The sequence below is a fragment of the Malania oleifera genome, chromosome 8 (assembly GCF_029873635.1).
Source record: "Malania oleifera isolate guangnan ecotype guangnan chromosome 8, ASM2987363v1, whole genome shotgun sequence".
Classification (NCBI taxonomy): domain Eukaryota; kingdom Viridiplantae; phylum Streptophyta; class Magnoliopsida; order Santalales; family Ximeniaceae; genus Malania; species Malania oleifera.
Window position 1 is genome coordinate 68,063,656 of NC_080424.1, and position 144,179 is coordinate 68,207,834.

At 35.6% G+C, this 144,179-nt stretch overlaps 2 protein-coding genes and 1 pseudogene across 12 annotated transcripts; 2 read left to right on the top strand and 1 right to left on the bottom strand.

Annotated features, from left to right (window-relative positions):
- Positions 1-30,796: 30,796 nt before the first annotated feature.
- Positions 30,797-34,700, top strand: LOC131161578 (receptor-like protein kinase 7). The gene is made up of 2 exons (XM_058117421.1): positions 30,797-33,613; positions 34,143-34,700. Exons 1-2 carry the CDS (start codon positions 31,039-31,041, stop codon positions 34,541-34,543), a joined length of 2,976 nt encoding a protein of 991 aa, XP_057973404.1. The 5' UTR covers positions 30,797-31,038; the 3' UTR covers positions 34,544-34,700.
- Positions 34,701-65,670: 30,970 nt separating this feature from the next.
- LOC131162682 (uncharacterized) lies at positions 65,671-111,375 on the bottom strand. 11 transcript variants are annotated; one of them, XR_009138863.1, is made up of 3 exons: positions 111,289-111,348; positions 111,002-111,173; positions 65,671-65,947 (listed from the first exon to the last, which is right to left on the bottom strand). XR_009138863.1 is itself a non-coding variant. In XM_058119290.1 (3 exons), the coding sequence occupies exons 1-3, from the start codon at positions 111,352-111,354 to the stop codon at positions 65,940-65,942; spliced, it is 237 nt and encodes a 78-aa protein (XP_057975273.1). In that variant the 5' UTR covers positions 111,355-111,359; the 3' UTR covers positions 65,671-65,939. The 11 variants fall into 11 exon arrangements, 6 of the variants coding, with proteins under 6 accessions (XP_057975273.1, XP_057975270.1, XP_057975268.1 ...); XM_058119290.1 differs by having other exon boundaries at positions 111,002-111,164; positions 111,289-111,359; XM_058119287.1 differs by lacking the exon at positions 65,671-65,947 and adding an exon at positions 67,310-67,591 and having other exon boundaries at positions 111,002-111,164; positions 111,289-111,359.
- On the top strand, positions 84,866-84,983 carry LOC131163274 (5S ribosomal RNA; annotated as a pseudogene).
- Positions 111,376-144,179: the final 32,804 nt, after the last annotated feature.

Genomic DNA, 144,179 nt, shown 5'->3' on the forward strand with positions numbered 1-144,179 from the left:
ATGAGCATAGCAACCAAGCTTGACATGGATGAAAGTGGTAAGAAGGTGGATCCAAAGCTCTATCGAGGTATGATAGGTAATTTGCTATATTTAACTTCTAGTAGGCCAGATATTATGTTTAGTGTATGCTTGTGTGCTAGATTCCAATCATGTCCTAAATAATCTCATTTAATTTTTGTTAAGAGAATTTTTAAATATCTTGCCAAAATTTTTTATTTAGGTTTATTTTGTCCTAAGAATGCACTACTTAATCTTGTTTGTTATTCGGATGCCGATTATGCCAGTTGTGAAATAGATAGGAAATGTACTAGTGGTACTTGTCATTTTCTTGGTCATTCACTTGTTTCATGGTTTTGTAAAAAGTAAACATCGATTGCTCTTTCAACCACCAAAGCTGAGTATATGGTCATCGATAGTTGTGCACAAATTTTATACATGAAACACCAACTTGAGAATCATAAAATTTCACTCAATCATATTCCTATTCATTGTGATAACACAAGCACAATAAATATTTCAAAAAATCCATGTTTACATTCTCAAACAAAGCATATTGAAATTCGACATCATTTTATTCGTGATTATGTTCAAAAGGGTGATGTGGAACTTATTTTTGTTAATACAAAAAATCAAATAGCCGATATTTTAAAAAACCTCTAAATGAAGATCATTTTTTGTAAAATTAGACATGGATTCATTATGTAAACTCCTCGTGATATTATTTAAATTATTGCAAAATTATTATTTATTCATCATGAGTATGTGTGTTGGAATGTATTATGAAAATCAAATTTGTTAAATTGATGGTTTGGTTCAACACCAAACCATCAACGGTTTCTCCTAAAATAAACACGAGGTCAATTTTAACACACCTATTTCACTGCTCTTCATACCTAGCATACGTTCTTTGTCCTCCTTCACCTAAAACCCTCAAATCTCATCCATTCCTCCCTAAATTTTGCTTCGATGCACCCTAAATCTAAAAAGGTGAAGAGAGTTTCTCTATGAGACGTGACAAGGAATCAGTTCATGATTCAACGCCTCCTCCCCAAACTCAAGAATGGTTAAGGAAATCCGCGGAGGAGTGGTCAAATTTGTTGTCTCAAAGGATGCCTACTTACAGTTCAAGAAAGACATCTCAAGATGAAACATTGTGAGTAGCAAAATTGTTCCCATGAAATTTCTTGAGAATAATTTTCCATTTTCCATTAATAAGTTTAGAGCTATTGGTTGAGAATTTCTTATTACCTACAATGATGCGGTATATCCCAAGTTGATTAAGGAGTTTTATGCAAATTTTGTGCCATCCAAACCTCAAGAAATAACACACACAATGGCTAAAGGAAAGATGATTTGGTTGGACGTCGATACCATGAATGCATTTATGAATTGTGGAAGGTATAATGTTGTGAGTCTCCAGGGCAAGATTTTGCCCACTTATAGGGAGTGGTTTAACCCTCATGAGGCACTTAAATTGGAGACTAAAAATCCTAGTGTGTTGATAATGGCTAAACCCAAATCAAAGGATCTACAGTTGACTTCCAGGTTTTGCAATGATTACTTATAATGTTTCTCCTAGACATGGTGGACGTGATACGACGACACATGGGGATATCTTTGCAATGTATTGTGTTTGGCATGGATATGGGATCGATTTTCCCTGTATTATTGTGCGCCACATGGAAGATAACTTGCATAAGAAAAAATTTGTTTGCCTTTTGCTTGCTTACTTACATGTCTCTGTAATTACGTATCAATATGCTTCATTCGCGGGTAATATGGTTGAATCTCCTACTCCCGATGATGAGTATTTCAAGTCCACTTTGAGGAGGATGCATTTTGTGCAAGATGAACGATATTTGATGTGGTTCAAGCAAGGACAATGGATTTCGGGTCTAGTGGATGAAGTTGAGGAAGCTATGGAAGTGGAAAATGAGGAAGAAGAAGTACAAGTGGGTGATTAAGGCAAAGATGTGGGAGTGCATGGTGTTGGTGGTCCTAATGATGATTATTATCAGCAATGTATTGAGAGGATGGATGCTCAGATCACTATACTAGAAAATAATTATGCTCAGGACTCTCGTATGACAAATACTAGCCTCGCCATCATAGAGAATGGGGCTTAACAAGATCCTTGAATATTTTAAACTTGATTAATTCCTCTTTTTGATGATGATAAAAAAGGGAGAGGTTTGTGCTTTAGTTTAATGTTTAGTTGGTTTGGAACTTTCTTTCTAGTTTGATGCTTAGTTTGATGTTTTGGAATCTTAATTTATCTTAATTTCCAGTTGGATGTTGGTTGTGTATGAATTTTATCTTTGGAACTCCTATGTTACGAATTTCTTATGGTATGAAATAGTTAGTTGAATGGATTGCTTGTGCTTTATATGCATATAGTAAGGGGGGGGCAAATTTTTATTTTGTTAAACCATATGCATAAATTAAGGGGGAGCATGGAAATATATCTTGTGGAAACACCAATGATTTTTCATCATAAAAAATGGGGGAATTGTTAGTCTTAGTGCCTACATGATCCTATTTGACGTATTTTGATTATTACAACCCATTAGTGGTTCTAAGTTACTAACCTTTGAATATCAAGTTATGATAGGTGCAAGTGGAGAAAAGTGTGGAAATTCATGAAGATAAAGGATGAATTGTGAAATCAAGTGGACATTCAAGTGGAGGATCTCAAACACATCAAATGGGTCAATTGTGAATTCATATGTAATAGAGAGTGTTTGAGGTAGGATTTTTGTAACTCTTTTAGTATTGTTTCACACAAGTTTATTGAGTAAGAGTTGAGCTAATTGCACATGCATATTAGTCCATATAGTATATATCATTTATCATATAGGATATCATTTATCATTTGAATAAAAAATATGTTTTTCATAATTTTTATACTTAGAATTCGTCAAAGTCAAAACCATGTTTAATATGATAAAAGAGCCACATATCATATACTTCATTTTGTTTGTCATGGGACAAGGGTTCAATGGTCTAAGTATTGTACGCTTTAGTATATTTGGTCTTGATTGTGTTAGAATCATTTTCATGTACCTAAAATAGAAGAAAATCAAGGCATCGAGGGAACAGGGAAAACCATCCATGGTTTTCCATGTATATCTCAACGGTTTCTTTCTGAGGCAAAATCATTGACGGTTCTGGTAAAACATCGACAGTTTGGATTGTTTTCAAAATGTAACAGCTAGTTTTTGCATTTAAGTGTGTTTAACGGCTATAAACGACTAGTACATGTTTTTGACTATTGATATAAGGCTTCTAGTTTGTTTAAGACAACTCTATGACTAGTGAACATTTTTCCTGAAGCTTATTGCATTCTAGTTCATCAATTTAGTGCTCACTCTCTCTTTTCCTCTCTAATCCTGTTTGTGATTCTATACTTGAGAGATTAGTGTGTGGATTTCTTAGCGTTGTGATTAGCTCATTCAACAAGTATTATCTACGTTAACAACATCTTGTATTTCTTCTTCAAATTGTAAGGGTTCTGGATGAACCTAACTTGAAGGCTCTTTATGAGCAAGAAGGGATTTGTTCCCTTGGTGGTGTAAAGGCTTCTCTATACGTATAGTGGATTTGGAATCATTGAGCTTGGCTTAAGACATGGACATAGGCAAGGGACCGAACCATGGTAATATTGCATGTTAAGCTTCTCTTACTTACGCTTTGTGTGTGGTTTATTTTATATATTGTGATATAATCACCTATGTCTTGCCAAGGTTTTCATTTCATAGAGAAAAGTATAAATCTGCAAAAGAGCCTATTCACGCACCCTCTAGACTCCAAAATAGGGACAACACAAAAGATTATCAAATTTAGCCAAAAAAAGAAAAAAAAAAAAAAAAAAAGCGACTATAAATAGGGGGAAAAGCTACTATATAGAAAACGTTGGGAATGGAGAGAGAGAGAGAGAGAGAGAGAGAGAGAGAGAGAGAGAGAGAGAGAGAGAGAGAGAGTACGATAAAATCAAGTGAGGAATTTGATTCATTCCCATCTTGTAATTAATTAAATTATTATCTCACTTCAGTAAAATGCTAAAAAAAAAACAGCCATCATAACAGAGTTATGAGTAATTATAAACTAAATCATAGTTAGCCATAAATATGAAGAAATTAGATTGATAATTTAAAATATTTTGCCCCCTTGGGATTGCTCAAGTACTAAGGCTTGGGTCTGATCTGCTGCATGGTCGATTGAGGGTTTGAGTCCGCTGCTCTTGAGAACATACTCATAGTTTACATGGAAGTTGGTTGTGGAACCAGTAAGTCTTTCTCCAATTTGGGGCCGCTTAGGGGGTCCAAATAGCTCATCCAAGGCTAGTGTTACAGGTCATCAAAAAAATATAATATAAAATTTTTGACACTCATTATAGGTATCATTAGGGATCCATTTTTAGAGAATAAGTTTCAAGAATGATTGCATAGATAATAGAAATAAATTATAAAAAATATTTAAACATTTTATAATCTCACTAATTTTTCTACTTAATTAAAGAATTAAAAAACAAACACAAGTCCAGTAGAATCTCATTCGTATATACTTGGATGAAGGACAATCCTTCACCTAGACTTTGAGCTAAGAAATAATCCATTTCTAAAAGTAAAAAATAAAATAAAATTGATCAATTATTATATCCATGGCTCATGTATGATTGATTGATTGATGACACTGATCATCTGTCATTGGGCAGAATATTCGATAATCCAGCAAAGATTACTGTTCTATTCTTAATTTATTATTATGCATCAGTGCTTTTCTCTGCCCGTTACATATGCTCTTTTCCATTTAGTTATTTTAAATTTTTTACTTTAGCTTTTTGTGGCCACCCTGGTTTTGTTTGATTCTGTGGTTGGTACGTTGGTTATTTATTGAATGTCCTCCAGTGCTTTTAGAAAACCCATCTGCATGAAGGGCAGCCCTACGTGCATGCATGCTGCACTCATTAAAAACAAGAAGAAAAAAAAAAAAAAAAAAGAGGTGACAACAAAAAGAACCATATAATTCAATTGGGCATCATTGAAAAGTAAGCCTGTAATCAGATTTGATGAATCTGAGAGAATAAACTTAACGATGGTTAAAAATTGGGAAAGGATAAAAGTTGACAATAGATTTCGGGTATCTTACAGTCGACTGATTGAACCTACAAATAGAGGATGCCCTCTTTTCGTTTAACTGAATCAATTTATTCCTTCTGGGGAGCCCTTGCAGCTGTTGTGGATCCCACCGCATCCATTAATTCATGTATCTAAGGTTATATCCATGCATCAGTACTTATTATTATTATTATTATTATCTAGAAAAAGTAAAATTATTATTGTAAAGAAAATCAAGAAAATTATATATATATATATATATATATATATATATATGTGTACGTTCTTTGTTAAAATAAATAAATTGTATTATTCCGTTAATTAAAGTTATCTTTACAGTGGTATTTATACTCGTATATGAAATGAAAAATACAACTGAAATAATAACTAACAAATTAACAACTAAACTAATTAATAGATTAACAACAAAATTAACAATTCTAATAAGCCCCCTCAAGATGGAGATGGTGAATAAAGATTTCACATCACCATCTTGTGGTAAAAAGATGATGAAAAAAAAAACTCCATTAATGTGAAACATGACAGCATCAGAAAAGGCAACGACGACAGAGATGATCAGTAGGAGAAAATGCCGATGCATAAAGCAGGCAAGATGTGCCGGCAAAGACGAAAATTGCTGCGAAGTGAAGACCAAAAATATGGCCCAAAATGAAGGAAAAGTCTGTAAAAATTTCCTTCAAAATCAAGAAACTCCAAGAGATCAACTGTCTCTAGAAGGAGTGACGAAACATGGCATAGCTGGGAATGGCTGACGAGCAGATCAAACCCAATACAAGTGAGCCGGAGATGAGACGGAGACAATGACACGAACTAGCAGATCAAACCAGAAATGAGAGTGGAGAGCTGCGAAGTCACTATAAGGTGTGAAGCTCCTGACCGGCAATCATTGCAATTAAAAAAAAATCAAAGAAAACAGATATATCGAGCCGCATTCTAACGAGGGTGCCAAAACAAGGACACCGGAGCCGAAGAAGTGGCTGGAAAACCCAAGGTCACGAGAGGACCCAAGATGAGTGGTGAAGGCGAAGATACTTAAGGCTCTGCGAGTTGGCTTTCTCAACAAGTTAAAGAAAGCACTTCTTGGAACTGAGAGAGAGGGGAAAATTCACACTGGAGACTCTGAACTAGTGACATGGTGAGTAAACGGAGCTCCAGTTGCAGAAACCTCAGGGAGGTCAATCTTTATCCATCCTGTTTGAAATACATAAATATATATATATATATATATATATATATTTTTTTTTTGGTAGGAAATATGGCTGAGATATGCAAGCGAATCGCAAGACTGGAACTTGCTGCTGTTCTTGCTGAATTAGGATATGATGAGAAGGAAGCTAGCAAACAAGATCAATCTCGTTGTGCTGCACAAGATAAAAATGCAGAGAATCCTAATGGAGGGGAAGAGAAGAAGGAGAATGGCCCTGGGGAGAGCTAAAATTCCAAAAAGAAGAAAAAGAAGGATAAATCCTTGAAAGAGACTAGAACAATCAATAGAGCCCGGTGAGCAGTGCTCTAAGAGGCAAGGCCACAAAAGGATCGGACGAGGCAAAGGAAGATCTTGATCTGCATTGCGAGCCAAGACGAGCTCACAAGGGGTACAATTTCGATCCGATTCAACAGTAACTCTAAAATGGAGCGATGAGCCGGTCACCATAAAGTCCGCAATTCTCAGCGATTGCGACATATTTGAACGTGAGGGGCAAACCGGTGGCTGTGGCCATGAGAGCTCCGTCGAAACTCCAAACGGCGATGACCGAAGGAAATGAAGACAAGGATGAGCTAAAGAGTGTCATCGGAAATGAAAAATATCTGAGCAGAGCAGATGCGGAGATCGATCGCGGCGAGTCTCTTGAGGTGCTCCTTCAGAAGCCACTTGGAATCATACTCTCTGCTCTATAAATCCCTTCTTCGATCTCAGACAGGGGACAATTCGAGCGAAGAGTCCGCATGAGAAATGATTGCACCTTGCTGGAAGAATGAGACTGCTACCGATCGCTAACAAGAACAAGTCCATCAAAAGGGGCGATCTCAGCGAGGGAGAATTAGAGGAGAGTGTAAGCAGGGAGAAGAATGCTCTGATACCATGTTAAAATAAATAAATTGTATTATTCTGTTAATTAAAGTTATCTTTACAGTGGTATTTATACTAGTATTTATACTAGTATATGAAATGAAAAATACAACTGAAATAATAACTAACAAATTAACAACTAAACTAATTAACATTATATATATATATATATACATATATATGTACGTTCTTGAATTAGTTTAGCATGAATGACTTACATTTTTTTAACTCTTCAATTTGTGTTTTCTCTTAATAGCAGAACTCAAACTCCTATCTCTTGTTTCCAATTGTACTTAAGAAAAAAAAAATGAGGTTGGGGCTTTTCCTACCCAATTTTAGGTAGATTAACTATAAATAAATTATGGAATTTCAAAAGTTTTCTATTGACATCAATCATAAAAGTTAAACTAATACTAAATATTTATAAAAAGAATTTAATGGAGACAGATTGATCCCTTTTCGCTTAGGCCAATAAGAGATGATCAACTTTCAATAGACCCTCAATTAATGGGCACAATTAATTAAATGTGTCTATTATCAAGAGAGTTGGAATCATGATAGCACATCAAGGGAGCTCATTATGACCCATTATGTATCACTTTTATTCGAGTCATTGTTATCTGCACGGAGAAGCTTGTCGAAGGATTTGTTCTTCGGGACATAAGGTGCAACTATAATATTACAATAAGGTTCATAACAGAGAATGAATAGGATAAATTTGTAGAAATCACAATTGTTCCTCATGTGTGCATTTATAACATTGTTGGGCGAGTAGTGTGCATACCATTCTTCCAAAGAATGCATTAAACGTGGTTACTATATTATTGTAAGAACTGTATACTATTCTTTTGCTTTTGATTAATTGAATTAATTGGTTCCTATCTCAAGACACCTAGTAACATGCATGCATAAAGATGTTTTTTATGTTTAACATTTTAATGGTAAACATTTTGGTGGCGCTTGATTAATTTTGTATCAAAAAAATGAGCAACTATTGGATATTAATTTAAAAACTTCTAAAGCTCTTACCTTTAATTACTTTGCTTGTTCCCCATTGCCTTTTGAGAAGAAGAGTAGGAGTAGGAGCACTGCACTCAAATAAGCATATATAAGAGCCAGTACCATAGCACTACGCCCTTTATGCAGAACCTGCAACATAGCTCCTTTGCTCTTAGTATGATGCACTGACGCACACCCATTACCATGAATATTGTATGGTGATTTCTATCAGGATTATTATTTCCATTAATCTAAGGTTTTATATTTAATTTCATTTAGTTTAGTTTATGCAAATGTAATGTTTAAATTTTATTATTGTTTGCAGTCATCTTAATTTTCAATTTTATATCTATTTTCTTTTTTAATATTTTTTTATCAAGAATATTTCATAGCCTATAAATGAAGTTCCTTTACTCTTTATCATCCCAGCAACAACTTAACACATAATCCTTTGTTATTTTTTCTCATTCGTTACTTTTATTTTTTCTCTATATTTCTATTTGTTTAGGAAAAGATAAAAATTTGTTCCTAAAAAGTTTTGGCCTACAAAAATGTGCAAGTTCTTGATAGATAGTTGATTTTTCTTATATCAAGGAAGCAACGCATCATTAACCATTTGCATTAGGTATATCATTAGGGACATAAGTCGTCTCTCCTAACTCCAATATCAACTTAATCTATTCTAAAATTTTTTACTTTTTATATCAATAAATGTCCGATAAATTAATAAAAGAGGTTATGTGGAACTAACTCAACTCCCTCACCCCATTTTTAAGTTTTCATGTATTCCACTATTTCATCCATTTACACTTCTTCCTCTTCTCATATGCCAATGTTGCTGAAAACTTTTCCCCATCAAGTTTACCATCACCAAAGGATAAAAAACATCATAGGAGAAAAGTTATAAAGTAGAGATGCATTAGGTAACTAGAAAATTCATCAAGTTTGCAGAGATTCAAAGGGATTGCAGTCAATTAGGTGGTGGCATTGCATTGGACAAGCAAGACAACATACTCCAACAGAATGGGGTGAAGGATTAACAGATGATCAATGAAGATTTCAACATCATTAATGTAGTGATTCCAAATAATAATAATAATAATAATAATAATAATAATAATAATTGTTGACTATGGTGTATTCTTAAGAGGAGGGTGAATTGGGTATTTAAAATTTATTCTTAGGTATGTCAGAATCAGCAGCAATAATACTCAACCTAAGGACTGTCTATATACTCATAAACCTAAATACGCAAATAAATGTAAGATGCGGAAATTAAATCATGCACATCATTCATAATATAACATACATGTGCAGTAAATAAATTGCGGAAATGTAAAGTGCACACATGATATGTTATTGGGGTTCAGTCAATACCGCCTACGTCCCCGTCTCTAACTCGCAAGCCTAAGGATTGCACTAATGCTCACTTAACGAGTGGAGTGGCACCGATTATAATCAGGTCAATTAACGGGGCTGACCTCAACCTACAACCGTACCTTACCAGGATGATACACCTAACTTTCCTAATCGATTTTAAGCCAATCCGAGACTATTCACCAGGACTAGTCTCCTTCTTTAGGTCCACGCCTAGAATACAACAATCAATATAATTTTGCATACAAATAAAATGCTTCTATTCAAGCAGATATGTACTACAATACAACACAATATAATCAATACACCTCAAACAAATAGGAACTATAAGCTCAGTGCAATTTGTGTGCTAACACTCAAAGTAATGTTTATATTCAATCAAGCACAAAGAGTGCATCAACAAGATAATCATTTAACCAATATATAGATGCAAATCTCAATAACGATTTAGGGTTTCAAAGATTTTCACCAAGGTAATCAAAATATCTCTAAAAACATTTTCTCAATATTCAAGCACAAGAGATATTTGAAAAATAAGTTTGTGAAAAAGATTTTACACACTCAAAAATCACAAGCTCAATGAATCTTGCAATGTAGATGCAAAGACTCACTAGCCACAAGATTTTTCCCACACACTGATTTATCAAATAAAATCAAGGGAAAAAGCTTATGCTCAACTCTCAATCTGAAAATCAAATACAATGAATATAATGAGAGTATCCTAGCAATATAGAACAATGAATAACTACCCAAATAACTCTCACAAAAATTAGTTATGATTGTATGAGGGAGAGTATAAAAAATTTGGCTTCAAAAGGTGTAGTATAAGCAAATGGAAGTATAAAAGGTTTGAGAGGATTTTAGTTAATCCCATTTGCTAATCACCACTTAATCAGGGCAAATGAGGACATACATATAGAGATGCCCAAAATTTTGACCATTGGGGACATACGGGTAATTATTAGAAATGTTTTAAGTGAGGATTAAAAACTTAATACTAATTTACCCCTTTAACCCATAGTAAAAATAAGCCAATCCAAGACTTTCCACCGACCGAGCCCAAGGTTTAGTTACCCAAACAGACACAATGGAAAAAGCGAGTTTTCCATGTTCAGGTGCCTGAAAATACATTCGGTTGGCTGAACTAGGGAATTTTTCAAATGCTCGAGGTTCGGTCGCCTGTTCTTAAGTTTGGTAACCCAAACTTGCCAATTCGGTCGCCTGAGGGTATTTTGAACGTAAGAGTTCATGTAGCTTTGATGCAATCCCAAGAAGGGGGTGAATTGGGCATTTAAAAGATTTTATCCCTTAGGTCAATCCACTAATCAACAGTATTACACAAGCTTAAGGTCAATCTAGTGCATATAAAATAAATCAATGCAAATATACAATAGAATTTAAACTGCAATAGAAACTTAATCAAGCATGCACAATAAAGTTGTAAATAAGATGACACCCAGAAATGTTATCAAGGTTCGGCCAAATTTCCTACGTCTCTGCCTTAGCCAACAAGCACAAAGATTACCACTATAAGCTTACTTAACGGGTGGAGCGGCACCTAAACAACTAAGTCAATTAGCACAGAACTGACCTCGACCTTTACAACTAGGTCAATTAAGGGGCTGACCTCAACCAATACGCCTTACCAGGATGGCACACCTAACTTTCCAAACCGGGTCTAAGTTAGTCCAGGACTATTCCAAGGTTAGTCTCCCTCTTCAGGCTCGTGCCTGGAAATACAATAGATTTGAAATACAATCAAATGGTACAGTGATTGTGCTTTCGTGTAAAGCAAATATGTACCCAGTTACACACAATATAATCAATACACTACCAAAAGATAGGATTCGATAAGCTTGATGTAGTCTAAGTGTTTACTCTCAAATATTTATGCAAATATAGCAATCAGTACGTGAGAGTGTAAATGATAGGATCTTTGTGTCAAAATAATATTTCAATCACAATGCACCAACAAAGATCACAAGCACACTTCAAATATCTCAACAAATAATATTTCTCAATATAAACCACAAGAGATATTCAGATTTAGTTTATAAAATAATTTGATCTTTGTGTTCAAGAAGATAAAATCAATCAAAGGATATTTCAACAAAAATCTTTCTGCATATGCACAAATATCTCAACAAAATATTTCTCAAAGTAAATCACACGAGATATTTGAAATCGATTTGCAACAATTTATTTCACAAACAAAAAGCAATACGAACTCTTGAGTATTGCAATGATGATGCAAAACTCACAAGCTTTACGAAGTTTTTCTATGGAAGACTTATTAATGAAGTCTCCTAGAAAAACTTCAAGCTTACTCTCGGATAAAAATATATATCAATCAACTAAAACAAATGAGAGTGTAAGCTTAACTAGATACTCACAATAGCACTCTTACTTAACAAGATTTGCAATGAGGATAAGTAAGAATGAAGAAATATAGCTTAGATGTGAGAAATAGAGCTTTTGAGAATTAGAGGATATTTGCTAATTGTTTTGCTAAACTAATACTAATTATTCCAAATGAGGGGATATATATAGACAACCCCTAAAATATAACCATTAAGGACACATATGGAATTATTAGGAAAGTTTTAATACTTTTTAACCAAGTTAACCCCGTTTAAAAATATTAACCGCGATAAAAAATGAGGGGCAACCCGAGAGGTCTGGTTGACCAGAAAGATTTCGATCGACCATATCTCAAATTATTCGGTCGACTAGGGCATTTTTTATCTGAATGGTCAGTCGACCGAAAGTGCCTTTCCAAAGGCGATTTTCCATTTTACCGAGGTTCGGTCAACCAGGCCATTTTGAACTGGCTGGTTCGGTCGACTAGACCATTGGGATTTTTCCCAAGGACCCTCGGTCGACCAGGTAGTTGGAGTACAAAAATGGCTCGGTCGACCAGATGGTCAAAATGTTGACTAGAGAGGGTTTCGGTTGACCGGGGGAGTTTTGAACTACATGGTTCGGTCGACTAGAACCTTGGTCAACAGTTGACCCAGGTCTGGTTCGGTCGACCAAGCCAAAATGAACTGTATTGGCCGGTTGACCGAAAGTGCACAATGTGTGCATTTCGGTCTTGTCTTGAAATATACAAACCCTATTCAAGTGCCTAACAAACATATGTGCAAATGTGTGTCCTAGGGTCATTTCTAGGCCATTTTCAAGACACCGAAAAAATCCGGTGTCGATCGATTTCCTAAGGTCCATCTAGGGTCTCGAGCTTATCGATCCTACCATGTAGGTAAGGCATTAATTATTACAGACCATATTCTCCTAATTTCTATTACAGATCCAAATAATGATTAAATTACAATACAACATAAACAGGGTCTTCAGGTCTTCACTTCATGTGTCGTGTGTGTGCACCATATGATACGTTCAATCGATCCTGCACACAAACTCATCAACCATTAAATATCAGAGTATTTGTCATTATCAAAACAGGGTATGACCCATAGGGTCAACAGTTCGACCGCCCAAGTTATTGAACCAAGTTTTAGTATATGTTCGGTCGACCAAAGGCACTGCGGCATATTCAATTCAGTCGCCCGAAACTCAAGTCAACTTATTGACTTAATCCAACTGTCACGCCCCGAACCCGCAAATGGGCCCTATGTGTGAATTTAGTAACCTAACATGTCTCTGTATCAATTAAAAACATTCATGATACTACACCAAATAAGGGTCTGACCCCGTATGGTACACGTACACCCTATACACATTCACATACATATATATACATATCATATACACAGCAAAAATGTTCTTTCTAATACATACAACGTACCATACCAAAGTCTATACATAACTAGAGTCTGTGCTCCAAAATAAATTACGTGCCCCGGGTGTCTACAAAACCCAACAATGACAACCCAGTTACAAAATCCGTACTTACACACAAGTACTATACACAACTAACCGACAACCACACTCCCATTATGCTAGGGCGCTAGTGATGGCTGCTTGAAAGACCTGAAAAACATTTGTATAATCGGGGTGAGACACCTCTTAGTAAGGAAGAAACAAGTTATATCAGTGTGTGGCATACAAGTGTTATTTCAACATAAAACATAACACAATACAGTTCCAGTATTTTCACAATCCAGTTCCAGTACATACGATACAAAACATACGGTCAGTGTTGTCACACTCTTTACTTGAAACTCACCGCATTACATGGAGCACCCAATAACCTGGCATTAGCCGAAGCCCCACAGCGATATCGTTGCTAATACGGTGTCAACTCACACCCATCAGTGACCTACCGGAACAAACAGGCAATATTTCACACCCTCGGATATAGAGTCGGACACTCTCACCCACGATATTTAGCCGAGACATGGCATTTGCCCATGGCAATTAGCCGAGACATGGCAAATTTCACAAAACCTAGAACAATTTTGGAACTCATGTTCTTATACCTCTCAGCTTACGGTAATTAGTCATCACAACTGTTTTACAAACCTGGAACATTTTACATACAATAGTTCATTCCCCACTAATTTGGTATACAAAAAATCATATCGTTTTCATTATTTGAATACAATTTAATACAATTACAGGTGCGGTCATCTCAATATCACAGTTTTATACAACATATGATTTTCAAACAAAAATTGAGATGATACCCGAAATTCCCAAATTTTCCCAAAACAGTAACTCAAAAATTCCGTATTTTTATCAAATAGATTTTCCCAAATAAGTAGCGAAATCATACATACGATCGTAAACTACATATTTACCAATTCCGATTTCAAAAATAACTGATATAAATAGAATCCTCTTACCTTAACCCGAAAACCAGAACACGAACTCAACGACTCCAAAACTACGAACAGAGTTACCAAAACCTAAACAACGAAGAACAATACTTCCTTATAATACTATTCTCTAAAGATCTACCAAAACAAAAACTGATTCAGAGTTGTACCGCAGTTTTTGGTCAAAACCCAAAAATCCTCGAAACGAAATTCTAATATGCTATCCTCAAAGAGATTCTCCTCCTGATCCACAAAACAATGTTGGATCGTTGATTCTGGCAACAAACGGCCCGAAATACTAGAGAGAGAAAGAGAGAGAAAGAGAGAGAGAGAGAGAGAGAGAGAGAGAGAGAGAGAGAGAGAGAGAGAGAGAGAGAGAGAGAGAGAGGATTTTGATTTCTTAACCATGAAACAAATGGAAAATTCAACTTATAGACCTTTGACCTAGCCAGACTCATTGACGAGACGGCATCTTCGTTGATGGGCCACAGAAGGAAGTTCGTCGATGCCAAGGTGGACTCACCGACGAGAGCTTGAGATTTAAGGATTTTCCCAAAATCCCTCGTTATCTCCTTATCGACAAGCTACTAAATCTCATTGCCAAGCTGAACAAGAGGCCTTGTCGACAAGAAAGGAAGTCTCGTCGAGGAGCCCTGCTGATTTTTACCTTTTTAATTTTCCTTCTCTTTCTTATTTATTTAATACACCTATCTGGAGTCAAGTTCTTACAACCTCCCCTCCTTACAAAATTTCGTCCTCGAAATTTGTAATCTCTCATTTACCAATTCAACAACATACCCAGATACATACCCGACTCTAGAAAGAGCTGATAGCCACCCACATAGCAGCCCCGTCCCAAATACATACATATCCTTACTTATGGCATAGGAATACTGTGGTTACATATATACACTGTCTCAGAAGCTCACAATATCACACACTCCCCCAGAGACTAACCAAAAAACATTACTACAATAACAGAATATTACATACATGCATACCCATACCGATCCTGCTATCAAAACTACTGCTCAGAACAACTGTGGATATTTCCGGCCTATTTTCGTCTCTAACTCCCAAGAAGCTTCCTCAACTGCGTGATTCTACCACAGAACCTTCACTAACGGTATCTCCTTGGTACGCAGCTTCTGAACTTTACGGTCCAGAATCTGAATAGGTGTCTCCTCATACGTCAAAGCATCCCCAATCTTTAAAGATTCATAACTAATCACATGCGATAGATCAGACACGTACCTCCTCAACATGAATACGTAAAACACATCATGAATCCTTGAGAGTGCTGGGGGTAGTGCAATCTTGTAGGCCACCGGTTTCACTCGTTCCAGTACCTCGAATAGTCCGATACCTCGGGCTCAACTTGATCTTCTTCCCAAATCTCATAACCACTTTAATCAGAGTGGTTCTTAGAAATATCTTACCCCCTTCCATGAATTCCAACTCACAGCGGCGAACATCCGCGTAACTCTTCTACTAACTCTGAGCCGATTTCATTCTATCCTTGATCAAACCAACCTTCTCAGAAGCCTGCTGTACGAGTTCGGGCCCCAATATCTACTGTTCACCGACCTCATCCCAGTATAAAGGAGATCGACATCTCCGACTATGCAATGCCTTGAACAATATCATCCTAATACTAGCTTGGAAGCTATTGTTATAGGCAAATTCCACTAACGGTAGAAACTGAATCTAACCACTGTCGAAGTCTAATACATAAGCCCGTAACATATCCTCTAAGATCTGTATCATCCTCTCTGACTGTCATCAGTCTGGGGATGGAACGCTGTACTGAAAGTAAGCTTCGTTTCCAGTGCTTCCTACAAGATCTTCCAGAACCGATAAGTGAACCTTTGGTCTCAATCTGAAACAATGGACACGGGTACCCTGTGCTTTCTGACTATCTCCTGCACATATAGATCTTCTAGCCTACTCAAGGAATACTTAACCTTCATCAGTACAAAGTGAGTAGATTTATTCAACCTGTCCACAATTACCCAAATTGCATTTTTCCCATGAAGCACTGGTGGCAACCTGGTGACAAAGTCCATGGAAATATGCTCCCATTTCCACTCTGGAATACTCAATGGCTGCAACGGCCCTACTGGCCTCTGAAGTTTAGCTTTCACCTACTGACACATCAGACATTGCTCCACGAACCAGGCAATCTCCCATTTCATGCCACTCCACCAGAAAGACTTGCGCAAATCCTGATACATCTTCGTACTACCCAGATGTACCGTATACAAAGAACGACGCGCCTCCTCTAGGATTGTCCTCTTTATACCTTCATCATTTGGAATGCACAATCTGGTCCCAAACCTCAGCACACCTCCCTTGGAGAGGTTAAAATCTGTAGCCATCCCTTTAATCCTCTCAAATGATGGTGGCTGGATCACCAAGCTAGCAATGAAAGGCTGATGATTACCATCCACCAACTCCACGTCGAGACTTTCCAGATCCCATCTAATATGATATTGAGCTATAACTATAGATACTACTGCATGCTCTGACTTCCGACTCAACGCATTAGCTACCACGTTAGCCTTCCCCGGGTGATAGCTAATGGTGCAATTGTAGTCCTTGATCAGTTCAAGCCACCTTCTCTACCTCATGTTCAACTCCTTCTGTGTGAAAAAGTATTTGAGGCTCTTATAGTCTGTGAATATCTCACACTGTTCACTGTATAAGTAGTGTCTCCAAATCTTCAACTCATATACTACTGTCGCCAACTTCAAATCATGTATAGGATAATTCTTCTCATACTCCTTAAGTTTCCAAGAAGCATAAGCAGCATCATCACACATCCCAACCCCTTCAGTGATGCATCGCTATAAATCACAAAACAACCATCCCCAAATGCGATGGTTAAAACCGGAGCAGTGACCAGTCAGTGTTTCAACTCCAGAAAACTCTGCTCGCACTCGTCGCACACCCTTCCTCATCAACAATGATAGAGGGCCAGATAACTTAGAGAATCCCTCCACGAACTGCCTATAATACCTAGCCAGTCCTAGGAAACTCCGAACATCCTGCACACTCTTCGGTTTCACCTAGTCAACCACTGCTTCTATCTTACCAGGATCAACTAAGATATCACCCTTTGACACGACATGGTCTAGAAATGCGACCTGATTCAACCAGAACTCGCACTTCTTCAACTTGGCATACAACTTCTTTTCCCGTAGTACCTGAAGTACCAACCTCAAATGGTTTTCATGCTCTTCCAAACTCTTAGAATATACCAAATATCGTAGATGAATACCACTACAAACTGATCTAGGTATTCATGGAAAACCTTGTTCATTAGGTCCATAAATACCGTCGGAGCGTTAGTCAATCTGAAAGGCATGATCAGAAAGTCGTAGTGGTCGTACCTAGTTTGAAAAGCAGTCTTCGCAACATCCTCAGTCCTAACTCTCACCTTATTATACCCTGACCGTAGATTAATCTTCGAAAAGACCTACGTTCCCTACAGCTGGTCAAACAGATCATCTATACAAGGTAATAGGCATCAGTTCTTCACTGTTACCTTGTTGATCTCGTGGTAATTAATGCACATTTGCATCAATCCATCCTTCTTCTTCATGAACAATACTGGAGCTCCCTAGGGCTAAACACTAGGTCTGATAAAGCCCTTTTCCATTAATTCTTGCAATTGCTCCTTCAACTCCTTAAGTTCAGCTGGAACCATCCGGTATGGAGTTTTAGAATCAGAGCCTTACCTAGAAGCAATTCAATAGTGAACTCCACCTCACAATTAGGAGGTAAACCGAGTAAGTCTTCCGGGAATACATCCGAAAATTCATTAACCATTCGAATATCTTAGAGCTTCAAATCATCCCGAGGTGGTTCCTTCACGCAAGCTAGATATCCTTGACAATTGTCCAAAAGTAACCTTCTCACCTATATAGCTAATAGAATCTGTGGCGTCGAACGCACACACGATCCTACAAACTCATACTCTTGCTCCCCAGGAGGTCTGAACACTACTACCTTCCAACGACAATCAATCACCGCATAACTAGAGAATAACCAATCCATCCCCAGTATGACATCAAATCCACACATGTCGTACACTACTAGGTTCACCGGTAGCAGCCTTCTCTGAATAACCACTAGGTAGTTTTCTAATATCTTACTACAAATCGTTACACTCCCAGTCGGTGTAGCCACAAACAAACACTCATCCATCACTTGGGTTTCAACCCCACACAGTTTCACAAAACTTGCAAATATAAAAGAATGGGTTGCTCTCGAATCAAATAAGACAACAGCTTTATTCGAAAATAATAACATGGTACCTATCAACACATTTCTAGCATGTTATACATCTGCTGGAGTAAGAGAGTACACCCTCTCTGAAACTGTGTTTGCTTGATAGTTTCCTTGACGCATCTGATTACTTCCACGATTCTAGCTCGATGCAAGCGTATCGCTCCTCTGTGTCTGATAGTTTCGAGACATATGGCCTGATTTGCCACGGTTGTAGTAGTTACCCACGAATGGCTGGCATTCACCATCATGCCATTTACGACACCTAGTGCATTGTGTAGAAGATGGATCTCCCCCTGTCATTCGGTATTCTAGCGATGACCTGAACCATAGTTCTTCTTCTTCCACTATCCCTAACGAGGACCAGTCTGAGAACCAAAAGATACTGGCCTCTTCCTCTGTTCTTGTACCACCTCATCCCCCGGGAGGTCAGTCTCAACTATGGTGGCTTTATCCACTAGGACAAAAAACTCTCGAATCTACAGCATACCCACAAGCCTGCGGATGTCCTTCTTCAGACCCTTCTCAAACCTTCGAGTCTTCTCATACTCGTTTAAGATCAAACATGGTGCAAAACTAGATAGCTCAATATATCCGGTAGCATATCTATACACCGTCAGAGTTCCCTGAGTCAGGCTCGAAAACTCATCAGCCTTCGCATCACGAGTGGAAGCCAAAAAATATCTCTCGAAAAATACCTCCTTGAAGAGGCTCCAAGTCATACCAGACGGACCAACTCTCTGTTTCTCAAGAAAACTCACAATCGTCCACCATCTTTCAGTTTCTCTTGCCAACTGAAAAGTAGAATAGAGAACCTTCTGCAGGTTAGTGCAGTGCAGAACTTCCAATATCTTCTCGGTCTTCTATACCCAGTTCTCTCCTACTATCGAATCGGGTCCTCCCGTAAATGTAGGAGGGTATATGCGGGTGAACCTCTCTATGGTACAACTCGTAGTAGTTGGAGAGTGCTCACATCTCCTAATACTTCACCCGATTTCTCACATGATCTGCCTTGTCAAACCCTAAGGCACAGAAGGAGATCTGTCACTCGCAGTCCCCTCGAAACCACTATCTAGGTTGTTATCCTTGGGCTCCATTCTGAAAGTAAGATAGGAATCAGTTAGAATTCCTATATCATACATAGTTAACATAATCATTGAAAGATAATCATGTTAACTACAACTCTCACGGGTCCAGGTCTATCCTACCACACCGACACGAAACCATCATTGGTTTTTCGTGATTTTACCGAAATCATCATTCCAGAAAAAGCACAGAACACCGCCAATGAGTCCCCGTCTAACTATAAGACAATCCTCGACCTACTTTACCCATTCCCTACATCCTATACTCTAGTTTGTACACATATTCACGCCTAACCAAGTCTACAAGACCTAACAACCTGGTTTTGCTCTGATACCAAGCTACCAAGCCCCGAACTCGCAAATGGGCCCCAAGTGTGAATTTAGTAATCTAACATGTCTCTGTATCAATTAAAAACATACATGATACTACACCAAATAAGAGTCTGACCCCGTAGGGTACACGTACACCCTATACACATTCACATACATATATATACATATCACATACGCAGCAAAAATGTTCTTTCTAATACATACAATGTACCATACCAAAATCTATACATAACTAGAGTCTGCGCTCCAAAATAAATTACGTACCCTGGGTGTCTACAAAACCCAACAATGACAACCCAGTTACAAAATCCGTACTTACACATAAGTACTATACACAACTAACCAACAATTACGCTAGGGCGCTAGTGATGGCTACTCGAAGGACCTTAAAAATATTTGTATAATCAAGGTGAGACACCTCTCAGTAAGGAAGAAACAAGTTATATCAGTGTGTGGCATACAAGTGTTATTTCAACATAAAACATAACACAATACAGTTCCAGTATTTTCACAATCCAGTTCCAGTACATACGATACAGAACATACGGTCAGTGTCGTCACACTCTTCACTCGAAATCGGCCGCATTACATGGAGCACCCGATAACCTGGCATTAGCGCGAAGCCCCACAGCGATATAGTTTCTAATACGGTGTCAACTCACACCCATCGGTGACCAACCGGAACAAATAGATGATATTTCATACCCTCGAATATAGAGTTGGACACTCTCGCCCACGGTATTTAGCCGAGACATGGCGTTTTCCCATAATAATTAGCCGAGACATGGAAAATTTCACAAAACCTAGAATAATTTTGGAACTCATGTTCCTATGCCTATCAACTTATGGTAATTAGCCATCACAGTTGTTTTACAAACCTGGAACATTTTATATACAACAGTTCATTCCACACTTATTTCATATACAATAAATCATATCATTTTCATTTCAAGAATACAGTTTAATACAATTATAGGTACGGTCATCTCAATATCACAGTTTTATACAACATATGATTTTCCAACAAAAATAGAGATGATACCTGAAACCCCTAAATTTTCCTAAAATAGTAACTCGAAAATCTCGTATTTTCACCAGAAAGATTTTCCCAAATAAGTAGCCAAATCATACATACGATCATAAACTACATGTTTACCAATTCTGATTTCAAAAATAACTGATATAAACAGAATCCCCTTACCTTAACCCGAAAACTAGAACACGAACTCAACGGCTCCAAAACTACAAACGGAGTTACCAAAACCTAAACAACGAAGAACAATACTTCCTTATAATACTATTCTCTACAAATCTACTAAAAAAAAATATATTCAGAGCCTTACCTCGATTTTGGGTCGAAACCCGAAAATCCTCGAAACGAAATTTCGATCCGCGATCCTTGAAGAGATTCTCCTCCTTATCCACATAGTAACGTCAAATCATTGATTCTGGCAATAGACGGCCCAAAATCCTAGATAGAGAGAGAGAGAGAGAGAGAGAGAGAAAGAGAGTGTGTGTGTGTGTGTGTGTGTGTTTCGAGTTCTAGAGAGAAAGAGAGAGGGGGGGATTTTAATTTCCTAACCATGAAGCAAATGAAAAATTCAACTTATAGACCTTTGACCCAGCCAGACTCGTCGACAAGACGGCGTCCTCATCGACGGGCCACAGAAGGAAGTTCGTCAATGCCAAGGTGGACTCATCAACGAGCTTGAGCTTTCAGGATTTCCCCAAAATCCCTCAGTATCTCCTCGTCGACGAGCTACTAAATCTCGTCGCTAAGCTGAACAAGAGGCCTCATCGACAAGAAAGGAAGCCTCATCGACGAGCCCTACTGATTTTTACCTTTTTAATTTTCCTTCTCTTTCTTATTTATTTAATACACCTATCTCGGTTCGGGTTCTTACACCAATGTTCGGTCGACCGAGGCAAAATGTACTGCCAAGTTTGGTCGCCCAAATCCATAGGATTTTGCACATTTAAGTTCAATTTAAAACATAAGATTCCCTAGATAATATATGTGATAGTGGGGACTTTTCTAGGTGCAAGTGCTGGGACCTAGGGTCTTTCTATGGTTGTTTTGCTTGCCGAAAAAATTCGGCGTTGGTCAACCTTCGGTCAACCGAAGGGTGATCCCTAAGGTTTTTCTAAGGTCTTGAGCTTATAGTTCTACATGCTTGATATGAAGATTATTATAGATCATTTTGAATTTAAATATTACAAACCCGAATATGAAAATACAGCAAGTAAATACGTTGGGGTCTTCATTCTTCTTCAAGTTGCCGCATGACATCAATATGATCTTGCTAGTATTATCCTACACACAAACTTAATAGACATTAAATATCAAAGTATTTGTCATAATCAAAACAGGGTATGACCCATAGGGTCAACAATCTCCCCTTTTTTTATGATGACAAATACTTGCCTACTTCTCTCCCTTTTGGCAACAGCAAAAAGGGCCTAAATAAACATTTAGATATATAGGCAAATAAAAGATTATTATTCATATACAATATATGGTTTGGGAAGATTTTTAGAAAATTTGACAATATGTCGTTTAAAAATAGAGCATTTCTCAAAAATATCTTTATAGAAATGACCTATTTGACTTCTAGATAGCAATTATCCACAACAATCAACTCAAATAGTCTACTATGTTCAAAACAATAAACAGGTGTATAACTGTCAATATGCAAAAAATATGATAAGCATGCAATGCACAATGAATGGCAAAGATAGCCTCATAAAGCATGAAATATAGCAATTTAGCACACAAACTATCTAACTAGTTCACATGCATTTTCACGTATAGTAACCGAACCAATTATGCAATTTAAAACATATATATAGATGTATAAATAACAAGGCAAGACATAAAAATTTTAAGTTTTGAGAATATTTCTTGCCAAAAAGTATATGTAAATAAATAAATAAATATATATATATATATAAATATATATGAATATGTATATAAATATATAAATATATATGCCCCTTTGATGTTTGCAAAAAGTACTGGGGGTTGCTTGCTGAAAAGAAAACATTAATTTTAATGCAAGTAAGCTATATTTTTTTGGTTAAACATTTAAGCATACTTCATAAAAAAACCAAAATAGGAAAACCATATAGATCTTAAGAATTTAATAATCACATGCAAGATCATATGGCAAATCAAATGAATGGGGCAAATCAACATGTTTCAGATTATGATTTTCAATGAGACATTTTATTGAAGCACATGCCACACTTGATTCAATAACAGATCTAAGCTAAAAAGTATTTGTGAGCAAAACAAAATAGGGATTTTTGTTTAGATGCTTCCCCTTTCATTTTGAATTATAGTTTAGATGAAATAAACTGCTTATACTTAATAAGGATTAATTTCATTAAACTAAGTAGTATAAGTCATCAATTTAAATCTTTAAAATCAACTATACTGAATATTAATCAACTATATTTATCTCCATCAGTATAGTGTTCCCTATAGACCATAGATGCATCAGAGAATATATATTAAGGCATGCAATAAAGCACATAACCGAGAACAATCCATATCAAAACATAAAGCTTTAAAAGAGGGATATGATGTTCAGGGTTCTTAGAAGAGCCTCAATATTCAAAAAGTAAAGTATGATGCATATGAGTTCTTTATGCTCTTTCTCTAGGGAAGGAGCTGTGCTCCTCTAACTATTCAATGATTATGCTAGGATGAAATTTAATGTTTAATCAGTTTTCACTCATCCTTTCAAAAATGTTTTAATATTTATTTTATCATAATCATTTTTGTACACGATTTTATTTTGGGAAAGTTTTTCAAAATTTCTACAACATGTCATATGTAAATTAGACATTTTCCTATAAAACTTGTACGTGATAGGTTCAATTAAGCAAATTATAATTTAGTTCAAGGCACACAAGAACCTAAAACCACTACCAGCATGCAATACACATAAACTGCATCCGCCATGCAGAAGGCTTTCAACATAAGCATGCAATCCAATAGTATAATCAACTCAAGATACTTAGTATAGCTCAATAGTAGTTTGTGCTAGAAAAATACATAAACTATCCATCAAAGAGATTATAACCATTCATTAAGTCATGGATAGTGCTGCAATGTTATACATAGATAAGCATAAAGGCATAAACATTATAAGGATATGAGAGCATTTTAATTTATATAGATATGAAGAATATATGCTCCCCCTGAGTTATGCGCTTGATAATTCTATGCCTTTTTGAATTTTTCAAATTCTTAAGCCAAGTACCTTAAAATTTTTCAGTGATTTAAACTTGGCAATGAATGTTTTAGGCTTATCGGACCAAAAAGTCACAATGAATATTCGTTAAGGTGATAAGCCTATGTCTGCCTCTTTTCTTATGATACTCAATACGTGTGAGAGGCTCAGGATTAAATACTCTTAAGGATTAAAATTTCTATTAAGTTCAAAGAGTATTCATTATGAGTGGACATGATTTAAGATATTCGCGTGGAATTGAATATGTCCAAACACTTAGGCAAAGAGCATCTATGAGTATATGAATTTTCTTGAACAATGCTCTTTAGGGAATCGAAAGTATCCTATAAATATGATCATGATTTGTAGCAAGGATACAAACCGATGGATAGGTATAATCTTTACTAGTTATGATCGTGATTTGGTAAAGAGTCCTATGGATGAGATGGTGAACCAAGGTAGAGGATTTTTATATTTTGAGCTCAAAGGGAAACTTTTGATTTAACAGTAAAACTTGAATCCCCTAGTGGATGCCTCTAATTTTAATTGTGAGAGGTATGTCTTATTATTAGCACAAGATAGATATGGTATTTATTATCATTGGTGCTTATACTTAGTGTGATGACTAAGCTTTGGTCTAGGCTTTTAAGACTAACTAGTGAATTTAGGATTAGATGATATATAGTGTAAAATGGATCCCCTAAACTACAGACTAGTGAGATCGACAACAGTTGCTTAACTTAAGATGTTTTATCTTTAAGCATGAGTTAAGCATTTGAAATCAATTACCTAGCAAAGATGCCATGTCCAATTGGAAGTGAATTTTCTAGATCATGCTTTAGTCAATTTTCACATTTTATCCAGCCATTATGATATATATACGTATTAAATTCAGGTTGGATATATTACTTGAATACTCACATTGGCTTAATCATTTAAGATTCTTAGTATTCAATATAGTGTATAGTCAATGCATATACTAAGATTTTCATTTTAAGCACCAACCACTTCCCAAGCCTTCAGTCACCACTACCCCCTAAACCTAATCCTAGGATCTATGAAGGAATAAAACAATTTTGTACTTTCTACTAGATCCCAATATTCCTTTGGTCCTACAGGGTTTGCTTTCATGATCACTCACATCATCTCTATTTCTAAACCTCTGGCACTTTTGGATGAGCAAGTAAATCGACTATGCCCTTTTCTATTATAATGTAAACAAGTTTTGTAAATACATGAAAGATTATGCTTACAACTCTTATGATTACTTGTTGAGACATGAGAGTGGGAATCATATGATAATCCTAAATCCTTTTCGAAAAGATTTTTCGTTTCAATTTCTAAGCATTTATTATGATTATTCTTTACATTTAAAGATTTGAGTATAGCTCTAGAATAATCATCCATTTCTTCTTCTAAGCAGATCATTTTCAATATCTTCTTAATCTTTTTCTTCTTACGAATAGCATGATAATCTTTTAATTTTTCTAATTGTTTTTCTAACCTTTTATTCTCATTTTTGAAGACTATTTTCTACTTAGACATCCTAATTAGAAGTTTATGTATTTTAAATAAAGTACATTCTACTTCTTTCTTCAAGGGCATGCTTTCATCAAACACTTCAACATATGATTCATTACAAGATTTTTCACAATAAGCATCGCATGAATCATTTACAGTATTATCACAAAGTTTAACAGATGATTCAACATACAATATATTGTAGTATTTTCCACAAGAATCATCACATGCATCATAAACATAATTATCACAAAATTCAACAAAATTCAGCATTTGACGTATCATAGCATTTAGCAACAGAATCATCTATAGAGGCTGAGATAGGAACATATACATCTCTGTCTGTTAATGCAATTTCCCTATTATATACCACTTCCTAAGTGGTGGTCTCATTCTCCCTAAGTTCTTCATATTTCCTTTCAAGTTCATCCCAGATATCCCTAGCACTTGTACGTGCCATAATCTCAATAAGAATATTAGAATCTAAAGCACAATACAGTAAATCCATGGCATGTGAATTTGCATGCATCAACTTAATATCATTTTCTATTGGCATACAAATTCCTTTGACAATCACCTACCAGAGCCTCTAATCCATTGATTTTATAAATATACTCATTCTAATTTTCTAGGCGGTGTAATCAACACCACAAAACAATGGAAGACTGGAAGGTGACCGTCTCTTTCTAAATGAGGATACACCAATGTGAGCCATCTTGATCTTTAGCAAAAACATTTAAGTCAATGCCATGAGACTCTGATACCAATTGTTGACTTTGGTGTATTCTTAATACGGGGGTGAATTGGGTATTTAAAATTTATTCATAGGTATGTTAGAATCAACAGCAATAATACTCAACCTAGAGACTGTCTATATACTCATAAACCCAAATGCGCAGATAAATGTAAGATGCGGAAATTAAATCATGTGCAACATGGGAATTAGAGACAGAAATATGTCAGAAGTATCCACATCTATTCAAAGAGGCTCAGCGCTAAACAAGTAGTTATGATAGTAGGTAAGTGTTTGGTTTTGTATATATAGGGTGTTTAGAGTAGGTTTACTTGGTTATCTATCAATTCTGGTTTTAGTATATGGACGGTATATGGGAGAGTTTTGTATGGCTATTGTAATCTCCCGAGACATTATATGTAACCACAGTATTCCTCCGCCATAAGTGAAGGTAATTAATAAATTAGGAACGGGGCTACTCTGTGGGTGGCTATCGGCTCTTCCTAGAGTTGGATCAGCAAATCAATGATAATCTAGTGGATGTGATGAAAGTCAGTTAGCAAATTTCGAGAACGAAATTTTTTTGAGGGGAGAATGTGGTAATCCGAACCAAGAAAATAAAAAAAAAATAAAAAGAAAAAAAAAAGAAAAGAAAAATAAGGAAAAAGGGTTTGGCCAGGACCAAACCGTCGACGGTTTGGAGAGACTCAGAAAAACCATCGACGATTTTCCTGCAGGAAAACTACTGAGAGCATTACATGTGCAAACATGTTTGGTAAATGGCCAAACCGTCGGCGATTTCAGGAAAATTGTCGACAGTTTTCCTATGAGCTGAGTTACTTAACGGCTAAGTAACATATATTTTTTCATAACTCTCATTTGCTCTCTCTTTCTCTAACTTAGGGTTTTGGAAGACTCTCTCTCTCTCTCTCTCTCTCTCTCTCTCTCTCTCTCTCTCTCTCTCTCTCTCTCTCTCTCTCTCTCTCTCTCTCTCTCCTCTCAGCTCTCTCTCAAGCTCTCTCTCAGGTCTACTCATAGTGTTCCTCGCTGCCGAGGGGAAAGAGGTGGGCAAAATTCCGGAGTAAGGAGAGGAAGGGACTCACTGCCGAACTCTCGTCCAGGAGAGCCTCAAGCTGTCAAGCATCGCAACTCATGCCGCCTTCGTGCGTCGATCCTCGGGTCTCGCCTTTCTCTAACGACTCCGCAGGGGCTAAGTACCAACTCTCTTCGGGAGGGCATCTCCCTCAGTGGGGGGGACCTCAGGACGTGTTTGAACGGCACACTTTGGACGCGGAGCGGGGGCTTTCCCCCTCCTCATAAGGCGGATCACATGCCGATCAAGCTCTCCCTTCAATTCACGTTCGATCGGTCGCGCTAGGCCTCCTCGACTCGCGTCAAAAAAGGGGGCCCGTCCCTCCCCAGGGGAACCACCGCAATCAGGGCAGACCAGGAGAAACAAAGGGGCGTCAACTCCTGAGCACGATTCGTGTCGCTCCAGGGTTTCCAACAGCTGTTCCATGATCCTCTCTCCTTCCTCGCCTGCATCATCCGGAATCACGCCCCCATACATCTCTCTCTCCCCGATCGCACGGTCCTCTCTGAACACACACTCTAAGGGTACAGAAAATAATCGCTTCTCCCTATCGCGTTCGACCGTCTCGTCTTTCCACATCTCCTCCTCTACTCTTCCGTCCCCTCTGTCATCTCGGGTTAGCTCTCTTCACGGGATCGCCCGGGAGGATCAAGGTGCACCTAGCTCTCTCCCCATCGTCCTTTCCCCCATCCTCTCTGCCAGAGCAGCACTCCGCCAGCAAGCTACTCCTCCTCGTCTCTCCCGGTCTGTCCCTCTCATCCCGTCTGCTCTTCCATCTCCTCCGGGCTGGGGTGCCAGTCGGAGGGTAGTCAACGGTCTCCGCCCGTCTGCTAATCCCTCTCGTCTCGCGATCAAATCAATCTTCCTCTCCTCCTCTCTAACAACAAAAGATCAAGCATGTAGGTTGTTGATGTTCAGCAGATTCGAGCGGTTAGGTTTCGTGATTTTGAAGGTTTTAGGTAGTTTCTTCAGGAACAAGTAAGGGAATTAGATTATGTCAGTTATTTTTAAAATATGATCCAATTAAATTGTGGTATATGGTTACAAAAACGGTGGTATATATGATTTTATAAACGAATCAGGCATATGAAAATGGTTGTTTTGACTTTTATACATTTTCTGGGGAAAACTAAAGTGAATGGTTAGAACATCTCCTATTTTTTCAGTAAAATATATATAGTTTGAGTTAAATTAAACCCTGGAGATGCTCATACCCCTGTTTTCAGCAACTTGTATGTTTTCCAGACTGTTTATTATATTTATGAATTATCAGATAAAAACTATGTGGCATGAGAATGACTTAAAATGACATAAACAAACAGAACGTTTATACAGCTATGATACAATAGGATATAACGACTATAAGCCGAAATGTGATGTGACGGAAATAGCCGATATGTGTTATGTCGGTTAGACACTGAAACAGTTATGCTATGACAGATATGATATGACAGTTTAATTTCGTTTCCCAATATGATAGACTTTGCTTAAATGATTGGAAATTGTGAAAATACTGGTATTGTTAAAGTAAGTGTTGAATAAGGTCTCGGGGGACAGCGATACGTAACACCCTGATGATGATTATTGAAAAATGTCTCGGGGGACGGCAATACGTAACGCCCCGATGATGATTATTGAAAAAGGTCTTGGGGGACTGCGATACGTAACGCCCCGATAATGATTATTGAAAAAGGTCTTGGAGGACGGCGATATGTAACGCTCTGATGATGATTATTGAAAAAGGTCTCGAGGGACGGCAATACGTAACGCCCCGATGATGATTATTGAGAAAGGCAATGGGGGATAGCAATACATAATGCCCCGATTGTCAGAATTTAGCTTGAGGGCTTGCTGATGTGAGGGACGGCGATACGTAATGCCTCTTAGCGAGTGCCCGACGAATATGGTTGGATTGAGGGACGACGAGACGTAATGCCTCAATCTCAGCGAATGTGAACCGTGAATGGATCATGTAGAGTGTAGATTTTTTAAACTGTACCGTACTATCTATGATAGGTTGTTGAATATGTATACATGTTGGTAGGTTTATTATGAATTGCAATGATATGTGCGTTATGAACTTTATAGTTACGATTCAATTATATGGAAGTCATATTTAGTAAGGATAACATAAGAATGTTTATAGATAATTGTTGCAGTAAAACTCATCTGCCACACACTGACAATAGTTTATTCCGCCTTAATGAGAAGTGTCTCACCCCATTATCCATCTCACTTTTCAGGTCCTATAGGGAACCCTACCTAACTTACTGCGGGGCTGGGATTAGACTTTTGGGAGTGGAAGACAGAACTAGTGAGCCTCTAACTATTATGCTTGTTATTTTTGGGTTGTAAAATATTGACAGGTAGTTTTATACATGTATCTGAGGATAGTTAGAATTCTAGTAATATGATTGAGGTGTTTTTTCTTCCGCTGTATAGTTTTATTTTCAGTTATGACAGAACCACCTAGTTTTCCCTTGTTAGGGCGGATGGTGGTATTATGGCATCTGAGAATTTTATTTATTTTATTTCACAAATAACACCTTGAGCTCATGTGGCGAGTTGGGGCGTCACAAATATTCCATCAACTAAAATATATTGTAAACTTATTAAAAAATATTTTTGAAGTTTCTCCAAATTTCAAACTCCAATCCTATGTTTGGAGAGATTTTGAGTTTAGAAAGGATGTAATATAAAATTTTAAAACTTATCCAAATTCATTTGAATCTAACTTTCAAACGCCTCTCAAAGTGATATTCCGAAATTTTCATCTCCTTCCTTGGTCACGGCTGCTTGAGACTTTCTAAGAACTAAATAGACATTCTTACACTATGATTTGGTCAACTTTGGGACGATGGAAGAAAGATGGGGTGAGACCCCAACTCTGAAGTGGCTTAAAGAAATATCAAAGAAGATGCGGAAAGCGGAAAAAAAAAAAAAAAGGAAAGAGGAGCCCCGAAAAATAATAATAAAAGGAATAGAAAGCAATAAAATAGTAATATCAAGTCGACGTCAATGCATATTGTAACAAAGCAGTAAAATTACTCCAAACAAACCACCCAAATTTTACCCTTCCTCCATAAATGAGCTCCAGATAAAAAAAATCTATAAGAAAAAAGAATACAAAGTAAATTAATGTATAACAAAATATTTTTATTTCTGCTCTTCAAAAATAATTGTACGAAAAAAAATTCCGGCCAACAGTTTTCCCCACGAGTCATACTCATACGTAGGTTGTGAAATAAATCATGGGTCTACATCTGGGATCGAGTGTGAACGCCCGCCTTTCAGTTAAAATGACACTCTCTTTGGTCTCCCTTATACTAATATCTCATTAGAATACCTCGAAAGGGTGTCCTCTCTTCACCGCCTGCCCGACATGTCGACGGCTGTTTCTTCCCGGCTAAGCTATTCTGTGCTCGGTTTCTTCTTCTCCTCTCTTTCTCTGTTAATCCTCTGCATCAAAGCTGACGCCGGTGAGCTCCAAATATTATTGAACTTGAAAACCGCGCTACAGAAATCCAACCCAGGGGTGTTCGAATCATGGGTATCGACGAATTCCGTGTGCGATTTCACAGGAATAACCTGCAATTCAGACGGAGCCGTGAAAGAAATTGAACTCTCAAAACGGGGATTATCGGGAGCTCTCCCAATCGATTCAATATGCCAGCTCAAATCTCTGGAGAAGCTCTCACTCGGGTTCAACGATTTCAGCGGAAACATTTCGGATGGTTTGAACAATTGTGCAGGGTTACGGTACTTGGATCTCGGGAACAATTTTTTTACCGGACCGTTTCCGGATATATCTTCCCTGAAAGAATTGGAGTACTTGTATTTGAATATGAGTGCATTTTCCGGTACTTTCCCGTGGAAATCTCTCAATAACATCACGGGTCTTGTGCAATTGAGCGTCGGTGACAATCCGTTCCAGCGAACTCCATTTCCAGGGGAGGTTTTGAAGCTTTACAAATTGGATTGGCTTTATCTAACCAACTGCAGCCTCGAAGGGAAAGTTCCAATGGGACTCGGAAATCTTACAGGGCTGAAAAATTTGGAGTTCTCCGGCAATTATTTATCAGGGGAAATTCCGGCGGATATTGTGAAGCTACGAAACCTCTGGCAGTTCGAGCTCTACGATAATTATTTCACCGGGAAACTTCCGGTTGGGTTCGGAAACCTTATCAATCTCGAGAATTTTGATGCTTCGGACAACAGTCTCGAAGGTGATCTTTCCGAGCTGAGGCTGTTGACTAATCTGGTTTCTCTACAATTGTTTGAAAATGAGTTCACCGGAGAAGTACCGCAAGAGCTCGGGGACTTCCGGAGACTTGTGAACCTATCTCTGTACGCGAACAAGCTGACAGGTTCGCTTCCTCAGAAGCTTGGGTCGTGGACGGACTTTAATTTCATCGACGTGTCGGAGAACGCGCTGACGGGCTCGATTCCGCCGGATATGTGCAAGCGCGGTAAGATGAAGGAATTTCTGATGCTTCAGAACAAACTCACCGGCGAAATTCCGGAAAGCTATGCGAACTGCTCGACGTTGACTCGATTTCGGGTCAACAACAACTCGCTTTCCGGGGTTGTGCCGGCTGGGATTTGGGCCTTGCCCCGGGTGACCATAATTGACGTCAGATTGAACCAACTCGAAGGTTCAATTACGCCCGCCGTCGCGAATGCCAAATCTCTGGCGCAACTTTTCGTTGGAAACAATCGATTATCCGGTGAATTGCCACCAGAGATATCCAAAGCGTCCTCTCTGATTGCAATTGATCTGAGTGACAATCAATTTTCCGGCGAAATCCCGAGCACAATCGGCGACCTGAAACATCTGGGCAGTCTCCATTTGCAGAACAACATGTTCTCTGGTTCATTGCCGAACACATTAGGATCTTGCGATTCTCTTTCCGACATAAACATAGGCCACAATTCCCTTTCCGGCGTAATACCATCCTCACTTGGGTCTCTCCCTACTCTGAATTCCTTGAACTTATCGGGAAACAAACTCTCCGGTCAAATCCCGGCGAGTCTCTCATCTCTGGGTCTAAGCCTGCTCGATCTATCCAACAACAAATTGACCGGCCGCATACCTCCATCTCTGTCAATCGAAGCCTACAACGGCAGCTTTGCCGGGAACCCTGGTCTCTGCCTCCCGACCGTCAGTTCCTTCCGGCCGTGTTCATCCGATTCCGGTGTCTCCAAACGGTATCGCACACTCATTGCTTGCTTCGCCGCCGGTCTAGCAATCCTATTAGTTTTACTCGGATACTTCGTCCACTCCAAGAGAACCCAAAAGAACCACAACGCGGACCGTTCACTGAAGGAAGACTCCTGGGACGTGAAATCCTTCCAGGTTCTGAGCTTCACGGAGGACGAGATTCTCGATTCCATCAAGCAAGAGAACCTCATCGGCAAGGGGGGCTCCGGCAACGTGTACAGAGTCGTGCTCGGCGACGGGAAGGAACTCGCCGTGAAACACATATGGAACTCCGACCCCGGGTGCCGTAGCCGGAGCCGGAGTAGTTCTCCGATGCTGAAGAAGCGCGCCGGGAGATCGCGAGAATTCGACGCCGAGGTGGAGACGCTGAGCTCGGTGCGGCACGTGAACTTAGTGAAGCTGTACTGTAGCATTACCAGCGAAGATTCGAGTCTGCTGGTGTACGAGTACCTGCCGAACGGGAGCTTGTGGGACCTGCTGCACACGTGTGGGAAGACGGAGCTGGACTGGGAGAGCCGGTACGAAATCGCGCTGGGAGCCGCGAAAGGGTTAGAATATTTACATCACGGTTGCGAGAGGCCCGTGATCCACAGGGATGTCAAATCCAGCAACATTCTCTTGGACGAGTTCTTGAAGCCCAGAATTGCGGATTTTGGGCTCGCTAAGATTGTCCAGTCCAATGCCGCCAGGGACTCCACCCATGTCATCGCGGGAACCCCTGGCTATTTTGCTCCTGGTTAGTGTTTTTCTTCCACTTTTTCTAGGAAAATTTTAGTTTAGCTGATTAATTATGTTACACAGTAGATAAAAATGTGGAATTTCTGTTATTTTCATTCTAAGGATCAGTCATTTCAAGTAAATTATCTGCAGCTCTACAAAAGCTACTGATATAATTAATTTTCTTTTTCTTTACTTCTGTTTGGCTTATGAAAAAATTGTGGGAGCTAGCTAGCATTAAGGTACTTTTTTTCTTCCAACAATGAAGCACGTCCCACCACATAGCGCTCCCCAAATCAAAACTGACCCGTGAAACTATCTATGGTCATGCTCTAATGGCATGTGAATTCTGTCCGTTTGCTCAGTCCGTTAAATCAGAAAATCTTTACTTGATTGTTTCACTAAATTTAGTTTATAAAAGTATCATGAAGCTTACGCAGTTACATCGTTGAATTAGGAAATTAAATTAAATGTCAAGAGCCATAATGCCACCTAAATTTGTTATAAACCCATACAATTAGACCTCACATCTACATTTGATTCTGCAGAATATGGATATACGCTCAAGGTGAATGAGAAGAGCGATGTATACAGCTTCGGGGTGGTTCTAATGGAGCTAGTGACCGGGAAGAGGCCGATAGAGGCGGAGTTCGGCGAGAGCAAGGACATAGTGAACTGGGTTTGCAGCAAGCTGAAAAGTAGAGACAGCGTGTTAACTCTCGTGGACCAAAGAATTCTACAAGGTTTCAAGCAGGAAGCCACCAAAGTATTGAGAATTTCAATTCTGTGCACGGCGAGGCTGCCGGAGCAGAGGCCTACGATGAGGGCTGTGGTTCAACTCTTGGAGGAGGCAGAGCCATGCAGATTGGTCAGCATTGTAGTCGGGAAAGATGGTGAATTGAAGGAAAATGAAGTGAAGAGATATGAGGAGTTTGATCCCAGGATTTGAGCTTCCAAGATTGATGCAAATAAGGCATTGTCATTTGTCACCCGCAGGGGCTGAGAGTCTGAGAGTGAGAACTTGTAAAATATTAGCTTCCACATTGAGTGTGTTTGTAAGTTGTGTGTTAGTGGAGAATAGATTGGTAACTAGATCTCCTTCTCTATACTCAATTCTGTTCTAAGGCTTTGCCTTCTCAGAAACAAACCCACACCGACACCCCCCCCCCCCCCCCCCCCCCACCCCCAAAAAGAAAACAAAAAAAAAAAAACAAAACAAAAACAAAGGAAAAGAGAAAAAAAAAATCTTGATCTAAGTTATTTTAAAGACTAGGAAATTCCAGGCACAAAAGCTAACTGGTTAGTCTCAAATAAACTATGATTCATCATAAGTGCAAATTCAAAAACATTGAAAACAATGTAAATGGAAGAAATAAGCAAATGTGAGTGTAAACATGAGTCGCGTGGTAAACTAGTAGAGTGAGCAATGTAATTCTTATTATTACGCCTTGTTGAATAGTCATTTTTTAACCCAATTTGATAAGATCTAGATGAGTATATGTAAAAAAAAAAAAAATTAAACTCAATTTCAAAGAGGAAAAGTTTCACCATACAGCAGTCAATTTTGGCGCCACTTGATAGCGGTTCATCAGCCTTTGCATGACATGCCAAGTGGCTTAGAAGTTACCACATGTCAGACAATAACTAGGATAATATGTAGTTGTTCATTAGCGGTTGCTATTTTGAATTAAAATTTTTGAAATTCAAATTGAAATGGTTGTTTTCATTCATCTTTTAAGTAGTCTATAAATAGATCCCTTAGGAGCTTTTGGGACATGGCTCAATTTGGGATAAGGAAGCAATTTGCAAAGAGATATCAAGGAAATTCAAAGGGCACTGTGGATTTTGAAGAGTTATTACTTTGGGATTTGAAGAGAGTTATGTTTTGTCTTTTCTTGTTTGAGCAATCCTTGGGGATGTGTGGGTATTACTAGTGCATCCCCACTTCTTCTACACTTGCTCTAACAACATTATGTCAATCTACTCAATCTTCTCTTGTAATTCAATTGTGTTTTGATTTTTGTTTGAAATCATTCATGTGGCAATATTAGTTACATAAATGGTAGTTCTTGCATGTATGAAATCATGAGTTTTATGAAGAGAGATGTCATCTCGGATGTGTTTCGTATGAAGTCATAGTTTAATTCATGAAAAATCTGCATTACATTTCGATAATTTTGCATTTTTCATAAAAGGAACATGGAGATGATCGATCTGTAGGCATGGTTAGGTCGACCCCCTAACTTTGAGAAGTAGCCATTGTTTACAAGCTAACGGTTGACGGGCTTGTCCAAAGGCTAAACATTTGACCATTTTCTCTAGATTTTCTTAGATTTTTCATGATTTTCTTGGGGTTTAAACACTCTCTAGAGTGTATGGTCGAATCTGAATGCTGACATCTTAACAGGGTTTCCCGATTATTCTATAAGAGACCAAGATTTAATCATAAAAGAGAGTTTCAAAAGGTTTCATGTTTTTTTTTCAAGTTTCAAATTAAAAATCCTTGAGTAAATACCCATGACGTGGCTTTTGGGCATTTTTCAGGGTCTTCAAGTTTTTAAAAATCAAGTTTTCAAGGCGGGTTTGTGATTCTCCCACGAAAAAAAAAACATCCACACTTTTTTCTAGTTTAAGTAAAATACCATTTTTCAAAATAGTTACCCATGAAGTGTCTTGGTGGAGAAATGTTGTGCTTTCAAACCTAATTTGATTTCAAAATCTACTTTTTAGAGAATCCATTGGAAAATAAGAGCTTAATAATAAGAACAATAATTTTTCAATCAAAACTTCAAGGGTTTTCAAGTGGTTTCAAGTGATTTTTATAAATTTCAAGAGATTCATTAAAAAATTTTCTAAATTAATTTAGAAAATGTTTTGATGAGCTACAGATGGCTTGATTCCACTCAGGAGGATTTTTTTTTTCTTTTTTTTTTAAGAAGGGCGGCACCTCCATTTATTTATTGATAACCCCTCACTTTTGGCGGAGGAATACCGTGGTTACAAGACAATCAATGGGAGATAACAAAAAACAAACGTTAAAAACCTCCCAAAGAACAACACCAACATCCAGCCAAAACCAGGTTACAAGTCCAAACAAAACGAAACAAATCAGGACCTACAAAACAAACCTCACACAACAAAACAAAACAAAAGACAAACAGCAAAAAGCATAAGCAAAAACCAAAAAAAAATCAGCTAAACATACCTCATATAAGTCGTACTCATCTTCTCTAATTTATACAAACCATTGCTAACTCTAGGAAGTTGACTACTATTTTTAAACAAACTATTCCTCCCCATAGCACCTTGTCGAGCCAAGGCATCTGCCACTTTGTTCCCTTCTCTATACGAATGATTTATCGAAAAATTCACTCCCTTCAATAAACCAATAAGCTGCTCCCAAAAATCCCACAAATACCACAATGAGCACTTCCTGGCTCTAATCCAATTAATTACAATATTCGAATCACATTCAATATCGATATAGGTATGACCCAAATGTTTACAAATCCTTATTCCCTCCAACACAGCTCTCAATTCAGCTTCATTATTTGAACAAGAACCAAAATATTTTGAAAAACCAAATACAAAAGAACCTATATGGTCTCTAAGGATGTCACCACCACCCGCTGGCCCTGGGTTCCCCAGGCTGCTCCCATCCAAATTTAGTTTCAACCTCCCTTGCCTCGGTTTTAGGCATCTCACACTTTGTATAGTTTTAATTCTTTTATTCACAATTTGCACTTCTAGATTCTGCAATACCCGAAAATCAGCATCCTTTAACTGAACCATTTCTGTCATGTTCCTACTCAAAACCCCCACCCCATACTTAATGGAAAGCCACACATCAGTACTACTCTCTAATTTTCCTCCCATTTTAGCCACACATCTCCTTCTCCACAGGCTCCAAACTACTAAACAAAGAATCAAACCCATCAATGAACCCAGTTAAGAGAACCTAGAAGCCCTATTAAACCACATTTAGACTCTTTCTTTCCAACTTTGTTGCCTAAGGAAAGGAACACCTACCTCCACCGAAACCATCCTCCAAACCTCAGAAGCAAGGTCTCCCTTATTTAACACATGTTCCAAATCTTCTGATTGCTTCATCTCACAATAACTACACGCCGAAACCAGAGAAAGCCCCACCCTTCTCACCTTTTCATCAACACTCAAGCACTCAAAAGCAGCCTTCCACAAACAAATAGAAATTTTCTTCGGTAACCATTTGTTCCAAACCCACTTAGCCCAATCAAATTTTGGAGCTCTAACTCTGATAACATCCCATGCGGATTTTGTATTAAAGCAACCATCCTTTTCCAGGAGCCATAACAGAATGTCCGAAAAATTTCTAAGATTTCCCATATTTTCCATCACTTCATCCTCTTTACTAAACCCCAGAATCCTCTGCAAATTTTCCACATCCCACGCATTGTTGATAACCAAATCTTTTAATTTGATATGAGATTGTGCACCATTTGGAAAATTTACAAACAAAGGTCCCAAATTTAGAAACTTATCATACCACAATTTTACATCTCCTTCTCTAACCTTCCACTTAGATTTACTTAACAGTTCAGGCATACCCTGCAGAACTTTCCTCCAAAAGGAAGAATCCGATCCATGCAATCCGTAAAGAGCAATATGTCCTCCTTTCACATATTTAGTTTTAAAAAATCTAGCCCATAAAGAATTTTGTGTTAATAAATGCCAATCAAACTTCATGAACAAAGACCGTTGCACTTCTGAAATGTCCCTTACTCCAATGCCCCCCTCCTCCACAGGAACACACAATTTCTTCCAAGCCCTCCATTTCATTTTTTCTTTTCCATCCTTAAATCCCCAGAAAAAAGAAGCAAACATACTTTGAATCTTTTTAATCACCATTTTCGGTACTTTTAGAACAGCTAACAAATGCAATGACATACTTGAAAGCACATGTCTCAACAAAATAAGACGACCTCCTTGAGACAACAGTCTATTTTTCTAGCCCTCAACTCTCTTACTAATTTTTTGGATTAAAGGATCAAAATGACAGCCTTTCAATTTATCATCCACTATTGGCACACCCAAATACGTAAAAGGAAATTTACCCTCAATAAAACCAGTCTCTTGAAGAATTTCTCCTTTCCTCTGAACACCCAACTTGTTTGAGAAAAAAATAGCTGATTTATCTTTATTCACCCTTTAACCAGTCCAGTTTTCATACTCCTTAATCACCTCCAGTAACTGACTAACATATTTTTTTCCAGCATTAGCAAAAATAACAACATCATCCGTGTACATTAAATGCGATATATCCACTAAGGAGGATATGCAAGCAATCTACACACATGTTGACTCAACCATAACTACCAAAAACATAAAATCCTCTCTCTTTCCTTCCTTTCCTTTTTTCATTTTTTTTTCTCTTTTTTGTGTATGAATGTGTGTTGTTTTGAAAGGACATAAAGTAGTAGAGTTTTCATGAAGTTAAGTTTTGTATAGACTATATGAAATCTTTTTCAAAAGAGATTTAAAGTCTGAATTTTTCCTACAAAACAAACAAATAATAAGAAGAAAAGTTGTAGTAGGCAGTCGATTGGCCTCTACACACGATCGACTAGCCATTGCTACAACTTATTATTTTCCTTTTTAAATGACTTTTTTTTTTCCCTAAATATGATTTTTAAATGGGAGGCACATACACACATAGATAGGGTAAGTATGGTAATCATTCTTGGGATGAGTGTTTTAGGGTGTTAGGTCTTCAAACTTTATTTAAAACAAGTTTAAAGGGCTTCCTTCCCTATTCACAATAGTGCTTTTGTACCTAAACTCTTTTCAAAAAGTTTTTTTTTTTAATTTTACTCTCTAAAAACTAAAATGAAGTAGCAAGTATTTCTAAAATAAATTGGTAAGTTGAAAAACTAATGGCTGGGTTGTTTTACTTAATTGGTTTTCACACTCACCGAATACTTTAGCAACCAAAATAGGTCACTTGAGCCAGTGTGGATAGCTTTAGCGACTCCGCTGAGGACATATGAAAGTTGAACCGCCTCTTGTGTGATTGTGTGTGTTCATTTGTGTGTTTATGTATGGTTATGTGTGTTCTCCTTGTGTTTATGTTGTGCATATTTTTGAAAAGTATTAATATGCCATGTCTTGCATGCTTTGCCATGTTTATGCATTTGTATTTCATAAGTGCTCCAATTCAAAGTCTCACACTACACTGCATAAGTTCTATACCTAGACTCTTATCCCTTTAGGATATAGGAGAAGGAAGAAGTAATGAGGCCTTCGTGGGGTTTAGTTCTTCATTCATTTTTCATGAAAATTCCTTCACTCACTTTGTTCCTTTTGAAGACAATCCAGGAGCCTTTAGAAGTTGTGTGATATATAAAGCCTAACTATGCACTAGAAAACTTTATTTTATACCTTAAAATAAAGTTTTACCTGGCGTTGGGAGAAAAACAACATATTAAGACACATTGAGCCATAGGTATGATCGTTAGGGGCATGGTAGCATTTCATGATACACATTTGTCTTTACTTGCATTAAAATTGAATTGCGTAGGTATACAACATTCTAGTGAGACCAGTTAGAGTCATAGAGGAGGCATACCATTCAAAGAGGCAATATACAGTTGAGATGGATGTTATTCCATCATGTTTTCATAACACTTTACCAGATAGAATGAAACTTTGGTAGAAGAAATAAGACATAACCAGGATTGTGAGTTGTTGGAATCATTAGTCCAAGGATGATCAGAGGAAGTTCACAACTACTTATGGTTGTATCATAGATGTGCTTCGAGTTTATGTTGATTGGAAGGTCCTTGATTTCATGATCCAACATTAGAAGCTTATAGCATTGGCTGACTAACCTGGTTCCTCCCATTGTTGAACAAATATTTATCTTAGGTTTTACTTGTGACCAAAGATAGATAATTCATTAACAGACTTATCTTTTTTGTTCTTTTATTTATTTATTTATTTATTTCATTCCTTGTTTCCTTACTTTATCTTTTTAGAATTAATTCATTTTATCCCTACAGAAAACCTATCCTAAGCCTTGAGAACACTATTGACTGCAATAAAAATGCTTTGATAAACCTTAATGAAGGAGATGGGGAATCAGAACCATTAAAGAAGCTTTTGAGGATGTTAAACCATGAACAAAAGTATATTAATCCACATGCAAAAGGTGTTGAAGTTGTAAATTAGTGAACAAGGATGCTCTATAGGAGGTGAATATTGGTACTTTAATGAACTTATAAGGCATGAAGTAATGAATTTGCTTCATGAATACAAGGACAAATTTGCCTAGTCTTACCAAGATGCCTGATTTGGACACGAATATGGTATCTTATTAAATATTAGTTTGGCCTAATTGCAAGTACATGAAACAAAATGTTAGAAGAATGCATCTAGAATGGTAAGTAAAAATAATAATAAAAAAAGGTCAAGAAGCAATTTGATGTAGATTTTTAGAAGTGTGCAACTATTCGTAATGGGTAGCTAAAATTGTTATAGTTCCTAAGAGGATAGTAAAGTGAGAATATGAGTTTATTATCAAGATCTAAATTAATAAAACTAGCCCAAAAGATGATTTTCTACTATCCTACATTGACATGTTAGTGGACAATACAAGTGGACACAAGTTATTTTCATTTATGAATGACTTCTCAAAATATAATCAAATCAAAATGGCAGAAAAGGATTGTTAATGCCCATGTTGACCTAGACGTTTCTTAGTTGGGGTCAGTGGGCTTAGGAGATGTCTAAGAGGCTTTGATTTCTTTTCAAGGGCTCCTTAGGGTCCCTTCAACCCCTCAGGGTTTTTGGGGTCTTGCGGGGTCCTTTAGGCCTTTTATAAGGAACTTTGCAGCTTTATTGAGCTTATAGGTCCTCTTTAGGCTTATTAGAGCCTTTCAATGCCTCTTTGAAGCTTTCAAAGAGGCTATTTGTAGCTTTAGGGTGAGATAGGACGGGATGGGTCAACCTATGTCTTACGATTCAACCCTCACAAGCACATACACTCAATACACTTTAAGTTAAAAATTTAATTATCTAAATATAAACACTATAAATCATACTATATTTCACATGTTGTGAGATTTTTGAAAGGGTGTATGATGCTGTCCAGGAATAAGTACCAAGAGTTCTTTTACAAAGGAATCAAGTTATATGTAGCAAAGATGTCATTCAAAAATTCAAGAATGTAAGTTCTATCGTTAACAAACTAATAATCATATAATGGATTTAAGGTAGCAAGTATCAATGTTGCGATCTATGGATTCAAAGGCTATTCAAATATGGAATTTCAGGTTTTCAAGCAAAAGCTTTAACAATATTAAATACAAATTCAAATAAATATTGAGTTTACTAATAAATACGTTGGATGACTTGATGCTTTTCAACACAAGTTAGTCCTCACCTTTGGTTCTTCGTACAAGCTTCGAATCACCAAGACAAATGCAACAATGGAGTGGGGAAATAGTGGTCATATGGGGGTATTTTGGTGATGGTCATGTGGGTGAGTGGGGAAGATGAAGATGGAATCGCTGGATAGAATAGTGGTCTCTTACCACCTGACCTCTGGAGAGAACGTGTAACCTCACACTACACAATCGAAAAAATTAGACAAAGCTAACAAGCTTTAGCAAAGGAAACTCCTTCATTATTCAATATTCAAAACTTAGCTTCTTTCTTACAATGATACAAGACATATATACACTTAGCAAGATGAAGGGGGAGACAAGACATTAGCTTACTAAACTAGCATGGGGGGACAAGACAATAAACAACTAACAATTCCCACATAAGCATGAGAGACACAAAAAGTAAATGCTCACAACTTACTAACACATTAACTACACTCACACATCTTACTAGAAACACACATTAAACACTCACATGCAAGCAAGTTGTCTTGCAATATTACTCATGAAATATAAACACATAAGTCAAAGGGAGGCCTAATCCGTGTGGGGTCCAATGGAGCTGTGTGGGGCCCACATGGATCTTCTTGCTTCAACACTTTACTTTGAGTCTTCAAATACCTAATAACCTTGAAGTAACATATCCAAACAAATACAAATCCAAGAAAAATAATAATAAATTCCTTAAAAAAGTTTTCAAATAATCTATGCTAAACCTACAAAATAATTATAAATTGAAGTGGACATTGGGAGGTTGTCCACATGTCATCATCTCGACAAAGGAGTAGACATTGGGAGCTCGTCCACGTGTCACTATATCTGCAAAGGAAAGGGGTAGGGCATGTTGATCTCCATCATAAAGAGCTCATTTGGACCCCCAAGGGCCCAAGAGCATGCTTCATAAGTCGTAGGGGCAAGGTTATAATTAACCTTGCTCCCAAGGACACTTTTGTCCTTCTATTTTTAGGAGAAACCCTAGCTCCTCTTTTTTTTCCTATAAGTAGGAGGGAGGTAGAGGGATGGAAAAAGGAGGGAGCTCACATAATGGGGTATATATATATATATAGAGAGAGAGAGAGAGAGGAAAAAGTGACTAGTATAAGAGGGAGCAAGAGAAAGTGAGGAAAAAAAAAAAAAAAAGGAAGTAGAAGCCCTAATAGCGAAGGAGAGCTTTCGGTAAGGAGAAGAGGAAGAACAAACACAAGAGGGGTCCTTGAGGCTCATGCACAACGAACCTAAATAAAAGAGAACATCCTTTCACAATCCCATTGAGCTTGGATTTACATACAAAAACTCACAAGAACATCATCAAAAGGTAGGGAGTTTCACTCCAAAAGTGTGCGATTATGTGCTTAAGTTATTGGCTTTTGTTTATTCATTTTTTATGCTATGTTATATATTGTTAATTGAGATTTATTGTTGGGTTGTATGTAGTGGTAGCAGCCATGCATGCAATAGTAGTAGTTGCATGCAGCATGTTCTGTGGTAGATTTGCTAGGTTTGTTTTTATATTTTACAGCAAGTTAGGCTTGGTGATCAAAAAATAAAGGCATGGCTAGGGTTTCCAAGGAAATCGTAGATGTTTTGGTAAGGCTAAGAGGGTGTTTAGGTGGTTTTCTAGGTGGTGGCAGCGGTGACAACTGCTACAAATAGCAGCAGCAGCAGCAACGGCAGCGGCTGCAAACCTAGACTGCTATATTTGGCTTGTGTAAGGGAATTAATTAGCTAGGCAACAAACTAGAGCTAAGGAAATTAAGGTAAAGGTGGCAACTAGGGTTTCCAATGAAATACTAACCATATTCGCAAGGATAGGAGGATGATTAGGGTTTGGGTGGTGAAGAAGAAGTAGGGGGCTGCAGCAGCTGCACATGGCAGGAGCAATGTATTCAGCCATGGCTTGGACGGTAGCTTGGATTTCATGTGAAACCCTAGCATGGTGAGAAGGAAGACCTATTAGTCCATGCCAACCAACCCTTTGGAGCCAATTTCAAGGGCTTTTTTGTTTTTGTTTTGTTTTGTTTTTTTTTTTAATGCATTTTATTTAATATTCCCCTCCCTTCTTATATGGATGATTGGAAATGTTAGAGATGGAGCCAGAAGACAACCAGGAGACACAGCTGGAGACGCGTTGCAAGCTAGGAGCTGAGTCAGAAACGCGGTGGAATTTATCTCTCCATTAATCCTTCGTTATAACTTCCATTTGTAATTGATTTCATTTAGTTATGATTTAAATTCCAAGCCCTATAAATAGAGGGTTGTGGAAGATGTAAGAGTGTGGGCAGAAGTGTGAGAAGCTCAAAGAGAACAGAGAGGAAGAAGGGAAGAAGAGAGAGAGAGAGAGAGAGAGAAAGAAAGAGAGAGAGAATTGTAATATTTTCCGGCGATAGTGAATACTTGGTGTGTGCTTCGTGGACATCTGTCGTTATTGACCGAACCACGTTAAATCTTTGGTGTCACTTTGATCTGGATGCACACAGGTTCCTAACAAGTGGTATCAGAGCCCGGTTGAAGCAAAAAAGCCAAAATGGAAGTGATCCCGAAATTCAGAGCTCTATCCAGTAGATCAAAACTGCATTTTGAGGCCACCATCGCATTCAGCTCACCAAGACGAAGAGAAGGGTGCCATCCGGAGCTCCAAAGGAGTTCAAAAGAAGCTACATGCGATCTCAACGCCCCGTCGGAGCAGAACGCTTTGCCACGCCCCGGACACGCGTGGGCAACCTAACCCTCACGTGTTGCACGCGTCTTCCTCGCCCAATCCATCTTGACCCAACCAGGTTCACTACCCGACACGACCCAGCAAGTCACTCAGACCCAGGGTAGCCCGAGATCCAGTTCCTGACCCGGGTCTGACCTTCGCCTCAGCGCCACGTCAGCACGCCACGTCAGCCGCCACGTCATTAGTGGCCCACCCCCTGCCACGTCACTAGTGGACCCACCTGCCACATCAGCTACCACGTCATCAGCAGGCCCACCCATGCCACATCATCAGTGGGCCCCACCTTGCCACGTCAGTTGTGCCACATCAGCAAGTTTAACTAGGTTTGACCAAACTTTGACTGAGCTTTTCGGAGTCATTTTGGGTCCGTTTTTCGAGCGACTTGAACCATTTCTAGGATTTTTTATCGTTCCGGATCCAACCGCGCAATCCATTTGAGCCAATTCTATCTCTAGATCAGCGAATCGAGATGTCGAATGAAAAAAGCTCAAAAATCAAAATGTTCAACGGAAACAATTTCGGTTTTTGGAAGATGCAGATAGAAGATTATTTGTTTGAAAAGGAATTGCACTTACCGTTGAAAGGTAAGCCAACATCCATGAATGAGGACGAGTGGGAGTTGCTTGATCGAAAAGCCTTCGGAGCCATCAGAATGACGTTGTCGAAATCTTTGGCGTTCAATATCAAGCATATAACATCCACCAAGTCTCTGATGGATGCACTCTCTATTATGTACGAGCAGCTTTCAGTCCAAACAAGGTACATCTCATGAAAAGACTATTTACAATGAACATGTCTGCAAGTGAGAGTTTCAGCAGGCATTTGAATAACTTCAATGAGTTGTCAGATCAACTCGCCTTAGTCGAGATAACGTTTGATAATGAGATTCGAGCCCTACTGATTCTCAGTCAGTTGCCTGAAAGTTGAAATGGTATAGTTACTACTATCAGTAGGTCCGCAGGAAAATCGAAGCTTGTATACGATGAGGTCGTCATCATGATTTTTACGGAGGAAATAAGAATGCAGTCGAACCATGGCTCCACTTCGAGTTTAGCCTTGAACGTGGAGAGTCGAGGCAGAGGAAACAGGCATGGATGATCAAACAACCACGGAAGATCTATGCCCAAACGGTCTAAATCCAAAAATCCCAGAGGTACTCAGGACACAGGTTCCAAAGCACAAAAGTTATTGAGTGCTAGAACTATGGAAAGATTGGTCATTACAAGAACCAGTGCAGGAGTCAGAAGAAAGAATTCGAGACAAGGGCAAAGACAAAAGCAAATATTGCTTCTAAGAATGATGAGATGTTGATCTGCTCTTTGGAAAGCAAGCAGGAGTCTTGGCTCTTAGAATTCGGAGCCTCATTTCATGCCACATGCTACAGAGATTACCTAGAGGAGTACACACCAAGTAATTTTGGTAAGGTTTACCTTGGTAACGATCAACCTTGCGACGTAACCGGAAAAGGAGTTGTGAAGATCAATATAAACGGGTCAGTATGGAAGCTAAAGGATGTCAGGTATATTCTAGACCTAAGAAAGAATTTGATCTCAGTTGGTCAGCTGGCAAATGGGGGATACATGACGAAATTCATTGGAGATGAATGGAAAGTTTCAAAGGGTGTACTAATGATTGCTCGAGGTAAGAAAAGCGGAACACTTTTTCTAACCTTCAATGCCTCCATGTCTCTTTCAGTTGCTACAGGAAATAACGACAGCAACATCTGGCACCAACAACTTGGTCACATGAGTGAGAAGGGACTCAGGGTGATGCACTCAAAGGAAAAATTGAGTGGTCTACAGTCAGTGCAGGTTGACATGTGTGAGGATTGTATAATCAGGAAACAGAAGAGGGTTAGTTTCCAGATAAACACCCATGCCCCAAAGAAGAAGGGACTAGAACTGGTCTACTCAGAATGTGTTGGGCAGAATACCGAGAATCCTCAGGTGGAGGAACCAGTGGAGCATATCATTGCACCACCATCTCCTACTCCAGCTCCGAAGTTTAGGAGATTTACTCGGTTTCAAAAGGTATATTGATTACTTACTTCCTACAGATGGAGAAGAGCCCGAATGCTATGATGAAGCATGTTAGGTGGCAGATACGAGCAAGTGGGAGCTTGTGATGAAGGATGAGATGAAGTCCTTCACCTCCAACAGAACGTGGAAGTTTCCCAAAGGCCTTCACAACAAGTGGGTGTACATAATTGAAGAGGAGCATGACGGCTCCAGAAGGTACAAGTCTCAGTTGGTAGTCAAAGGCTTTGAGCAGAAGGAAGGGATTGACTACACCGGCATCTTTACACTTGTTGTGAAGCTGACAGCCATCATATTAGTCCGCAGAAATCGAGCAGACAGGAAGGTGGCGACTACAGGGAAGCTGAAGTTGTGTTCAACTTCAGTTGGTCTTTATGTCTGAAGACATATGTTTTGAGCACATCATTTATTCATGATATTGGTTAAGGAGGCGTCTCTGTCTCCAAGTGAGAGATTATTAGAGATGGAGTCAGAAGATAGCCAGGAGACACAACTGGAGACGCGTTGCAAACTATGAGCTAAGTCAAAAATGTGGTGGAATTTATCTCTCCATTAATCTCTTCGTTATAACTTCCATTTGTAATTTATTTCATTTAATTATGATTTAAATTCCAAGCCCTATAAATAGAGGGTTATGGAAGATGTAAGAGTGTGTACAGAAGTGTGAGAAGCTCAAAGAGAGCAGAGAGGAAGAAGGGAAGAAGAGAGAGAGAGAGAGAGAGAGAGAGAGAGAGAGAGAGAGAGAGAGAGAGAGAGAGAGAGAGAGAGAGAATTGTAATATTTTCTAGTGATAGTGAATACTTGGTGTGTGCTCCGTGGACATAGGTCGTTATTGACCGAATCACGTTAAATCTTTGGTGTCACTTTGATCTAGATGCTCACAGGTTCCTAACAAGGAAAAGGCATTAATCTCTTGATTTCAGCATGCTTAAGTGTTTTTTTGTTCTATTATAATAATCTCTTATATCTTCTTGATTTTTGTCTAACTTGAAGTTTTGTTGATATTTATGGTAGGCCAAGAAAAATGATAAACCCCTACAAAGAGTTCTTATTTGAAGGTTTTGGGCGGATTGAGATTTAATGATTCTTTTTTTTATTATTATTATTATGGGGGGATCTCTTATGCATATTCAGTTTATGATTTCATTAATGTTTGAATGCATACAAAATACACATTATCGACGATATAAGGTTTAAGGTAAATTTGAAGGTATAATTGTATACGATGCCTAGATTACTTAAGGCATGCTTGTTAATGACATTCAAATTTCCCATGTATGGTTATCAATGATACTCAATTGCTCATATTCCATGATATTGCATTCAATGTGTCTCCAAGTTTAGCCCAGAGCCTCTTAACTTGGCTATCGATCAGATGATAGGGGAGTCTTCACCAAATGGTGTCCTCTCCCTTTTCGACCCTAGGTAAGGGACAAGCACTCTCCATTAAGCCCATATGGGCAATAGTATTCGACACTTTGCTCCATAGGATTGAGAAGTCATAAGCAAGTTTGGAAATCCTTTTTCAAAATCATACCTTTATTTCAAAAAAGATTTCAAATTCTCTCTCTTAAAGGCCCATGATGAGTTAAGTAATCTTTCAAAAAACCTTCCTTTTTTGTCAAACATCTGTTCCTTAAAATGGAAACTCTCCTTTTTCGAAAATGTCAAAATATCCTTTCATAAATAGTGATTGCCTTAGTTAAAGATACTCTATCCAATCAAAGTAACTGAAGCTAGATTGACAATCAAAGATTTTAAAGGCTTCAATCCAAGAGTTGACCTAATCTTAAGAATTAAACTCTAATTGGGAACTAGAGATTTTTAAAATTCCTATTTGTGAGTTTACTCAATTTTAGCATTAAAACACCAATAGTCAATCAAGGATTTTGAAATCCTCAATCAAGACTTGACTATATCTTGGTGTTAAAACTTTCATTGTCAATCTGAGATTTTCAAATCAAAAATCAAGAGTTCACTCTATCTTGATATTAAAATCTTGATTATCAATGAAGGATTTTCAAATCCTCAATTAAGAGTTGACTCTATCATAACATTAAAACCTTGATTGTCAATCAAGGATTTTCAAATCCTTAATTAAGAGGTTGATCTATCGTGGCATTCTAACCCTAGTTAACAATCATTTTTTTTTTCAAATCTTCAATTAATAATTAACTCAATCCAAACATTAAAAGTTTGATTGTTAATTAGATATTTCTCCAAATCTTCTAGAGTTGACTCAATCAGGGTATTTTCAAATCTTTCACTGATGATTGAGTTTAATAAAATTCAAATCCCTATTGGCTATTACATGACTTTACAAAATTCATTAATGACTAATTTATTTCAACTCTCCATTAAGACCTGATGTCAATCAGGAGATTTTCAACTCTATCAACATTGAATTCTCTAAATTTCAATCATGGGATTGGGACCACAATTCTCATTTGTTCAAAATTCAATCAAAAACCTCATCCACCTCATCAAGTCCATGATTAAAATTAGATATTTTGATGTTGAGTTTTCCTAAAACATAATTTCAAAGGAAAAAGTCATCTTTGAATTGAAGGCCATAAAAATAAAAATAAAATAAAATAAAAAAACATTTTTCATCATCTCTTCAATTTTACCTCTTATTTTTCAAAATTTAGGATATTCTAAGGTCAATTCCTCTTTTCAAACAAGAGCATGTCAAGGTTTTTAACCATGTTGTTTGGACTCTTGGACACTAATCCTTCACAGAATGACCCAAAAGGGGAACTTTTTTTTCTACTCCTTATTTATTTTTGTAGTTAGGACACACACACATAGCAGTAACTGTTCTTAGAACGGGTGTTGGTAGAATGCTGGTAGGCTAATCTCCCATATAATGGTTAGTCTACCACTTTCCCTACACACAAATTTACTCCTGAACCAATGTTCTCTATGCCATAGACCTTTTTAGGGTTTTTTCATTTATTTTCCCTATAAAAAAATAATAATGGTGGCAACTCTACACTTTCTGTAGACCTTATAGGTCACACTCGATTTTGATAATGACAAATACTTGTTGTATTTGATGGCTTTCAAGTTTGTGTGCAGGTTTATATTAGCAAATCAATTGATGGCACATGAAGTAAAGCCTAAAGACCCTGAAGATTATTTCTTGTTGTAATTTATATTATATGGGTCTGTAATAGTAATAAGAATATCGGTCTGTAATAATCTCTGCATGTCATGCATGTAGGTTTTGTAAGCTCAAAATGACCGTAGAATGACCATAGGGACCAAATGACCTTAGGGCACCCTTCGGTCGACCGACGCTAGATTTTTGGGACTATCTCAAAACGGCCTTAATAAGACCCTAGTATGACTCTAGGTCCCAACACTCTCACATATATCATACAAAATATAAGAGTGTTAAAAATGTGCTTAAATTGAACATCTCTAAGGAATTTGAGAGAGCTCGGGTGACCGAACCCTAGTAGATTAAAACTCTTCAAGCACCCGAACTATTGAAAAGTCAATAGTTGACTTGGGTTCTCAGGCGACCGAACTATTTTTTGTATATTGTTCACAAACGCCCAAACCCTTCGAAAGGGACATTCCACCAACTCGGTCTACCGAGAGATATAGTTCAAAAAGAGCCTCGGGTGACTGAACACATGAGTTCGGGTGACCAAACACATGAGCTCGGGCGACCGACCCTATGACCAGGCACCCAAAGTTACGAACAAAGACTACTGACTTTGATTCAGGTTCCCGAAGCATGACACGAGCGATCGAACTTATTTAAATATTTTTTAAAATTATGTCAGTTCGAGCGATTGAACCATGGTTCAGCCACTCGAACCTCCGCGGGTTAAAATTATTTTAACTGCGATAAATCGGGTTAAGTTGGGTTAAGTGTGTTTAAATATTTTGAATCTTTTCTAGTAATTCCCAACAAGTCCCAAATGGTTATAATTTTACCTCAGCATATAAATATGGGTTCATTTGTGAGGATTAGTGAGAGATTAGCCAAACTAATTAGCAAAAATATTTTCTATCTCAAAATCTCATTTTGCCCAAAATACTCTAAAATATTTATTCTCTTAATACATTTTAGCATTGTGAGAGCATATTGGTTGTGCTAGTGTATATTAGGTATTGCTAAAACTCTCATTTGCTTGATTGATTCTTGATATTATTTTTGGGGAGTTTGACTAAGGTTTATCCCACATATTTTATTTAATAAATCCTATATTGAGAAAAACCTAGTAGCTTGAGGATCTTTGCATTATCATTACAAAGATTCTTATAGCTTGATTTTTGTTATGCAAAAATATTTTTAACAAGTTATATTATTCTTTCAAACAACTCTTGGGCATATTTCATTGAAGAAAATATTTTTGAGTTGATTCAAAGATTGTTGGAGTATCTTTGAAACTGTGATTCATTATTGAAATTTGTTATGACTTGTTTCAAAGAAATGGCTTGATTAGAACACTCTTGAGTATATTAGCGATCATATCTTATTGAGTGTAGAATTGCACATATACACCACTGAACTTACAGTTCTTACATGTTTGGTATGGATCGATTATTACTTGTGCGTAATTAGGTACAAATCTGCTTTACAAGAAAGCATAATCATTGTACCAATTTCATTATTGTGAACATATTGTTGTATTTCCAGGCGTGGCCTAAGGGGGCGATAATCTAGGCCGGTAAGGATTGTGTAAAGGTTGGGGTCTGCCTTGCGAATTTGACCTAGGGCCTTCTCCACCCTGTAAGGAAAATTTGTAAAGGTTGAGGTCAGCCCTGTGTTAATTGACCTAATTGTATTAGATGTCGCTCCACCCGTTAAGTGAGTATTAATGGAATCCTTGGGCTTGTGAGTTAGAGGTGGGGACGTAGGCACAGTTGGCCGAACCACAATAACATATCGTGCGTGTTCTTTATATTTCAGCAAATTTATTTTTCGCACATTTATTTTCAGAACATGTATATTGTATGCTTGATTCATTATATGTAGTATATGTGTTGATTGGGTTTATAATTAAATAGAAAGACCCTAGGTTTATATAATGTTGTTGTTGAATTAGCTAAACCTAGGAATAAATTTTTAATACCCAATTCACCCCCCCTCCCTCTTGGGAATACACCAAAGCTAACATTTGGTATCAGAGCCTCGCTGCACTTGGCTTAACAACGTGTGTAAAAGATCGCAATGGCTCTCATGGGTGTGTCCCCATTTGATGAGGGACAATCACCTTCCAGTTCTCCATTGTTTTGTGGTATAAACTACACTCAGTGAAAAATTCGAATGAGCATTTTTATAAAATCTATGAACTGGAGGGCCTAGCAGGTGATTGATAAGGGAATATGTATGCCAATAGAAAATAGTATTAATTTAATGCATGCAAATTCACATGTCATGGACTTATTGTACTGTGCTTTAGATACTGATATTCTTCATGAAATTATGGCATGTTATAGTGCACAGGAAATCTAGGATGAACTAGAAAAGAAATATGGAGAATCCCAGGAGAAGGAAATTGTAACTCCTCCGAATGCTCCAAGCTCAAATGATCAAGAGGAGGTAAATCATGAGTTAGAAATCAACGAGGTGGTATATGATTCTCACTCTATCTCGTTTGATGATTCTTGTGATGAATGTTGTGATATGTCATATACTGAATCATCTGTTGATAATACTGTAAATGGTTCATGTGATGTTTACTATGAAAAATCTTGTGATGAATCATCTGATTGCTCATGTGATGTAATGGCTGAAAATTCATGCAATGATTCATATGATAATTCTTGTGTCAAATTGTGCGATGAATCATGTGCTAATTTGATAAATGAAAGCATGTCTTCATATGATAAGCTAGATAAAAACCTTATTGAAAATGAATAAATTTCTAGCAAAGCTATCTAAGCATAAATTTATTTTGAAAAAAGAAAATAAAAGCATGGCAAAGCATTTAGAAAAAATAAAAGATTATTACGCCATCTTTGAAAAGAGAAAGATTAAGAAGATCTTAAAACTTATCTACTTAGAAGAAGAAATGGATGATTATTCTAGAGCTGCACTCAAAGTTATAAATGAGAAGAATAATCATAATAAATCCTTAGAGATTAAAAAGAAAAATCTTTTCAAAAATGATTTAGGATTATCATATAATTCCCACTATCATGTCTCAACAAGCAATCATAAAAATTGTAAGCATATCCTTTCACGTATTTACAAAACCTACTTACATTATAAAAGAAAAGGACACAACCAATTTATTTTCTCATCCAAAAGTGCCAGAGGGTTAGAAAAAGAAATGAAATGGATAATCAGCAAAGCAAATCCCACAGAACTTAAGGAAAAATGGATTCAAATTGAAATTATCTTCTAGTCAATTCCTCCTTAGTTTCTAGGTTTAGGGGGTTGTGATGACTGTGGGTTTGGGAAGTGGTTATTACTTAAAATGAAAATCTTAGTATACGCATTCACTAAACACTATCTTGTTATACTAAGAATCTTTATCCACTTTCAAATGAACATGGCATTTATGTCTGGTATTTCAAAATGCTTAACCCACACTTAAATATAAACATCTTAGTTATGCATATTTTGTCCATTGCACATAATTGAGTTTTAGGGAATTCGTCTTGCCTTATATCATTTTACCCTAAACTCATTAATCAAAATTAAGTCATCACTCTAGATATAAGCACCAATGATAATAAATTTCATATCTATCAAAAGTCATCATCCTTGTAACCAAATTAGAGGCATCCACTAGGGGAGTGTTTCCTTTGAGTTTAAATTGTAACTCCTTTAATTTTAGTTCACCATCTCATTCACAGGAAATCCTTACCAAACTACATTCATATTCGGTAAGGTCCCTTCTACTCACCAGCTGTATCCTTGCTTCATAATTATAATTATATCTAAAGGATATATACCACTATTCAAAGAGCTGTTTTCAAAATTCATACTCTCCTAGACACTCTTTGCGCATACTTGGACATCATTATTAAGCACAAAAATATTTTAGAAAATGTCCCTTCTACTCACCAGGTGTTCAACATACCAGTTGTGATATTTTCTATTAGCTTTTTATTGATACCAAGAACGTCCAATTTGGAGTTGTATAGAAAATATCTTCTTGAAGATCCTTTTTGGAGAAATTTTTTTTCGGTTTCTTAAAAAGGCTTTAAGCTCATATCTACTCATATATTTGCTTGAGAGCCTTTTTATTCTTAAAGTTTTTCAAAGGTAATATTTCTCCTTCACTTTTTTTGAAAACATTTTTTAGAGAAATTATTTTGGGTTATTCTTGCAAAGTCTTGAGCATATATCAATTCATATATATTGCTTGTAAGACTTCTTACTATTGTTTTTCAAAGATTAAATTTTTCCTCTCTTTCTTTGTGAAAATGTCTTTTGGAGAAAATTTTTTAGGGGTTCTTGAAAAAGGCTCGAGCTTATATTCCATTCATATATATTGCTTGAGAGTCTTTTTATTGTAATTTTCAAATATCAAATTTCTCTCTTACTCTTCATTTTGAAAAATAATTTTTGGGAAAATTTTTTTATTTATACAAGATAGCTTTGAGCATATATTGCTTGATATATACTTGCTTGAAAAGCTTCTTGAGAAAGGCTAGAGCATTGATTTACACTCATATACTTTGCTTGGAAACCTTTTCAAATTTATTTTAAAAGGTCAATCATACTAAGATAAGACCCTAGTATTCTCCTACTCTTATCTTGAAATATATTTGTTGGAGAATTTCTTTGGGGTATTCAAAGAGAGCCTTATTCATTCATATATTTTTGCTTGAAAGGCTACTCATGTTTGAAGGTCAATATTAGAAAAAATCATTTTTCATACTCTCATGTCTTGCTTGAAAAATAATTTTTGAGAGAAAAACATTACTCTACTGAGCTTCATTGTTTAAATCATATGAGAGTGCATTTATATTCAATTAAATGCGTACAAATCAGCTTATGTAAGAAGCATTTCTATTGTACAAAATTTGTTTTTCGAAACAACCCTTCCCAGTTCGGGTTATGAAACGTGGCCAAGTGATGGTACATCACTTGGAGAGGTTTGGCTCTACCTGATTAAGTGAGCTAGGGAGACTCCGCCCTGTAAGGAGAATCGGTTTGGCTCCACCTAGTTAAGTGAGTTAGGGAGACTCCGTCTTGTAAGGAGAAACGGTTTGGCTCCGCCCGGTAAGTGAGCTAGGGGGATTCCACCCTGTAAGGAGTATTGTAAACAGTTTCTGCTCCACCCGATTAAATGAGCAAGGTTAGTGAAATCCTTGGGGTGTTTGCCCAATGCGAGGACATAGGCAAGATTGGCTGAACCTCGTTAAAATGTTGTGTGTGTGTGTGTGTGTGTGTGTGTGTGTGTGTGTGTCTCTCTCTCTCTCTCTCTCTCTCTCTCTCTCTCTCTCTCTCTCTCTCTCTCTCTCTCTCCTTATCTTGTTTATATTTCCGCGCTTTAAATTTCCGCACGTGTATGTTTACATTCATTGTTCAAATTATTTTACATACACACATTATGTTTTAATTGGGATATAATATGGTGAATCGGCACAAGTTTAATTAGCCTAAAGTTTTTAAAACCCAATTCACCCCCTCCCTTTTGGAATCACACCATAACTATCAATTGGTATCAAAGTCCGATTGCAATTAGTTTAACCATTTTTGCATAAAGATTGCAATGGCTCGTATCGGTGTATCCCTGTTTTGAGTGGGTAAACCCTTTACAAATCCTCCACTGTTTTTATTGTATAGATTTTACTGTTTGAAATTTGAAAATGAATTTTTTGTAAAATCAATTAATTAAAGAATTCGGAAAGTGTTTTTCGAAATATATTTTATCCCAATGAAACTGATTTTAAAATGCAAAGTTTCTCATACTTGAAAATGATTTAAATGAGCATGACATGAATTCAATGCATATCATTTTGAGTGTCATGCATTTCATTTTGTGCCTTAGTTACTAATGCTTTTAAAAAGATTATGTCTTGTAGTAGTACTAAGGAATATTTGCGAACCATAAGAGGTATAGAGAAACCGGGAGAACGTCACTCCGAGCTAAAACGACTAAGAAGGAGTAATTAGAAAAGGTATATCTTTTCTCCTTCTACTTTAATTGAATATTTCATGCCATAATTCATGTGATATTTTTTTTGTGTTAAATCTTTTATGAATCATGATGTAGTTTGTAATAATAGCATGCTATCTTATGAGGTGCATTTCAAAAAAATATTTTTTTAATACTTACAAGATTTTAGGATATAACATATAAGGGTAGTAATACTTAAATGCTTAGTTTGTGCTTAACCATCCAAACCTTAGAATACACTATTGTTATAATAAGAACATTAGAAAAGCTAGCCAATATGAAAGTTTTAGTGATAATATCCAATCTATTCGCTTAATATATATATATATATATATATATATATATATATATATATATATATCATTATGATATATTATTATAATATTGGCTATTGCATGTGAATCCCCCTCATATAGACAAAGTTGTTTTTATTAGTCAAATAAGTATATATGCTTTACTTATGCTTAAGTGTGAATTTCTAAAGTATAGCATACTTTGTCTATTGTACATAATTAGAAAAATATTGTTTACAAATTTTTTTGTTAATATTGTCTATGAATTAAAAGCCAATTGTGTCTTATTGAAAATTTTAATTCTCTTGGCTTGAAGAACTTAGTTATGTCCTTCACTTAATGAAAATAGAGTTATTTAAATTGAAGGCATATTATTTGAAGAAATATTGTTTAGAATTTTTTATCAACGTAATCTACGTACAAAATGTCAAATTATGCTCATTGAAAATAAAATGTTTTGGCAAAAGAGTTAGATGCAAAAAGGGGTGGAAAAAGGGCTTAAATTTCAGAATTTGAGGAGCTCAGTCGACCGGACCGTACTGTCCAATCGACCAGCCCCCTCTAGGCATAGTGTAAAATGCAGCCCCAGTTGATCGGTCTAGATGCCCCAGTCGACCGGTACTCTTTGTCTGCCCAGATAGCCTAGCCAATTTCCCCCTAGAAAATCGGGCCAGAAACCGAGGCATTCTGTGTGCCTACCAGTCGACCGGTCCAACAACCTCAGTTGATCGGCCAATGTAGAATTGGTCCGTTTTGCCCAATGTTTAAAGCCAAAGTAAAATTATTGAAAATCTAGTGCCTTGGCTAAGGTTTTGAAACATAAAAAGGTGTAAATGGCTTAATGTTTGGGCTACATAACTGAGGGGGAGCAGCATATTTAAAAAGATTTCATCCAATAAACAATTAATTGAATTGTGCTTACTTTAAAAATATCTTATAATTTTTATTGGATGATTTTGTGTGAGCTAAATGCTAATATTCATCTTTGGTTAATGTCTATATTATGGATGGATAATTGATAACATAAGCTGTTATTTGAGCTTTAATAGATCACATACTATTTGAACTGAATTCTAAATGTTCATTCTTGTTTAATGCTTATATTATCTGATGAATGGATATCTTTTAGCATGATCTGTTATTTGATCTGCATGCTTGATTTGAATATTATCTGCATGATGCAGATTTTGTGAAATGCATGCTAGTAGTTGACTAGGCCTCTGCATGTTGAAATCAAATAATTATCTTCAGTCATACATGCTAGCTAGTTAACCAAAATCATCACTCCATAAGACCTTTTTTTTTAACTCTAAATTCTTATATAAGTCTCTTATGTAGTATCAGTATAGTGACCTTGCTCAAATTAGTGTTTTAATTTTAAGTAGTCACTTTCACTGTTGCATGCTGGTTGAACTTAATGAACATCATAAAGCATGCAAAGTATTTGAATAGGCTTATGCATATTGAATTTCAAATGCTATGTGCTAAATTGAAAACATGCACAATCTTTGAAGATCCATTGAATTTTCCTAGAATAATCTAAATCATACACATTCTCTAAGTCTAGGAAAATCTAGCTCATGGACACCATTTGGCCCTAATCCTTGGATTATGAACTTCATGTAGGACTCAAATGATTAATAATCATGTTATAAAATTCAAGTCCATGTAACTAGGGTAAATGCATGACATTGGGGTAGTTCTCACTTCACACACACTCTTTTGAGTTGTGTTATCCTCCTTTAAAACCCCAACTGAATACTTATTGCATAATCTTGAGCAAGGCTTAGGGTATATGAACACCTTGCACATGACTTAATATTAGATTTATGGTGCATATGTGTTCTAAGAATAGTTTTACTGGTGAAATACAAATGGTTTAACACATATGTAGTAAAATTTGTTTAAGAATGAAAATAGCACTTATACTGTTTAAACTCTTAATGAATTTTCACAATTAGTATCAGTATAAGTAATTAACGGAATCTAAGCACGTATTCAAATTAATAGGAGGAGCGTCTTAAAATAAATTTTTATCTTGTTATGCTCACCAACATCATATCTTAGATTAGAAATCTTTTGTGGCTTTTGTGCATTAAAGCGTAATAATTTTCTTGAATATCTTGAATGAAAATATACTACTTAGCCACAAGTTCTTTGGTCTTGTCATGTAATCCTTGTTTTAAATTTTTCTGATATTTTTAGGATTTATATGGTTGGTTTTTCTCGTTAATTTATGCTATGTTCTTAATTGCTCACCAGAAAAACATAGCTTCCTTGAACTTTATATTAAAGTTTCTTTTTCAGCAAGCACAATCCCCAAAACTTATTAGTAATATCATAAGGGGAAATTATTTTTAAAGCAAGAAATAAACTTATAATAGATAAATATTATGTCTTGCTTGTGTGCTTAAAAGACTTTCATGACATGTGCTTTTGTATTTTTCTTAAATTCTTTTTGTCATGAAATTTCAAAATTCAAAGGCAAAAGGGGGAGATTATTAATAAGAACGATTTTTTTTTTTTTTTTTTTTTTTTTGCCCTTTTGTTGATGACAAAAGGGGGAGAAGATTGATGAGCAAAATTTGATATCTCCCTATACTTTTGTTATTCAAAATGGAAAATGATAAATATGTTTAATTGCATATTTTTAGAAGAAAGCTTCAATACATAAATTGCACAATGAACCATTGAACTTAAATGCTAAACTTAAAAAATACTAAAATCTTCATGTTTGCATATGCCTGTTTATATTGAATATCTTTTAATTTATGCATATTGTGAGAGAAGTCTTGTCAGGCGAACCCAATTTTGCTCATGTGTTTGTCATCATCAAAAAATAAGATATTTTTAACTTTTTGAGTTCGATCCCTGTTTAATTATGACAAACCACAACATCTCACTTATGTATTGAGTGTTGGAATAGGTTTATGTTTCTAGAAGCACAAGTGACAGATGCATATTGGAAGTTGTTAGCTTAACAAAGCTTAATCTTTCTTTGATGATAACAAATTAAGGTCACTTAACATGTCTTTGTGAGTATAAGTTATAGGACTTAAGTGATTTTATGGTTTCAAGTGGATATACTTGAAGAATCTGAATGGAAAATCACACTTAAGGCTATGAGACATGAGAAACATGAAAGCTCAAGTCATGTGAGACATGAAACTCGTTAAAACAGTGCATAAAACCCAGAAGACATTTTGGAAGCTTCACAACATGAAAACTTAGACGTTAAGATAGGAAAATCATATGAAAGTCTCATGTAAATACTTCAAAACTCAATATTGATTTATTGAAGCTCCTAGGATATGTCACTGGACTTAGATACCTAAATTCATTCATGGAAAATATTTTCTCAAAGTTCAAATTAAGTTTTCAAATGCATGAATTAAGTTTGGAACCAAAAATTATTGAAAAACGAGCTTTGTTGAAAGGCAGGCGACTGATGTTTATTCATCAAGTGACTGTGGTGTTTTTTGTTTTTGAAAATATTCAAACAGAATAGGCACAGGCGATTGACCTATCGGGCACAGTCGACTGACCCCATTCTGACTTTCAGAATAGGCTGATTTTAAAGGACCATAGGCGACTGACCCTCGGGGACAAGCGAATGATGCGAGTGTTTAAACGTTAAATAGTGCTGATTTTGTTTCCAAATCTTGCTTGAATGGTTTCCAAATTAAGAGAAAATTCAAGGGAAAGTTTTTGAAACCCTTGTGTGCTCTATTTAAAAATATTATTTTTGCACGTTAGGGTAAGAATACGAATTGAAAAGCAACAGCACGCACAACTCCCTTGTGTTCTCTTTACTGAAAGGCTATTGTTGTGTTCTTGATTCTTTCACTTGGAAAAGACTGATTTGATCTTCAAAACTCACATCTTTCAATCAGTTCTAGTTATATATTTCAAACTTCAACTTTCATATTGTTTTTGAAGTATTATTTTTGAATCTAATGTGTACTAATTTGCTTGTCTAAGGAGTTTTTTCTTGTACAAGCAAGTATTTGTTATTTCTTGTATTTTTAACGGTTTAGAGGATTGAATCATTGCCTAGCGAGAGGGGATTCTCATTAGAGAGGTGAACTCCACCTTTGAGGGAGAGAGGTTGTAACTTCACCTGGTAACAAAGTTGGTAAAGGAAATCATTGCAGCGCATCGCTGGATGCAAGAACATATGTTGCGGCCAAACCTTGTAAAAACAACGGTGTTCAGTTTCTTCTTCCCTACTCTTTTTGTTTTCTACAAGTTATAAACTGCATGCATGATTTTATTTTTATAAGAACTTGATGAATATTATCTCATGCTCAATATTAAATCTTGTTGAATATTTGAGGTTAATCTAAATATTTGAAAATCTATTGAAAAGAGGAATCATGTTAAACATAGTGAACTTGCTTAACATATTTTCTTTGAGATCAAATATATATCAGTTGTATGAGCAAAGCATTAATTTGAACATTCAGAAAAGTTAACAACTTTGAGTTTGAAAATAAATAATCTGAGGATTAACTTGTTTGTGAACATATTTTTTGAATAAAGTTTACATGCTGAAGCAAAACAAGTATTTTACAAATTCTGTTTTGAAAGAAAATACACGTGCTAAAAGTTATATCTTAATATTGATTTTTATTAAGGCATAAATCGAATCACTGAAATTATTCTTGAGTACATTGTTGTGAATTTTCTTGAATCAAGCTAAAAGTTATAATACAAACAAGTGCTCAACTGACTATGTTATCTCATATTGTAAATTTAGTTTGTGTATCCATATTCATATCTAAAGACTTATAATTAACATAGTTCTTATTGTTGTGTTTGTGTGTGTGTGTGTGTGTGTGTGTGTGTGTGCGCGTGTGTGTATTGAAAGGTTGAATAGTTAAGGGTTGAAGTATTTAAAATTTTGAAAATAATTTTTAAATAACTCAATTCACACCCTCTTTATTTTAGAAGTCATAAGAGCACCTAAAAGAGTATACCGGGGTGTATTCCATGGGATTGTAAAGGAGCAAAGCATGAAGATTTTATTTATTTTTCAAGTTGTAATAGTAGTTAAGGTTGAATGTACATGCATATCACATGATTTAAATTGAAGCTCTACCTGACCTTAAATTTACCTTAAGAACCACGATCTTTCGTGGAAAAACATTTTTATTCAAATTTAAACTTATACCAAAAGGTTTAAAATGGTTTTTAAGTTAAAATAAGGCAAAAACTAATTTTTACAAAGAGGTCAGTTGACCAACTGTTAAAGCCTAATCAACTGGACAATAGAAATGAGCAATTTTCTCAATAAATTCGTTCTCATCTTAAAATATGTTCAAAATGAAAATTGTGGCATTTTCCCTTAGATTTATTTTGATACCAATAACTCCCCATTTGGAACTTTCTAGAAAAAGTAATACCCAAAATATTGAAAGGTATCCGTGGCAAAAAATTCCCTTCATATTTCTTCTATCTCATTGATGGGCGTTTTTCTCAATCCATAACTTTTTATCTTAAAACATGTTCAACATGAAAGTTGTGGTATTTTTTCTTAACTTTATGTTGATACCAAGAACGTCCAACTTGGAGTTTTATAGAAAACATTATGGCAAAAACACTAAAGGGTGTCCGCATAGAAAACCCAAGTCCAACCGACCAAATCTTCACTCCGGTCAATTGGACCTCACGTATTTGAAGCCCCAAGCGACCAGAGCTTGGCCCCAGTCGACCGGGCCTCTGGGGAAAGCAGCCCAATGGTTGGAAAATGGTTATTTTTCAAAATATAATAATATTTTAGCCCCCCAATAGCCATATGACGGCTATATTGGGTTTTTGGCCTATAAATACAATCTAAAACACTTGAAAAATGTTAGAGAATCACATGGAAAGCTTAGTTAAATATTCTTTGATTCTCTCCCATATTTTAAACCCATTTTGAGCTCAAAATTCCCATTTCTCCTACTCTTCTTGAAAATCCTTTTTGGAGAAACTTGTTTGGGTTTCTTAAAAAGACTTGAGCTCATATCCACTCATATATTTGTTTAAGAGCCTTTTTGTTCTTGAAGTTTTTCAAAGGTAATATTTCTCCTTCACTTCTTTTTGAAAACGTTTTTTAGAGAAATTATTCAAGATTATTCTTGCAAAGTCTTGAGCATAAATCAATTCATATATATTGCTTGTAAGACTTCGTACTATTGTTTTTCAAAGATTAAATTTCTCCTCTCTTTCTTTGTGAAAATATCTTTTGCAGAAAATTTTTGAGGGAGTTCTTGAAAAAGGCTTGAGCTTATATTATATTCATATATATTGCTTGAGAGCCTTTTTATTGTAATTTTCAAAGATCAAATTTCTCCCTTACTCTTCATTTTGAAAAATAATTTTTGGGGAAATTTTTTATTTATACAAGATAGCTTTGAGCATATATTACTTAATATATACTTGCTTGAAAAGCTTCTTAAGAAAGGCTAGAGCATTGATTTATACTCATATACTTTGCTTGAAAGCCTTTTCACATTTATTTTTAAAAGGTCAATCATACTAAGATAAGACCCTAGTATTTTCCTACTCTTATCTTGAAATATATTTGTTGGAGAATTTCTTTGGGGTATTCAAAGAGAGCCTTATTCATTCATATATTTTTGCTTGAAAGGCTACTCATGTTTGAAGGTCAATTTTAGAAAAAATCATTTTTCATACTCTCATGTCTTGCTTGAAAAATAATTTTTGAGAGAAAAACATTACTCTACTGAGCTTCATTGTTTAAATCATATGAGAGTGCATTTAGATTCAATTAAATGTGTACAAATCAGCTTATGTAAGAAGCATTTATATTGTACAAAATATCTTTTTCAAAACAGCCCTTCTCGGTTCGGGTTGTGAATCGTGGCCAAGTGAGGGTACATCACTTGGAGAGGTTTGGTTCCTCCTGGTTAAGTGAGCTAAGGAGACTCCGCCTTGTAAGGAGAACCAATTTGGCTCCACCCGATTAAGTGATCTAAGGAGACTCCGCCCTATAAGGAGAACCGGTTTGACTCCGCCCAGTTAAGTGAACTAGAGAGACTTCACCCTATAAGGAGAAACGGTTTGGCCCCACCCGGTTAAGTGAGCTAGGGAGACTCCGCCCTGTAAGGAGAAACGATTTGACTCCACCTGGTAAGTGAGTTAGAGGGACTCAATCCTTGGAGGGTTTGCCTATGGCGAGGACGTAGGCTCTCTCTCTCTTTCTCTCTCTAGTTTGCATTCATTGTTCAAATTATTTTACATACACATATTATGTTTTAATTGGGATATAATGTGGTGAATCAGTGCAAGTTTAATTAGCCTAAAGTTTTAAAATCTAATTCACCTCCCCCCCCCCCTTTCTCTTAGAATCACACCATAACTATCAATTCAGCTTCATCATTGGGAACTACTTTGTTATCTACAGTCTTGGAAGGCACATAATTGCCTTGGGTAACTACTTTCTAGACTTTCCAATCCATAGTTTACAAAAATATCCTCATGCGTTGTTTCGAAAAGGTATAGTTCACTCCACAAAAAATAGGAGGTCTAAACGAAGATTGACCTTCACCAAAAGGAGATACACCTATGTGTGCCATAAAGATCTTTGTGTAGCTACTAGTTAGGATTTACTACAACCTAAGGCACTAATACCAATTGAAATTAAAGATTTAATCCCAACAAGGGGGTGAATTAGGTAATTAAATCTTAGTAGAATTTCAGTTTATTTTAACTCTCTTAATTTAAATCACCATAAGCACTCTAATATCAAATACAATAAACTAATCAGCGACCGTACTATACCAATCGACAATCTTAGATATAAATATGAAAGCTGAAATTTCAAAACAATTTAAACTTCAATTAACTCAGTTAATTAAATATCAGAATTTGATTTTCAGCAATAATCTCTCTCTCTCTCTCTCTCTCTCTCTCTCTCTTCGCACGTGTACGTTTGCATTCATTGTTCAAATTATTTTACATACACACATTATGTTTTAATTGGTATATAATGTGGTGAATCAGTGCAAGTTTAATTAGCCTAAAGTTTAAAATCTAATTCACCCACCCCCCTTCTTAGGATCACACCATAACTATCAATTCAGCTTCATCCTTTGGAACTACTTTGTTATCTATGGTCTTGGAAGGCACATAATCGCCTTGGGTAACTACTTTCCAGACTTTCCAATCCATAATTCGCAAAAATATCATCATGCATTGTTTCCAAAAGGTATAGTTCACTCCACAAAAAATAGGAGGTCTAAACGAAGATTTGGGTAATTAAAAATTTCTTAGCGGAATTTTAGTTTATTTTAACTCTCTTAATTTAAATCACCACAAGCACTCTAATATCAATTACAATAAACTAATCAGCGACCGTACTATACCAATCGACAATCCTAGATATAAATATGAAAGCGGAAATTTCAAACCAAATTTAAACTTCAATTATCTCAGTTAATTAAATACCAAATTTTGATTTTCAGCAACAATCTCTCTCTCTCTCTCTCTCTCTCTCTCTCTCTCTCTCTTTCTCTCTCACACACACACACACACACATTATGTTTTAATTGGGATATAATGTGGTGAACCTATACAAGCTTAATTAGCCTAAAGTTTTCAAATCTAATTCACCCTCCCCCCTCTCTCTCCGCATGTGTATATTTGCATTCATTGTTAAAATTATTTTACATACACATTATGTTTTAATTGGGATATAATGTGATGAATCGGTGCAAATTTAATTAGCCTAAAGTTTTAAAATCTAATTCACCCCCCCCCCCCCTTTTCTTAGGATCACACCATAACTATCAATTCAGCTTCATCCTTGGGAACTACTTTGTTATCTATGGTCTTGGAAGGCACATAATCGCCTTGGGTAACTACTTTCCAGACTTTCCAATCCATAGTTTGCAAAAATATCCTTATGCATTGTTTCCAAAAGGTATAGTTCACTCCAAAAAAAATATGAGGCCTAAACGAAGATTGGTCTTCACCAAAAGGGGATACACCTATGTGTGTCATAAAGATCTTTGTGTAGCTACTAGTTAGGATTTACTACAACCTAGGGCTCTAATACCAATTGAAATTAAAGATTTAATCCCAAGAGGGGGGTAAATTGGATAATTAAAAATTTCTTAACGGAATTTCAGTTTATTTTAACTCTCTTAATTTAAATCACCACAAGCACTCTAATATCAAATACAATAAACTAATCAGTGACCATACTATGCCAATCAATAATCCGAGATATAAATATGAAAGCTAAAATTTCAAACCAAATTTAAACTTCAATTAACTCAGTTAATTAAATATCAGAATTTGATTTTCAGCAATAATCAATGATATTCTCAAGACACAAATTTAGCAGTACAACTTAGATTATCATGACACTTATGCTTCAATTAAATAATCAATCATACCAACTTAATCTCAACCAAATACAACTAAATTCAGATATCAAAACTTATTTGATATTTCATCCAATAACATAAACCAACATTCAATATGGTAACTTGATTAAACCACAATCAAATCTCAATATTCAGCAAGTTGCCAATGAATTCAAAATCATACACGTAGATTATAACTTGAAAGAATTAAAAAGAAAGAGAAGAAGAGTGAACACAAGTTTTTTACAAGGTTTGGCCAGCAGCCTACATCCTTGCCTCAAGAAACTCATTTTGAGGATTTCCTTTCCTCACTTCGTTAAACAGGTGCAGCACCCTTCTCTCCGTTCGAGGTGGAGACCCCTCTCTAACAAGAACAACCTCTCGCTAGGCAATGATTCAACAACCTGAATCGTAAATTGTAAAACCAGCAATACAAGTTTGTTTGTACAATTAAATTACTCTCAACAGAGTATAATTTGTACACATTAGAAAACAATATACTTCAATAAATCAATAAAGAGATGAAGCTGACGAAGATTTTAACAATATTCTAATTTTAGAATAAAGATTTTAAAATCAAACTAGAATTTTCGTGTAGGGTTTTCATCAAAAACTAACAGCAGCCGTTCAGAAAATATTGAGAGTATAACACAAATTTTGAGTTGTATGTGAGTATTGGATGCCCTAATTTGTGAAAAGATTTACTTTATATAGAGTAGAGACAATAGTTACCATTTTCCCCAAATTTGCTTCAAGTTTGGAAACTCAAACGTTCAAATTTAGAAACAAAATCCGCGCTATTATAAGCTTAAAACATTGACTTCATTCACCTAAGCTTATTTAAAAGCTAGTCAGTCGCCTAACCTCGATGGTTCAGTCGCTTGATCCCATTATGTTCTTTCAATATCAATGGCAGTAGCATATCAGTCGCCTGATGCAAATTCATCAGTCAACTGAACACTAACTACTTAGTGTTTTTTCAAACTTTAATTCCAACTTGTTTTGTTAACTAGGAAAACATATTTTAGACCTTATGAAAATATTTTTCATGTTTTAAAACAAGTCTCTAAGTCCAAAATGTATTTCAAGAGCCTTAACTTTGAAATTAAGATGTATTCCCAAACGGGGGGGGGGGGGGGGTGAATTGGGTTATTTAAAAAATTTATTCACGGAATTCTTATATCCTTTAGCCCTTTCCAACACAAACACTATTTCTATTCGCTAAAATAATATATCAATGGGAAGTATTAAATGTGAATGTAGAGATCAATGTAAAATCTGAATTTACAAAATAAAATAATGAGTTAACATATTTAGTTAATCACTTATTCAAAATTTAACCTTCAGTTTGAATTAATAAAATTTACAACAGTATAATCAAGACAAATGAATTCAGTGATTTTATATATATCTCAATGATATAATCAATATTAAGATCATATTTTCAGCAAGGATAATATTTCTCTTCAAAAATAATTTCTATAAAACTCTTGATTAACTTCAACACTTAAGCTTCAATTCTGAAAATCAATTTACAAGTAGTTAATCTCATATCATTTACTTATAAATTCAAAGTTGTGATTTTTCTGAGTTTTCAAATCAACTCAATAAAATAGATCTTATATATATATATATATATATATATATATATATATATATATATATATTTGATCACAAAAATATGTCCAGAAAGTTCACAATTTTCAGCAACATTTTCCTTTTCAACAGGTTCTTAAATCTTTAACACAATCTCAAATATTCGACAAAGTTTAATATTCAGCAAGAGGTAATATTCAGCAAGTTCTTATGAAAATAAAATCATACACAGAGTTTATATCTTGCGGAATTAAAGAGTAGAGAAGAAGAAGCTGAACACCGTTGTTTTTACGAGGTTCGGTCGTAGCCTACATCCTTGCCTCACACAACGTGTCGTGAGGATTTCCTTTCCCAACTTTGTTAGCAGGTGAAGTTACAACCTCTCTCCCTCAAAGGTGGAGTTCGCCTCTCTAACAAGAATCCCCTCACTAGGCAACGATTCAATACCTGAACTATCAAACAATACAACAAACAGCAACAATTGCTTGGACAAGAGAAAATCTTCTCAAATGAGCATATTTACACGTTAGAATCAAGAATACTTCAAATAATCAAAATATAAAAGTCAAAGCTCAAAAGTATATCACCAAAAATCTGATTTATGAGTGTGCATTTTGAAAGAACTAATCAGATTGACGAGAGATCTCAGCAAGAACACAGTAGCTCTTCAAAAGAGTATAACCAAAAGAATTTTCAAAGTTTGTGCTTGTCGTTCGTGTACTCTCTTACCCTAATGTGCGAGAATAATACGTTTAAATAGTACACTAAGGTTTCAAAAGGTTTCCTTCGAATTTTCTCTCAATTTGGAAACCAATCAAGCAAGATTTGGAAACAAGATCAGCAATGTAACTCGTTTAAACATACGCATCAGTCGTCTGTCCTCTAAGGGTCAATCGCACATGCTCTTTTAAAATTAGCGTATTCTGAAAGTCAGAATGGGGTCAGTCGACTGTGTCTGATAGGTCAGTCGCCTGTGCCTATTTTGTTATATATTTTTCAAACTCAGTAGCACCATAGACACCTGATGATTTAACATCAGTCGCCTGTCCTTTCAGCAACACTTGTTTTTCAATATTTTTGGTTCCAAACTTAATTCATGTAATGAAAAACTTAATTCGGAATTTGAGAAAACATTTTCCATGTATAAAAACAAGTATGTAAGTCTAATTACATATCCTAGGAGCTTCAATCAATCAATATTAAGTTTTGAAGTACTTACACGAGACTTTCATCAGACTATTCTATCTAAGTGCCTAAGTCTTCATGTTGTGAAGTTTCCAATATGTCTTCTGAGCTTTATTGCACTTCTTCAACGAGCTTCATATCTCACATAGTTGTATATCCTTCATCAATCATGACTTTAAGTGTTTAAATCCATTAATCTCTTCAAGTATGCTCAAAACAACACGTAAGTTCTGAAACTCAAACTTATATAGACATGTTAAGTAACCTTAATTTGTTATCATCAAAACGAGATTAAGTCTTGTTAGGCCAACAAACTTCAATGTTGAGAATAGAAGTACTTACATGAGACTTAATCAAAATAAAACCATCTAAGTTCCTAAGTCTTCATGTTGTAGGGCTTTCAGTAACATCTGAGCTTTGATCAATTCTTCAATATTCTTCATGTTCCTCATGACTTGTAACTTTAAGTCTAAACTTCAACAATTTTCATCAAGTACAATTACTTGACTTCATAAAATCCCTTGAGTTCTGAAACTTAACTTAAAAATACGCTTAGTAACCTTGATTTGTTATCATCAAAAATGAGATTAAGTCTTGTTAGGCCAACAAAAGCAAGTCCAAGCAATGCTTGAACTTTTCAGTAGTAATCGACTTTGTCAAGATATCCGCTGCGTTCTCAAATGTGTGAGCTTTCTCAAGTACAAGCTCACCTAAAGAAATCAATTCCCGGATCATGTGAAACCTTACATCAATATGCTTGGTTCTAGCATGATACACTTGATTCTTCGCCAAATAAATGGCACTCTGACTATCATAACACAACACAAATCCACCTTGTTGTATACCAAGCTCTCTGACTAAATTCGTGAGCCATAAGGCTTCCTTTGTAGCTTTGGAGATTGTCATATATTCAGACTCAGTTGTAGACAATGCCACCAGGAATTGTACCATGGACCTTCAACATATAGGTCCTCCCATAAGTGTAAAAACATAACCCATTATAGACCTTCTGTCATCCATATCCCCTGCATAATCAGCATCAACAAATCCCACAACTGATGGATTGAATTTGTCACTAACCGTGCTTTGAATTTCTCTCCTTCATTTTCTAATATTGCTTCCTTCTTCCTATATACTCATTTGCAACCTATCGACCTCTTCCCATCTAGAAGCTCCACCAAATCTCAAGTCTAATTCTTATGCAGTGACTTCATTTCTTTAATCACAGCACCCATCCACCTACTTTTCCTAGTCGTGCACTGACTCTTGAAAAGTAGTTGGATCCTTACAACTAGTCTTGAAAGCATAAGATACCAGATCATCAAATCCTTACCTGGGCGGTGGTCTGATAATGCGTCTGGATATCCGTATAGGAACACTGTCAACTTGCTGGTTTCCTAAGCTAGAACTCCCTGCAAGAGGGGGACCAAGATCATTGCCCTAAGTTTCTAACTCCACCTACACAACATGCTTATCTTTGCTCCAATTTTCTGGCTTTTGTTTCTCTTCATCATCAACTTGAGTACGCTTCATCATAGCTTCTCATCGAAAACTACGTCTCTACTGATCACCACCTTGTTTGCCATTAGATCTCATAGCTTGAACCCCTTCACACCTTTTGATACCCCAAAAAGATGCAGTGTCTAGACTTTGTGTCAAACTTCAATCTCTCCTCACTAGACACGTGTACATAGGCTGGACAACTGAATACAACTGAATACCTTCAATCTGGAGTAGTATACTGCATTTCCTATCCATACCTCCTCTACCACTTTCTCCTCTAGTGATGCCCTTAGCGATCGGTTTACCAAGAAACAAGTCATTCTAACTGCATTGACCCAGAAGTTCTTCGCTGGCCCTACAATAAGCCTGAGACACCGAGCTCTCTCAACTAGAGTTCAGCTCATCCTTTCAGCCACTATTTTGCTAAGGTGTCCGGTGAACAATGAAGTGTCTCCTAATACCATACTGCTCACAAAACTCCATGAACCTAGAATCAGCGTAGTCGGTCCCATTATCTAATCTAAGGGATTTAATTTTCCTCCCAATCTAGTTTTCCACTTCAACTTTCCACAACTTAAACCTGACAAACATATATGACTTGTGCCACATGAAGTACATCAAGACCTTCCATAAGTAGTTGTCAATAAAACTCACAAAACACACATGTCCTTCCCATGATGCTACTCTCACCAGCCCCTAAACATCCAAATGTATGTAATCAATAATACCTTTCGTGTTATGTATAGCTATTTTGAACAGCATCCTGCTTTACTTCCTAAGAACACAAAACTTGCAGAAATTCAGCTTGCATGCTTTCATACCCTTCAAGAGCTTCCTTTTGTGAAGTTCTTTCATACCATACTTACCCATATCCCCTAGCCGCATATGCCGAAAGACGGTTTCATCAAACTCAGAATCTACGGCTGTAGCTACACCCACAACTATAGTGTCTAGTAGTGAATAAATGTTTTCATCTAATTTTTGTCCTTTCATCATCGTTAGATTGCCTTTGAACATCTTCATAACTCCACTTTCGGGCTTGTAACTGAATTCATTACAGTCCAAAGTGCCTAATGAAATTAGACTCTTCCGTAGGTCCGCAATGTATCTTACATCACATAGAGCTCTTACAGCACCATCAAAAATTTTAATTTGAACATCTCCTATTCCAATGACTTTACAAGAAACATCATTACCCATAAAAACTAAACCGAAATTAACCAACCTGTAAGTGTTGAATCATTCCTTATTTAGATTCATGTGGAAAACACGCTAAGTCTAGGATCCAAGAGTTCATGAGGCGATCCGACCTTGAAGAAACTGAAAGTATGTCACCATCACTGCATTTTGAATTTCCTTCTTTAACTATATTTGTTGATTTTGAAGTGCCTTCTTACTTTTCTGCATTTCCTTTCTTCCAATCCGGACACTCCGATTTTATGTGCCCCATTTTACCACACTTAAAACACCAAATTTCCTTTTCCTTCGTAGACTTAGATCAGGATTTATTTTGACTCGATCCATTTCTGAATTTTCCTCTCCCACGTTCATGATTACCCTTCACCACAAGCCATTCACCGTGTGAGGTTTCATCACAGACTTTCATTCTTTGATGAAACCCCAACAACGCGTTTGTTACCTCTTCTAAATTCAAGGTCTCTTTAACCCAAGTAAGAGTTGTAACCAAATTCTCATACGTGTGAGACACTGGTAGGGAATTCAGTAGCATCAATGTCTTGTCATCTTCCTCAAATTTCACATCAACCTGCATTAAATCACTTATGATTTGATTGAATGCATTGATGTGTTGGTTCAACTCCAAACCCTCCACCATTTTAAGCCAATAAAGTCTTTGCTTAAAAAAGAGTTTATTCGTAAGAGACTTAGACATGTACCGGCTTTCAAGATTTTGTCATACAACCGCAAAAGAATCCTCTTCCATGATGTTTTTTATTTGTAATCTCATAAAGTCTTTGAAATGTAACCACGGTTTTCCTCCGCCACAAGTGAGAGTTTATTAATAAATTTGGGACAAGGCCACTATGTGGGTGGCTACCAGCTCTTTGTTAAAATAAAATAAAATAAAATAAAAAATTCTCTTCCATGATGTGATACAGCACATCTGCCAGACACAATCTGATAGTAGCCACCATCTTTACCTCCAATTCCTTCCAATTTGCTTCATTCATGCCTTGCGGTTGAACATCATACAAGGTCTTCACCGTCCTTTGTTGCACAACAAATCCTTCACCCTTCTCTACCATAAACCAAAGTTCCCGGTTCTATCAAATTTGACAACATTAAATTTTACAAATGAAGTACCCGAAGCCATTACAATAATTGCTCTAATACCAATTTTTTGTGTAAAGCCCCCAAATATACACAGCAGAACATATATTTATATGTAAATAATCAAACACACAATGCAGCACTTTAATGATGAATTATATAGAACAATCTACAACCACACCAAGTAAATAAAAGTAAGAACAATCACAATGGCACAAGAAATTACATGATTCGACAATACCTACATCCACGGGAGTAAACAGTAAGGATTCACTATCTTCTTGTATAAATTACAAGAACAATACAATCTTTTCAACTCTTACAACCATCTCTCTACAAATATATCCAATAAGACATATAAATAGAATTCCCAGAGATTTTCCCTCCAAACCCCAACCATATTAACGTTCACTTATTCAAAATTTGAAATTTGCGCTGGTTCCCAGAACGAAACTGTTAATGATTTCATCAAACCATTGACAATTGAGATACCGAGAGCAAACTGTCTCTACATGTTCAGTCAAACCGTTGACGGTTTATTCGATGGATAAATACCGAGAACAAACATTCTGAAAATTCAAGCAAACCATCGACGGTCTCCCCCCCCCCCCCAGCACACTAATTTTAACCATATTTTCTCCTTTTGTATGTCATCCACTCAAAGATATGAGCTACATACAGAACACACCCACACAGAATATATGAAAGTAACAACATGGAACTTTCTCATTTGACTCAGGTTCTACTTGGTTAGGATGAGGAGCAGGTTCCTTATGATCCTTTTTTTGCTATAGAATCATAGTGAACATGTCCTCCATCCTTTTCTAAAATACAAGGAATTCACTTCTCATTACGCTGGAATTGTCACCTAGTGCAGAATGTATGAATTGGGGTTATTGGTCACTCATTGTTGGTTATGACTTCGAATTGTATAATGTAGCCATGATCAAGGATCGAAAAAAAAAAAAACTCTCAAAAGAATTCCCAGAGACGGCGCCAACTATTGCTGCCTAAAAATCAAACGATCTTTGTGAATCATTTCCTAATCACGACCACTTGCAAAAACTTGGGTTGGTTCTTGGATCAAAGACTACCTTGGCCACCTGAAGAATAAGAAGCAAAAGAGAATTTGAGAATTCATGCTGTACTTCAAGGGATTGCACGGATGCCCAAGTCAAGAAAATGGGAAAGTATTGAAATATATGATAACATTGTAAGATAGAATGATCTAAGATGTCTTACCTCTTCTTGGAGTGTCCTATTTATAGGTATGGAGGTTCCTCTCATTGATTCTTCATTTATGAAAAATTATTAAGGGAGTGGAAGGTTATACATTAACTTTTGGAGGTCTTTATTAAGGGAAGTTACAAGTGCAGTTACAATTAAATTTGTCTTTAAGTTTCCTTTGACTTGCAATGGTAGTAATGGTACCTTAATTTTTCTGTCACAACAGTTCTTCTCTGTGAAATGGGTGAAAAAGTGCGAGAATAAGTGGATATTATACCTATGATAAAGTCCAAAAGTCATCTCCTGTCTCATGAATATTTTGGATTTTTACATTTTCAGTAAGCTTTTTGAAATTTTATGATATTTTTTATTTTTTAAGAAAATTTGGAAATTTCTACATTTTTATGAGATTTTTCTATAACTTTCTAATTTTTTCATGGAATTTTATCTATATTAATGGAAAATCTAAAATTAATATATTATTTTTGAATTTAACGAAGACTTTTAAATTTTGTAAATTTTATAAAAGTACTTTGGGAACCAGATATGGTGCTGCCACTGATAATATCATGGTTGATGGTATAGTGGATTTGAAGCTCCTATGGTAGTTATAGAGGAAAAAGGTTGAGGCTACAACAGTGATTAAAAGCTAAGGGATAGTTTGGTATCACTGTTAAAAATTAAAAAATAAAAACTAAAAATTAGACACTAGTAACATTTATAAAACTAATTCAAATTAAAAACTTAATTAAAAATGACTCATTTCCATTTTAAATCAATATATTATAAAAACATCATTAAAATAATAAAATTACAAATAATACATATTAAAAATTACTATGATAAAAATAAAATTTATTATATTTTATTTTGCTTAATTGTTCTACTTTCAAAATCCACTTTATAATAAATATTTTATGGGACATGACAATTAAAAAATAGTAAAATTATTTTGTAGCTGGCTTTATTATTATTTTTTGAAATTTATGTATATTTTAATTTTAATTATATTTAAATTCATATGATCATTTAATTTTGATTTTTGTTTAAAATTGTATAAAATGAATAATTTAATCCAAAAAAATTATTTTTGGATATAAAAAATTTTGGAAATTGTTGCTGCCTGAATATCGAACGATCTTCGGAAATTACTCCTTGATCACAACTACCTAAAAGAGACAAAGCATGGATGTCGTTCAAGAGATCACTCTGATACCTAAGTAAGGGATTGAAAATAGACTTTGAATTACAACAGTAGAAAGAATGAGCATAAGTGAGATGCATACCTCTTCTCGAAGTTCTTTTTTATAGTAGTGAGGAAAATCATTATTGTGCTGAATTATTGTGCTGATGAGAGTTTATTAATTCAACATCTATTCAACATTATTATGCTGAATTATTGTGCTAGTGAGGGTTGATTAATTCAGCATCTATTTAGCATTATTGTGCTAAATCATTGTGCTGGTGAGGGTTGGTTAATTCAGCTTCTATTTAACATTATTGTGCTGAATTATTGTGCTAGTGAGGGTTGATTAATTCAGCATTATCGTGCTAAATCATTCTACTGGTGAGGGTTGGTTAATTCAGCATCTATTTAGCATTACTGTGCTGAATCATTGTGCTGGTGAGAGTTGATTAATTCAACATCTATTCAGCATTATTGTGCTGAATTATTGTGCTGGTGAGAGTTGATTTTAAGTATAGTTTTGAAGATACTATAAGGTATATCAGCAATAGATTGCAAAAACAATTGAAAATCATAAAATATGATTTTCAATTTTTTGGCAAACAGCGACAAATCAGCAATAGAAACAGAAAAGTAACAACATAAAGACGCATATTTATAATCTATTTTTCACTATAAAAATAAAAATAGAAAATAAACAATGATACTAAACAGCCCCTAAGAAAGTTGAATTAGGGTTTCAGTTTCATAAAATCAAGAGTTGAGAAGTTCTTATATAAGAATAGAAGTTCTTATATAAGAATATAGCGTTTGAACTATCTCACACAAGTCAAAAATTAAAACAATCTATGAAAATACATAAAAATGTAAAAAAATATCATGAAATTTAAAAAAAAAAAATTATGCATATGAATAATTTTAAAAAATGAAATTCTAAAAACATTAAAAGTGCTCACAAAATTTCAAAAGATTCTTGTAGCCATGGGTAATGACATGCAATGGCATGTTACATTATTATACACCTTCACAATTTTTATTAACATAGGCTTATATTACATGATAAATACAATTGTGCTAATTTATCAACTGGGTGTTCTTAATTATATCAATTAAAAATATGAAGAGCAAAATGAATTTCCTCCTATAATAGTATAATAGGGTACAAGTTTTGATTGCACATTTTTGTTTAGTATTCTTATCTTAGTTTTATGATTGCTTTTGTTGCGTATAGATCAGATAAATTCTAGTCACCTTATTTTTCTTCTACTTTTTAACTTATTTTATAAACTTTTAATTTGGAACAAAAATAATAATAAAAAATATTTTTCAGTAGCATATTTTCTCACTTGTTAGAACATTCTTTTAGAGTTTTGTTTATATATATATGCAAGTGATTTCACCCTTAGACATTTTAAATTTAATATTATAAAATTCATAATTTTATTATTCTAAAAAAATTAATAAAAATATTATCATATGTGATAGGAATTTTTTTGAAAAGATAAAAAAAACAAAAGACGTTTTCTTTACTGATGATAAAGAAATCATCAGCAATCTATTTGTTCATGTATGCTCTTATAGCTTCAATTGGCAAGGTAGCCTCTTAATCCTAACAAAAGTAGACTGGAATCTGGCCTTCTATTAATACCCATGTTAATAGCAAAGTCCCACATATATACAGAACCATTAATGTTAGAAAGTTTACATGGTACATGGTCTATTATGTAAATGTTTGGACACTTACAATTATGTGTAAATTTGGAGACTGTTGCAATTATGTGTAAATCTTTCCAACTATATAAATAATGTATATGCCTTAGAATGAGCATGGTAATGGAGGTAACTAAACCATACGCCAAACAATAGAGAGGTCTGGGATAATTCATTCACATATAAAGGAATAGCATCGTCAGCATGTTCTAGATGATTCTTTTTTTTTTTTTTTCTAATAAAAGAGGGCGGCACCTCCTTTTTTTATTAAAAAACCCTTCACTTATGACGGAATAATACCGTGATTTTAGCAAATCAAGCTACAAACAGATAAAAATGAAACGTAACGAATGAAACGAATACAAAACGGTACATTAAACTCTTAAATTAGGAAGACCAATTTTTGTCAATTCATATCATGCTTCTAGCTAGACGAGGTAAAGAAGCAAACTTCAGATATCTCATAGTGACGCATTCCTCTCCCTGACGTGCCAAGAAGTACGCAATCTTATTTCCTTCTCTGAATTAGTGAGTAATGGTGAAATTAATCATGGAAAGAGCCTCAAGAAGCTCTTCCCAAAAATCCCACAAATACCATACCATGCATCTCCGAGAACGAACCCAATCGACCACTACATTAGAGTCACATTCAATCTCCACATTCATATAATTCATCTCTTTGCACATTCGCATTCCCTCCGTCAAGGCCCTAAGTTCGACTTTATTATTAGTATCATAGCCAAAGAAGGAAGAATAAGCACCTAGGAAAACCCCGTTGCAATCTCGAATTACACCACCCCCTCCACATGTCCCTGGGTTCCCACGACAACTACCATCTACGTTCAACTTTACGGACCCAACCCAAGGGTTCCCCCTCCTAACAACACATGGAGTTCGTGCCTTCAGAGTGATAAGTGGAATCTCAAGAGCACTTAGAACTTTGCTATCTTGAGTGGAAAGGGATCCGTTTGATCTCATATTCTCCAAAATCCTCCTAAGCCATACCTTGATTGCCAAACAAACTCCTTTAGCCGATTCCTTAGCACCTTCCATTCGGACTCTACATCGACACACCCAAAGTCTCCAAGTTATTAAACTCGGCAAGATACCAATGATTACACCCCTCTAAGTCAATTTCTTGGCGTAAGCAAACCATTGTTGTGCACAACAAATCCAAGAAACTGCAGTCGTATAAGGAACCCTCAAGGTTGTAGCCGCAAAATCTCTAAAATTCACAGCAATCTCACTTGAACAAAGCACATGATTCAAGGTTTCTGTTTGCCCCAATTCACAATAGTTACACCGAGAAGCAAGAGCGATTCCCAAGGATTGAACTTTCTCATCCAACGACAAGCTATCAAAACGAGCTTTCCAAGCACATATGCTGACCTTCTTCGGCAAGAGATTGTGCCACAACCAATCCATATCCCCTACACGTGGCCCTTTGACTCTAATTAAATCTCACGCTTGACAACTTCCTTTATCATTGAGTTTCCAAATTAGAATATCCTCACCTGGTCTCCCACAAGCAATATTCTATATGACTTCTTCAGCTTTGTCATTACCAACCAACTCCACTAAGTGTTGCATATCCCAGGCACCATCCACCCACACATCTTTAATATTAAGCAGAGGGTTTTGAATATTATTAAATTGCAAACAAAGCAGGCCACTAGCCAAACAATTATCAAACCAAAAAGAACCCTTGCCATTCTTTACCTTCAGCTGCACGTTCTCCATTTCCAAAACCGAGAACTCGAGTCTTTAGGAACCACCATGGAGATATGACCTTTTTTCACATATTTAGCACGGAAGAATTTTGTCCAAAGATTGTCTAAAGTCATGAGCCTCCATGCAAATTTCATATGTAGAGATTTTTGAACTTCACCAAAATCACGAACACCTAATCCACACTCACTAGTGGGCTTGCACAGTTTAGACCGCGAGCACCACTTCATTTTCAACTTTCCATTTATCTCACCCCAAAATAAAGTTGAAGGGATAGAATTCATCTTCTTGTGGATTACCTTCAGAATGTCTAAAACCTCCAACAAATGAGTCGCCATACAAGTGAGAACATGCTTTAAAAGAATTAGACGACCACCTGACGAGAGCAACTTGAGCTTCCACCTCGCCACCTTACTTTTGATTTTTTGAACCAATGGCCTCTAGGATCTAATTGTAAAACGCCTAGAAACAAGCGGGACGCCTAAGTGACTGGGAAAACACCCTCCACAAACCTCGTTAATCTTATCAGACTCTGCCTCCGCCACATTGGAATTTTCTTTGAAAAGAAGATAGCTGATTTTTCTTTGCTAATCATTTGGCCAAACTACTGCTCATAGATACCCAAAACTTTAATAAGACGCCGCATGGATCTTTTCTCCCCATTAAGAAAAATCAAAATGTCATTTGCATAGAGTAAATGCAAAATCAAAGGAGCCCCCAAAGGGTGAGAAAAACAGCCAATACGCCCCTCCTCAAAGTTTTTCTGCAGCAATCAAGATAAAACCTCCTCCATGACAATAAATAGATAAGGCCATAATAGGTCTCCCTTCCTTAAACCTTTGGTAGGCTTGAAAAATCCTTTGTAAGAGTCATTCATCATAATGGAAAACCAAGGAGCCTGAATACATTCAACCACCAACTTACAAAAATTTGAAGAGAAACCAAATCCCTCTTAACACCCAAAGCAAAAAATCCTAGTCGACCCGGTCATATGCCTTTGCCATATCAATTTTCACCATAATATTACCACTTATATTATTTTTGTTCAAGGAGTGCACCATCTCCTGAGCAAGAGTAATACTTTCAAATATACTTCGGCCTAGAATGAACGCCCCTTGCGCTGGCGATATTATTCGGGTAAGTAAACCAATCATGCACTATACAATAATCTTAGAAAAAATCTTGTAAGCAACAGAACAAAGGCTAATGGGGCGGAACTTATCAAAACTTTTTGGATTCTGTACCTTCGAAATAACCACTATATACGAAGATTGGTAGATTAGTGTCATTAAAGAAATCCTTGTCAGCCTCTAATAAGTCTTCTTTAACCACATCCCAACATGAAATATAAAAAATTAAACCAAAACCATCAGGACCTGGGCTACTATTTTTAGGAATGAAAAAAAGTGAAGTTTTAACCACTTCTTCTGAAGGATCTTGACAAAGAAGCTCATTTTCCTATGCAGTAATAACCTTCTCTAGAATGGTTAATAAGTCGGCCACTTCATGAGTTATTATTTCTGTTAAAAAATCCTGAAAGTAAGAAGTTGCCACTAGATGAATGCTCTCTAGTGAGTTTAACACACTCCCATTTGCAAGAATCATGTTAGAAATCAGAGAATTCTTCCTTCTTTGCTTTACCACCACATGAAAAAATTTTGAATTTTGGTCCCCTTCTTTAAGCAAAGATTTTTTTGCTTGTTGCGTCAATCTAGTCTCCTCCCTTTGTTCCCATATTTCCAGTCCTAGCTTGGTGAGAAGAAATTTCGTTTCAATGCTCAAGTCAAAATCACATAGCATTTGATTTTATAGGACCTCCAAACATTCCTCAAGCTCCTTAATATTCTGATCTACATGTCCAATAACCTTCATATTCCATGCTCTAAGAGCTATCTTTGTTTTTTTTTTCAATTTGGTCGCAAGCTTCAAAAGACCCTGGGCGTATACCGGCTCAACCCACACCTTTGCCACACAGTCAATAAAAGAATCATGTGAACACCACATATTTTGAAAACGAAAACGTGATTGGCCATACCTCATCTCCAATTTGTCAAAAATTGATAACCATAGGACTATGATCCGACGACTTCCGCATTAGACACTCCAAATGAGCATTAGGGAAAGTATTAGAGAAACTTGTATTCATAACCGCTCTATCAAGCTTTGTCCAACTACGAGAGTGACCTTCTTGACCATTACACCATGAGAACCTCCTCCCTTTAAAAGACATTTCCATGAGTCCACAATTATCCAAGCAAGAATTGAACTCATCCATGGCTCCAAGCAATCATGGAATACCTCTAATCCTCTCCCCATCCTCTCTAATCATGTTAAAATCCACCCACCACAATCCAAGGGTTATCCTCAAGTTGTAAATCCTCCAAAGCTTGCCACAATTTCCTGCGTTCATTCTGAGTACACTTCGCATAAATGAAAGAAATAAATAATTTTTTGTTATCTAAAAGTAACCAACTAGAAATCATTTGATTATTTATACAAATCATCTCAAAATTTAAGTTTTCTCTCAAAAATACCCACAGCTTACCTCCCACATCATCATTACTGCAACAATTTAAAAGCAATATCTGGTTAGCTAGATGGGACATCCAAGTATCCTCCGAGAACGACTCAGCAATAGCTACAATAGAAACTCGGTGACGTCTAACTAAATCATTCAACCTCCTCCTCGATCTTCCCAAACCTCTTACATTCCACACTAGCATTGTGTCAATCATAGATTAAATTTTGAGGGGTGGATAAGAACCCGCCGAGAATGATGCACACCTTGTCCTAGCTGGTCTTTCAATGTTGCCAAAGAAACTTGTAAATTTGAATCAGAATCATAATGTTTGTTCTTACTCAACGGGTGTAAAGGTCTATCAGTATCATGGTTTGAAGCATAAGTAGGCGAAGATGTCCCATCGAACGTTGGGGGTTGAACACACACTAGTTCTAAAACTTCAGATACTACCTCCATGTTCCCCCCCTGCACCACCTTGCCCCACCAAGTTCTCATCCACTCCCATCACCTCCTCCTCCACGTGTGCACAAATCAAGGCTTAGTCCTCCTCTAAATCCACGTAATTCTCCTCATTCACCAAAGTAGCTGCCTCCACCTGTGTCTTATTGGTCCTTTTATCTTTTGCATTAGGAAAAAAATTCTCATGCCTTGATCCTATTTCCTCAGTATTGTCATCCTTCTGTTGTGTAACATTCTCTACGTTAACGGTACTGTCCGTTTTCACTTCACCTTCCTCCCGCACTTCAATTATCACCGACGACTTTTCCACACCCCCTGACTGTTCTAGTTCCTTCACATAAGACTCCACAACCTTCGACTCTGTATGAATTGTGTTCTTCTGCTTCCTGTTTCTCCTTTTCTCTCCACATTTGGCATACGAGTAATTTGTTTATCCCTCCTGCCTTTATTTGCTCCAGCTCTGCAAACTACCTCTGTATGTCCTTGACGGCAGCATTTGGAACAATAGAAATCATGCTTCTCATACCATACCTCCTGCCAAATTACTTTATTATTTGAAACAACAATGGGAAATCCATGTATCGGTTCCTCTTGAAGGTCAATCTCTACACATATCCGTGCACCAGACGTTCTAGTCCTGTTCAATGTCACATTATCAACTCCTAAAAATTGACCAAATCTGGATACTAGGATTTGAAGACAATTTGGGCAATACATATGGATTGATAATGTAGTAGCCCGGATAATTATAGAAATTAAATAATAAATAAAGAAGAGGAAAAAGAGTTTTCAAAGGAGGCCTCAACTGGGTCTCGTCGACAAGAATTTACCGAGGGGGCTAATTTCGGAGCCTAGAATTTGTCGACAAGGATATGAGTTCATCGACGAATGTCCTTCTTGGACTCGTCAGCAAGGTGTCGTGGCTCGTCAACGAGACCACGTGGCATGAGGTCTATAAATAGATGAAAATCACTTTTTAGCGAGAGAAATCATTTTCTCTCAGCTTTCTCTCTCTCCTGCACGGCTCTCTCTACTTCTCTCTTGTTTCTCGTCCCGTTTCTCCCCATTTCGACAATCAGAAGTCGCCACGTTGATTCTGGAGAGATTCTCTACAAGTCTGTTGGAGTAGATTGTTGGTTAGGTCAACTTGAACATCATCCCAAAATCAGAGTAAGTAAAATTATGTGTGTATTTTCAGTATTATCATATTTACTTGAGTTTAGATTTTGTGTTGTATGGGAATATTCTAGAGTTTTGTGAAGTAAAATTAGAGTGTTATATTTTCAAGGTTAGGGTGCTTTGGGACCCTACAAGCATGGGTTGAGGACCCCAACGACTATCTTTCCAAGAACCCAAGTAAATAATAAATAATTTATAATTCAAGAAATATGAATTTGAGAACTATTCTGAGAATTTAGTTGGTTGACAAGGAAGTATGTATGTGTAATATCAGAACTTTTGATATTATGGACGTTTGGGTGTGAGTTAGAATTTAGTAGACGAGCCTAATTGTCAGGTAAAAGGAATAAATTATGTCAAGTATTTTCATAAGTTTAACTGATTTAAATAGAGCATGTGATTATGGAAATATTAAATATGATTTTGCTGAATTATCAGGCTTGAGGTAATAGGGAGTTTGAATTAATTATTATATCTATGTCATGGGAAAAATCAGTTGTTGAATTTAAATAAGATTCCAGAGTTGAGTATATGATTATTTTTCTAGCAGAAGTATATAGGTATTCTAGGCAGATCATTATACCTAAATTATCACTCAAGTTGTGCGGCATGAGAAAATAAATATGTTATAACATTTATTTTCAAAAATTACATAAGATATAGTACAGTGTTTCAAAATACTGCTGTTAAACAGGAAAATAGATTTAATATGTATTATTAGAGAATATGATATCAGGGCAGATTTTATGTTTAGAATATTACTTACACTTGTGTAGCATAAGTATGATTTTCTATGAAAATTATGTTATATCGAAACACTATGATTTCCTAGAATAAGCATGTTATAATAAGTTTTTAGGAAAAATCGTCAAACAATACAAGAACTGTGGTTTAAAAATATTATGTTTATAGAGCAGAAAGTTTATGTTTAGTAAGTTATGATATGGCCGACTTTATGCTGTGACCAGTATGAAAGACGATTGTATACAGAGTTATGTAGATAAGTATACTAGAGTCCCTCCTCGTATATGTGTCAGCCTGAGGTTGTATCCTCCTCATATACAAGTCAGTATGAGGATGAGTATAGTAGTGTCCCTTCCTGTATACGGGCTAGCATGAGGTTGTATCCTCCTCGTATATAGGTCAGCATGAGGATGTGCATAGCAGAGTCCCTCCCTGTATACAGGCCAGCATGAGGTTATCCTCCTCGTATATAGGTCAGCATGAGGAGGTGTATAGTAGAGTCCCTCCCTGTATACGGGCCAGCATGAGGTTATCCTCCTCATATACAAGTCAGTATGAGGATGTGTATGGCAGAATATTATAGAGCTATGATATGATAGTTCCATACAGTATTACGATATGACAATTTTATGAGTATAGAGTATAGTCCCTCCTTGTATGCCGGCCAGCATGAGGTTATCCTCCTCGCATACGGGTCAGCATGAGGATGAGTATATCAAAGTCCCTCCCTATATACCGGCCAGCATGAGGTTACCCTCCTCGTATACAGGTCAACATGAGGATATGTATAGCAAATTAGTATAAAGTTATGATTATTTATACAGAAATGTGAATCTATAGAAATATTATTTTATACCAAGCTACAACTATATAGTCATGTATATAGATTTATGAGAATAAAGTATTTGGTGAGCTAAAGTACGTTTTTAAATGAAAATATGTATTTCCAAATATATGTACATAAATGTGAGTACAATACTAATGATATTACAGTAAAAGTGTGTTAATAAATTGTTATATCTTACTTACATGACAACTCACCTGCCACACACTGATAATAATTTATCCCCACTTACTGAGAGGTATCTCGCCCCATGAAAACTTTAACATTTTACAAATTCACGTGGAGGGTAAGAGTAATCAGAGTAGCACAGCAAAAGCATGGGTGGGATAGATGGTCTTATCTAGAATTGTATTATTTTATTATGTTTTAATGTTTCTGAGCAGTAGGGATGTAATTTGTGATGTCATAGAAGATATTGTTATATTGAGATTATTTAATACTCTGGTAATTGAATGTTAAGGTCTTCCGTTGTATGAAATGTTCAGGTCATTACAAGTAGTATTAGAGAAATTGAGCGAAAATTTTCGAGTCGTTACAGATAAGCCAAGTAGGCATTTCCGTTGGGGTGCAAAGGAGACTCCTTTTCCAGATCAAAGTCTTTCGTCCAGTGAAACAACCAAAACGAACGTCCATCTATTACTCTTTCTTCATGGGCCCATGCATGTACAAAATCCCTCTCAGATCTCAACTGTATAAGAACATGGTGACTGTCTATAAAACTAACCGTTGAAATTTCCAATAACCGCCAAGTTTTAAACACTGTTATTCTGATGACATCTATTGAGGGCCTAAAGCATGTAAATTTCAGGACCAAAGCAAACCAAAATTCCTTAGCCGCCTTTGTCATCTCCATCTCTATAAAAATGAAGTCCTTCTCTCCATTAATATCCACAGGATAACGCATTGGCTTTTTGTACGTAGGCACCATCGTGTTTGTTACCATCCGAGAATACGTCTTTTTGCTGGTATCTCCAAGTTCAAAAGTCTGCACCGGTGAGGGAGTCACCGGTGGAACAGGCGCCGCCAAGGGCAAACTAGGAAAGTAGCAAAAACACATTAAAAAAGCTTACTTAGAACTCCAAAACAAAACACCACCCTCTGACGAGTGTTAAAAAAAATAAAAAAATAAAAAATTTTATCAATTATCTTTTGGGTGCAACCATACCAATACTAATGCACCGAATCCCATCAGAACTCTGCGGTCAAGCGTGCTTGGATGAGAGTAGTACTAGGATGGTAACCTCTTGGGAAGTCCTTGTGTTCCACCCCCTTTTTAAAAAAAAAAAATTTAATGATAAAAAATTTTAGATCTATGATGGTGAAGGGGGGAAGTTGTCGTCCCAGCCGCCAACCCCAATCTGGTCACCCCTCCCTCGCTTGGCCTCATCTTCGTCGTCAACCCTCACTTGCCGTCGTCGAATTTCCCTCACTGTCGTCGTCTGCCATTCGTCATCGTCGTCGTCGTCGTCAGACAAGACGCCATTAGTCCTCTCCACTGTCAACCCAGCCTAGTCGTCCCACCCTAGCTTGGCCTCACCGATGCCCTCACCACTCGTCAAAGGGCAGTGTTTTGTTCAGAGTTCTAAGATTTTTTCACGTGTTGTTGCTAATTTCTTGGTTGCCCATGGCGGCGCCCATTCCACTAGTGACTCCCTCACCGGTAGGGACTTCTGAACTTGGAGATACCAGCAAAAGGACGTATTCCCATATGGTAACAAAGACAGTGGTGCCTACATTCAAAATGCCAATGTGTTATCCTATGAATATCAATGGAAAAAAGGGCTTCATTTTTACAGAGATGGAGATGACAAAGACGGCTGAGGAATTCCGATTTGCTTTGGTCCTGAAATTTACACGTTTTATGCCCTCAATAGATGTCATCAGAATTACAGTGGGTAAAACCTAGGGGTTATTGGAAATTCCAATAGTTAGTTTCATGGACAGTCACCATGTTCTTGTACAGTTGAGATCTGAGAGGGACTTTGTGCATGCATGTGCCCGTAAAGGAAGAGTAATATATGGGTGTTCGTTTTGGTTGTTTCATTGGACGAAAGATTTGATCTGGAAAAGGAGTCTCCTTTGGCACCCCAATGGATATTCCTACCTAGCTTACCGATCCATATGTATCGCTTGAATTGTCTTCAAATCCTAGTATCCAAATTTGGTCGATCTTTAGGAGTTGATAATGCGACATTGAACAAGACTAGAACGTCTGGTGCACGGATATGTCTAGAGATTGACCTTCAAAAGGAACCGGTACAGGGATTTCCCATTGTTGTTTCAAATAATAAAGTGATTTGGCAGGAGGTATGGTATGAGAAGCATGGCTATTGTTCCAAATGCTGTCAAGGACATAAAGAAGTAATTTACAAAGCTGGAGAAAATAAGGGCAGGAGGGATAAAGAAATTATTCGTGTGCCAAAGAAAATGTAGAGAGAAAAGGAGAAACAGGAAGCAAAAGGACACACATGCCTCCCGACACCCATTAATGCAAAGCCTGAGGTTGTGGAGTCTCACGTGAAGGAACCAGAACAGTCAGGGGGTATGGAAAAATCGACGGTGATAATTTAAGTGCAGAAGGAAGGTGAAGTCAAGAAGGACAATACCGTTAACGTAGAGAATGTTACAAAACAAAAGGATGGCAATATTATGGAAATGGGATCAAGGCATGAGAATTTTGTTCCTAATGCAAAAGATAAAAGGACCAATGAGACAGAAGTGGAGGCAACTACTATGGTGAATGAGGAGAATTACGTGGATTTAAAGGAGAACCAAGCCTTGATTTGTGCACGTGTGGAGGAGGAGATGATGGGAGTGGATGACAACCTCGTGGAGCAAGGTGGTGCAGGGGGGAACGTGGAGGTAGTATCCGAAGTTTTAGAATTAGAGTGTGTTCAACCCTCAAAGTTAGATGGGACATCTTCGCCTACTTATGCTTCAAGCCATGATACTGATAGACTTATACAACCATTGAGTAAGAACAAACATTATGATTTTGATTTGGATTTACAAGTTTCTTTGGCATCATTGAAGAACCAGCTAGGACAATGTGTGCGTCATTCTCGGTGGGTTCTTATCCACCCCTTAAAATTTAATCTATGATTGACACAATGCTAGTGTGGAATGTAAGAGGTTTGGGAAGATCGAGGAGGTTGAAAGATTAAGTTAGACGTTACCAAGTTGCGATTGTAGATATTGCTGAGTCGTTCTTAGAGGATACCCAGATGTCCCAGCTAGCTAACCAGATACTATTTTTTAACTGCTGCAGTAATGGTGATGTGGGAGGTAAGTTGCGAGTATTTTGGAGAGCACTTAAATTTTGAGACGGTTTGTATGAATAATCAAATGATTTTTGGCTGGTTACTTTTGGATAATAGAAAATTTTTTATTTATTTCATTTATGCAAAGTGTACTCAGAATGAACGCAAGGAATTGTGGCAAGCTTTGGAGAATTTACAACATGAGGATCACTTTTAGATTGTGGTGGGGGATTTTAACATGATTAGAGAGGATGGGGAGAAGATTAGAGGTAATCCACGACCAATTGGAGCCATGGATGAGTTCAATTCTTGCTTGGATAACATTGGACTCGTGGAAATATCTTTTAGTGGGAGGAGGTTCTCATGGTGTAATGGTCATGAAGATCACTCTTGTTGGGCAAGGCTTGTAGGGCAATTATGAATAAGAGTTTCTCTAATACTTTCCCTAATGCTCATTTGGAGTATCTAATGAGGAAGTCGTCGGATCATAGTCCTATGGTTATCAATTTTGACAAATTGGAGATGAATTTTTTCTATGGTTATCAATTTTGACAAATTGGAGATGAGGTATTGTTCCTACAAAAAACCCCTCTATGGTTCAACAACTCCAAAATTACACTGCTGCAGAATAATCCTCTCAGGTCCCTCAAATTGTAAGCTTTGAATCCCTTTAGGCCTATCAACAAAGGCCCCTAATCCTTTTCTTATGCCCAAGTCTCTATGTTTCCTCTTTTCTTTCGTCTTATAACCATTCACCTGTGTTCTCTACGTTTTGAAGTAATCTTGGCCTTCTTTAGTTAATATGGGTGCCCAATCCTGTGAATCTGTTGTGGTTCCCGTATAAGGTGTTGTAATCCTCCATAGCTACCCCTTCTTTCTTAATCTACTAAACTAAACATGAAATATCAAAATTATTATCAATTTTTTTTAAGCAATGATTATTATACCTTTGAGACTGATGAAGTTGATTTTTCTAATAAAGGATTGAAGCAGCGCATGCTCTAGGCTTATGCTTCAAGGCAATTACATATGACATTGTCCTACATAGTCCCAAGAGTCAGAAATTTAGTTCTAGATGTTCAAAAAACCTATTTTGCATATTAGATTTTACAAATAATAACATAAATATGACATGGCAATTCAATTAGAAAAAGGAAGAAAATATTTAAAGCATATTAGCTTATCCATAAAATTAAATAGTTCCATTATATTCCATCAAGGCATTTGAAGATGTCCAATGTCCTATAGATGTTGATGTATCAAAATTTCACCATCATTCAATTGACCTTAGGTAGGTTTTATTTTGCTTTTTTTCTCGCGTCGCATCCCTTCATCTATTTGTGCAAAATGTAGTTTTGATAAGAAGTTACTGATTGTATCCCTCGAAAGTTTTCTTTTGAATGTTTTAATCATAAAAATCATTTTTTATTTTCACAATGAAAATATTGATTCTTTATGTTTTTCTGTGATGTTCTTGCTGAGGGTAGTTGGTGGTCTAGGTTGAATACTTCTTGTTACTGCTGCTGTTGATCTTTTATGCCATTGTTGTTGCTGCTACTACTGCAATTTTAACTATGAACATTAGACAACAAATTGTGTAATAGTGTAGGTGGAAAATGCCAAGCTTTACTTCGCCATCCTGTTGTGATTGGTGTTTTGGGCTTCTAAAAATTTCATTAAAGGGTGTTTGTTCCCTTATCAATTAATTTAAACTAAAGAAATTATTTCACTAATTCAATAGAAAGATGGGGAAACATAGACACCAGCTGAGGTGAATGATTGGTGTCCAAAAGTTTATACAAGGGATGCCATTGGCAAAATATTCAGCTCAAGAATAGTTGGAGAGGCTATCTATGAAATGGGAGCCCTACACAATCAATTAGGTTCTCAAAACCCATCCAATAATGGAGAAAGCCCATATGTTCTTTATTTGGGTGCTGCGACTAAACCAACTGAGGTGAATGATTGGTCTCCAAAAGTTTATACAAGGGATGCCATTGGCAAAATATTCAGCTCAAGAAAGCTGGAGAGGCTCTCTATGAAATGGGAGCCCTACACAATCAATTAGGTTCTCAAAACCCACCCAGTAATGGAGAAAGCCCAAATGTTCTTTATTTGGGTGTTGCAGCTAAAGCTTTTAAGTTTGATCAATTCACACTCATCTATGCTAGATATTTTTGGTTTTTTATTTCAACTGATAAACTTTTAACTAAAATTTTATTTTACGGGTTGAACTTTCACTAATGACTTGTACAAGGGTTTATGGAGATCAATTATATGGAAAAAAGATAAAAAGTTCCATATTGTCTGGATTATATTCCAAATAGTTAAGCCTTAGGCCTACTGTTTGAGAAGTGAACTAATTTGAAGATTCATTCAGCTACTTTCTAGTCAGACGGTGTTTCCTAGCAAAAAAAAACATTTATTAGCTTACCTAGTTTATGAATTAAATTAAGAAAAATATTAAATTAATGTCTCCTAGCTGAATTACCATTTTAAGAATATATTACAAGATATTTACCTAGGTGTGATAAAAAAAAAAAAAAAAAAAAACACTCCATTTCCAGCAGTACCAAAGGTGTCCACACTAGCAAGAACCTTACCAACTTTCACTTGCTCATAATGGAATCCAAAAATATACATCTATGTCATTTCTCTTTTCTATTTGCAGGTTCTTGAGCTCTCTAAGTTACTCAAGGTTATCGACCTTGCTAGATAGTTTTCACCATTTAATGAGCTGCCATCAACAAACCAAAAAACACAACCAAAACAATTTATTTGCATGTTTATTGGTTCTAATGGTTTGGCAAGCTTTGCTTGATTTGTGTAAATTAAATCCTGACATTAGTTTAAATTTATTATTATTATTTTGATAGCAAAAGAAATACATTAAGAATGAGAATAGAGAAAAGTACAAAGTGAAGGAGACGAGATCCTCAAAAGCTCAAAAACAAAGAATAAAAAAATATAAGTAAAAAAGCCTAGAAACAAAATAAAAATAAAAATAAATAAATAACTAAAACAATTCCTAATTAATAAAACCCCTCTTAACATTATATGCGCAGATCTTTGATAATTTGATTATGTAGAGAAGCGATAAGGACAATGCACTACATAAATAAAAAATAAAAAATAACCAAATGGAAGGATGAATTATAATGAACTTACCAGGCAGCAATATCACAAGGTTAAAATTTTAATATATGATTCTAAAATCATATGAGACCTCAAAACATAAAGCCTAAAACTTTCCTTTTAAATTCTTTCACCTTCAGTTCTTCATAGTAAAATATCATAAGGCAAGTAATTCCACGCTATAAATGAATAAAAAGAGGCGTCCGGTGTACAAAGCTCCCGCGCATGCGGAGTCCAAGAAAGGGGCAGATCACAATGGGTTTATAGTACACAGTTTTACCTTGTATTTTTGCAAGAGGCTATTTCCACGCCTCGAACGCCTGACCTCCAGGTCATACAGCAACAACCTTACTGTTGCACCTAATATTAATTTTGACAACGATAATTGTGAAGGCGGCAACATTGGATGTAGGAATCAAATGTTCAAGGATTAGGAGGTTTGAGTTGTTGATTGGTTGATTGTAAGCTTGAATAGCCTCTATTTATATGGATTAGCGTTGTTGACCCATTTTATAAAATTTAGCATATTTTATTGCAGATCATGAAATTTTTTAGAGTAATCTATTGAAGACAATTTAGTAGGATGCTATTCGTTACGTTCTGTGACAAAAATGCAAATCATCTAAGAAAAACACATCCTGCAGTAGCATGGGTCGACTGATAGTACCAACTCCCAAGGAAAATGGCATTATTTGTGGGTGGGGGACACGGACAGATAAATGGATTTTTTTTTAGACCAAAAGACAAGGTTGAGAACATCTAAGTAGCAATGTGGAAACTTGTTTGTCAGGACCAACCGTGAAAGACATTGAGGTCGTCCCCCAAAAATGCATACTTGCAATAATGAAAAATGTAATGGCAAAAAATTACCTTATTGTCTGTCTACATTTGCTATTTGCATGATCTTTTTGCATCCAAATTTCCAATTATGTCATCCAATATCTGAAGGCGCAATAAGTCGGAGTATAAGCGCCCATCCACATGCATGTGCATGTGCACACGTGTGCGCACCCACACACACACATATATACGTGTGTATAGAGAGAGAGAGAAGACCTTGACAACATTGTCCAGACCCTTGGCCTCCCTTATTCTTTTGGTTCTTAGTCTCAAGGGCATTTCCAAAAAACCAAACAGCAAGACCATTTTGTTGGTCCTTTCATCTAGCCCTTACATTTTCCCTCTCAAATTTACCATATTACTTCAATAGCTCACCAATGATTTGGTTTCAATGCTCTTATCAGTATTATAATTTGGCTTCTCATATGACAAAAGATGTTTGGGTTGTACCCCATGGCCCGCATAAACTGAAATAAAACTTTTTTACTGACTACCTAAGCCTGTCAATATTGGGAATGACTACAAATTTATCAACAAAATTCAAATACATCAATACTTTAAATTTAAAATAATGCCCAGGCTTGGAAAACAGTGACATTCCAATAAGGAAAGAGCATTCACTTCTAGATACAATTCAAACAAGTAAATTAGTTCTAACTACCCAAAGGTATAAGGCTTCGACAAATGATAACTCTCACTGAAAAAGCACCATCAGCATTCTAAATGCAAAAAAATACTCTCCACCATCTATATCCTCGGCTAAATTGAACAAATTTTGATTGAGCAGTGAGGGGTTGTCATGATAGATGTGTGTAAATTTTCCAGGAAAAAAGGTGGGTGTGGGGACGGGGACAGAGAGAGCAGCAACATCTATTTACTATCTCCATATATTTTTTCTTTCTTAATTTCTTGTGCGACGGGGGAGTGGAAGGTAGCTTTATAATCCACAAAAATAGTTTAAACTTCAAAGAATTTGTGGGTTTTACTATAATTCACTGATATTTGCAGGCTATGTCACACTGATATTTACATGCTATCTTTCAAACGCTAAACAACTTAACGTCACAACTTAAAGGCAAACCACATCTAGTCAAATACCTCATTCAAAAATTAGCCATGTAATATAGATAAAACACCTGATTTCCAACAGAAATTGGAATAATAAGCAGCCATAGCTTACATCATTAAATTTTAGTACAGTTGCCATTTTGTCTTGGAAATGAAAAACCCCTCCAACTTGAACTAAAACTTTAAAGTTTTTTTTAGGAGGGGGTGATCCTTTTTTTTAAAAATTATTTGGAGAACCCAGATATCCCAAGTACAAGATGATTTTTGAAATTGTGCATTCTTTTTTAGGTGGCTTCATAGTTACCTATGCAACCTAACCACTCCCGTAACTTAATACTGCATAATTCCATAATACTACTGATTTAAATTTTTACATTTCCATTTTTTTTTAGGGTAATCACTACCCCATCCAGAAATGAAGTTGGATCGAGCCTTCAATATGTTTGGAACAAACAAAAGCTTAGACCAAAAATATGTTTCTGTATACGTGCAGGCACATGGTTTTATCAAGACAAAATGAAAATGCAGGCCTAACTAAAAGATAAAACAATTGTAACTAAACAATTTGATTGCAGTGTGATGTGTCAATGGAGCTTCTGCCTAGAGTCCAAATAAAATAAGATAAATCTAATAGCTAAATACAAAGAAGGTAGTAACCAAAAACTACAAAGTGCTAATCAAGCATGTTGACCTAACAAGATTTAATCTCATTTTGATGGTAACAAATCAAGGTTACTTAACATGGTTGGTTGAGTTAAATTTCAAGGCTTAAGTGTGTTAAAATTCCAAGTATCTTTGTGAATAATGAATTAGGAAAGTGGGTAAATGTAGAAGATTTTATATTATTCTGTAGGGGGATTATTTCCTTGTTTAGAATAGTTGATTGTATTATATAATGTAAGATTAGAATGTACATAAATGATATAGAATTCTACTCATATGGTATCAGAGCTAGGGTTTCTAAGCCTTGGCTAACAATGGCAGATGACGTCGTCAACAGCAATGGGTCGAGCTCCTCTGAAACTCTCAACAACAACTCTGAAGCCATCTCCTTCGTGGGTTCGCATGGGCTAGACAACACGGCCTTTCCACTCTCGATGGAGAAATTGAACGGAAAAAATTTCCGTGAATGGCCTCGGTCCATTAAACTTGTGATTGAAGGCAAAGGAAGGTTAGGATACCTTACCGGCGAAAGGAAGAAATCCGCCACAACCGACATCACAGCTCTGCAAAAATGGAAGTTCGAGAATTCCATGGTGACTGTGTGGCTCATAAATTCAACGAAGCCCTCAATTGGCAAGATCTACTTGTTCTTACCAATGGCGAAGGATGTCTGGGACGCTGTTCGCAAGACGTACTTTGATGCCGAAAGCTACTCCCAGATCTTCGAGATTAAGACTCGACTGCGGCAACTACGGCAAGGAGAGAGGGATTTCACCGATTACTTCATGGAGATGACCACTCTCTGGCAGGAGCTTGACCTAAGCGTCGATGAAGAGTGGGAGTGCTCCAACAACAGTATACGCTACAAGAGGCGACTCGAGAATGAAAGAGTTTTTGAGTTCTTGGCAAGCCTCAATCGCGACCTGGACGATGTGCGAGGAAGGATCCTTCGCTAGCATCCCCTGCCTTTGACTCGAGAGGTCTTCGCAGAGGTGCGGCGTGAGAAGAGTCGTCGTAACGTGATGCTGAAGGCTTCGCATAGACACAGTCGGCCTGAAATATCAGCCCTAACCCGGAAAGACAGTGGGCCTGAAGTTTCGGCCCTAATCACAAAAACTCCTGCGAGCTCTGGCCCTAGGCAAAGATCACAAAAAGGTAGATTATGGTGCGAGCACTGTCGAAAGCCAGGTCATTCAAAAGATACCTGTTGGGAGATTCATGGAAAGCCTACAGATTGGAAGCCGAGACAAAATCAAAAAAATCATGGGTATCAAGCTACTACTGACAATTCAATTGAAAAATCACAAGGCAAAGAAACCAATAATACCACTCCAAGTAGTGCATTCAGCCCTAAGCAGTTGGATCAGCTGTATAAAATGATTTCCTCAATTCAAACATCAAGTTAGTCTTCCGTTGATTCTCTGGCTCACCGAGGTAATTATTTGTCAGCCTTAAATACTATATCCTGTTATAAATCACCATGGATAATTGACTCGGGTGCATCTGATCATATGACTGGTTCTTATCAATTGTTTTCATCCTATTCACCATATGCTAGAAATCAGTGTCAAAATTGCAGATGGTTCTCCCTCACCAGTTGCCGGTAAAGGAAGTATTCACATATCTGACTCTATGACTTTAAAATTTGTCCTACATGTTCCCAAGTTATCTTGCAACTTGTTATTCATCAGCCAGTTAACAAAAGACTCCAATTGCTCTGTTAAATTTGTTTCATCTCATTGTGTTTTTCAAGACCTGTCATCGGGGAAGACGATTGGCACTGCTAAGGCGTATGAGAGACTCTACTACTTTGAGGCAAGCTTAAGTGAAAAATATAATACTGCAATGTGTGATTCTGCATCTACTTCTAGAGATAGTGAACTTTTGTTATGGCATTCTAGGATGGGTCACCCAAATTTTCAATATTTAAATCGTTTGTTTCCGTCTATCTAGTCAAATAAAATGTCTTCTGAGTTTCAATGTGAAGTGCGTGAGCTTGCAAAACACCGACGTGCTTCTTTCCCATCATCCATATACAAACCATCCCGCCCATTTACCATGATTCATAGTGATTTGTGGGGACCCTCAAGATCCCTCAATCGCACCCATACAAAATGGTTTGTTATTTTTATTTATGACCATACTCGTCTTTGTTGGGTTTACTTATTGAAAGATAAAACTGAAGTTCGTTCCATTTTTATCAGTTTTCATTCTATGATTCAAACACAATTCCAAACTCAAATTCAAATTTTACTTACTGATAATGGTACGGAATATTTTAATGATATTCTGAGAACTTATCTTCAAGAAAATGGGATTGTTCATCAGAGCTCTTGTATGGATACCCCTCAACAAAATGGGATTCTTGAACGAAAAAACAGACATATACTTGAAGTAACTCGGGCATTGATGTTGACTACAAAAATTAAAAACTATTTTTGGGGAGATGTCATCTTAACAGCTACCCATCTCAATAATCGAATGCCGAGTCGAGTACTTTCCTTTGCCACTCCTCTCCAGAAATTCTAGGAGCATTTTCCTACCTCTCAACTCTCATCCACTCTTCCGCTAAAAATCTTTGGTTGTACTGTATTTGTTCATGTTCATGCTCACCAACGGTATAAATTGGATTCTCGTGCCGTTAAATGTGTTTTCATCGGTTACTCCCCTACCCAGAAAGGCTACAAATGCTATGACCCTATCTCAAAAGAGATGTTTGTTAGCCTTGATGTCACATTCTTTGAAACCACTCATTATTTCCCAACCTCTTTTTAGGGGGAGACATGGAGTGAAGATCGGTTCTTTGACTTCTTTACTACTGAATCTATACCATCTGAACCTGTGCCATCTATTGAGCCTCCCATTGCCTCATTCCCTGACCCATCTATTGAGCCTTCCATTGCATCACTTCCTGACCTGTCAAACACAAAAGAGCACTTAACCTCCGGGGGAGATGCTGGAAACCAAAACAACGCAGACTTACTTGTTTACTCAAGAAAGTCAAATACAAAGAACAAGTAGAATCTCATACCTGAGGCACCAAGAGCGTTGGAACCAGGCGTTGGAACCGGTGATGGCTCCGAACAACCATGAGTCCACGCCCAATCCTGATATGGTAATAGAGCCCTCTTATGATAATCCTGTACCCAATGACATCAATTTACCTATTGCAATCAGAAAACAAACCAGGTCATGTAATCAATATCCCTGGTCTAAATACATGTCTTATAAAAGTTTGTCTACAAGATATCGTGTTTTTGCCTCTAACCTTGACAGGATGAGAATTCCAAAGAATATTCAGGAAGCTCTAGAAATACCTAAATGGAGGGAGGCAGTCATGGAGGAAATGTGGGCCCTAGAAAAAAAATGGAACATGGGATGTAATGAATTTGCCGAGAAGGAAGAAGCCAGTTGGTTGTAAATGGGTTTTCACAGTGAAATATAAATCTGATGGGACAGTTGAACGATATAAAACCAAACTTGTTGCAAAAGGATTTACACAGACTTATGGCATTAACTATATGGAGACATTTGCACCGGTGGCAAACTTGAATACAGTTCGGGCCCTCTTGTCCTTGGCAACCAACTTAGATTGGCCACTCCAACAACTTGACATTAAGAATGCATTTCTAAATGGCGAGTTAGAAGAAGAAGTCTACATGACTATACCACCAAGCTTCAGTAAGAAAGGTGAAAAAACAGAGTGTGTAAACTCAAGAAGTCCTCGTATGGAACAATCTCCCAGAGCATGGTTCGATAGATTTGCAAAAGTAATAAAGAACCAAGGATATCAACAAGGGCATTCAAATCACACCCTGTTCTTCCAACAGTCTAAAAGGGGTAAGAAAACAATCCTAATAGTGTATGTTGATGATATAATCCGAACTGGGGATGATATAGTAGAGATGGAAAGATTGAAGAAAGTTCTAGCTACTGAATTTGAAGTTAAAGATTTGGGACAAATGCGGTACTTCTTGGGCATGGAAGTTGCTAGAACAAAAAAGGATATTAGTGTCTCTCAACGAAAGTATATTACTAATCTCCTAATTAAAATCGGCATGCTTGGATTCAAACCTAGTGAAACCCCGATTGAAGCAATAAAGAGAGTCGAAGACTTTGGAATACCAGTTGAAAAGGAGAGGTATCAGAGATTGGTTGGTAAGCTGATCTATCTATCACATACTAGACCAGACATTTGCAGTCAGTGTGGTAAGCCAACACATGCATTCACCAAAAGAAGTCCATTTAGATGTTGTGTACAAGATCCTTCGATATCTCAAGGGCTCTCCGGGCAAAGGACTCTTCTTCAAGAAATGTGAAAGCAAGGAAGTAGAGATCTTTACACATGCAGATTGGGCAGGATCAATGGAAGATAGAAGGTCCACCACAGGTTATTGCACATTCGTCTTGGGAAATCTGGTAATTTGGAGAAGCAAAAAACAGAATGTAGTGGCTCGTAATAGTGTCGAAGCTGAGTTCAAGGCAGTTGGTCAAGGAATATGTGAAGGACTGTGGTTACAGAAACTCTTGAAAGAACTACAGGTCCCGGTGAAATTTCCTATCAAACTATACTGTGACAACAAAGCAACCATCAGTATCTCTCTTAATCCAGTTCAACATGACAGGACTAAACATGTGGAAGTAGACCGACACTTTATTAAAGAAAAATTTGAAGAAGGAACTATTTGTATGACTTATGTACCTACCGAGGAACAAATTGCAGATATCTTTACTAAAGGGTTGGCACGACAGAACTTTGATGATCTCATTAGCAAGTTGGAGATGATTAATATCTATGATCCAACTTGAGAGGGAGTGTTAAAATCCCAAGTATCTTTGTGAATAATGAATAAATTAGGAAAGTGGATCAATGTAGAAGATTTTATATTATTCTGTAGGAGGATTATTTCCTTGTTTAGAATAGTTGATTGTATTATATAATGTAAGATTGGGATGTACATAAATGATATAGAATTCTACTCACAAAGTGTTTTTATAAAATCAAGTAGATATGCTTGAAGAGCTTGAATGAAAATCACACTTAAAGCTATGAGTCATGATGAAAATGAAGTTTCAAGTCATGAGGGATATGAAGATTATTAAAGATTCACTTAAAGCTTATAAGAATGTTAGATGCTTCATCATTTGAGGACTTAGGAACTTAGATAGTTTTATCTTGTGAATGTTTCATGTAAGTACTTCAAATTTCAATATTGATGATTGAAGCTCCTAGGATATATCATGGACTTAAAGACCTTTTTTACACATGGAAAATATTTTCTTAAAGTCCAAATTAATTTTTCCAAAGTATGAATTCAAGTTTGGAACCAAAACATTGAAAAACAAGTGTTGCTGAAAAGTCAGGCAACTGATGATATTTCATTAGGCAACTGAAGTGGTATTGACTTTGAAAATACGCAAATAGAATAGGCATAGCCGACTGACCTATCGAGACCAGTCGACTAACCGCATTCTAACTTTTAGAATGAGCTACTTTTAAAAAAGCTCAGACGACTGACCCTTCGAGTCCAGTCGAATGATGTGTATGTTTAAACGATTAACATCGCTGATTTTTTTCCAAAACTTGAATGATTGGTTTCCAAATTGAGAGAAAATTTAAAGGAAACATTTTAAAACCCTAGAGCACTATTTAAACTTAATATTCTCGCACATTAGGGTAAGAAGAGAGAACACCATGCACATAATTTTTCAAACCTTTGAAGTTATACCTGCTAAAATACTTTTCTGAAGAGGCTGTTGTGTTCTTGCTGCAAACTCACGAAATTCTGATTTGATCTTTCGAAACTCACACTCTTTAATCAGATTTCTGGTCATATACTGTCAAGCTTCAACTTCTACATTGATTTATTTGAAGTATTGTGATTCTAAAGTGTACTAATTTGCTCTTTCAAGGAGTATTCTCTTGTACAAGCAATCTTGCTTTGTTTGTGTTGTTTTTGACGATTCAGGGATTTTGAATTGTTGCCTAGCGAGAGGAGTGTTCTCGTTAGAGAGGCGAACTCCACCTTGAACGGAGAGAGGTTTACTTCACCTGATAATGAAGTGGTAAAGGAATCCTCACAACGGGTTGCTTGAGGCAAGGACGTAGGCTGCAGCCGAACCTTGTAAAAAATTCGGTGTGCAGCTCTTCTTCCCTTACTCTTTTAATTTTTGCAAGATGTAACCTGCTTGTATGTCTTAATCTCATTGATACTCGCTGAATATTTGATGACGTGCTAAATATTTGAGAACTTGCTAAAAAGAGAACTTTTACTGAGTATTGTGAACTTGTTGAATATTGGAACTTGCTGAACATAAGTTTTGGTTGTGATTGAATATATCATTTGTATGATTGAATTGTTAAACTAAAAATTCAGACAAACATATAACTCTGAATTCGTGAGTAAATATGTTGAGGTAAAATAGTTGTAATTGATTTTCTAATTAAAGCTTAAGTGATAAAATAAAAACAAGTTGATTTACTGAAATTATTTTTAAGCAAACCATTGTCTATTGTTATAAATCTTATCTTGATATTGATTATACTATTAAAGCGTAAGTTGCAAGATATTCAAGGTCGAGTCACTGAATTTGTTCTCCTAAATACATCATTAAGAATTGCTGAAAATTAAACTTTGAAAAATTGATCAACTGAATCTCTTGAAGTTTGATTTTGTATTATACATTTGGATTTCATATATAAATTCATATTCATATCAAGGACTCCCGATTGGTATAGTACAGTCACTGCTTAGATATCTTGTTTGTATAATTAGTGAAGTTTAAAATAACTACGGGTTAAAGTAAGTAGAAATTCCATAAATAAATTTTTAATAACCCAATTCACCCCCTCTTGGGAATACATCCTAATTTCAATTGGTATCAAAGTGTAGGTTGTAGTAAATTCTAACAAGTAGCATAAAGATCCCTATGGCACACTTAGGTGTATCCCCTTTTGGTGAAGGCCAATCTTTATCGAGACCTCCTATTTTCTGCAGTGTAAACTACACCTTTTGGAAACAAAGAATAAATATATTTTTGCAAACCATGGACTGGAAGGTATGGAAAGTAGTCACACATGGTGACTTGATTCCCACCAAAAATGTAGATGATAAAGAAGTCCCTAAAGAAGAAAAAGAATTGAATGACACGGACATGAAACAACTACAAATTAATTATAGTGCAATGAACGCACTATATTGTGCCTTAGATGCCAACGAATTCAATAGAATTATGGGTTGTAAATCGGCTGAGGAGATTTGGGACAAGTTAGAGGTTACCTATGAGGGAACAGTAAATGTTAGGGACACTAGGATTGACATGCTCACTAGCGAGTATGAGGCCTTTAAGATGAACCCTGAGGAATCTATCACCAGTATGTATAATAGGTTCACACACAAAATAAATTCCCTTAATGCACTATGTAAGAACTACTCTACCTACGAGATGATTAAGAAAATCTTTAAAGGACTTCCTCCTGTTTGGGAACCTAAGGTCACTGCCATAACTGAAGGCGGAAACCTGAAGAACACTTCCCTAGATGAATTGATAAGATCGCTTCTCACATACAAGATGGAGATAAACGAAAGAACTATTGAGGTTAGTAAACAAAAGAAGTCAATAGCATTTAAAGCCTCAAATGAAAACTCTAGCGACGAAAATGAAGAAGTAATGGATGTTAATGATATAACCTTCATAACCAAGAAACTTACAAAATTCCTTAGAAAGAAAAATAAATTCACAAGAAAATTCCAGGACTCCAAAATGGATAAAAGAGAAACTGGTAAGAAGAAAACAAAGGCTGAACTTCCAATGTGTTATAACTATAAGAAAGTAGGCCACATAAAACCGAACTGTCCACAGTTCAAGAAGGATTCTAAGAAGAAGAAGAAAAAGACAATGAAAGCCACTACTTGGGGCAATGTAAGTTCCAATAGTTCAGAAAGTGAATCAAGCGACCAAGAGGTTGCTAATGCTTGTCTTATGGCATGGGACGATGATAATGCGTAAAGTTCCTCGTCCGAATCATTTAATGATTCATGCAATGAATCCTGTGACAATTCATTTGATGAATCCAATGATGAGAGTATGTTAGCTTATGAAGAACTACAAAGAGAATTATTCAAAGCTCATAAGATTCTTATCAAAGTAACTAAACGATGCATGTCATTGAAAAATAAGAATGAAGCGGTAATGAAAGAATTGGAATCTCAAAATCTTACAGAAAGAGGAATGGACTTAAAAATTAAGAGTATAGAAAGCAAGAATGAAAAAGGTGATGAAAAAGCTAGAAGATCTAAGATCCCAAACTTCTATTGAAAATGAGAAGGATGTGTATATTTCTGAACTAGAAAGTAAAATTAACAAGATGACCAAAATACTAGTGAGGTTACAAGCTAATGGCAAAAAGTAAAATTGAGGACCAATCTAAAGTCATCTGCAATTTCACAAGAGGAAAGGACAATTTTTATAAATTGATTGGGTCTCAAAGAATGTCATTAGACGAGGAGGGCATAGGATTCAATGGAATTGAAAATAAGAAGAAAAAGAACCTCTACATGAGGTACTTTGTAAAAGCTTCTAAAAACTATGCTAGCACCTCCTCAAATGCTTATACACACCACATGTTTCCTATGTAAGGAGAAGGGACACATAAAGTTTGAATATCTACTTAAGAGAAAGGGTGTGAGAACCAAACAAGTTTGGAGAGTAAAAGAATCATCTCTTGTTAGACCGTTCAGACCCAAGAAAGTATAGATACCAAAATGACAGCCTAAGTCTTGAACTAAGGCCTCCAAAGATCTTAGGATTAGTCATTTCCCTTTTAGGAATCAAGAAGGTTCAATTGTACCAAAATAAAAAGGTTTAGTGATGCCTGAACAGCCTAAAGAGCTTAAGTTGGTCTATTATAATATAAGAAGAGATTTAGTAATGACGATAAGTGTCCTCCGATAGTAGATAATGCTTAAAGTATAAATTACAAATAGATATGTCTACTATAGTAGAGACTTTGACAAGTTGAGTAAAAATGAAGAATTTAAAATATAAATCCAAAGCTCATCTTGACTGTGCATGTCATGGAAAATTGGTTAAAATAATGGCTATAGCTCAAGAGATAATATAGCATAACCAAGTTGATTCATTTCCCATGGACAACAATGGTAACCTTAGTTGAATTATTAAAGATAATTTATGCATACTTAAGGTTAAAATTCTAAAGCACAACATATGTTGTTCTTTGCAAAAACTTGAGATTTAGAAGATTAAAAGAGATTTAGTAATGTTACTCATAAAATCCTAAATTCATCTTGAAACCTTGTTAATCAAACACTGAAAGAAGTTCAAAGTGAAAATTTGTAATTCAACAGATGAAACATTGAATAAATCAACAAGATATTAATCTTAAAATCATCTCAAGACATTGATAGGTCCTCAAGTGCAAGTACAATGTAATTGTTCTTAAACACTTACAACATATGGTTGATCCAAGAAGAAAAGTGGTTCTAAGTAGTCTTTTTGAAATTATTAAGTTAGTTATTCGTAATCAATTAAAAGCTTTCACTCAATGATCACATCAGGAGCTACTACTAAGAAATTCAAAGAATTCACAAATTCCAAGTAGAAAATTCTTCCTTGTTCAATCTATGGAAAATCATTTAATCACAATTAATACAAGGATATTGAACAAGTTGAAATGGATTATAACAATCTTGAAGATTAATTCCCAAGCTTATTGATGACTATTATATTGAAAACATATGAATATAAAAATGTCATTGTTGGCTGCAATCAAGAAAGGTTGGATTGTGCAAGGCTTAATTTGGAGAGCATTGAATTCAAAAGGTCCTATGCATCAATATCTAATTTAGAAAGTCATTTAAGATTTGGTCATTCATATGTAAAAAGAATAATCTTAAATTAAAAGAAAAGGAATTTGAAGTAAATCAAGCTTATTGCACAGTAGAGAGGTGATTTGAGAAGGAGAAGTTAATTAAAATGAGTGGCCATGTTAAATAATCAAGTAAGTCACAAGCCCTGAAGGACAGGTGACTAACACCTTAGCATCGGTCGATTGCACCTACACTGACTTACTAGTATTTTAGGTTCAAGCTCGTCAAGCGACTAACTCCTTGAGTGCGATTGACTGACTTGCTACTGACTTGTGAAATTTCGAAGAAATACACAGGTCAGGCGACTAACTCTTCGAAGGCAGTCGACTGACCCGCAGTAGTATATGTATTTACTATTCATAAAAACCCTAACTTTGCACACCTTAGTCAACTGACCGTATATCTCCACTCTCCCAAAATCTCTCTCTTTCGCTCCCAAGTCCTTTTTTTCACGAAAATGTCACTGATTAAACTTCAAAAGATCCTTCCATCTTTCATTTTCATCTCATTTTTGGAGGATTTAACCGGTTATTTTCTTCAAAATCATGCCTAGAACCAAGCACATGGCGAACTAAGGTCCCACCTTTGGAAAGGATGATTCAAACAACATTGACCGATGGTTGATGACACCCCACGCCAAACAAGTCTATCGGGAACATCTTCGATCTACCGAATCCGTCTTCGATAAGGTTTTAGATATTGACTTTTTTAGAGATGATTTTCTATATATTTTGCCAATGTTCAATGCTTTGGGTTGGGAACAATTCATAACTTTCAAGCTAGAGGCATGTATCCAAATCTTGTTAAGTTTTTTTATCCAAATATGGTGAAGGGAGAAACTGTGTGCTCCACCCAAGTTATGGATAAATCTTTTGCAGTAACCCCACAAACTTTAGCCATCCAACACGGAGAATTTGAATGTCCACAAATTGGTTCATCTTGGATAATTGCTCAAGACTTTACCTCTGAGGAGTTTTTACCACTGATTATGACAGAAGCTCCCATATATTTTGTTAATCCTCCGTTGTATCGTCAACTCAATCTCCAAGCTCAAGTCTTATAGAAACTCATCACTTACAATATATTACCTAGGGCAGGGTCACACGATCATATCTCCAACCTTGACTGTTTTGTGATGCGGTGCCTATTGAAGGGGAAGAAGCTTGATTTACCTAACCTAATCTTAAAATGGATGATCTCGAGAGAGGAGGCTAGACGGGTTATTCTTCCATATGGAGGAATTTTAAACCTTATTTTTGACCATCTAGGCGTGACCACACCATCTACACTCTTCATCAAACAAGCCCACTATGATATTTTTTTCATCTACTACAGTTAAGCAAATGGGTTACGTTAAATATGAAAGATATGTGTTAGCCTTGGTGGCTACACTATCATGGTTTATATGTTTTGATGATATTAGCCTATATGTTGTTCCTAGTGCTTCCATCTTTGCAGATTATGTTTAGTACAAGCTCCAGTGACGAATACATGACGTACTGGATCAAAGGCAAAGATCGGACCGAGTTGACGTCGAAAAGGAAAGATCAAAAGGATACTCACTCAGAAGGACCCAAGCACACCAAAGGAAGCTTAATGTTGTATTTTATGTAATGGGTGTGTGTTTGAGGTAGTCTATTTTGTAACTCTTGTTAGTTTTGTTTCTTACATGATTTCTGAGCAAGAGTTGAGTAAATGCATGCATACTAGGACACTTGAGTTTTAGGTTTTCACTAAGTCACAAACTCAACATTTATAGTTTTCAAATATAAAGAGTTTGTCAAAGAGTCCTAAACTCAAAGTTGTCTTTCAAAGGGACAAGTTTTAAACATCTTAGTTTTACAATTTTTTACATACTTAGTCCTAGATTTGTCAAAACGAGTTTTATGTCCTAAAGCTTCAAGGAAAGTAAAGCATATTTTCAATAAAGGACATACAAGTATATAAGATATCAAATTGGTTTTTCAAATGTGTTTTATTAATCAAGATATTTTATATTCAAATGGAAATTCACTTGGACAAGTATTAATCTTTATTAGACTTAATATATTTCATATACTTTTGTCCAAGAATGTTTTAAGTCATTAAAAGGCTTTTTGCTAAAGAAAAATAGACCAACCGTTGACTAACGTAGTGCACCTCAAGTCCTGAACACCCTTCCGTATTTAGGGCATAACTTTTTCTAGAAAAGTCCAAAAAGGACGATCTTGGTGTCTATGGAAAGCTAAGAAAAAATCCCACAACTTTTACGTTGATGACTTTTTCTGATTCAGGGCACTAGTCGACCAGACCAGGGGATTGGTCGACCATAACATTCCAGTAGCTAAAATACATCTTTCTGCCAGTGACTAGTCGACCAGTGCAGGGGATTGGTCGACAAGTGGGGTGACTAGTCGACCAGAGGCCTCGAGCCCAACGCTCCAACGACTAGAACTCGAGCCAACCGAATTGGAGTTGCTCCCAACAGCTAATTAATGTTCATATTGGCTCTTTGACTGTAAATACAAGCTATTAGGCTTGTTTAGACATGGTTTTGGATGGTTTTGAAGGTTTTTGATCATTCTTAGTGAAAAACATTTTTCTATACCAAAACCTAAGCACCTACCACTTTGCATTGTTGTTCTTCATTCACAAGTGCTCATTCTCTCTTGCTCTTTAATTGTGCTTGATTCATTACTTGAGAGATAGTGTGAGGTTTGTGTTGTAAGTGATATCAGCTCATTGTGAGGGGCAATTCTTTGTATATCCAACTTCTAGTAAAGTTCTTTGTGAACCGTTTGATGAAAGTTCTTTGTGAACTGAAGCGAAGGCTCTTGGTGTGCGCGATAGGGATTTGTTCCCTAGTGTAGGGATTTGTTCCCGAATTGTAAGGTTTTTCCGCCGGTGAAGGAATATCCTTAATGGATTGTGGAATCCTTGACTTGATGCTAAGGCATGAACGTAGGCTTGGTGCCAAACCACGTTAAATAACGGTGTTAAGCTTCTCTCTCCCTACTCTTTATTATTTGTCTTGTGCATGATTTACATACCATATACTGTGATATAATTGCTTGAATCTTGTCAAGAATTTTGTTTTGTAGAGAAAATTTTAAATACACGAAAAGAGACCATTCACCCCCCCTCTGACTCTATATACTCCCGAGTGGGACGTTTAACAATATGGTTGATTGCTAAAGGGTAGACATCCATGTCAAGAACCTCAACAAGCACAAGAACCCCAACAAGATGCAGATGATGCTCCATCCTGGTTTGTATCTTATCAGCAGCAGCTAAATGATTCCCACGGCGAAGTGCGTACTAGTTTCAGCTCACTTCAGACAAGCTTCACGGGTCTTGATCAACAACTTGGACGCATTGAGAACTACATGGTAGGCTCATCTTCATCACGAGGCAAAGCTCCCATGGAACTCAAGAGTTGATGATGATGATGATGAGGGAACAAAATTAGATGAAGAAGATGAAGATTAGCTCTATTTTCTTTCTAATCTCTCTACACTATATTTGGGTTGTAATATTTGACTTGATACAGCTTTTGACACTACTTTCTTTGTTTTTGCTACTTCTTTCTTAAATGTTTACTTTGGATATGTTATCTTTGCATGCTATTGTGGATTATATTAAATATCATTTGCATGATAACTATTGTATATCTGGAATGAACATTTTGATGAATGCTTGACTTGAGAAATTGCATGTTGTATTATAGACCATACTTGTGAACTGAATTTTGATTTTAGGTCCTATGTTGCAATGCATGTTAATTTTCTTCAATTACCCTTTTTGTTGAGATCAAGAGGGGGAGAAATATTGGCAAAATGAGAATTTTGATATTGAGCATGTATGCATCATGATGGTTGAGATCTTGTTGAACATTTATCGTATATTCAAGAGGAGTTATAAGTTATACTCATTGTACTCATTAGAACATGATATGAAAGCATGACGTATATTGAAAACTCTAAAAGCTTGAAATATTCAGATATGAGTGTTGAAAACTTCTATAATTCATGTTATGACTTGTTAAGAATATGCTTATTGTAAGGGGGAGCATTTTTAAGGCTTTCTCATTTTTACTCCTTATTTGTCATCATCAAAAAAGGGAAGATTGTTGACCTAACAAGGCTTAATCTCGTTTTGATGATAACAAATCAAGGTTACTTAATATGGTTGGTTGAGTTAAATTTCAAGGCTTAAGTGTTTTTTTATAAAATCAAGTGGATATGCTTGAAAAGCTTGAATGAAAATCATACTTAAAGCTATGAGTCATGATGAACATGAAGTTTCAACACATGAGGGATATGAAGATTATTAAAGATTCACTTAAAGCTCAGAAGAATGTCAGAGGCTTCATCACATGAGGACTTAGGAACTTAGATAGTTTTATCTTGTGAAAGTCTCATGTAAGTACTTCGAATTTCAATATTGATGATTGAAACTCCTAGGATATATCATGGACTTAAAGACCTGTTTTATACATGTAAAATATTTTATTAAAGTCCAAATTAAGTTTTCCAAAGTATGAATTCAATTTTGGAACCAAAACATTGAAAAACAATTGTTACTGAAAGGTCAAGCGACTGATGATATTTCATCAGGCGACTGAAGTGGTACTGACTTTGAAAATATGCAAACAAAATAGGCACAGGTGACTGACCTATCAGGACCAATCGACTGACCCCATTCTGACTTTCAGAATGCACTACTTTTAAAAGAGCTCAAGCAACTGACGCTTCGAGTCCAATCGACTGATACGTATGTTTAAACGATTAACAGCGCTGATCTTGTTTCCAGAACTTGCATGATTGGTTTCAAAATTGAGAGAAAATTTAAGGGAAACTTTTTGAAACCCTAGAGCACTATTTAAACTTAATATTCACACACATTAGGGAAAGAAGAGAGACCGGCACGCACATAATTTTTCAAACCTTTCTAGTTATACTACTGAAATATTTTTCTCAAGAGGCTACTGTGTTCTTGCTGCAAACTCACGAAATTCTGATTTGATCTTTCGAAACTCACACTCTTTAATCAGATTTCTGGTGACATACTTTCAAGCTTCAGCTTCTATATTGATTTATTTGAAGTATTGTGATTCTAACGTGTACTAATATGCGCTTTAGAGGAGTATTCTTTTGTACAAGCAATCTTACTTTGTTTGTGTTGTTTTTGACGATCTAGGGATTTTGAATCGTTGCCTAGCGAGAGGGGTGTTCTCGTTAGAGAGACGAACTCCACCTCAGAGAGAGGTTTACTTCACCTGGTAACGAAGTGGTAAAGGAATCCTCACAGCGGGTTTCTTAAGGCAAGGACATAGGCTGCGGCCAAACCTTGTAAAAAATTTGGTGTTCAACTCTTCTTCCCTTACTCTTTTAACTTTTGCAAGATAAACCTACGTGTATGTTTTAATCTCATTGAGTACTCGCTGAATATTTGATGACGTGCTGAATATTTGAGAACTAGCTGAAAAGAGAAATCTTGCTGAGTATTGTGTACTAGTTGAATATTGGAACTTGCTAAACATAAGTTTTGGTTGTGATTGAATATATCAGTTGTATGATTGAATTGTTAAACTAAAAATTCAGACAAGCATATAACTCTGAATTCGTGAGTAAATAAAGCTGAGGTAAAATAGTTGTAATTGATTTTCTGATTAAAGCTGAAGTGCTAAAATAAAAACAAGTTGATTTACTGAAATTAGGAAAACATTGTCTATTGCTGTAAATCTGATCTTGATATTGATTATACTATTAAAGCATAAGTTGCAAGATATTCAAGGTCGAGTCACTGAATTTGTTCTCTTGAATAAATCATTAAGAATTGCCGAAAATTAAACTCTGAAAAATTGATTAACTGAATATCTTGAAGTTTGATTTTGTATTATACATTTGGATTTCATATACAAATTCATATTCATATCTAGGACTCCCAATTGGTATAGTACAGTCGCTGCTTAGATATCTTGTTTGTATAATTAGTGAAGTTTAAAATAATTAAGGGTTAAAGTAAATAGAAATTCTGCAAATAAATTTTTAATAACCCAATTCACCCCCCCTCTTGAAAATACATCCTAATTTCAAAGCATTGCTTTTATGTGGGTTTCAGCCCATCCATAGCATCTCTGTTTGCATGTCAAGGTTATCATAACAGTCTATAATGAAGAACAATCTTGTTTTTTTGGTTTTATTGTTGCAGAGGCTAGCGTATGCGAAGGTCTTCTCATTGATTAATGATGGGTTGTTGGCGACTTTTGTAGAGTCAAAGTTTGTGACCATAAAAAATATTATATCAACCAATTTCTTTATATATAAGTTGTTGAGGACCATTTGAAGCAAGAATGTACAAGAAACAAACCTAATCTTGTTGAGTTATATTATCACATCCACCATGGCAACCAGCATTCAACTAAGTCAAGACTTTTATTAGTATTTTTTAAGCAAACTAATGATTCTTTCATGAGACCATATAAGCTCAATAATGATCCAAATATGCAATGAATCAAAACATCTTTAACAAAAATTTAACTCTAGAAGAATCCCTTAATAACAAGTCTGCTCTGCTGGCAACATGCAATGACGTAGGTAATGAATTTTCACTTTAGCAAACTGATTCTATCAACTGAAAAATAGAAATATTTTGAAAATGCTTGGAAACATAAAGTAGGACCTATTGATTTATAAGGAAAAACCTAAAAATTCTTAATAATATTTTTCAAAGCCTACATGTCAAGAGAATCATATGATGGACAACTGACTCTAATCATAGTCAATGAAAAACAGAAGTTTTCTTTAAATAATTTGTTGGATGATAAAGTAGGCCATTAATGCACTATGCTCAAAAAAATAGAATGGTTTAAAGAGAACGAATTATTTGATATCTGAACATAAGCTCCAAATGGAATATCCAAAACACAAAATATGGTATGATAGTACCAAATAAATCAAACTAAGTAGATTCAGTAGTGATGGAGTAATATAGCTATATCATACATACTTTCAATAATACTTAATAGACCTAGAAAAAGAAATTAAATTTAGTTCATATATGTCTAAGCATAGGGAGAAAAAACATTTTCTATTGCTAGTTAAGCTTAAAAGGGTCCCTAGAAGAGTACATTGGTGACTTAAAAGATCCACAGGATGTATTGAGATTTAGCATTGATCCCAATAAACATGCAATTTGATTTGCAAAATTGGTAATTAAAAAAAAATGAACTCGAATCTAAAGTTCTTCGCGTCTGCCCAACATTTCTTTTTAAATGGCTGTATTTCATTTAAACACACTTAAATGTTCACTGGCATGAGTATTGGTGAAGATACAATGATGCATGAAAAATGAGTTTTCATATAATCCCCAAAGAGGTTGAAACTTTTTAGACATTTTGAGGAAGACATTCAGGATTTCAAATGTATGTAATCAGAAATTTTTTTTTATTACTTTATATGCTTGTACTTGCTTGAGGTCAAAGTCCAACAAATGTTTTATACTTGAGAATTTTGAAGTCAGGGTGACAATCACGCTAAGGAAAACAAACATACCTACATCAGTGCCAAATACTTTAACATGAAAGCAAAATGATGCGAAATTTTTTAAATTTGAGAAGTATAAAGAATCCAAGATGTCAATTTTTTAATGAGGAAAAAATGAATTCAGTATGATCCTAGTGCTAATATATAAATTGTGCTCACTGCATAGAACTACAAATGATAACAGGCATGACCGGGAAAAAAAAAATCACCTTTGTGGGGAAATTGGGAGAAGGAAGATTGCAAACACCAGGGAACAAGTTCCAAAAACAAGAACCACAACAACAAACCAAAAAATACTGAGATCATGGTGTAGAATACTTCTCTTCAATGTTACATTAATTATCAAGAACTCACCAGCATGTACTCCTAACAATGAGTGAGGGCTGTTTGGCTTCAAAAAAATTGTTACTGCCAAGCTAGGTAGTAAATAAAACCTCCAGATCATAGCTATGCGTGCTCATAGTGTCCTAAACTGTGCTGATTTTCCTAAAAATCAGCTAAAATTAAACTTGTGGATATATTTTTTCATCCACACTACCATTGCTTACACAATCTCAAACACCATTAAGCTGATTAAACTAAATTAAGACCTCAAAAAGGCTCAATCAAAAAGCATTAACATGGCAATTATCTAAACAACCCAAAACACAATCACACTTAGGACAAGTAAGGGGGTAGAGGTTTAGGAGGCAAATTTAAACATCTTAAATCCTTTTCTTTTCATTTCTTTTCTTTTTTCCTTTTTTCTGGCAAGAAAGATGGATACAACACAAAAGAAGAATACAGAAACTGCAACAGCAACCCCACGCACCAGAGTTCAGAGGCAACCAGAGAAGGAAACAACGCAAAAAGAAAACAAGAGCATAGAAAATGAAGAACAGAGAAAAAGAATTAAAAACATGTACCAACAATTAGAAGATTCCGTCTATGCAGTCTGGAACGCTTCAACCAGCAGATCCTTGAGCTGCTAGACCTCGTTGTTCCTTCTAAGATCTGCAGATAAGGCCCTGCGTATTGAGCTAGACAAATCCAAGGTATCTTTTGAGATCTGCAAGGAGGCAGGCGAAGCTGCAAAAACTGTTAGTAATATCAGTTTAACGACAGGGATTTATAGGGAGATATATATCAGAAAGATCATCGACCAATGGCTGTTGCCATTTACGCTTGTGCGATTAGGATTCCGACGATGTACCTCCAGCGAAGAGACAACCTGCACAAACGGAGGGCGAAAACCGAAGGAGCAACCGAAGAGATGCATGCCAAACAGAGCCAATCCAATATGCATATCAAATGAAGGGTAATTTTGGAAATTTATTTTTTTCTTCTTTTTGCTTTTAGAAGTCGTTTAATATAATTTTAATAAGTTTAGACAGTTAATGAATTCAGCTTCGACATGAAGCTATGAAAGCCAAAAAGAAAAAAAAAATATCCATCTATAACAAAACCATGTTATTATGTAAAGATGCCTAACTGTGGTAGACCAGACAAATGCCGTTAAAAGGGACACAAAATAAGTAGTTCTTACTTTTAGAACATGGGATACAAAATTAACATTTCATAATAATAGAAGGATATATTTTGACTTATATTCCTAATATTGGCATGTAAAAGTTGTTGAAAATTTCATGAGTTTGTCCGTCATTGGCAAAAGTGAGTAGATGATGGGTGCTTATATAAATAATTTGGCTCAAAACCCAATAAATTCAAACTTTTGAATCAAGTTGGTACTTACACATGTATATCAAACACACATATGGACCCCTTCGGTGTTAACAAGTGGTATCAGAGCCGACAGTTCGTAACTCTAGGTGAGCAACAAGCCTGGAAGATGGATCCGAATAGGGTCAAGACGTGGGAGGTAAAATTGGTTCAGAGACCCACGTGGAATACAATCAGAGACACGTAAGGTGCGGCGATAAGACTCACTTGAGGGAGAGCAGTTAGAATTCACAAGTGAGGGAAAATATAGTTGAAAATTTTACTTGTATGTTTGTCACATATTGAAAAATGTAAGTAGATGAAGGGTATATATATGCATGGTTGCGTCCAAGACTTAATAGACTTAAACTTTTGGATCAAGTTGATGCTCACTTACGTGTATCAAATACACCTATGGACTCTTCTAATGTTAATAATAGTTTATGAAATTCACAAACAAATTCAGTTGCGGGCAAATCCACTATGATCTACTTAGAAATTGAAGGTTCATATAGATAATATATGAGTAGGTTATCCAAGGAGTTCAACAGTGAGCATAGAAAGGAAATATGCATTTACAACATTAATATATTGCATGATTACATAGTTTGTGCACGTGCTAGTTATTTAGAAAAGGATGGTTGTTGTTTTAAAGACTTGGTGTGATTGTCTCCTATCAAAAGTTGCTAGTTTAATATGATATAATTCTCTTGTTTCCCCAATACAACTTTTTGTCATCTAAATCTCCCACATGTTGGTAGGCATAGATCAAGAAAACACCCACCATTGACGCTGAAAATAAGGAGAAACACTAGTCAAAGACAACAAGTAAAACTATCACATGTTTACCATCCAAATCACCCAAGATTAGAAAACCAACTAAAGCCAAATTGTTCAGTCACCAGAATATTAATGCATATAAAGTTCAAGTTGGAAATAAAATCAATTAATTTTAAAGAAACTAGGCTGAGGGATTGTATCGTGGAAAATATCACTGATGCATGTTAAACATGAAGGGAAATCATAATGTCAAAAAAAAGAAAAAATCTACTATTCAAATATTACTACATATTTGGTATTACAATTGAATTCATGAATTTAAATAATTTTTCCCCTCAAGTCCCCATTTTTAATAAAAAGGTTTTTGATTCAGATTTCCTTCTATCCAAACAAACCAACTTTTAAGTCTTTAATTGTGGCAGAATTGTAGGTACAATGAATGGATTAAAATAACTACTCTATCTATTACCAAAAATAACTATTTCAATCAGTTTTGAGAAAGAACAAAAGCCTAACATATCTATTGATCACTAAGGAAAGTTCCTAATAAATAAAAAGATACATAAAATAAAAAACAATAGAAGAAAGATCCCTGTTCAATGTTTATAATATGAAATAAAAATATTGAAGAAATTAGAATGCTGCTAGTGCTAACATCCCAGTTATTCCACTAAAGGCAAAATAATAGATTTTATTATCATTTTTTTAACCATCACTAATTTGTGGAACATTGTTATTAGCATCCCACTAACAAATTAAACACACCTAAGAATAATTTCCAACTTTATAATCAGTACAGGAATAAAATAAGGGTGAGTTTCTTACAAGCATTTTGTCAAATACATTGCATGCATCCTAATGAATTTATTTTTTGAGTGCAGAGAAACTAATTAAATATTATCCTTTACACTGCAAATTTTAATAAAATACAAAACATTAACACAGCATACAAATAATATATAACAAATTTGGGGGTTATCAGTTTATAGTAGATGTTCGAATTTAATGTGTAACTGTTCAAAACATTTTAAACATGGAATTTGGAATCTAACTAAATTTAATTTTTATAAAATGCAACATTATTTCTTCCCTGAATTGATAATCGAACTTGGCTTGCACAGGAATACTCGGTTGGTGTTAGTCTTCTAGGAAAACTCGTATTCAGGAAATTCAGGAGGGAAATCAAAATAGGGTTGATCACATGTTGTTTGTCGGTTCAAAAAAAAATCAAACGATCAAAGGCAGTGTTGTAGAAATCTTCCGTGAATGCAGGGGAAGGTAGCTATGTGGTATTTGGGTGGGGGAAACTTAGTATTTATAAATCAGATTGTCCCAACCATTCAGGCCATAGGGATTCCGAAGAGGCGATTCTGATAGGGAGGTCAATAGTCATTTAGGGGAGAAGGTGAAGCTGGAAGGTTAACGCCCCATGTAATTTCCGAAGTGATGTTTTCAATGCCCATAAGTTCAAAACAAGTCCACTGGAATGCTCTTCTTTGCATGCTTCTACTCATTTCCCTCTCTCTCTGATCTGACAATGCCTTCCCTCTCTCTCAAATCTCAAAATTAATTGTTTTTTATCTGTTATTTTTAACTTCGCAGGAAGGAGGAGAAAAAGTGCCGGCCCTTGTCTGCAACTGGCCAACACTATAAGGCAGCTGCCACCAGTCGACGAAGTTTGCCACTGCTTTTCTGCTGGAGCACCGGCGGCGACGACGTCACGCGGCCTCAGCGACAAGAGCTTACGCTATCTAGTTGGGAAATAAATGAATAAATAGAACACACGTGCCAGGTACGACGAAAATTTGCTCAGGTATTAATATTAATTTTACTGGCTAATTGTTTTGTAATGCTTCACGTTATTATTGACTAAAAATTCAAATATAAGATTTTGCCTTAAAGTTACAAAATCCTATTAAGTTTTTTAAAATAAAAAATAAGTATGCTGATTTATACTCATTAAAAAAAATCACCAGTTTTTTTATATGTTACACAATTCATTGACCAACTTTTAATTCTTTAAAAAAGGTTTAGTGATTATCCAATATCAAATGTCACTAACTTAACATATGATTATATGTAATGATTATTTACTAATTCAATAGAAATCCAATCATAAGATAATTATTTAGATTACATTATTTTGTCTAGCTTTAATCAACTTTAAATGAAAAAAAGTATTTTTATTCAATAAATAAATATTAATTATCTTGATATTCAACATTTTACTAATTTCTAATTTAAAATATGATAGTTAAGAAATTTTAAAAATGTCAAACACCGGTGGCCCATTTGGTTGCCAACAAGTTTGGAGACAAATTAAAATCAAGTAATATAGAATACCACTATTGGTTATCTAACTTACTTTTTTTTTCCCCTTCTCGTTCTAAAAAATGAAGTCGCTACCTTATTTTTATTTTAGTTAAAATAAAGGAAAAACTTTTTTAAAAAAAAAAAGATTTAGGTTCGGGAGTATCATTGTGACTAGTGAAGGTAATTCTTTCAATTTCTTTTTAATGAAATTTAAAGAATGAATACCCTATAGCATATATTTCTATGAATGATTATCATATTTATCTTGTGTATGTGTCTCCTTTTTTGAAAGGCAATTTTCTGAAAAATGATAATTTAGAACATGGAATACATGTTCTAGTAGTGGCTAATTGACTGCCTATAGAGACTAATTGATCGTTTGCTGCACTTCTCTATTCCTTTTTCTTTTTTTTAATGAAAAACTTTAAGACCTTTAAAGCCTCTTGAAAAGGTTTTTATAGGGTTCATATAGAGGACTTAACCTCATGACGACTACTTTGTATCTCTTTAAAATAAACATACATTCATGCAAAATTTGAAAATAAAGAGAAGAACAAATAAAAAAGACCATCTTTTGTTAATATGAGTGGATCTACAAAGTAGACTACCTATATATTCTATGAAGAGAAATCAAGTTATTTGTAGCTCTCAAAAATATTTTCAAACTTTAATTTTAAAACATTTTTGTATTTGCTTGAGAAAATCTTTAAATTTTGAATGTTTTGATTTCTTTGGGAGGAAAATTGTAAAATCTAACTTGAAAACTATGATTTTGCTTTTTTGAAAAAAAGATTTTTTAATCTACTCACAGTCACATCGTTCATTAAAAAGATAAAATTTCTAAAAGAATATTTTGGTTTCTTTGAGAGGAAAACCATTGTTAACACATTCCAAAGGCTTACCTCTACCAAGGTGAATCTTCGAATCACCTTGATTCAAGCGGTGAACTTGAAATGTGAAATTAGTGTTTTGGGGGTGAGGCGTGAGTTAATAACATGTCAATGGAGTCGCCACTAACCGACTTTATTATAGGTGAGATTAGAGTACCTTAATAATTTACTATTGATTGATTGGTCAACTAGCTAACATAAGGTCTAAGGAACTGATAGTCATTGGTCTACGCACCACAGTCAATTCCAAGAGTGTGGTTATGTGAAAGGAAGTTACTAGCCCTCCTATACACCCATTCTACAAATGATATCCAATTAGTCTATAGTTATCTTCAAATTCAACCCATTAAGACTTTAATTCTTTCACTTTTGGCATTTATTGTCCTTTAATATATTAAATAAACCCAAAGGATAATGATTACCCTCATCTTAAGATCCGCAAAGGTATGCATAAAACACCACCTTGAAATCTATCATTGGATTCATTAAAGTGTTTTAAGGCTTTGAAATTTTCATTCATCAAAATTATTCAATATTCAGATAAGGATTCAAGCATGATCATATTATAGTAAAATGACATCACTTCAAACTATAATGAACCTAAACAAACACTACAAAAAATTTCCTTTTTAGTGACGAAAGTATTAGTGGCTAACAAAAAATTGTCACTAATAATGTATTTATAGTGACGAATAAAAAATTGCCACTAGTAGTAGTGACTGAAATTGTGCTTAAACCTACTATTTGTTGTCATATGCCCAGTACTTTGAACTCAAATCTTTCAGAGTCTTATGATGTATTTGAATTGAAATGGTTTATGTATACTTTTGATTTAATCAAGTTTATCATGTCATTTCAATCGTTAATGACCAGTTATACTGTTGTAATTGCTTACTTGGGTTTTTTTTTTTAAATCAATAGTAAAATATTTTTGTATGCCCAAGTTTTAAATTAAATAAGGGGAGTTTTTTTTTTTTAAGCTAAATATTTTAATGCTCAAATGGTTTTATAGCTTACCCATTTTGCTGATGCCAAAAATGGGAGAATTCTTATGAGAAAAATGAAAAATAGTTTTGTAAGGGGGTAAAAAGGGGGTTTAAATATCTGAGCTGCAAGTCTCATGTATCTATGCTATAATATAAAAACTAAAAGCATGATTATTTGAAGTGTCTTTTTTTGTAAATATGCTTGAACTATAATGTATATTTTTTAATTATATATACTCTTAGGGGGAGCCTTTTCATACTAAACCCCATTTTGCTCTTATGTATTTGTTATCATTAAAAAGAGGGAGAATTCTTCTGAGCAAAATGAAAAATAGTTTTGTAAGGGGGTAAAAAGGGGGTTTCAATATCTGAGCTACAAGCATCATGTATTTGTGCTATAATGCAAAAACTAAAAGTATGATTATTTGACATGTCTTCTTTTGTGAATATGCTTGAACTATAATGTCTATTGTTGAATTAGGTGTAATCCCAAGAGAGAGGTCAATTGGGTATTTTAAAATTAGTTGAATCTATTTACCACTTAATCCCAAATTGTATATTTAATCCCTACAAATTCAATTTACCAATGAGTTCTTATTACCCAATTACTTGTGTGCAATGTTATTCAATCTACACATTCAATACGAACAACTTAAATGTAGTGATGAATGTAAAGAGTAAAGGGAAGAGAGAAGACAAACATAGTTTTTACGAGGTTCAGCCAACTCGGCCTACGTCCTCGCATTGAGCAACCACTCAAGGATTTTACTAAAATCCTTGCTCCTTAAATTGGGACGAAGCTTCCCTTACAATCTACTGCTTACAAGAAGTACAACTCCCTCCTACTCCGCTACTTACAAGAGATACAACTCTCTCCTCAAACACCGGTTCACACACCGAACTGTGAATACAATATAATTAGTAAAAAAACACTCAAAAATGCTTCCAAACAAAAGCTTATGAGTACAATTCAAATTCTTAATACATTAACATATGATATAACTTGAAACTCAGAATGTATGAAATGATACAATCATTTATGTATGATATGCTTCAACACAGAATTCTCTTTTTATCAAATCTCCCAAAATGTTTATATGAATCAATACTTTAAAGAGACTTATGTTAAATCTTTGAATACAAAAATAGCTTTGAAGATTGCAAAGATTTGACACACACTTTGTCAAAAACAATATTTCTCTCAAGATTTCAATCTCAATGTGATCTTGGTAGTATTTGCCCCAATGCATATGTATGTATCTATATGATGAGAATACCAAGGATCAAAAACTTAATATATGATTTTCAATAAATATCCTTCAATATGTATAGATATAGTTATGCACTTCTTAGGATATCTAATTAATTAGTTTAGAAGTAATCAAAATATCACGTCTTTAACTTTGAAAACACTTGAATGATTACTCTTTAAACAATGGCCAAATAAAAACCTTCTCAAGTATGCAACTAGTCAAAAACAATCTTTATATGAATATGAAAACAAAACTCAAAATCAAATTTCTCTAAAGATATTCAATGATAGAAGTTAATATGAGAGTCTCTTGAAAAAGCTAAAAGAATCAACCAAACCTTAATACCAAGAGGAAATAAAGTTGTGTGAATGAAAACCCCTTTGATTTCTGGAGTAGATTTGCCCAAGCTTGATAAGTATAAGTTGAAGTGCAGGTAATCGTATAGCAAAGTGCTCAACGTTCTCAATTTGCTTTCAAAAGGTGTTCTCTTTTCTTCTTATTTTTCTTGGCATCGAACTAGGGTTTAGATATTCAGTATATATAGTGTCTTACCCTTAGAATTGATCTCAACTATTGGATCATAATATAGCTCGCGTGCTTGTTTAATAAAAATTACATTTTTAATTTTTCCCACAAGTTCAGACGACTGAGGTCAAGGGCCTAGACGACTGAAGTCACTTTTATCCTTCGAAAAAAATAGCCTAAACACAGGATCAGACGCTCGAGGTCAAGGGTCAAACGGCTAAAGTGTCGAGTTCAGGCGACTGAGGTCAAGGTTCAGTCATCTGAGATGCTTCTACCAGTTTCTTTTTTTCACCCAAAAATCTTCAGATGATTGAGCTTATTCTTCAAACGTTTGAAAAAATTCTTCAGTCATCTGAAGTTCCCAATTTTTGCATATTTACTTTCCAATTCAAAAATTTGTTTTGCTTTCTTTCTTGGCTCTTTTATAAAAACATTTTTCAGGGTTTTAACATTAATTCTAAGTCCATGAATGTCCCCTAATGATGTTCATGAAATGCATGAGTCATAAAGTCATTCTAAGGTATATGTTGAGTCTCAAATTAAATCATACGAAAATGTAAATATATGAGGTTTAAGTACCCATTCCCAATATGTGCTTGAACTTTGCCGCTTGCATCTTGATTCTCATACTCTTTGAGTTCCATGGATCTTGCCAAGATATATATGCTTTACTTTAAGGCTTCCATGACTTGTTATTCTTCTGTGCATGCTTAATCTAATTCTTGTTCACAAACTCAATGCACATATCAAATACCAAGTGATTTGTCATTATCAAAATCAGATTGGACTCGTAGAGTCAACAATCTCCCCTTTTTTTATGATGACAAATACACGAACCAAAAAATATATATAATGGGTTACGCCTAACAAGGCTCCCCCTCAAGTAATGCATCAAATGTTCAATGAATGATGCTCATGTTCATACACAAAGTGTTTAGCCTGAATCCATATGAAATATGAAATATGCTCATAATAAATATGCTCATGAATATGCTTATGATGTTTCAACCATGACATCAACAAGAGTTTCTCCCCCTTTGTATATCTCACCCTTTGCATAACTTCTTCTTTGCTTTTGATTTGTTTTTATTATTTTTGCTCCCGATTTTTCTCCCCCTTTTGACATCAACAAAAAGGTGTATAATAATAAGACATGAATGGACATAACCTTATGTTCTTCTCCCCTTAGAAATCTTAAAGTTGTAAGCTTGTTCAATCATTAGATTTTTAATAGACTTTACTTCCTCCTTTTTTACATCAACCATCCCCCTTGCTAATGCATAAGTTTTAACGATTATGTGAGGATACCAAATATTGATTGATGTGATATCAAATGTGGACTAATGTTATGTCAATTGTGAACAATGTTGAGTGATTTGATACCAAATGTGAATTAATGCGATACTAAAAGATGATTGATTTGACACCTAGTGATTACATCTTAAGTGACATTGCTCCCCCTGAATTATATTATCTTATATAATTCTAAACAACCTCTCGATCATGCATCTGGCCTAATTCACGCCTAATTTGAATAAACCTATCCTTCGCAAGTGGTTTCGTGAATATATCTGCCCATTGTTCTTTCATACATACAAACTCAAGTGTCACATCCCCTTTTTGTACATGGTGACAAAGAAAAATGATGTCGTATTTCTATGTGCTTAGTTCGTGAATGTAATATGGGATGCTTTGAGATGTTTATTGCACTTGTATTATCGCATCTAATAGAGATTGTTTCATAACTTAATCCAAAATCCTTCAGTTGTTGTTTCATGTATAGCGATTGAGCACAATAACTACCTGCTGCTATGTATTCAACCTCAGCTTTGGAAAGAGCTACTGAATTTTGTTTCTTGGAAAACCAAGAGACTAAAGAGTGTTATAAGAAATGACAAGTACCACTAGTGCTCTTCCTATCCACTTTGCTACCCAAAAAATCAACATCTGAATAGCTGATAATCTCAAAGGATGTGTACTTAGGATACCATAATCCAATTTCCACAGTTCCTATTAGGTATCTAATTATTCGTTTAATAGCTTACAAATGTGACTCTTTTGGTACAGACTGAAATCTTGCCCACAAACATACATTAAACATTATATCAGGTCTACTGGCAGTCAGATATAATAAGCTACCTATCATTCTACGATATAGCTTGACATCTACTAGTATACCTTGTTCATCTTTGTCTAATTTCAATAAAACGCTCATAGGTGTATCTAGTATTTTTCCATCTTCCATATTAAACTTTTTGAGTATGTTTCTAAAATACTTCGATTGATTTATGAATATTCCATGTTTTTCTTGTTTGATCTGAAGTCCTAGGAAGAAATTTAGTTCACCCATCATGCTCATCTCAAATTCAGTTTGCATGGTATTGGAAAATTCATCACACAATTCTTGATTCGTAGCGCCAAATATGATGTCATCTACATATACTTGCACTAGGAGAATATCATCTTTCTTAGACTTAATGAACAGGGTTGTATCTATCTTTCCTCTTATAAATCAATTTTCTAATAGAAAACCGCTTAGTCTTTCTTACCAAGCTCTAGGAGCTTGTTTTAAACCTTATAAGGCTTTTATCAGTCTATACACATGATCTGGATTCTTATGGTTTTCAAAACCTGGGGGTTGTTCTACTCACACTTCTTCATTTATGTAACCATTTAAAAATGCGCTTTTGACATCCATTTGATATAACTTGAAATCCTTAAAGGCTGCATATGCTAAAAGCATTCGAATGACTTCCATTCTAGTTACAAGTGCAAATTTTTCTTCAAAATCTATACCTTCTTCTTGATTATATCCCTAAGCCACTAATCTATTCTTATTTCTCACAACTACTCCATGTCCATCTTTCTTATTCTTATATATCCATTTGGTTCTTATGATTAACTTATCCTTAGGTCTAGGAACTAATGTCTATACTTTATTTCTCTCAAATTGATTTAATTCTTCTTGCATGGACAACACCCATGATTCATCCTCTATAGCTTCATTCACATTTCTAGGTTCTTCTTAAGATAGAAATGCAAAATGACTAATCATATTCCAAAGAGAGGATCAAGTGGCTACTCCACGTAATGGTTCACCTATTATTTGATCAATGTGATGATTCTTTATATATTTCCATTCTCTAGGTGATTCATTAACCTTATTTTCAGTTTGAATAGTTTTAGTGGATGGTTCTTTAAGTTCATTTTTCTTTTTTGAATCATTATCAATGGATAGTTCTTCAAATTTCTTGTTTAATTCAATTTCATCTTCATCAGTTCTTTTGGAGAAAGGGATTTGACTCATCGAACACTACATGAATAGATTCTATGACCATCAATGTTCGTTTGTTATATACTCTATAGGCTTTACTATCTAAAGCATACCCTAGGAAGATACTTTTATCAGATTTCACATCAAACTTTCCTAAGCGTTCATTGTCTCTAAGCACAAAACATTTACAGCCAAAGACATGAAAATATGATATGTTTGGTCTGTGGTCATTTCATAATTCGTAAGGAGTCTTATTAAGTGATGGTCCGATCAATACTCTATTTAGATCATAGCAGGCGGTATTCATTGCCCCAGCTAAGAAATACTTAGGTAGTTTATGTTCGTTAAGCATAGTTCTGGTCATTTCTTATTTGGACTTATTCTTCCATTCAACTACACCATTCTGTTGTGGTGTTCTAGGTGCTGAAAAATTATGGACAATTCCTAATGAATTACAATAGTCTTCCATGCCTTAATTTTTAAATTCTCTACCCCTATCAATTCTAATTTTAGTGATTGTATATCCCTTTTCATTTTCGATTTTCTTGCACAGGTTTATGAATTATTCACATGCTTCATCTTTGTGCCCTAAGTATAATACCCATGTGAATCTTGAAAAGTCATCAATTATGACAAAAACATATGATTTTCCTCCTAAGCTCTGAATTGAGTTTGGACCAAATAAGTCTAAGTGTAACATTTGGAGTGGCCTAGTAGTGGAGATTTCTTTCTTCTTCTTAAAGCTTGTTCTTGCTTGTTTTCCTAGTTAGCATGCATCACAGATTTTATCTTTCACAAATTTAGTCTTAGGCAGTCCCTTAACTAATTCTTTCTTAACAAGTTTTGAGATTAAATCCATATTAGCGTGTCTTAGTCTCTTATGCCAAATCCAGCTAAATTCGTTCATAGCAGATAAGCATGTCACACTTTGTGAAGTTAAGTTATCAAAGCTAGTGGTATATACGTTTTCATGATGCTTAGCAATGAACAATATCTTATTATTAGTTTTGTGTTCAACTATGCACTTGGCATGTTCAAAAGATACTTTATAACCTTTATCGCATAGTTGGTTTATGCTTAATAAGTTGTGCTTTAAACCGTCAACTAATAAAACATCATCTATAATGAGTGAGGAATCATTACCGACTTTACCTACACCTGTGATCCTTCCCTTAACATTATCTCCAAAAGTAACAAACCCTTCATCCTTGGGTGTGATGGATGTGAACTTCACTTTATCACTGGTCATGTGACGTGAGCATCCGCTATCCATATACCATTTGTCTTTTGAGGATGCCGATCTTAAACATATCTGCAAGACACAATCAAACAACTAGCTTTGATACTCATATTTTCTTGGGTCCAGGGGGGTTAGTGCTAGATTGACTTTTGACCTTCCATACTTTCTTAATTTTTATATCTTTATTTTTGAAAGGACGGTCGAATTGTATGTGACCCAACCTTTTACATTTAAAGCATGTACTATTTCTATGATAATTCTTAGTTTGAACAAATGACTTTGACTCTCTTATAAAATAACCCTTGTAAAGGTGTTTATTCTTTAGATTTTCCTTTCCATTAAAGCCAAGCCCTTTCTTTTTTAGGGAACTTCTTTGAGATCCTAGGAGCTTTTCAAAATTGTTTTGTCCCTCAGTAAATTTACAAGTAATTTCAGATTTATCTTTCAAATCCTTTTCTAACTCATCAATTTTCAAATCTTTATCTTTTATGAAAGATGCATGAGATTCATTTTGGCGTTCAATTAGCCTTGAAAGTTCTTTGACTTTACTTTTTAACTCAGAAGTTTTCTTTGTTTTCTTCTCAAGCATTTTAATAGATTCTAAGTATTCTTATTTCAGTTCATCAAATCAAGTCATTTTTATCTTCAGACTCACTAGAATAATATGAAAATAATGAAAATAATGATTGTACCTTAAGGTCATCATGTGCCATTAGACATAGATTGGTAATTTCGTCGTCGCTAGATTCAGATTTTGAACCTCTAGAGCTGTGAGTATCCCAACCGACTTTCAGGGCCTTCTTCTTTTTCTTTGAGGCTTTCACGAGCTTGGGGCACTCAGGCTTGATGTGTCCAACTTCTCGGCAGTTGTAGCATGTTGGAGGGTCCTCCTTCTTTTTCTTCATGCTTGACTCTCCTCTTTCTGATCTTGAGTTCCGAAATTTTCTGTTGAACTTCTTATTCTTTTTCAAGGATTTCACGAAATTCTTTGTTAGCAAGGCCATTTTGTCATCCATTTTGAAATCACTTCCTTCACTTGAGTTGCTTGATGATGCCTTAAGTGCAGTGACCTTCTTTGCTTTACTTTGCTTATTTTTCCTCTCGTTTATTGCCAGCTCATAAATGATGAGCGATTTAATGAGTTCATCCACCGACATCAACTTGAGATTTCTCCCTTCTGCTATTGCCGTAGCTTTCGCTTCCCACGCTGGAGGTAATCCCCTGAGTATTTTCCTAATTAACTCATAAGTAGGGTAAGTCTTTCCAAGAGCATTTAAAGAGTTAATGATGTGTGTGAATCTAGTGTACATGAATTGAATAGATTCATCTATAGTTATCTTAAATGCTTCATATTCACTAGTGAGCATGTCTATCCTACTATCCTTGACTTCCTTAGTGCCTTCATATATAACCTCTAATTTTTCCCAAATTTCTTTAGTTGAGTTACATGCCATTACCCTATTAAATTCATTGACATCTAATGCACAAAAAAGCAAGCTCATGGTAGTAGCATTGATTTGTATTGATTTCTAGTCTTCCTCTGTACACTCATCTTCAGTTTTAGGTACATTAATCTTATCAATTACTTTCATGTGAATGTGATTTCCTTTAGTCACTATTTTCCAAACCTTCCAATCTATGTTCAATAGATATATGCTCATTCTACGTTTCCAACAGGTGTAGTTTATACCATAAAAAATTGGTGGTCTAGTGGATGAGTGTCCCTCACCGAATGGAGTTACACCAATATGTGTCATGTGATCTTTTTACAAATAAACTATTAAGCCTATGTATACTCGCTCTGATACCAATTGTTAAATTAGGTGTAATCCCAAGAGGAGGGTGAATTGGGTATTTTAAAATTTTTTAAATCTATTTACCACTTAATTCGTACTTGTATGTTTAATCCCTACAAATTCAATTTACCAATGAGTTCTTATTACCCAATTACTTGTGTGCAATGTTATTCAACCTACACAATCAATATGAATAACTTAAATGTAGTGATGAATGTAAAGAGTAAAGGGAAGAGAGAAGACAAACACAGTTTTTACGAGGTTCAGCCAACTCGGCCTACGTCCTCGCCTTAAGCAACCACTTAAGGATTTCACTAAAATACCTGCTCCTTAAATTGGGACGGAGCTTCCCTTACAATTTGCTGCTTATAAAAGGTACAACTCTCTCTTACTCCGCTGCTTACAAGAGATACAACTCTCTCCTCAAACACCGGTTCACACACCGAACCATGAATACAATAGAATCTGTAAAAAACACTCAAAAATACTTCCAAACAAAAGCTCGTAAGTATAATTCAAATTCCTAATACATTAACATATGATATAACTTGAAGCTCAGAACGTATGAAACGATACATTCGTTTATGTATGATATGTTTCAACACAGAATTCTCTTTTTATCAAATCTCCCAAAATGTTTATATGAATCAATACTTTAAAGAAACTTATGTTAAATCTTTGAATAAAAAAATAGCTTTGAAAATTGCAAAGATTTGACACACACTTTGTCAAAAATAATATTTCTCTCAAGATTTCAATCTCAATGTGATCTTGGTAGTATTTGCCCTAATGCATATATATATATATATATATATATATATATATATATATATGTATCTATATGATGAGAATACCAAGGATCAAAAACTTAATATATGGATTTCAATAAATATCCTTCAATATGTATAGATATAGTTATGCACTTCTTAGGATATTTAATCAACTAGTTTAGAAATAATCAAAATATCACGTCTTTAACTTTGAAAACACTTGAATGACTACTTTTTAAACAACGGCCAAATAAAAACTTTCTCAAGTATTCAACTAGTCAAAAACAATCTTTATATGAATATGAAAACAAAACTCAAAATCAAATTTCTCTATAGATATTCAATGATAGAAGTTGATATGAGAGTCTCTTGAAAAAGCTAAAAGAATCAACCAAACCTCAATACCAAGCGGAAATAAAGTTGTGTGAATGAAAACCCCTTTGATTTCCGAAGTAGATTTGCCAAGCTTGATAAGTGTAAGTTGAAGTGTAGGCAATCGTATAGCTAAGTGCTCAACATTCTCAATTTTCTTTTAAAAGGTGTTCTTTTTTCTTCTTGTTTTTCTTGGCATCGAACTAAGATTTAGATATTCAGTATATATAGTGTCTTACCCTTAGAATTGATCTCAACCATTGGATCATAAGATAGCTCGCGTGTTTGCTCAATAAAAATTACATTTTTAATCTTTCCTGCAAGTTTAGACGATTGAGGTCAAGGGCCCAGACGATTGAAGTCACTTTTATTCTTCGAAAAAAATAGCCTGGACATAGGGTCAGACGACCGAGGTTAAGGGTCAGACGGCCAAAGTGTCGAGTTCAGACGACCGAGGTCAAGGTTCAGTCATCTGAGGTGCTTTTGCCAGTTTCTCTTTTTCACTCAAAAATCTTCAGACGATTGAGCTTATTCTTCAGACGTCTGAAGAAATTCTTTAGTCAATTGAACTTAAGGTTCAGTCATCTGAAGTTCCTAATTTTTGCATATTTACTTTCCAATTCAAAAATTTGTTTTGCTTTCTTTCTTGGCTCTTTTATAAAAACATTTTTCAGGATTTTGACATTAATTCTAAGTCCACGAATGTCTCCTAATGATGTTCATGAAATGCATGAGTCCTAAAGTCATTCTAAAGTATATGTTGAGCCTCAAATTAAATCATACGAAAATGTAAATACATGAGGTCTAAGTACCCATTCCCAATATGTGCTTGAATTTTGCCACTTGTATCTTGAGTCTCGTACTCTTGAGTTCCATGGATCTTGCCAAGATATGTATGCTTTACTTTAAGGCTTCCATGACTTGTTATCCTTCCGTGCATGCTTAATATAGTTTCTATTCACAAACTCAATGCACATATCAAATATCAGGTGATTTGTCATTATCAAAATTGGATTGGACTCGTAGAGTCAACATCTATAGTTTTTAATTATGTATACTCTTAGGGGGGAGCCTTTTTAGGCTAAACCTCATTTTGCTCTTATATGTTTGTCATCATCAAAAAGGGGGAGATTGTTGACTTTTTGAATCTGATCCCTGTTTTGATGTCGCTAAAACATTTGATCTTATGTGTGCATTTAGCATGTGAATAAGTTTATATCTAGCATGCACATAAGACAAAGGGAAATGGAATTCATAACGAAACTTCAGGCTCACTTCATCTGGCATATTCCATAACAAAGTAAAGAGCAGAAAGAAAAAGAATACAAATGTATTTAAATTGTAATTGCATTTAGTTTCTTTATTTGGTTTGTAATAATGCAGGTCATGCATGATGTGGATGAAAGCTCAGTAATGACCATAGACTGACCATAGGGGACCCAACACTTGCACCAAAAACATTTTTCTAAAAGACTAAAATCATGCAAAAGGTTTTAGAAATGCTTTAGGGTCTAAATCAGGGCAAAATTTAAGGAATTCACTGACCTCGGTCAACCGACCAGTTCATAGTTATAATCAGCTCAGTAGACTGACCACGCATTAGGCCAGAAGTCAAAGTTTGACTAGGCTTAGTCAACCGACCATCTTTTGAACTTAGTTTCCACAGTCGATCGACCTTAAAACTTGGCCTTTCTACCTTCCTTAGCCGACCGATACTTTTAATTCAAAAACAACCTTAGTCAACTAGCCTTCAAGGCTCAGCCGACCGATCATCAGGACAGCCGACCGAACTCACGAAGGGTTCAGAATCGCCCAAATTCAGCTGACCGGCTATTTGCTCAGTCGATTGAACCTAGAGGAAAATTCAAATCTTAAACACAACTCAGTCGACCGACCTCTTGGTCAGTTGACCGATCAGGTTGCCCTATTTTTCAGCACTTAAACGTAATTATTTTTTAATTAAACAAATCTAAAAATACCCTCTACGTCCCTAAATGGTCAAAATTTTGAAAATTATATATATACCCCTTTCATTAGTACAATTAATAAGATGATTAAATATACCCCTTTCATTAGCACAATTAGTAAGATGATTAAGTGAAAAACTTTATCAAATATATTTGTTATATTCTTCATCTTCAAAGCTTTATTTCATACTCTCTTACTCTCATTCATTTGAAAAATAATTTCTAAGAGAGATTTTATTTTCTTTCACTTCTTTCACTTGCATATTGATTGCATTTGAAGGTTGATTGAAAGAAAAATTTATTTTGGGCATTTATTCATTGATTCTAAAACACTGACTCTCTTTTAGTCCATCATTTTTGAAAATCATATTTAGAGAGTAAAGTTTGTGTTTCTCTACATATTTCCTTGATGAATGTTTTTAGAAAAACACATACTTGCTTGGGAACCTTTTTGCACATGGATTTCAAAAAGTTTATATTTGTTTGTGCAAAATTATTTGAAAGCAAATCCCTAAGTTCTCCTACACCTTGATTGAAATTTTTTTTGGAGAAAATCTTTATTAGGGTTCAAATCTTTGAACACTCATCATATATATTTTATTCAAAGATTACATTTGAGAAAATACCTATACTCACTTGAGCTTCATTTCATATCTTGTATGAGTGCATTCTAATGCTTCAATTTGTACACATATGCTTTTGAAAAGCATTTACATGTACGCATAAATTTCACATTTTTTGTATTCCTAGCGTGTGGTCGGAAGAGGTTTGCACTGTCCTGTAAAGTGCACTAGATTGGTTCAGACCCAGTTAGGAAAACTAAGAGCACTGTCTTGTAAGGTGTGGTTGTATAGGTTGAGCTCAGTCATTTAATGTGAGTTGGGGTATTCCTCGCCCTGTAAGGAGAGGGTGTAAACGGTGTCGCTCCACCCAGTAAGTGAGCAAAGGTAGTGAATCCTCTGAGTGGGTTTTGCTTAAGGTGGGGAAATAAGCATGGTTGTCGAACTTCGATAACATATCATGTGTCATTCTTTCCCTTACTCTCTTTGCATTCTAGTATTTGCATGTTTATATTAACTTGTCAATATTATTGCTTGAATTTTCATTTGTGTTTGATTAGGAAATACTGGAACTGTTATACTTGTGCAAATTACTTAAGCTTTCATATATCTACTGAATTAATAATTGATTAGATAGACCCATGTTAAGTAATACTGTTGTTATCTGATTTAACCTAAAAAGAAATTTTAAATCTCCAATTCACCCTCCTCTTGGGATTACATCATTCCTCTCAGTAACCATCAATAATAACTTTCACTAAAATTTTATAAAGTACTATTAGTAAAACAGTGACAAATATCAATGTTGTCGTTATAGAGAGTTTTAGTGACAATTTAAGACCGTCACTACAAATATTCGCTAAATTTTTATTAATGTAAAATATTTAAAAACTATTAGTGACGGAGGTAAAATACACTAAAAATATTAATTGTGACCCACCACAAATTCGTCACTAAAACGGTAGTTGTGACTAATTTTTTTGTTACTATTCACTGAAAAAGTGTTCCTAATATATTGACGTCATGGTTATGGCGAGAAAAAAACTCTTTTAGTGATGAACGAATTAGTGACGGATTGATATTCGTCACTACTAAATCTTTAGTAGTGATGGATGTTTTTTTCGTCCCTACTAGCCAATCTATTAGTGACGAATTATAAATTCATTATTAGTGACGATTTTTGCTTGGTCATTAATACTTTCGTGATTAAAAATGACATCTTTTGTATTGTTTATTCTTAAGTATGACAAGAGTTTTTAACCTTCAAAAATCATGTGATTCAAGAAAGATTTTGGTTCCGATCAATAGAGTTAAATTAGACAAACCATGTTTGTTTGTTTGTTTGTATATCTAATGTTAGATTTCGTTCTTTTTCTAAAAAAATGCTTTAAAAAATCCAAAAATATGTGTTTTTATTAGTGATTTTCTCAATTTTGGATGGTTGATGATGAAGCTAAACTTCTCAAAACTCATACATCTCATCAAGTCACACTTTTCACTCAAACTCCTTTCAAAACTTACCATTTTCACTCCTCTCCCTTAAACATTGGTAATACAAGTTAAGTGCCCTTTTTTTCAAACCTTGAATTTTCATATTGTTAATACAAGTTCGACATTTTCAAACCAACTATTTTCATCATCCATCATCATTATCATCATCATCATCATATTTTCATCAAAATTAGGGTTCTGAGGTCAACCACCTTTTTAGAGTCATACTTTGGACTCTTTGAGGCCATGTTGAAGTGCTCAAATAGTCATATTAACACAGAAGGACCAAAAGGGGTTTTTCTCTTTTATTTTCAATTTTCAATTTTCAATTTTCAATTTTCTTTTAAAGGCACATATACGTAATTATGATATTCATTTTGTGAATAAGTGTCAATAGGGATGCTGCTTAATCACCTTCCATATGCATAATCACACACCTAAGCTCAAACTTTTGGTTTTGACAAACCTTTTTCAAGACTTTTCTTTATTTTCCCTATATTTTCAAAAGAATAAGGTAACATTCCATGTCTTATGCTTTTATCTATTTTCCCCCCTTTTGTCAAAATTCTTTTCATTTGGGGATTGCTATTCCCTTTCGCCAACACTCCAGATGAAATTCGGCATCGACACTCACAAATTCTTTTATTGATTATCAATCATGATATTTTTTTTTTTTGTGATTATTATTGAAATGTATCTGTTTGGATTAACCAAGTTGTGATGTTTATGTTTCCCAATGAGTGAGTGCACACCAATTGGAATGATTGTTGTACCCTTAGGATAGATGTTAATGAACTTTCTACGTCATATTAGAAGGTGAATTTTCCCTAAGGAAAATGCTACACACACTTCAACTGATAAATTTTTTTAAATTTACTTTTTGCATCCAATTTTTATATTCATTTTTTTCAACATTCTCTAATATGACAATTTTAGTATATGCTTGGTATATAATAATGGAATGAAATGAAATTTTCTTACTTCATTTTCATGTGTTGTTAATTTATCTTTTTATTCTATTATATTTTTACTCATTTCACTCCATGTTTAGCACATACTTCTTTTCTGAAGGGAGAAATCTATACTAATATATTAAAAGACATCAGCATGACCTTTGAAACCTCCAAATGCTGATATGAATTTTTCTAAATTATATAATTACTTTATTATTTTTTAAATTTTTGATCGATTACTTTAAATTTATCACATAGCTTATTGGTTGCTAATTTAACCTTACAACTTACTTGTTTTTTCAAGAAAAAAAATTCCTACAACTTGTTAAATAGCACAACTTTCCTAATTTCTCTATCTTATATTACCCTCAAAATCTCCCTCTCTCTTTTAATTTCCATGTACTTAAGCAAACATAGTCCCTTAATTTCAAACTTCCCCTCAACAACAAATTTGTCAATCTTTCCTTCAATAACAAAATTTGTAGTCTTTTCTTCCAAAATTTGTAATAAATTATCTATTAAAAGTTCTTAAAATCTACTTCTACCATATCAACATACCAATCCAATTTTATAAAATCGTCATTCCAATTTCCCAAACCTCCATCTTTTGGAACTCCAAAAACAATGTATATCAAACTGGTAATATTTATACTTACCTGTTGATTGTTCTTTCCTTTCTTGTATTTAGATTTATGTCCATTAACTGTGGTATTTTTTTTTGTGTGAATTGCATACATTGCGCTTTAGATTGTATTGTTTTTTTTTTTGTGGCAATTATATGAACTTATTTACATTTTTTCTATTTAATTATTATTTTGAGCATATTTTGTTATTTTGAAACATAAAATTGTTAGGGTTGTGTTGATAAGTCTAAAAAATTACAGAAAAGAAGCATTCACTATGGGTATTCATGTGCGCATGATATGTTTGTTAAAATGTGTGATTGAATTCTAGGAAAACCTACATATAGATCAATTGAATCCAACTTCAACATTTATCGAGATTCCTTACAATGCTAAGAAACATACAACAAATCATTGATAATAAAAACTAAGATTTCAAAATATGTATTAACAAGACAAATAATCTATTTTAGGTTTTGAAGAAAAAATACTAATTATGTCTTCCTAAAATTTGCCCATTGAAATAGCGTTAAATTGTTTTATGAAATTTTTATATAATTTTTTTGTATGATTAATTGTACCAGGATGCGCAATTGAACTAACTAAAGTTCTACCTAAAATTCATAATGTTCTGTGTGTGTTTCTTCCATTTTTTTAACTATGATTTATTGGCCCATTAACTATTTTTCCTCTTCCCATGCAGTGTTTGTAGACACCCTAATTTTCACCAGGTAATTTTAGATCCTAAATCCAATGGACTGTCCCTAAATTCCTAAGCTAATCAAGTTGCAATTGATGTTCCTGAGTGTACCTAACCAAGTTTTTCAAGATCATATCATTGGAAATTTAAATGAGGATAGCCTTGTCTAAATTGGTTGCTTAACTAAAAGTCCTTGAAATGTTAATTCATATTAATGCATAAGTAGGAGCCCTAAGTTGATTACCCACCTAATTATGTTCTTAAGTATCGGTTATTTCAAGACCAAATCATGGGAATTTAAGTAGTGTAAAGTCATTTACTTGGACAAAATTTGTGGATTAATTAAAAATCATTCAAGTCATGTTTGTTTTCATACATAAATAGCAATAGCGTGGACATGACATGAAATAATACACATTATTGAAGAGGGCGCGTGCCATTGATATGGGATACTGGGAAAAGCTGCATACATGAAATACATGCAGCGAAACACCACATTTGTACAGGGAGTTGCATAGAAATAAAATACAATACAAGGAAATACAAAGCCAATACAGGGAAATACAGAAAATACAAAAAATACAGGAAATAAAAATTAAAGCAAAATCCTTAAAAATCTCATGCAGCATACTCTCGGGGGTCCTGTTCACCTGAAAGAAAAATAAAAAGAATCAGTTTAAAAAGGAAATAAACATCTGCGAGGGAAATTGAAATCTGCTGAAATATTCCCCCTACCCAAATCTCCAATTAACAATGGCGGGAATAAAGGAATAGATTTCTGTATCTATTGAGAAGAAGGCCATCTTGCGCCAAGACACATTGCCTAGACTCCCTATAAATAGGGAGTCTCGCACAGACCTATAGGGTAGAGGAGGGGGAACAAAGAAATTAGCAGAGAATTGAGCAGAAGAGGACAACTAGTAGGGCAATTACAGAAAGGAGGCAATTAGAAAAAAGGCAATTAGAGAAAAGAAGCAACTAGCAGATAATTGAGCAGAGAGGAGCAGTTGACAATACATTGGTGCAACCCAGAGACAGTCAAGCAATTGAGAAGTGGAGAGAAGAGTCCAGACCTTTGGATAGACACTTTACAGACACAAGGAGAACCAGAAGGCCGAAGGAGTGTAAGATTTTAGGTAACCAAAGGTGCAACCCACAGACAGTCAAGCAATTGAGAAGTGGAGAGAAGAGTCCAGACCTTTGGATAGACACTTTACAGACACACAAGGAGAGCCAGAAGGCCGAAGGAGTGTAAGATTTTAGGTAACCAAAGGTGCAACCCACAGACAGTCAAGCAATTGAGAAGTGGAGAGAAGAGTCCAGACCTTTGGATAGACACTTTACAGACACACAAGGAGAACCAGAAGGCCGAAGGAGTAAGATTTTAGGTGACTTTGGTTTTCTTCTTTTTTCCTTTAGTTGTATTTTAACTGTGCAAGACTGTAAATGGAGTAGTGAATACAGTGATTCAAACCAAGGTCGTGTTCAACCCTTGAACTGAACCCCGACCAGAATAACCTTGACTAGAACCTCCGAACACCCCAGCACTGAACTGAGCCCCGAGCCTAACCCACAGAGCTTGAACCAGATCCCTTCAACCCCAGAAGACTAAACCAAACCGAAGCCCACAATTTTTTAAATACCTGAGCCATTTTTAAAAGTAACCCAAGCCCATTTTTAAAATAGCCCGAAGCCCATTTTCTTTTTAAAACCTCCCAGGCATGTACCCATTTTAAAACAAAGCCCAAAGCCCAATGTTTTAAAACCAAGCCCATTTTTTAAAATAGCTTGAAGTCCATTTTCTTTTTAAAACCCCCAGGCCCGTATCCGTTTTAAAACCAAGCCCAACAAGCCCAAAGCCCATTTTAAAACAAATGCCGAAGCCCAAGTATAAAACCAAGCCCATTTTTTTTAAAAAAAAAACAATCCCAAGCCCATTTTTAAAACAAACCAGAGCCCATCAAACTCCAGCCCAATGCATTGAGCCTACTCGAGCCTAACTGAGTCACACAACCCCACGGGTTGACTTGTGTGAGTCAACCCTATTCCCACTCACTGGGTTCAGACGAGTTAACTCGCCCTTGAACCCCAATCGACCTGAAACTCTAGCCTACCATGAATCCTAACCTTTCACTGAAACCCTAGAATCATTGAAACAATCGCTACCGAATCACAGAAACAACAGCAAACGCAGTAGCAATCGAATCACAAAAACAACAGCATATAGATCACAAACAGCATCCAAACCACATACACACTCACACATGCAAAACGAAAAAGATAATAAGAAAGGGGATACTTGCCTGCAAGCTGGGGTTAGCTCGAAGCATAACCCCATCACAAAAAATGCTTAGAATCCCCTAGGTTTTCAAATCAAACTGATCATTAGGATCAAGGCCTCACCGGTCTTCGCAAAGGGTGAACTAGGGCTTGTTGAGATAGACAGGGAGAATGAGAGCTAGGATTTCGTGGGATCTCCTGAGAGATTGAAGAGAAGAGAAAGAGAAAAAGCTAGGGCTTTCAGTAGTTCACAACAGTGGTGAGAAAGTTTAAAAGAGAGTTAGGGTTCCAGATCCGAGTGTAAGATCGTGAGGGTTTCAGGTGAGATAGAAGGAAGATGATTAGGGTTTCAGAGTTCAAAGGGTATTCACGAAGAGAGAACATTCGAGAGAGTTAGAGAGAATATGATTAGGGTTTTTAGAAGGTGTTCACAGAGAGTGAGAGAGAAAAAGTTAGGGTTTCATATTCGAGCCATGAGAGGTTAGGGTTTCAGAGATTAGGGGTTCGAAGCAGATTTCAGAGAAGAGAGCTTGAGAAGAGAGAGCTTTTGAGAAGAGAGAAGAGAGATTGAGAAAGCTTTAGAGTAGAGAAGGATTCAGGGTAGATTAGGGTTTCAGGGGTGGAATCGTAGAGAACAGAGAGAGAAGAGGTAAAAATGAACGAAAAGGAAAAAAATTAGCTTTTATATGTTTTGTATTAAGACCACAAGATTGCGACATGTGGCACACCATCCTCCACTCCTTCAGCGTGCTATGCGCCTCTCCACCACCATCCGATCTGTTTTTCCTAGTGATGGACATCGTGCCATATCATTGATCCGCGTGCACTAACCCCCAGCCATTCGATTTGTGTGTCCTCAGAACGGCATAGGTCACGCCACATCATCAATCCCCGTTCCTATATTGCCCTCCATCCAGTTGCTTACACGTGGCACACCCGCCTTCACACACACAGAGTATTACGTATCTCCCTTTGAGCCGTTCGATTTGTGCTTCCCCATAGCGGTAAGGATTGTGCCACATCATGGATCCACACACACCAGCTCTGTCCACTCGGTCACTGCCACATGCACTAGGTGACGTCGCCCTGACGTCACTTCCTGCCCCTTAAAACCTGATATATATGTCTAACCATGCGTCCTCACCCGGAGACAACATGCAGACCAAGTTGTTAAGGGTCTTTCATTCCTACTATGTTTTGATGAAAACAACCTATTAGCAGTTCTTCAAGGCTACTAACCTTTCTCTCTAAGTCATGTTCAGCTATACAGAACAACACTAGAACCAACAAGTATCAAATCAGTTGAAGCAACTCATGCCATGACAAATAGCACAGCCTCTCAAAGCATTCTTGGACGCTACACAATATACAAAGTGATCTAAAGGATGAGTGTGAAAATGAGAGAGAGAGAGACCATTTTGTAAATCCCTTGTATATAGAGTAAACTCAAAACTAAGAGCAAGAAATGGGCTATCACACACACAACAAAAAACAAGTGAAGTTATTTAAAAGTGTGTAATGAAACCCCCAAACGGAAAAGGACCTTCTTAGAACTTAAAAGAAAAATTCTAAAGAAGAAGGGACTCGTCGACAAACACAGGGCTTCGTCGACGAGTGTAAAACATACCTTCATCGACAAACACAAGGTTCTGGTCGATGAAAAGAAACCGAGAGCCATCTGAATTTAGAACCATGACTCGTCAACGAACACAGGGCATCGTCGACGAATGCTATAAAGAACTCATCGACGAACACAGGGTTCTCGTCAACGAAAAGAAACCGAGAGGTACATGAATTCAGAACCAATAACTCGTTGACGAACACAAGGCTTCGTCGACGAATTAACTTGAAGAGCTCGTTGACGAATTTCAGATTTTGTCGACGAACGTCGGGAAGCAGCGTTCATTAAATACTATAGAAACGTCTAGTTTGACCCTTGTCTTACATTAATAAACGCCCAATGACTCTCCAGCATACCCCTCGCCCATTTGGTGTTTAAATAGGAGTTATTACATTTATTCCTCACTAAGAAAGTTCATATTGTATCAAGATCATTTATTGGTGCTTTCATTTCTAGGGTTTGCTCATACACTCACTTGCCCTCTTCTTGCTGCTCTTAGTTTTGCTTCTACTCTATTGAAAAGAGGACATTGAGTAAGGATTTTGTTGTAATACTCAGCTCAAAGGGAGCATTCAAACTCATATTTATTTCTCATCTATTTCTTGTAAAGAAAGGCTCTTTGTGAGCCATTGTAGGGTGTCTCTAAGTGAGTACCTTGTTGAAGCTCTTTGTGAGCAACCGTGTGTATTGGCTTCTCCGCCCGAAGGAGGATCATAGTGGATTTTGGAAATCCTTGAGTTAGTCTCAAGGCGTGGACGTAGGCGGGGTGCCGAACCATGTAAATATCTTTGTGTTAAGTTTCTTTTATCTCATATCTCTTTCATACTGTTGTTGTGATTTCCTGCATCTTTACACTGTGATTTTATGCACTTGTTCTTGGTAAGATTTCTATGTTTGTAGAAAGTTTGCACATCCGTGAAAAACGTCTATTCACCCCCCCCCCCCTTTAGACGCTCAATCGGGCCAACACAACACGTGGCCCGGACCCGTAAACTTTGACCAGTTCCCCTTGAACCGATTGACCCTCTAAGTTGGTTTTGAATCGGTTCTTATTATTTTGTTTATTTTTTTTGGATTATATTATTTATTTGATTAAAAATTAGGGGACAATATGGAAAAATCATTAAAAAAATCAAAAAAAATTTGGAAAAATTCTAAAAAATAGTTTGAGGTCAGAAAATTATTTTTGCACACTTTTTCATCCAAAAAGAAAATAGAAAATGATTCCCAAACCTCCCAAAATTTTTTGAAAATATCATTTAATACTTAGAAAAATTCTATAAAATTTTTGAAATAAATTTGGGAGTTATTTTCATAAGATATTTTCTCAATTTTTTCCCTATGATTTTAAAAAAGGGTGCGGGCTTTCTAAGCCTTACATACCTTAAGTTTTGAGGGAATATTTATATTAAAATATTAGTGTGGCCAATTTGTGCATGTACATTAGTAATTTTGTAATTTTTCAAAGGGAGTAAAATAAAAGGCTATTGAATTAAATTTGGGATAATTTTTAATTAATAAGGTACCATTTGTAGAACGGGTGTGTAGGGGATGCTAGTACTTTTCCCTCACATAACCGAACTCTTGATCTCGATTATGGTAATGCGGACTGATTCTACCTTTAATTGGGTAGTAATCATGTGTTTTAACCACACTCTAAAAGGTTAGTGGCAACTCTAATTCCATTTTTCCCTGAAAATAAACTTATCATTATTTATTTCGCTCACCCCAGGGCACTCTCGCGCCCAAGGACATCGCAACAGTGTTTTTAAATGATCAATAATATCTAAAACATATGAAGTATGACTAATAAAGTACGAGCCCACTTGAGTCAAGTGTACAACCCTTAGCCAACTATTATTGGAAAAACCTTCTTTGCCATTTGAACTGCAATTCTTGACCTTGCAAATTTTTTTGCTCTATATATATATCAAATTGATCAATCAAATCATGGAAAATAAAATTACTCGAAGTACTATCCAATTCAAAGGGCAAGTTTTGAAAAATTTGAAAAACTTCTACCAATAATTTTTTTAAGGTTTTTAGAGTATGAAAAAAAAAGTATTTTGTATGATATTGTGAATATAAGTGGGGCTTTAGGATATGAGAGTATTATGCATTCTCAATCATCTTTTTTGTATTCTTTCACTATTGTATATCAATATCTACTCATTGCAAGCCCATGAATGGAAGTTTTACTGGTGTACCATATTTTTGTATGTATAATTTCACCTTCTAATGTGATCTCAAGAACCTTTCTTGAAAAGGGTAAAATACTACTCCTTTCATGACTAGTGTGGTCCACTTACGATGCACATATTCACTTTTTGGACATTTTAAATTTGATGTCACTCTATACGGATCATTATTCTAAAAACATGTGCATACGAAATTGGTTGAAATAAATATAAAAAAAATATTCATAATTTTATTTTTTCTCTAAAATATTAATAAAAATGTTGTCATATTCATTTTTGACATTGACAATAAAGAAATCATCGTGGTTATTTGCTCAGTGATCTATTTGTTCATGTATGCTCCTATAGCTATTAAGTTGGCAGTTCAGCCCCTTGATCCCCAACAAAAGTAGACTAGAATTAGGCCTGTTATTAACATGGGTATTTGCATTTCCCAAGTAGAATTGGCAACTAGACTAAGCCCTACATATGTATAGAATCATCATGATAAGAAAGCCTATATATGGTACATTGTCTATTATATAAATGTTTAGAGGCTATTTTACAATTGTGTGTAAATATTTCCTGCTATATAAATAATTTATATGACTCAAATTGAATATGGCAATGAAGGTAACTAGACCATATGCTAAATAGTATGCATGTAAAGGTTTGGGATAATTCATTAACAAACAAAGAATTCTTTTTGACACATTAACACAAACAATTAAGAGTCACCAATTCAATCAGCAAGATTATTACTAGCATCTAGATGATGTTTTTCCTATTAAAATCCCTTTTCACTTTTACCATCTCCAAAATCACCCAGCTCCAAAATGATCCCTCAAAGGTCCCTCAAGTCATAAGCTTTGAATCCCTTAAAACCTATAAACAAATACCCCGATTCATTTGGTTTTGCCCAAGTCTTTACTTAGGATCTTCCTTCTCTTTTGTCTTCTCACAACCATCCACCTATGTTCTCAACTTTTGAAGCAATCTTGGTCTCTTTTAGTGGACATGGTTGCTCGATCATGCTGGATAAGTTGATTGTAATCCTCCATTGCTACCCCTTCTTCCTTTAATCTGCAAACAGGAAATATCAAAATTATTGTAAAGATTTTTTAAAGGGATGGTCATTATACCTTTAAGAGTGATGAAATTGATATTTCTGTCAGTTGCAGCTTGTTCAAAAGTTCACTCTTCTCTGTCTACAATTTATTTATACTGTTTTGTGGCTTTTGAACTTCAATCTTTAGAGCTTTGATTACAGGAGTCTTGCTAAATTTGTCATCAGCTCATAGCTTTTATCTTCCTTTTTCTCTTTGCTATAGATGTTTCATGCGCACTTGACAATGAGAAACAAATAAAACATCAATTTTTAATAAACATGCACAAGTCGTTGCAGTATTTTTACTGAACATGTTGAAATGGGAAATGATTTGTATGCATTCTGTCTGCCACTTTCCTTCAGATTTCTAAGAAAAGGGTAATTATTTTCTTCTTCTTCTTGGTTTTGTTGATCTGTGAAACTGAGCTACAGAACAGAGCACCGCAGGAAGCGAGGTCGAGGTGGCCATTCATTAATAGGATCTTCACATTAAATGGGTGTGCCCATAAACCTAGCCAATCATCAATATTGTTCTAATTTTTCTGGTCGCCATCTCGGTCTCATGCCTAGAATTTGGGAACATCAACAGTCAACAAGAAATATTAGTTTGGGCCATTCATATGATCTTATTATCTAATTAGAATAACTTGACTTACTACTCTGGATGATTGTCCAAGCCGCCATTCAGCATTAACTCACCGACCAGCTGGTTCTCACCATATAAGCAACACGCAACAGAAACAATATAGAATACAATATAGAAGCTCACAAAACAATTGGTTCTCACCACACAAGTAATACCCAACACAAAACAAAACAATATATATGGGTTGGGATAAGAATACAAAGTAACAATTCACATCACTAAGGGGGAAAAAACAAAAAAAGACGACTGAAGGCAAGGCATCAATAGATTACACAATACATCTAAAGTAAATATAACAGATGTGACATTTTATTTCACAAAATACTCCTTGATTGCATAAGGTGTTCAAGCAATTAAGGCAATTAAAAGAAAAAAAACACAAACTTAAAAGCCTTCTCATACCCCTTTTCATCCCCTTCCGGAAAACACACTCAAATGGTTGGAACCAGAGTTTCTAGAATTAAAACTACCACAACACTGTTGGACTTGATGCCTTTGCCAAGACCACTCACATCGTGGGACACCCGGCGTAACCAAAAAAAAAAAAAAAAATTACAAATGCTGAATTATCTAAGCATCTAGTAGTAATAGTAAAAATATTAATAGAAAGATAAAAATTATCATTTATTGTTAGTAAAGAAATCATTTTTATGATGAAGTGCAATACAACTCAATAACAAACGACCAAGAGCAAAAAAAAAAAAAACACTCAAGAAAGCAGAAAATTTGAAGCAAATAAATTTGGAAGACAAAACAATAAGTTGAAAGGCCAACCCATAGTTTTCCCAAGCTAAAAGTTCGCAAGGCTAAGTAACCAACCAAACCAAGTAACTTGTCAAATTATATAATAGGCAGCAATATTTAACCAAGCCAGCCTACAAAGATCAACGCCAATGAAACACGCCAACACCATAACCTCTTTTGGCAAAATAGATATATTTCAATGCTAGGAGCATTGGAAACAAATGAGAAAAGCATTATGTTGAATAACACATTATTGAAAACACCAATCTGTGCTATTGAATTTTTAAGCAGTTCATGAAACATAGCATAAAGTAATGAACAGTGCATACTTTGTTAACTATATAATGCTGAAAACTCTATTTTTCCTGTATTTTTTGTTTAAGAATTATCATAACAAATACACCAGACTCTAAAAGTTTTAACAAAACTTGTAGGCATAAATGAATATATACAAAAAAATTTGCATATGATAAGAAAAAGGAAAGGAATTGAGATGAACCAAAATTTACTCTTAAACTGCATCATATGATATAATATTTATTTTATGAATAATATAACACAAATAATAAAGGTACATTACGTTAAAGAAAAAATACAAAATATAAAGTAATAAACCTGAGTACTTACTCGAGTAAAATAGGTATCATCATCATGTAAACTTAATAGCCCATAAAGCAATTTCATCATTAAAAATCCAACTGAATCAATCTTGTTTAATAATTACACCAATTAGGCTTGTTCTAAGCATTAAAAGAAAATTAAATGAAAAGGAGGTCTGATAGGGTGTTTGAGATTTAAGTAACCAAAATAAATTTCTTTGTATATTAACAGCCCATATAGATACAATTTAGAAAACTCTGTTCCTTTAGCCTTTTTTTTTTTGTTTTTGATCAGTTAATGGTAAATAGTATTGATCACAATGGATATATACAATATACACTAGGCATACCCAAACAAGGGGAAGACAAGCTCCCAATTAGAGGATCAAATCAAAACTAGACAATAGCTAGATATAGATCAACCTGGGCATACCCAGGGGCCAAGAGGCCAAATGAAACAAAACAACCGAAAGCAAAAACAAGCATTCCAAAACTCAATCAAAGGAGTACAATCCAAATTTATCATAAACGGTTCTATAAGTATGACTCTGAATCACCTTAAACAGCTCCTTCGACTCAATTGATTTGCCTTCAAACTTCCTTTGGTTCTTGAAATGCCAGAGGAAGTACACAGTAACAGCTAAGCAAATCTTCTTTCCAATAGATATAATTCTTGTGTCCTTTCCCCTTTGCCTCCTTATGCAACCACTTTAAAGCAGCTTTCAGGGTTGACATAACCCTAGTGAACCCCATCCAGAATCGGACAAGATTCGACACAATTTTAGTAAATTTACATCTAAAAAAGATATGATCAATAGTCGCAGTAGCAGTTTTGCAAAATACACAATTCTGATCAACTCCTTCAACAAGCAATTTATCACTTGTAAAATGTTTCTCTTTTATTCTCAACCACAATGTGAAAACATGTTTAGGCAAGCTATCACATTTTCCCACTATGAATAGCTTGCTTTTTTTTTTTTTTCAAAAAAATAATTTTATTTTTTCCGTTGATTTCTTTAATCACATACGGCAACAGCAGCAAAGAAAGTTATTCCTTTATGTGCTAACAAAGAGGCAACAATGTTTCCATCACTGTAGTTTGCTATAGTCACATCTGGCTTAATTAGCTTGTAACTGCAACAATTTCATTTGCATCATCCTAGCAAGAAACTTTTGGTATCTCAAAATGGAAGGTATTAGGTTCTAAAATATTTATAAACCAAGGTTGGTAGAGAGAAGTGGTTATATGCTTATAGTTGTAACCATATAAATTCTAAAAGGTTAATGTTTGTTCTCAAGGGATTGTAGTGTACTTGGCCAAGGGTATCAGGATAGCCCAAAATATTAGCTTGGGCAAAGTATTCATGAAGAGAAGGAATAACAACATTAGAAGAAATGGAATGCATCTACAGAAAGACTTTAAAAATCCTCCTATAGTAAAATAAAAGCTAAAAAATAAAATAAAATAAAGAAAATTGAAACAAATGAAGCCAACATCTTCAGAAATATAATTGGGTTTATATTTTTCCACATCAACCTCTTGTTGCCAAAGTTGTAGAATGAACTAAAACTTGACTAGAGAATGCCTCTTTGTATATCCAACAAAGGAGACAATGCAGTCAAAATTAAGGTAATTTTGAAGTAAATAGCCCCATATACCAGAAAAATCTACCAGCAGAGCATTCAAATATCAAATTAAGCATCTATCCATAATGCAAATATATTTGCTCTAGTAAATAGTATAATCCAAGAACTATAGGATGTCTTCTTTTTCAAATTGTTAACAAAGAATATGTCAATTTAATTGTATATGCTATTCATATTCTTGCATCATGAGTTCCTAATAAGATTTTTAATGATAATTAAGCAACATAGTTTCATGAAAAGGTAACATAAATAGCTGAACTTAATAAAAAATAGAATATATAAAAAAAGTTTGCATAGATGAAGCGTATATGTAGGATTTATATCCCAAAGGATATGTCCCACATGAATGATGTGGGTCCCACATATAGGGAATGTGTCCCATATGATAAGGATATGAATTAATGATTATATGGGTTAACTAAAAGATTAGCTTATTTAATATGAGAAATTAATGGTGGAAGTTTGAAGAGATTCCTATACATAAATATTATATATATATATATATATATATATATATATATATATATATAATATATTAGCTGCTATTATGGGGTGTAGCTATAAGGGCATGCTATACATCAAGTTAAGCTCTAAGGGGTTAGCTACATGGTGGTGTTAGCTGTAAAGAAAAGATAGGAAGAAAGAAATTGTCCTCTCTCTGCCTCTACTTCTCTAATCATCAGGAGATCCCATAGATCTAGTGAAGGAAGGAAAGAGAAAGAGGAGAAGTGGGAGAAACGATTTCTTTGGATTCTCCGGGTGTTTTTCTTGATAGGTTCGATATGGCCAATTCCAGTATGTAAAGTTTACAATTTATGATTTATTTATTTTCCGCATAAAGTAATTGATGTGAAGTTCATGATAATTGAAGATCCTTGGTTAAAATATATTTATGAAAATTTTCTTACACGTGGTATCAGAGCCAAGGTTTGAAATTATCATGATCTTCCTTTCATGATAAAGATCGTTTCTTTTAACCCCTTACAATCTTGTTATGGGTTCATGTGAAAATTTGTGTTCATAATATTTTCTGGAATCGAACTGAAGAATTCATATGATAAATGATTCCT

What these genes read in the sequence shown, in the direction of transcription:
- LOC131162682 (XM_058119285.1), bottom strand. Translation starts at nt 111,354, where the DNA reads ATGCATCTCTTCGGTTGCTCCTTCGGTTTTCGCCCTCCGTTTGTGCAG. An exon ending in AGGTTGTCTCTTCGCTGGAG is followed by an intron (nt 111,165 to 111,288) that starts GTACATCGTCGG and finishes CAGTTTTTGCAG; the next exon opens with CTTCGCCTGCCTCCTTGCAG. An exon ending in ACGGAATCTTCTAATTGTTG is followed by an intron (nt 72,085 to 111,001) that starts GTACATGTTTTT and finishes GGTTTATGGTAG; the next exon opens with AGAAGGGTGAAGGATTTGTT.
- LOC131161578 (XM_058117421.1), top strand. Translation starts at nt 31,039, where the DNA reads ATGTCGACGGCTGTTTCTTCCCGGCTAAGCTATTCTGTGCTCGGTTTC. An exon ending in CCCTGGCTATTTTGCTCCTG is followed by an intron (nt 33,614 to 34,142) that starts GTTAGTGTTTTT and finishes TTGATTCTGCAG; the next exon opens with AATATGGATATACGCTCAAG.